The sequence below is a fragment of the Scyliorhinus torazame genome, chromosome 5, assembly GCF_047496885.1.
Source record: "Scyliorhinus torazame isolate Kashiwa2021f chromosome 5, sScyTor2.1, whole genome shotgun sequence".
Taxonomy (NCBI): Eukaryota; Metazoa; Chordata; class Chondrichthyes; order Carcharhiniformes; family Scyliorhinidae; genus Scyliorhinus; species Scyliorhinus torazame.
In genome coordinates, this window is record NC_092711.1 from 126,545,772 (window position 1) to 126,689,950 (window position 144,179).

General features: G+C 48.9%; 3 protein-coding genes across 6 annotated transcripts; 2 read left to right on the forward strand and 1 right to left on the reverse strand.

Annotated features, from left to right (window-relative positions):
• The first annotated feature begins 404 nt into the window (after positions 1-404).
• LOC140421828 (uncharacterized) lies at positions 405-7,348 on the forward strand. Of its 2 annotated transcripts, none has more exons than XM_072506785.1 (2): positions 405-601; positions 4,402-7,348. In XM_072506785.1, exon 2 carries the CDS (start codon positions 4,756-4,758, stop codon positions 5,740-5,742), a length of 987 nt encoding a protein of 328 aa, XP_072362886.1. In that variant the 5' UTR covers positions 405-601; positions 4,402-4,755; the 3' UTR covers positions 5,743-7,348. The 2 variants fall into 2 exon arrangements, with proteins under 2 accessions (XP_072362886.1, XP_072362887.1); XM_072506786.1 differs by having other exon boundaries at positions 405-542.
• A 24,836-nt stretch (positions 7,349-32,184) lies between these two features.
• Positions 32,185-108,186, reverse strand: LOC140421797 (uncharacterized). Of its 2 annotated transcripts, XM_072506689.1 has the most exons (4): positions 108,028-108,186; positions 71,161-71,276; positions 68,012-68,889; positions 32,185-35,819 (listed from the first exon to the last, which is right to left on the reverse strand). In XM_072506689.1, exons 3-4 carry the CDS (start codon positions 68,772-68,774, stop codon positions 34,510-34,512), a joined length of 2,073 nt encoding a protein of 690 aa, XP_072362790.1. In that variant the 5' UTR covers positions 68,775-68,889; positions 71,161-71,276; positions 108,028-108,186; the 3' UTR covers positions 32,185-34,509. The 2 variants fall into 2 exon arrangements, with proteins under 2 accessions (XP_072362790.1, XP_072362789.1); XM_072506688.1 differs by lacking the exons at positions 68,012-68,889; positions 71,161-71,276; positions 108,028-108,186 and adding an exon at positions 37,860-38,274 and having other exon boundaries at positions 32,185-36,244.
• A 23,787-nt stretch (positions 108,187-131,973) lies between these two features.
• Positions 131,974-135,912, forward strand: LOC140421807 (uncharacterized). 2 transcript variants are annotated; one of them, XM_072506726.1, is made up of 2 exons: positions 131,974-132,168; positions 132,496-135,912. In XM_072506726.1, the coding sequence occupies exon 2, from the start codon at positions 133,833-133,835 to the stop codon at positions 135,018-135,020; it is 1,188 nt and encodes a 395-aa protein (XP_072362827.1). In that variant the 5' UTR covers positions 131,974-132,168; positions 132,496-133,832; the 3' UTR covers positions 135,021-135,912. The 2 variants fall into 2 exon arrangements, with proteins under 2 accessions (XP_072362827.1, XP_072362826.1); XM_072506725.1 differs by lacking the exon at positions 131,974-132,168 and adding an exon at positions 132,175-132,326.
• The last annotated feature ends 8,267 nt before the right edge of the window (positions 135,913-144,179 follow it).

The following is a 144,179-nucleotide window of genomic DNA, read 5'->3' on the forward strand; positions in this document are numbered from 1 at the left end:
CGAGACTGAGATGTTCAAACATCCAGGGAAATAGTGTGATAATAAATAAACTTTATTCCATTAAAAATCACCAGTCAGCAAATAAAGAAATATCACACTGAGGGTAAGAAAATATCACACAAACATCCTGATAATGAACTGGAAAGGACCACTAAATGTAATCAAACGCTGTGTAACCGCCTTCAGGTAGCTATATGGAGGCTGCAGCCTCTCACACTGAATGTCTACGTGATCCATAGACACCTCCAGGCCACAAACATCAGCTGCAGCCTGGGAGTGGGTGAAACATTTAAAAAACCTGTTTACGATTAATAGCTGGGCGGGCACTAGGACCCGGCTGGGAACAGAAACCTTCAGGCCCCGCCCGCTCGCTGTTGCATCACAGAGGCCAGCGCATGCGCTCTGCTTCCCCAAGATGGCGGCTGTGAACCAGGGCCTGGTCCCGGGAGAGAGCTGACCGGCGGTGATGTGACCTGAGGATCACCGCACCTCAGGCAAGGGGCCAGGTTGGGAAGGCGGTGCCTTCAGGAATAACTGGGAAGGTGATGTTTGGTCAGTTGCTGCAGTCTGTGTAGTGAAGGTGCTGTCACAGTGGTGTGAGGTGAGGAAGTACAGGATTATCACCCAGCAATGATCAATTAAGGGGAATGTAAATCCAGCTCAGGCTGCTTTCAGATTGGAAAGGGAGCTAAGGTGTGTCCTCAGCTGGTGAATGTTGTGGCTTTGGCAGTTTCTCTATAAATTCAATCCCTCCCTCCCTCAACCACCTCTATCTTTAGAGTCAGAGAGTTTTACAGCACGGAAAGAGGCCCTTCGGCCCATTCACAATCTTTATTATTGTCACAAGCGGGCTGACATTAACACTACAATGAAGTTTCTGTGAAAATCCCCCAGTCGCCACATTCCGGCGCCTGTTCGGATGCACTGAGGAATAATTCAGAATGTCCAATTCACCTAACAAGCTCGTCTTTCGGGACTTGTGGGAGGAAACCGCAGCACCTGGAGGAAACCCCCATAGACACGGGAAGAATGTGCAGACTCTGCACAGACAGTGGCCCAAGCCGGGAATCGAACCCAGGTCCCTGGTGCTGTGAAGCAGCAGTGCGAACCACTATGCTGCCCATAAGATTATTCGATTACTAGGTCTGGATGAATTGTGTCCCAGGATGCTGTGGGAGGCAAGGGAGGAGATTTCAGGGGTTCTCACCCAAAGTTTTAATTTCTGGCCACATGCTTTGAAATGGCAGCAAATCCTGTCTCTAAGAATCCTCTCCAATAATTTCCCTACCACTGACGTAAAGTTCACCGGCTTGTAATTTTCTGGATTATCCTGCATTTTACTTTTAATTTTCTGGGTTATCCTTAGGCTTGGGTTGTTTTCATTGGAGCCGAGAAGGGGGCCGTTGTGTGTGTGTGTGTGTGTGTGTGGTTGGGGGGGGGGGGTTAGGGGGTGGGGGGGCTGCTGATTGAGGTGTACAAGATTATTAGGGTTTTGGACAGGGTGGATAGGGAGCAGCTGTTCCCCTCAGTTAAGATCAGTCACGAGGGACACAAGTTCAAGATGAGGGGAGAAGTTTAGGGGGGTTTTGAGGAAAAACCTTGTTACCCAGAGGGTGGTGACGGTTTGGAACCCACTGCCTGGGAGGGTGGTAGAAGTGGGTTGCCTCACATCCTTTAAACACTTGGCACATAATAACATTCAGTGCTATGGGCCAAGTGCTGGCAAATGGGAATAGGTAGGTCAGGTCCTTTTCACGTGTCGGTGGCCATTCAGACTCAATGGGCCGAAGGGCCTCTTCACTGTTGCTGTTGATACAAAGTTTGGTGGCATCGCAGACAGACTAGCTGATGGCATAAAATTGCAAGAAGATATTGACAGACTCGGTGAATGGGCAAATTTGTGGCAAATGGAATTCAATGTAAACCAGTGTGAGGTTATACATTTTGGACCAAAAAAGAATAGAACAGAGCAAAAGAACAAAGAACAAAGAAATGTACAGCACAGGAACAGGCCCTTCGGCCCTCCAAGCCCGTGCCGACCATACTGCCCGACTAAACTACAATCTTCTACACTTCCTGGGTCCGTATCCTTCTATTCCCATCCTATTCATATATTTGTCAAGATGCCCCTTAAATGTCCCTATCGTCCCTGCCTCCACTACCTCCTCCGGTAGTGAGTTCCAGGCACCCACTACCCTCTGCGTAAAAAACTTGCCTCGTACATCTACTCTAAACTTTGCCCCTCTCACCTTAAACCTATGCCCCCTAGTAATTGACCCCTCTACCCTGGGGAAAAGCCTCTGACTATCCACTCTGTCTATGCCCCTCATAATTTTGTATACCTCTATCAGGTCGCCCCTCAACCTCCTTCGTTCCAGTGAGAACAAACCGAGTTTATTCAATCGCTCCTCATAGCACTTTCTAAATGGAAAGAGGTTTGGTCCAGTGGATGTCCAAGCTGCAAACCATTCCTCCAGATCCTTGCCCTTCATGGATTTAATGAAGGCCAAGGCAATAGTTGGATTATTGAAAGACTTGACGGAGTTGTTGGATACCATTTTTCAGGTTGCAGTATAAAACCTGACGTAATTCACTCCCCACAGCCTTGAGCTGCCTTTGAACTTCATCAAAGTCTTGAAGCTTTGTTTGTGTTGCTGCCGAAAAGTCCTGAATCCTCTCTCCCTCCTGGGGCCAGGTGCCACCTCACCGTACCCGTCTCCAGGACCATCTTTCAAGTTGTGGAAGTGAATGATTACAGGCCTGGGATGAAAACGACCCCTCGGCCTCCAAGACCGATGCACCTTTTCTAATTTGAAACGCCCAGGCTTCCCATCCAGCTGAGAAAACGTGGCAGTCGATCCTCTAAGAACCTCACGGGAGCCTTACCCTCCACACTAAATGGACAGAAAATAACATCATTGATGGGCAGCACGGTAGCACAGTGGTTAGCACAGTTGCTTCACTGCTCCAGGGTCCCAGGTTCGATTCCCAGCTTGAATCACTGTCTGTGCGGAGTCTGCACGTTCTCCCTGTGTCAGCGTGGGTTTACTCTGGGTGCTCCGGTTTCCTCCCGCAGTCCAAAGATGTGCAGTTTAGGTGGATTGGCCACGATAAATTGCCCTTCGTGTCCAAATAAAAGGTTAGGTGGGGTTACTGGGTTACAGGGATGGGGTAATGGCTTGGCTGGGGTGCTGTTTCCAAGGCGCAGACTCGATGGGCCGAGTGGCCTCCTACACTGTAATTCTATGATGACCATCAGACAGGCCGACGACTCGGATGTTCTTTTTCCGACCCTCAGTTCTCCAAATCCTCCAGGACCTCTGCCAGCCACTCGGCTGGTTTTCAAAGGATTGAATTCTTGCCTCCGTCGAGGAGGCATCTTGGTGAATGTTCAGGATTCTGTCCTCCGGATCATCGAGCCTCTTCATGGCGTTTTGCAGCTGGGCCTTATGAGCTCACAGATATTGAGTCAGCACACTCCGCCTCTGGTCAATAACACGGATAATGTCGGCAGTCATCATTTTCGCCGCCTCCCAGAGAGCCCCGGAGAGCGCAGGGTCGAGAGACCTCCTGTGGGTCAGGCCGCCATGTTGAAAAGGCGGCTCCATTCCCGCTGAATCCACCTGCGCTATTTTATCAAGGCATTTCTTCACTTTTTACAGCATGATCCTACCAATCCGAACCTTGAAGTCTTCCAGGGACACGATAACAAATAATGAATTTAAGGATTAGGTAGATGAGTGCCAGGCAATCAGGGTAAGTGTCAGATTATAATGAGTGGCACCGGAACCTGCGGAAAAGCAGCTACTCCCGCACCCGTATCACATGCCTGACACCCCAGCACAGACAGATTTCTGATTGATGAGGATGTCGAGTGTTATGGGGAACTGGCAGGTAAATAGAGAGAAAGCTGAGATGAGAAGGGATTTCTTTACTCAACGATGTGGTGAAGCTTTGGAATTCTCCACCCCCAAGGATTCTGGAACTTCAGTCATCAAGTATTTTCAAGACACAGATTGATAGGTTTCTAGATATTGTAGACGTCGAAGGATATGGGGGATAGTGTGGGAAAACGGTGCTGAGGTAGATCAGCCAATGATCCCATTGGATGGTTCAGGTTCGATGGGCCGAATAGCCCACTGCAGCTCATATTTGTTGTGATCTCCTGGACAGGAAGCTGTGAGCTTGGATTTGTCAATCAGCCTGAATCAGCACCTTCAGGAGAATTGGGAGGGTGAATATTAGATACAGCAGAGTGAGAATGGAGGGAGTGTGTGAGATGAGATTTACAGTTTATGGGGAATAAGAGAGAGGAAAAAATGTGACATAGAAACTAGAATTGTCTGTTCTGCGTTTCTGTCCTGTACTGACAGTGATGAATTTTGGAAATTGTTTTCACAGGATATTAGACAAGGAGGAATTACAGACAGAAATCTCAAACGCCACGTCTCGATCTGACAGTCACTCCCTTCCTTAGAACCTGGATATCATCAGGCTTTGAATCTAGAAGGAGAAATGTTTCCCCGAACTGTCAGCTAAAAGTTTCAACCATCAGTGTGACTGGAAAAGCACCGAGACCCACACAACACACACCCGAATGAGAGTGTTCCAGTGAACTGACTGTGGAAAGAGCTTTAACCAGTTACACAGCCTGAAAAACATCACAATATTCAGAGCGGGGAGGAACCGTACCCGTGTTGTGGACGAGGCTTCCACTGATTGTCCAGCCTGGAGAGACGTGAGGAGACCCGAAACATGGAGAAACCGTGGAAATGTGGGGACTGTGGGAAGGGATACAGATTCCCATCTGAGCTGGAGATTCATCGACGTAGTCACACTGGAGAGAGGCCATTCACCTGCTCAAAGTGTGGGAAGGGATTTACTCAGTTACCTCACCTGCGGTCACACCAGCGAGTTCACACTGGGGAGAGGCCATTCACCTGCTCTCAGTGTGGGAAAGGATTTGCACATTTATCCACCCTGCGGAGACATCAGCGAGTTCACACTGGGGAGAGGCCATTCACCTGCTCTCAGTGTGGGAAGGGGTTCACTCAGTTATCTCACCTGCGGACACACCAGCGACTTCACACTGTGGAGAGGCCATTCACCTGCTCTGAGTGTGGGAAAGGGTTTACTGACGTATCCACCCTGCGGACACACCAGCGAGTTCACACTGGGGAGAGGCCATTCACCTGCTCTCAGTGTGGGAAGAGATTTACTCAGTTATCTCACCTGCAGACACACCAGCGAGTTCACACTGGGGAGAGGCCATTCACCTGCTCTCAGTGTGGGAAAGGATTTGCATATTTATCCAGCCTGCAGAAACACCAGCGAGTTCACACTGGGGAGAGGCCATACACCTGCTCTCAGTGTGGGAAGGGATTTACTCAGTTATCCGCCATGCGGACACACCAGCGAGTTCACACTGGGGAGAGGCCGTTCACCTGCTCAAAGTGCGGGAAAAGATTTGCATATTTATCCAGCCTGCAGAAACACCAGCGAGTTCACACTGGGGAGAGGCCGTTCACCTGCTCCCTCTGTGGGAAAGGATTTACTCGAGTATCCACCCTGCGGAGACACAAGCGAGTTCACACTGGGGAGAGGCCGTTCACCTGCTCTCAGTGTGGGAAAGGATTTGCACATTTATCCTACCTGCGGAGACACCAGCGAGTTCACACTGGGGAGAGACCGTCCACCTCTCACTGTGAGACGGGATTGTCTGTTTCATCGGACCTGCTGTGACAGCAACAATTTCACAATTGATTACAGGGGTTGGATTCTGCTGTTACTGTTTCTGCTCTACACCCAGGACTGCATTTTATTCATTCTGACAGGTGGTCAGTGGGGATGGTCGGAGGGTTTCTTTCTGCTGGACTGGCCGGTCTCACCACTTTGCCTCCAGTGGGCTGATGCTCTTTGACCCTTGTTGCTAATACCTGGCTTCAAATTGCACAAGGATCACACAGTGAAAGGGTGTTTGGAAGTTTGAAGATATTTAGTTTCCATTTCTGTTTCAAATCCCCCAAAGGATGCCACGTTGCCATGGAGATGGGCCCTGGCGGTTACATGGTTCCTTTGTTTAATTTATCTGAATGTCCCTCACAGAAGGAAAGTATCAGGTTATGTGGGGCAAGTTGTCTGAGGTGGACTGGGAAACTGATTGGTACAGGGAATACCTAATGTATAAGGAATTATTACATATTTACCAGAGGGTCGGTTAGCTCAGTTGGCTGGACGGCTGGTTTGTGATGCAGAGCAAGGCCAACAAAGAGGATTCAACTCCCGTACTGGCTGAGTTTATTCATGAAGGCCCTGCCTTCACAACCAGGCCTCTCGCCTGAGGTGTGCTGACCTCAATCATCTCCAGTCAGCTCTCTCTCTGTCAAAGGCGAGAGCACTCTAAGGGATTTTTGCAACATGTATTTTGCATATATACAACAAATAGGGGCTGTTTAGCACAGGGCTAAGTCGCTGGCTTTGAAAGCAGACCAAGGCAGCCCAGCAGCACGGTTCAATTCCTGTACCAGCCTCCCCGAACAGGCGCTAGAATGTGGCGACTAGGAGCTTTTCATAGTAACTTCATTTGAAGCCTACTTGTGACAATAAGCGATTTTCATTTCATTTTCATTTTTCAATATAGATTCCTTTAAGGAACAAAAATCCAACAGGAAAAGTTATGTAACAGTGGCTCAAAAGAAAAGTTAAAGATTAATGAGATCCGTTGGAATTCAGCAAAGGAGGACCAAGAAACTGATGAGAGCAAACTGGCTAGAAACATAAAAACCAATTGGAAAAGCTTCTACAGGAATGGGAAATGGAAGAGATTAGCAAAGACCAATGTGGGTCCATTCCAGGCAGAGACAGGAGAGTTTATAATGGGGAGTAAGGAAATGGCAGAGAAACTAAACAATGTGTGTCTGACTTCACAGAGGAAGATACAGAAATTGTCCCCAAAACACCAGAGACTGGCAGAGATTAGTATTGGTGAAAATGTCGCACTGGAATTATTAATGGGGTTGACAGTGAATAAATCCCCAAAAGCTGATTGGCCTGTTGCTGGTGAGAACCTTCAACGAGGCGAAGGAAGAAGGGATTCTTCCCCCGACGATGTCTCGGGCCCTGATCTCGCTTATCCTCAAGCGGGACAAGGACGCGCTGCAGTGTGGCTCGTATAGGCCGATTTCGCTCCTCAATGTGGACGCTAAGTTGCTGACGAAGGTCCTGGCCATTAGGATTGAGGATTGTGTCCCGGGAGTGATACACGAGGACCCGACGGGGTTTGTGAAGGGCAGGCAATTGAATGCAAATGTGCTGAGGCTCCTGAATGTGATTATGATGCCCTCGGAGGGAGGGGAGGGGGGGCGGGGCGGGGCGAAAGTGGTGGCGGCAATGGACGCGGAGAAGGCCTTTGATTGGGTGGAGTGGGAGTACCTTTGGGAAGTGCTGGGCAGGTTTGCGTTCGGGGGGGGGGGTTCATAGGGTGGGTCAAATTGTTGTACCAGGCCCCGGTGGGGAGCGTATCGACAAATTGGCTGAGGTCAGAGTACTTCAGACTGCACTGTGGGATGAGACAGGGGTGCCCCCAGGCCCCCTGCTGTTTGCCCTGGCGATTGAGCTGCTGGCCATGGCACTGAGGGAGTCTAAAAAACTGGAGGGGGTTGGTCCGGGGAGGGGAGGAGCATCGGGTCTCATTATATGTAGATAACCTGCTTTTGTATATCGCAGATCCAGTGCAGGGGATGGCGGAGGTCATGCAGACCCTTAGGGAATTTGGAGACTTCTCGGGATACAAACTCAATGTTGGGAAGAGCGAGCTCTTTGTGGTGAATGCGAGGGGTCAGGAGAAGAGGCTGGAGGAGCTGCCGCTCAAGAGGGTGGAGAGGAGTTTCCGGTATTTGGGTATCCAGGTGGCCAAGAGTTGGGGCGTCCTGCATAAGCTCAACTTGGCACTGTTGGTGGAGGAGGACTTTAAGAGATGGGACGTGTTGCCACTCTCCCTGGCGAGCAGGGTGCAGTCCGTTAAGATGACGGTCCGCCCGAGGTTCTTGTTCGTGTTCCAGTGCCTGCCTATTCTTATCCCTAAGGCCTTTTTCAAGCAAGTGGGTAAGAGCATTATGGGGTATGTCTGGGCAAGTAAGACCCCGAGGGTTAAGAGTCGGTTCTTGGGGCGCAGTCAGGGGGAGGTGGGGGGGGGGCTGGAGCTCCCAAATTTGTGCAGCTACTACTGGGCAGCTAATGTGGCAATGATTCGGAAATGGGTAGTGGAGGGGGAGGGGGCAGCGTGGAAAAGACTAGAGGCGGCACCATGTGTGGGTACTAGCCTGGGGGCACTGGTGACGGCACGTTTGCCGCTACCGCCGAAGCAGTACACCACGAGCCCGGTGGTGGTGGCGACACTGAGGATCTGGGGGCAGTGGAGACGGCACAGGGGGGGAGGTGGGGGCCTCGGTTTGGTCCCCGATACGGAGCAACCATAGGTTTGCTCCGGGCAGGATGGATGGCAGATTCCTAAGTTGGCATGGGGCGGGAATTAAAAGGATGGGGGACTTACTCATTGATGGGACTTTTGCCAGTCTGAGGGCGCTGGAGGAGAAATTTGGGTTACCCCCGGAAAAGGCGAGGAGCTGGATGAGGGCCTGTGGGCTGACGCCCTGGGCAGGGTTAATTACTCCTCGTCTTGCGCCAGGCTCAGCCTGATCCAGTTTAAAGTGGTACACAGGGCGCATGTGATATGGGCAAGGATGTGTAAGTTTTTTGGGGTAGAAGACAGATGTGTGAGGTGCTTGAGGAGCCTAGCAAACCACACCCATATGTTCTGGGCGTGCCGGGGCTTGAGGGGTTTTGGAGGGGCTTCGCAAAGGCTATGTCCGAGGTCTTGGATACTCGGGTAAAACCGAGCTGGGGGATAGCAATATTTGGGGTGTCAGACGAGCCGGGAGTACAGGAGCCAAAAGAGGCCGGATTTCCGGCCTTTGCCTCTTTGGTATCCCGGAGAAGGATCTCACGAATGTGGAGGGATGCGAAGCCCCCAAGCTTGGAGGCTTGGATCAATGACATGGCGGGGTTTCTCAGGTTGGAGAAGATAAAGTTTGCCTTAAAAGTGGCAACCGTTCCTAGACTTTCTCGCGGAACGTTAGATGGAGGTCAATAGCAGCAGCAACCCAAGGGCCCCAACGGGTTTTTCTCCTGTTTTTGTTGATGTAAGGGGCGTTTGCCCCATTTTTGTTCTTAATTTGTTACATGGTTTAAGGGTTAGAGGATTAAGTTGCTTGGTTTGTTGGCGTATTGCCCTGTTTATTTCTCTTTGTATATTTTCTGTCATTTTTGGAGTGTTTTGTAAAAACTATTGATAAACTTTGAATAAATATATATTTTTTAAAACTCACCAGAGAACCAAGGGACTGGCACAGATTAGTATTGGTGAAAAAGTCGTACTGGAGAAATTAATGGGGTTGGAAGTGAATAAATCCCCAAAAGCTGATGATCTACATCCCAGAGTGTTGAACAAAGTGGCTGTAGAGATCTCTATTACTCATTCTAAATTCTCCTGACTCTATCTGTAATGGACAAACCTTTGTCTGAGCCAAACATTTCCTTTTTACGTAGCCACAGAAGCTTTTACAGTCCATTTTTATGTATTTTGCCAGTTCACATTCTATTCTATTCTCCTTTTTTTCCTCGGTATCTTGGTTGAAGAACGGAAGTAAATCCTCGGGAATGAATCATCACTTTGGACAGGTTCTGAGACAATTAAGTTTCGACTTCCAGGACAGAGTAACTATAATCTTGGAGTGTGATTGTCGGTTATGTAAAAGGGCAAAGTTCTAGTTTATAGTTTACTGTGTAGGTTTCCGAGTTAAAGTAGCTTCTAGTTTGTTTGTTTGTTGTATTAAAAGTCCCGTCATGTGATCCTTTAATTTGTTGACTGAGAGCTTGATTTTTCTAAGAGGTTGCTGACCTTTATGGGGTCCTAATCCACAAGTTTTGTCTTCCTATTTGAGCCTCGGGCACCTTTCTGTCTCTATTGCTCGTGTCACTGACAGCCAGGTGATGGAGCTGAGGGCTGAATTTAGCTGAGAATAACTGGGCCTGTGCCCCAGTTGGGAAACTGCCATGGGCGTCGCTAAGAGAGACAGGAAGTTGCTAGAGGACTGACTGGGACCTAGACATCCAACCAATCAAGGGTTCGGGGGGAGGAGGTGTCAGGGGCTGACGGTGATGCGACCCCCAGGGCTCAGTGCGGGGAGTCCTGTGTCCAAAGCGGGGAGTCACGGGAACAGGGGACAGAGGAGCTGAAGGGAAACCATTTGGGACCAGAACATTGTGAACATCCTGTTACTCTGGTTGTCTTTGATCCTCAAGTAATTTTCTGTTAGTTCTTTTCACCATGTTCTGTTTCATCAATAAACTTTTAACAGGAAAATATTTGAATTTGTTGGACTTTTCCTGATTAATTTATTCATTTTCGGGAAAGTGGGTGAGAGGGGTTGACAGGCTCTTTAACAGACAATGAGTCCCTCTAAGGTAATTGGCAAAGGAGCCAGAGGGGTAGAGGAGATTTGATTTTTTTTTTGACACAGTGTTTGAAAATGAGTTCAGGGAATCCGTCTGATTGACTAATTTATCAAGGTTCTCGGAGAAAGTAACACGGGATGTCAATAAAGGGGAACCTGTAGATGTGCTTTATCTGCATTTCCAGAAGGTATTTCCCAAGGTGCCACATCAAAGGTTATTACACAAAATAAGAGCTCATAGTGTGGGGGGCAACATATCAGCATGGATAGAGGATTGGTTAGCGAGCAGGAAGCAGCCAGTCGGTATAAATGGGTCATTTCTGGGTGGGTAAGATGTGACAAGTGGAATGTCACCAGGATCTGTGCTGGTCTCTCAACCATTTACAATCTGTATGAATGTGTTAGATGACGGAGTTGAATGTATGGCAGCTAAATTTTCTGATGCCTCAAAGATGGGTCGGAAAGTAATTTGTGAGGTGGATTTAAGGAGTCTGCAAAGAACTACAAATAGGTTAAATGAGTGGGCAAAAAACTGATAGATGGAGCATAACTTGGGAAAATGGCGATTGTCCACTTTGTCAGGAAGTATTAAATAAAACAATATTATTTAAATGGAGAGAGATTGCAGAACTCTGAGTTACAGAGGGATCGGGGGTGCCCGATCCCAAGTTAGTCTGCAGGTACAGCAAGTGATCAGGAAGGTCAATGGAATATTATTGTTTATTGCAAAGGAAATCTAATCTAAATGTCGGGATGTTTTGCTGCAGTTGTATCGAGTCAGAGAGGTTTACAGCATGAAAACTGGCCCTTCGGCCCAACTTGTCCATGCCGCCCAGTTTTTACCACTGAGCTAGTCCCAATTGCCCACATTTGGCCTATACCCCTCTATACCCAGTTTTCCCATATAACTGTCTAAATGCTTTTTAAAAAAAACAAAATTATACCCGTCTCTTATACTGCCCCTGGCAGCTCGTTCCAGACACTCCCCACCCTCTGTGTGAACAAAATGCCCCTCCGGACCCTTTTATATCTCTCCCCTTTCACGTTAAACCTATGCCCTCTAGTTCGAGACTCCTCTACCTTTAGGAAAAGATGTTGACTATCTACCTTATCTGTGCCCCTCATTATTTTACAGACCTCGACAAGATCACCCCGAAGCCTCCTACACTCCAGGGAAAAACGTCCTAGTCTATCCAGACTCTCATAACTCAAACCTTCAAGTCCTGGTCGCATCCGAGTAAATCTTTTCTGCACTCTTTCCAGTTTAATAATATCCTTTCTATAATAGGACCAGAACTGTACACAGTGCTCCAAGTGTGGCCGTACCAATGTCTTGTACAAGTTCAGCAAGACGTCCCAACCCCTGCATTCAATGTTCTGACCAATGAAACCAAGTATGCCGAATGCCTTCTTCACCACCCTGTTCACCTGTGACTCCACTTTCAAGGAGCTATGAATCTGTACTCCTCGATCTATTTGTTCTATAACTTTCCCCAACTCCTTGCTACTAACTGAGTAGGTCCTGCCCCGATCTACCAAAATGCATCACCTCACGTTTATCTAAATTAAACTCCATCTGCCATTCATCGGCCCACTGACCCAATTGATCAAGTTCCATTGCAATCCTAGATAACCTTCTTCACTCTCACTATGCCACCAATCTTGGTGTCATCTGCAAACTTACTAACCATGCCTCCTACATTCTCCTCCAAATTATTAATCTAAATCACAAATAATAGTGGACCCAGCACCGATCCCTGAGGCACACCGCTGGTCACAGGCCTCCCGTTTGAAAAATAACCCTCTACAACCACCTTTCGTCTTCTGTTGCCAAGCCAATTTTGTAACCAATTGGCTACCTCACCCTGGATCCCGTGAGATTTCACCTTGTGCAACAACCTACCATGCGGTACCTTGACAAAGGCCTTGCTAAAGTCCATGTCGACAACGTCGACTGCACTGCTCTCATCTACCTTCTTGGTTACCACTTTGAAAAACTCAATCACATTTGTGAGACATGATTTTGCACTCACAAAGCCATGTTGACTGTCCCTAATCAGTCCTTGCCTCTCTAAATGCCTGTAGATCCTGTCTCTCAGAATACCTTCTGACAACTTACCCACCACAGACATTAGAATCACCGGCCTGTAGTTCCCAGACTTTTCCCTCTGGCCTTTCTTAAAAGAGATTACAACCCTAGAGGTCCTGTCTTTTAACTTTCTGCCTAGCTCCCTGAACTCCTGCTGCAGGACCTCATGCCCCTTCCTGCCTATGTCGTTAGTACCAATATGTACAACGACCTCTGCCTGTTTGCCCTCCCCCTTCAGGAAGACCTTTACCCGTTCGGAGACATCCTGGACCCTGGCACCAGGGAGGCAACATATCATCCTGGAGTCTCTTTCACGTCCACAGAAGTGCTTATCTGTGCTCCTGACTATAGAGTCCCCTATTACTATTGCTCTTCTGTGCTTTGACCCTCCCTTCTGAACATCAGAGCCAGCTGTGGTACCACTGCTCTGTAAAATATAGTGAAATGGAAGTGAATTGAGAATTATGTGTTGCTTATATTTCATCCCTCTGTGTTTTGGTGTGTAACTTTCTGCAGCCGGGGCAGCATGGTGGTGTAGTGGGTTAGCCCTGCTGCCTCACGGCGCCGAGGTCCCAGGTTCGATCCCGGCTCTGGGTCACTATCCGGTGGAGTTTGCACATTCTCCCCGTGTTTGCGTGGGTTTCACCCCCACAACCCAAAGATGGGCTGGGTAAGTGGATTGGCCATGCTAAATTGTTCCTTAATTGGAAAAAATGAATTGGGTACTCTAAATTTTTTAAAAAATATTCTGCAGCTTAAATACCGTTCATGTATAAGAAAGGAGGGGTGACAGCAAATCCGCACTGAGCCTGGATTTCCTCATCTCCCTGCGTGGCTTTTCCTGTTTCTCCATCATGAAGACCGAATTTTTCAAAAATGTGGTTCATTTAAATCTCGGCCATTTCCTCTAATTCAGTTCCAGTATCGTTTGTGTCTGTCTGTACGAGCACATTACCATTCGATATGTTTCGGATGGTGATTAAAATGTGAATCTGCGTCTACAAAGCCATTAAATTATTTTGTGAACTGAGCAAACTGCCAAGATCCGCACTTTGTTTTTTCATGTATGGAATGATCTGGCTGGACTGTACACAGAACAATACTTTTCACTGTACCTCGGTACACGTGACAATAAATCAAATCCAATCAAAGAGACAGTTTCTTACTCGTCTTCAAATTGAAAAGAGTCTTCTTAAAAACTATTCATTCATGGGAGGTGGGAGCCACTGGCTGGGCAGCATTTACTGCTCTTCCAATTGCCCTTGAACTGCGTGTCTTGTGAGGCTATTTCAGAGGGCACTTACAAATCAACCACAACATTGCTGTGGATCTGGAGTCACGTGTAGGCCAGGCCACATAAGGAGAGCAGATTTCCTGAAGGACATTAGTGAACCAGATGAGTTTTTACAACAATCAAAAATGTTATCATTAGACTTTTAAATCGATACTTTTATTAAATTTCAATTTCACCATCTGTCATCGGCAGATTCGATCCCAGATCCCCAGAGCATTAACCTGGGTCTCTGAATTACTCGCCCAGTAACAATACCATTTCTCCAATACTTAGCCCACAGTGTTGGCAGAATATGATATCTAGTGTTGTGTTCTGGGATCTTGTCTTGCAATGATTCTACAGAACTGCTGGTTACTTAGCCAGAACAATGATTTATTAATGTACACGTGGTAAGGTAACGATCAGAATGCTATACAGACTAAGTTATCAGAGTTACATTAGACTCTCTTGGAACTACACTGACGTGCGACTGTCCTCATTTATGCCTTACAATCTTCTGCTGGTAGATGGACATCACCTGACTGATGTCTGACGCCACCTGCTGGTGGGAAGTCACACTGCTGAGTAATAATAATAATCTTTTATTGTCACAAGTATGAAGTTACTGTGAAAAGCCCCCAGTCGCCACATTCTGGCGCCTGTTCGGGTAAGCTGGTACGGGAAATGAACCCGTGCTGCTGGCCTTGTTCTGCATTACAAACCAGCTGTCTAGCCCACGGAGCTAAACCAGTACATGTAACATTATATACAGGCTTATCACCACAACTCGTAACTTCTCAAAATTAGCGGGTAATTTAGTTTTTCAAACAAATTCTGATAGCTCTGCAGTTTCTGGAAACATTTTAGTTGATAGTGTTATTTTTTAAAATAAAGATCTAGTCTTTGCAATATAATTAACTAATACACCAATTCACTAATGATAATCAATGTTCACCACTGAATAATCATGAATGTAATTACGTTTTTTTTGCTATGAAATCAATACATAGTTAATATAGAAAAGGTAGAGAAGGTGAAATGGCTGCAGGAAGCTACATGTTAGAGGTATAAAAGGGCTTCCTTGACCTTGTTACCAATGACAATGAATACACTATGAAAATAACAATTTTCACAAAAGGAAAACAGAGGCCAAGGAAAGGGAAAGATTACTGGGGGAGATTTTAAGGGTGGATAGGGAATTTGCAGAGACCCCGGAGGAGGGACTGTACAGGGAGAGGAGACGACTCCAGACGGAGTTTGACCTTCTGACCACCAGAAAGGCGGAGGTGCTGTGGAGGAAGGCACAGGGGAGGAGGTATGAATATGGGGAAAAGGCTAGTCGCCTGCTGGCTCATCAATTGCGAAAGAGGACAGCAGCGAGGGAGATAGGAGGAATTAGAGATGAAAAGGGAGACACAGTGCGAAGAGCAGGAAAGATAAATGAGGTGTTCAAGACCTTTTATGAGGGACTGTATAGGTCTCAACCGCCAGAGGGAGAGGAGGGGATGCGGCAGTTCCTGCATCAATTGAGGTTCCCGAGGGTGGAGGAGCAGGAGGCGGTAGGCCTGGGGGCACCGATTGGGGTGGACGAGGTTATTAAGGGACTGGGGAGCATGCAAGCAGGGAAGGCTCCGGGACCAGACGGGTTCCCGGTGGAATTTTACAGAAAATATGTGGACTTGTTGGCCCCGTTGATGGTGAGGACGTTCAATGAGGCCAGGGAAGGAGGGACTTTACCCCCGACAATGTCGGGGGCGACGATATCACTAATTTTGAAGAGGGATAAAGATCCGTTGCAGTGCGGGTCCTAGAGACCTATTTCATTAGTGAACGTGGACGCCAAATTGCTGGCAAAGGTACTGGCATCGAGGATAGAGGACTGTGTCCCGGGGATGGTGCACGAAGACCAGACAGGGTTCGTAAAAGGGAGACAACTGAATGTGAACGTGCGACGACTATTAGGGGTGATGATGATGCCCCCAGTGGAGGGGGAGGCAGAGATAGTGGCGGCAATGGATGCAGAGAAGGCATTTGATAGGGTGGAGTGGGAGTATTTATGGGAAGTGTTAAGGAGGTTTGGGTTCGGGAACGGGTTTATTAGCTGGGTCAAACTTCTTTATGGGGCCCCAACGGCAAGTGTAGTTACGGGTCGACAAAGATCGGAGTATTTCCGACTATATAGGGGAACAAGACAGGGATGCCCGCTGTCTCCATTGTTGTTCGCGTTGGCAATTGAACCTCTGGCCATGGCGTTGAGAGACTCCAGGAAATGGAGAGGGGTGATTAGAGGGGGAGACGAACACCGAGTCTCGCTATATGCAGATGACCTATTGTTATACGTGTCGGACCCAGCGGGGGGGGGGATGATCGAGGTTATGCGAATGTTGAGGGAGTTCGGGGATTTTTCGGGGTATAGGCTAAACATGGGGAAGAGTGAATTATTTGTGATACATCCAGGGGACCAGAGTAGAGAGATAGAAGGCCTGCCTCTAAGGAAAGTGGAAAGAAACTTCCGATACCTGGGGATTCAGATCGCTCGGAGCTGGGGAACCTTGCACAGACTTAATCTGACACGGCTGGTAGAACAAATGGAGGAGGACTTCAAGAGGTGGGACATGCAGCCTCTATCGCTGGCAGGCAGGGTGCTGGCAATTAAGATGATGGTCCTCCCGAGGTTCTTATTTGTATTTCAATGTCTCCCTATACTAATCACTAAGACCTTTTTCAATAAAATAGACAGGAGCATCACGAGCTTCGTGTGGGCAGGGAAAGTTCCGAGAGTAAGGAGGGGGTTCCTTCAGCGTAGCAGGGACAGAGGAGGATTGGCACTACCGAACTTGGGTGATTACTATTGGGCCGCCAATGTGGCAATGATACGTAAATGGATGATGGAGGGTAAGGGAGCGGCGTGGAAAAGACTGGAGAGAAAGTCCTGTAAAGGGACGAGTTTAGAGGCGCTGGTGACGGCGCCGCTACCGTTCTCACCAAAAAAGTTTACCATGAACCCGGTGGTGGCGGCAACATTGAATATCTGGGGACAGTGGAGGCGACAGAGAGGGGTGCGGGGAGCCCTGGTGGGGTCCCCAATCAGGAACAACCATAGGTTCACACCAGGAATGTTGGATGGAGGATTTCAGAGCTGGCACTAGTTGGGAATTAGGAGGGTGGGAGATTTATTTATAGATGGGACTTTTGCGAGCTTGGGAGCATTGGAGGAAAAGTATAAGTTGCCCCGGGGAAACTTCCTGAGATATATGCAGGTGAGGGCATTTACCAGACAACAGGTGAGGGAATTTCCGCTGCTCCCGACACAGGGGACTCAGGACAGAGTGCTTTCAGGAGTGTGGGTCGGAGAGGGCAAGGTGTCAGAGATATACCGAGAGATGAGGGAAGAGGGGGAGGAGTCGGTGGGCGAACTAAAAGGAAAGTGGGAAGAGGAGCTAGGGGAGGAGATTGAGGAAAGTACGTGGGCTGATGCCCTAAGCAGGGTAAACTCTTCTTCCTCATGCGCCAGGCTCAGCCTGATTCAATTCAAGGTGCTACATAGAGCACACATAACGGGAGCAAGATTGAGCAGGTTCTTTGGAGTGGAGGACAAATGTGGGAGGTGCGGCGGGAGCCCGGCAAACCACGCACATATGTTTTGGGCGTGCCCGGCACTGGAGGGGTATTGGAAGGGAGTGACGGGAGTGATTTCGAAGGTGGTGAAGGCCCGGGTCAAACCAGGCTGGGGGCTAGCTCTATTTGGAGTTGCGGATGAGCCGGGAGTGCAGGAGGCGAAAGAGGCCGACGTTGTGGCCTTTGCGTCCCTAGTAGCCGGCGTAGGATCCTACTCATGTGGAAGGAGGCGAAACCCCCCCGGACTGGAGGCCTGGGTAAACGATATGGCGGGGTTCATTAAACTGGAGCAGATAAAGTTTGCCCTGAGAGGATTGGCTCAAGGGTTCACCAGGCGGTGGCAGCCATTTCTCGACTACCTAGGGGAACGTTAGAGGGAAGACAGATGACCAGCAGCAGCAACCCAGGGGGGAGGGGAGGGGGGGGGGGGGGTTAGATTAGTTTATGTCAAACGATTATGGGGCTTAGTTATTTGTATATTGTTAAAATTTCTTCACTGTTACGTTTGCTTTGTAAGAGGGGAAAAATTGTTGTTTGGAAAAAACTTTCAATAAAATATATTTAACAAAAAAAAAGAAAATAACAATTTTAAAACTGAATATGATTCCACATGCGCACTTAGTTTCTGACATTACAACAGTGAATATATTTCAAAAGTACTCCATTGGCTTTAAAACACTTTAGGAGCTCCAGTGGAAATGAGGTTTTATAGAAATGTACATTTGTTCTAATTGTCCGCATACTAGGATATCTTGCACTCGGTGTCCTCACCAGAATCATTGATAAAGATTGAGTCTTAATTTTGTGTAATAACCACGTCATTGACACCATTTTGAATACTCTGCGAAACCCCAGACAAACCATAAGCACAACTATTTGTTCGAAAATACAGCGAGTTGTGACTTGGAATACACCGTCTACAAATAGTGTTCGAGTCTCATTGGACTGTAACTTCAAAAAGATAATTTGATACATTCTGAAAAAGAAAACAAAATAGTCGAACTCTGGGATTAAATGGGTCGCTGTACAAAGAGCTGGCACGGGGAAAATGGGCCAAATTGACGCCTCTGTGCTCTAGGAGCCTTGTGTACATGTAAAGGGAGTGGTAACGACCTGGAACCGACTGCCCCGAAGGGTGGGAGATGCAGAGCTGACAGAAGGATTTCAATCGGAAATTGGACGGGCACCAAGAGAAATAAACCTGCACAGATTTGGGGATAGAACGGGGCAATGGACAGACTGGATTGCTCCACAGGGAGCCGACATGGTCTCAAAGGGTTGAATGACCTCATTCTCTACCGTCCAGATGCTGTGATCTCAGGGGAGAAATTCAGCTACTCCAGTCACTCCAACTAACTGGAGTCACTTATCCCTGGTGCCATTCTAGCACAATGGTTAGCACTGTTGCTCCAGAGCACCAGGGTCCCAGATTCGATTCCCGGTTTGGATCACTGGCTGTGCGGAGGCTGCACGTTCTCCCTGTGTCTGCGTGGGTTTCCTCCGGGTGCTCCGGTTTCCTCCCACAAGTCCCGAATGATATGCTTGTTAGGTGAATTGGACATTCTGAATTCTCCCTGTGTACCCAAACAGGCATCGGAGTGCAGCGACTAGTGGATTTTCGCAGTTACTTCATTGCAGTGTTAATGTAAGCCTACTTGTGACAATAATAAAGATTATTATTGTAAATGTCCTCTACAACCTCTCTAAGAACTTCTCATCTTTCCTAAAGTGTGGGGCCCATATATAGGGTTCCATTGCAGAGGGATAGAATTGAAAAGCACAGAGGAAATGTTCAACTTGTTTAGAACCAGGGTTAGACTACACTGGGAGCATTGTAAACATTGGTGATCTCCATTTAGAAAAAGGAAATAGAGGCACTGGAGAAGGTGCCACAAAGATTCATAATATACAGAACTGAGAGCATTTAACACTCAGGAAAGGCTGGGGCTGCTTTTTTCTGGAAAAGAGAAGACTGATGGGTGACCTGATGGAATCTTTAAGATTATGAAGGGATTCAATAATCCAATAGGAATTTCAGTAGACACCTCTTTACCCAGCGAGTGGTGAGAATGTGGAACTCACTGCAACAGCGAGTGGTTGAGGTGAACAGCATGAATACGTAAAGCTAGATACATACATAGAACATAGAACAATACAGCGCAGTACAGGCCCTTCGGCCCACGATGTTGCACCGAAACAAAAGCCATCTAACCTACACTATACCATTATCATCCATATGCTTATCTAATAAACTTTTAAATGCCCTCAATGTTGGCGAGTTCACTACTGTTGCAGGTAGGGCACGCCACGGCCTCACCACTCTTTGCGTAAAGAACCTACCTCTGACCTCTGTCCTATATCTATTACCTCTCAGTTTAAAGCTATGTCCCCTCGTGCCAGCCATTTCCATCCGCGGGAGAAGGCTCTCACTGTCCACCCTATCTAACCCCCTGATCATTTTGTATGCCTCTATTAAGTCTCCTCTTAACCTTCTTCTCTCCAACGAAAACAACCTCAAGTCCATCAGCCTTTCCTCAAAAGATTTTCCCTCCACACCAGGCAACATCCTGGTAAATCTCCTCTGCACCCGCTCCAAAGCCTCCACCTCCTTCCTATAATGCGGTGACCAGAACTGTACGCAATACTCCAAATGCGGCCGTACCAGAGTTTTGTACAGCTGCAACATGACCTCCTGACTCCGGAACTCAATCCCTCTACCAATGAAGACCAACACTCCATAGGCCTTCTTCACAACCCTATCAACCTGGGTGGCAACCTTCAGGGATCTATGTACATGGACACCTAGATCCCTCTGCTCATCCACACTTCCAAGAACTTTACCATTAGCCAAATATTCCGCATTCCTGTTATTCCTTCCAAAGTGAATCACCTCACACTTCTCTACATTAAACTCCATTTGCCACCTCTCAGCCCAGCTCTGCAGCTTATCTATGTCCCTCTGTAACCTGCTACATCCTTCCTCACTGTCGACAACACCACCGACTTTAGTGTCGTCTGCAAATGTACTCACCCACCCTTCTGCGCCTTCCTCTAGGTCATTGATAAAAATGACAAACAGCAACGGCCCCAGAACAGATCCTTGTGGTACGCCACTTGTAACTGAACTCCATTCTGAACATTTCCCATCAACCACCACCCTCTGTCTTCTTTCAGCTAGCCAATTTCTGATCCACATCTCTAAATCACCCTCAATCCCCAGCCTCTGTATTTTCTGCAATAGCCTACCGTGGGGAACCTTATCAAACGCTTTACTGAAATCCATATGCACCACATCAACTGCTCTACCCTCGTCTACCTGTTCCGTCACCTTCTCAAAGAACTCGATAAGGTTTGTGAGGCATGACCTACCCTTTACAAAGCCATGCTGACTATCCCTGATCATATTATTCCTATCTAGATGATTATAAATCTTGTCTCTTATAATCCCCTCCAAGACTTTACCCACTACAGACGTGAGGCTCACCGGTCTATAGTTGCCGGGTTGTCTCTGCTCCCCTTTTTGAACAAAGGGACCACATTTGCTATCCTCCAGTCCTCTGGCACTATTCCTGTAGCCAATGATGACATAAAAATCAAAGCCAAAGGTCCAGCAATCTCTTCCCTGGCCTCCCAGAGAATCCTAGGATAAATCCCATCAGGTCCCGGGGACTTATCTATTTTCAGCCTGTCCAGAATTGCCAATACCTCTTCCCTACGTACCTCAATGCCATCTATTCTTATAGCCTGGGTCTCAGCATTCTCCTCCACAACATTATCTTTTTCCTGAGTGAATACTGATGAAAAATATTCATTTAGTATCTTGCCTATCTCTTCAAACTCCACACACAACTTCCCATCCCTGTCCTTGACTGGTCCTACTCTTACCCTAGTCATTCGCTTATTCCTGACATACCTATAGAAAGCTTTTGGGTTTTCCTTGATCCTACCAGCCAAATACTTCTCACGTCCCCTCCTTGCTCGTCTTAGCTCTCTCTTTAGAACCTTCCTCCCTACCTTGTAACTATCCATCGCCCCAACTGAAACTTCACACCTCATCGTCACATAGGCCTCCTTCTTCCTCTTAGCAAGAGATTCCACTTCTTTGGTAAACCACGGTTCCCTCGCTCTAAGCCTTCCTCCCTGCCTGACCAGTACGTACTTATCAAGAACACGCAGTAGCTGATCCTTGAACAAGCTCCACTTATCCAGTGTGCCCAACACTTGCAGTCTACTTCTCCAACCTATCCCCCCCAAGTCACGTCTAATGGCATAATTGCCCTTCCCCCAGCTAAAACTCTTGCCCTGCGGTGTATACTTATCCCTTTCCATCACTAGCATAAACGTCACCGAATTGTGGTCACTGTCCCCAAAGTGCTCTCCTACCTCCAAATCCAACACCTGGCCAGGTTCATTACCCAAAACCAAATCCAACATGGCCTCGCCTCTTGTTGGCCTGTCAACATATTGTGTCAGGAAACCCTCCTGCACACACTGTACAAAAAACGACCCATCTAATGTACTCGAACTATATCTTTTCCAGTCAATAGAGATATTTGAATCATCGGCAGCCACAGGTGAGGTGCCTGAAGATTGGAGAGTGGCGAATGTTGTGCCCTTGTTTAAGAAGGGCAGCAGGGAAAAGCCTGGGAACTACAGACCGGTGAGCCTAACGTCTGTAGTAGGTAAGTTGCTAGAAGGTATTCTGAGAGACAGGATCTACAAGCATTTAGAGAGGCAAGGACTGATTCGGGGCAGTCAGCATGGCTTTGTGCGTGGAAAATCATGTCTCACAAATTTGATTGAGTTTTTTTGAGGGGGTGACCAAGAAGGTAGATGAGGGCAGTGCAGTAGACGTTGTCTACATGGACTTTAGCAAAGCCTTTGACAAGGTACCGCATGGTAGGTTGTTGCAGAAGGTTAAAGCTCACGGGATCCAGGGTGAGGTTGCCAATTGGATTCAAAATTGGCTGGACGACAGAAGGCAGAGGGTGGTTGTAGAGGGTTGTTTTTCAAACTGGAGGCCTGTGACCAGTGGTGTGCCTCAGGGATCGGTGCTGGGTCCACTGTTATTTGTGATTTATATTAATAATTTGGATGAGAATTTAGGAGGCATGGTTAGTAAGTTTCCAGATGACACCAAGATTGGTGGCAAAGTGGATAGTGAAGAAGGTCATCTAGGATTGCAACGGGATCTTGATCAATTAGGCCAGTGGGCCGACGAATGGCAGATGGAGTTTAATTTAGATAAATGTGAGGTGATGCATTTTGGCAGATCGAATCAGGCCAGGACCTACTCAGTTAATGGTATGGCGTTGGGGAGAGATATAGAACAAAGAGATCTAGGAGTACAGGTTCATAGCTCCTTGAAGGTGGAGTCGCAGGTGGACAGGGTGGTGAAGAAGGCATTCAGCATGCTTGGTTTCATTGGTCAGAACATTGAATACAGGAGTTGGGACGTCTTGTTGAAGTTGTACAAGACATTGGTACGGCCACACTTGGAATACTGTGTGCAGTTCTGGTCACCCTATTATAGAAAGGATATTATTAAACTGGAAAGAGTGCAGAAAAGATTTACTAGGATGTTGCCGGGACTTGATGGTTTGAGTTATAAGGAGAGGCTGGATAGACTGGGACTTTTTTCCTTGGAGCGTAGGAGGCTTAGGGGTGATCTTATAGAGGTCTATAAAATAATGAGGGGCATAGATAAGTCAACATCTTTTCCCAAAGGTAGGGGAGTCTAAAACTAGAGGGCATAGGTTTAAGGTGAGAGATTCAGAAGGGCCCAGAGGGGCAATTTCTTCACTCAGAGGGTAGTGAGTGTCTGGAATGGGCTGCCAGAGGTAGTAGTAGAGGCGGGTACAATTGTGTCTTTTAAAAAACATTTAGATAGTTACATGGGTAAGATGGGTATAGAGGGTTATGGGCCAAGTGCGGGCAACTGGGACTAGCTTAATGGTAAAAACTGGGCGGCATGGACTGGTTGGGCCGAAGGGCCTGTTTCCATGCTGTAAACTTCTATGATTCTATGATTCAATATTTGGAAAGTTAAAGTCTCCCATAATAACTACCCTGTTACTTTTGCTCTTATCCAGGATCATCCTCGCCATCCTTTCCTCTACATCCCTAGAACTATTTGGAGGCCTATAGAAAACTCCCAACAGGGTGACCTCTCCTTTCCTGTTTCTAACCTCAGCCCATACTACCTCGGAAGATGAGTCCCCATCTAGCATCCTCTCCGCCACCATAATACTGCTCTTGACTAGCAGCGCCACACCTCCCCCTCTTTTGCCTCCTTCTCTGAGCTTACTAAAACACCTAAACCCCGGAACCTGCAACATCCATTCCTGTCCCTGCTCTATCCATGTCTCCGAAATGGCCACAACATCGAAGTCCCATGTACCAACCCATGCTGCCAGTTCCCCTACCTTATTTCGTATACTCCTGGCATTGAAGTAGACACACTTCAAACCACCTACCTGCACACTGGCCCCCTCCTGCGACGTCAAATCTGTGCTCCTGACCTCTATACCCTCATTGTCCCATACCCTAAAACTACAATCCAGGTTCCCATGCCCCTGCTGCATTAGTTTAAACCCCCCCAGAGAGCACTAACAAATCTCCCCCCCAGGATATTTGTGCCCCTCAGGTTCAGATGTAGACCATCCTGTCTGTAGAGGTCCCACCTTCCCCAGAAAGAGCCCCAGTTATCCAGAAATCTGAATCCCTCCCGCCTGCACCATCCCTGTAGCCACGTGTTTAATTGCTCTCTCTCCCTATTCCTCATCTCATTATCACGTGGCACGGGCAACAACCCAGAGATAACTCTGTTTGTTCTAGTTCTGAGCTTCCATCCTAGCTCCCTGAAAGCATGCCTGACATCCTTGTCCCCTTTCCTACCTATGTCGTTAGTGCCAATGTGGACCACGACTTGGGACTGCTCCCTCCCCTTAAGGACCCGGAAAACACGATCCGAGACATCACGTACCCTTGCACCTGGGAGGCAACATACCAAACGTGTGTCTCTCACGCTCCCACAAAATCTCCTATCTGTGCCCCTGACTATCGAGTCCCCAATTACTAATGCTCTGCTCCTCTCCCCCCTTCCCTTCTGAGCAACAGGGACAGACTCCGTGCCAGAGGCCCGTACCCCATGGCTTACCCCTGGTTGCATGAGGGAGAAAGAAATAGAGGGAGATGCTGATGGGGGAGACGTAGAGGGGTGGGTGGAGGATCATGTGGAGCATAAATACCGACACAGATCTTGGCTAACCTCAGCCGGTATGGGAATTTAACCTGTGCTGTTGGTGCCACCCAGCTCAAACCAGCCATCCAGCCAACTGAGCTAACCGATCCCTGTGTAAATCTGTAATAATTCCTTAAATATTAGTGACTGCCTGTCTCCTACCATACTATTTAATGTTGTTTCCCAGTGCACCTCAGAGAACTTGCCCCTCATACTCTGATAGTTTTCTTCTGTGAGAAACACCAAGATAAATTAAACAAAAGAACCATGTAACCACCATAGCCCATCTTCATGGCAATGTGGCATGATTTTTGGGGTTTCCAAAGAGAATGAAATATCTTAAAACCTCCAAACACTTTTTCGCTCTTTGATCCTTGTGAAATGTGCAACCAGATATTCGTAAGAAGGCTCAGAAAGAATCAGCCCACTGGAGACAAAATCGTGAGACCGGCCAGTCCAGCAGAAAGAAACCCTCCGTCCATCCAGATTGACCAACAGAATGAACAAAATGCAGTCTGGATGTAATTGAGAACAGAAACAATAACAGCAGAATCCAATCCCTGTAATCAGTTGTGAACCTGTCGGTGTCTCAGAAAGTGCGATAAATTACAAAATCCCTTCGCACATTGAGAGCAGGTGATGGCCTCTCCCAAGTATGAACTCCCTGGTGTGACTGCAGACAGCATAACCGAGTGAATTGTGCAAATAGACGTAAACGGGTGTGAGATAATGGGGATTATGGAGACATGGCTGCAGGATGACCAGGGATGGGAACTGAATATATTCAGTATTTAGGAAGGACAGACAAAAAGGAAAAGGCAGTGGACTGGCAGTGCTGGTTAAAGAGGAAATTAATGCAATAGTGAGGAAGGATATTAGCTCCGACAATGTGGAATCTGTATGGGTCGAGCTGAGAAACAGCAAGGGGCAAAAAAAATAGTGGGCATCGTATATAAACCCCCAAACTGCAGTGGTGATGTTGGGATTAGCACAAACAGGAAATCAGGCTGATTGTAAAAGTTTCTATAGGAATGTGAAGAGAAAATGATTGATGAAGATAAATGCATCTTCCTTACATTCAGAAACAGGGGAATGTATAATAGGGGACTAAGAAACGGCTGAGCAAATAAATACATAATTTGGTTCTGTCTTCACAAATGAGGGCACAAATCAAATACCAGAGATGTTGGGGAACGCAGGATTTAGTGAGAGGGAGGAACTGAAGGAGATCAATATTAGTAAAGAAATAGTGTTGGGGAAATTGTTGAAGGATGATAAATCGCCAGGGCCTGATAATCTGCATCCCAAAGTACTTAAGGAAGTGGCTCTAGAAATAGTGGATGCATTGGTGGCCATCTTCCAGGATTCTATAGACTCTGGAACAATTCCTGCAGATTGGAGGGTGGATTATGTAATTCCACTATTTAAAAAGGGATCTAGAGAGAAAACAGGGGATTATAGACAAGTAAGCCTGACATAGACAGTGGGGAAATATCAAGAATTCATTATCAAAGATTTTATAGCAAAGCACTTACAAATCAGTGGCAGGATCGGACAGAGTCAGCATGGATTTATGAAGGGGAAATCATGCTTGACAAATCTACTGGAATTCTTTGAGGGTGTAACTGGTAGAGTTAACGAGGGAGAGCCAGTAGATGTGGTATATTTGGACTTTCAGATGACTTTTGATCAAAGTCCCGCACAATATATTAGTGTGTAAAATTGAAGCACATGGGATTAGGGGTAGTATATTGAGATGGATAGAAAACTGGTTGGCAGGCAGGAAACAAAGATAAATTAATGGTCTTTTTCAAATTGGCAGGCAGTGACTAGTGGGGCACCGCAGGGATCCCTGCTGGGACCCCAGTATTCACAAGATATATTGATGATTTAAAAAAAAAAAATTTAAGTACTCAATTCCTATTTTCCAATTAAGGGGCAATTTAGTGTGGCCAATTGACTTACCCTGCACATCTTTGGGTTGTGAGGGTGAGACCCCTGGAGACAGAGGGAGAACTTGTCTCCACACAGACAGTGACCGGGGCAGGTTTGAACCCTGGTCCTCAGCACCGTGAGGCAGCTGTGTTAACCACTGTGTCACCCTATATATTAATGATTTAAATGAGGGAACAAAATGCAATAGCTCCAAATTTGCAGATGACACAAAGCTGGGTGGAGGGTGAGCTGAGGATGCAAAGATGCTTCAGTGTGATTTGGACAAGTTGAGTGAGTGGGCAAATGAATGGCAGATGCAGCATAATTTGTAGAAATGCGAGGTTATCCACTTTGGGATCAAAAACGAGAAGGCAGACTATTATCTGAACGGCCATAGATTAGGAGAGGGGACTATGCAATGAGACCTGGATATCCTCATACACCAGTCATTGAAGGTAAGCATGCAGCAACAGCAGGCGGTAAAGAAGGCAAATGGTATGCTAGCAGATGAGTACAGGAGCAGGGTTATCTTGCTACAATTATACTCATTATACTCAGAATTATTCTCAGAGATAGGATCTCTGCACATTTGGAAATGAATGGTCTTATTAGTGGCAGGCAGCATGGTTTTGTACGAGGGACGTCATGTCTCACTAATTTGATTGAATTATTTGAAGAGGTGACAAAAATGATTGGTGAGGGAAGGCCTGTCTACGTGGACTTCAGTAAAGCATTTGATAAGGTCCCTCATTGCAGGCTGGTGCAAAAGATGAGATTACATGGGGTCAGGTGTGAACTAGCTGGATGGATCCAGAACTCGTTTCCCCACAGAAGACAGAGGATAGCAGTGGAAGGGTGCTTTTCCAAATGGAGGTCTGTAACTAGTGGATTCCTCAGGGATCAGTTCTGGGACCTCTGCTCTTTGTAATATACATAAATGACTTGGAAGAAAACGTAGCGGGTCTGATTAGCAAGTTTGCGGATGATACTAAGTTTGCAGGAGTTGCGGATAGTGGTGAAGATTGTCAGAGAATACAACAGGATATAGATAGGCTGCAAAATTGGGCAGACAAATGGCAGATGGAATTTAACCCGGACAAATGCGAGGTGATGCATTTTGGTAGATCCAATGCAGGTGGGAGCTATAAAATAAATGGCAGAACCATCAGGAGCATATAGACACAGAGAGATCTGGGCGTGCAGGTCCTCAGATACTTAAAAGTGGCAGCACAGGTGGAAATGGTGGTGAAGAAAGCTTTCGGCATGCTTGCCTTCATAGGAGGGGGTAACGAGTATAAAAGCTCGAAAATTATGTTACAATTACTTTTTTTTAAAATATATATTTATTCAAGTTTTTCAACAAATTTTCAACAAAACCCCCCCACCAACAAAAAAAAAGCAACAAGAACACAACAAGTATATATTGGATTTCCCCATGTACAGTAACCCCCCTTATAACAGTAAACAGCACAAATAGGGGAAAAAAACCACCTTGACCCAAATACCCCCCCAAGAGAACCCCCCCGCCCCCTTCCCCGGGCTGCTGCTGCTACTGACCTCCTCCTAACACTCCGCGAGATAGTCTAGGAACGGTTGCCACCGCCTGAAGAACCCCTGCACAGACCCTCGTAAGGCAAACTTTATCCTCTCCAGCTTGATGAACCCTGCCATGTCATTGATCCAGGCTTCCACACTAGGGGGCTTTGCATCCTTCCATAGTAGCAAAATACTCCGCTAGGCTACCAGGGACGCAAAGGCCAGAATATCGGCCTCTTTCGCCTCCTGCACTCCCAGCTTGTCCGATACCCCAAATAATGCTAATCAGCCCACAGACTCTCCTCTATCTCCTCCCCAAGCTCCTCCTCCCACTTCCCCTTTAACTCCTCCACCGAGACCTCCTCCTCTTCCTGCAGCTCCTGATAAATCGCCGAAACCTTGCCTTCTCCAACCCATACACCCAAAATCACCATGTCCTGAATCCCACGTACCGGAAGCAGCGGAAATTCCCTCACCTGCCGCCTCACAAACATGTACCTGAAAGCGTTTCCCGGGGGTAGCCTAAACTTCTCCTCCAACGCCCCCAGGCTCGCAAAGGTCCCATCGATGAACAGGTCCCCCATTCTTCTAATCCCCGCCCGATGCCAGCTCCGAAAACCCCCATCCATCCTTCCCGGGACGAACCGATGGTTCTCCCGAATCGGGGACCAAACCGAGGCCCGCACCCCGCCCTGTGTCGCCTCCACTGCCTCCAGATCTTCAGTGTCGCCGCCACTACCAGACTCGTGGTGTACCTTGTCGGCGAGAGCGGCAGCGGTGCCGTCACCAGCGCCCTCAGGCTCGTGCCCACACAGGACGCCATCTCTAACCTCTTCCACGCCGCCCACTCTCCCTCCATTACCCACTTACGGATCATCGCCACATTGGCTGCCCAATAATAGCCACATAGATTCGGCAGTGCCAGCCCCCCACTGTCCCTGCTACGCTCCAGAAACACCCTCTTCACCCTTGGGGTCTTATTCGCCCACACAAATCCCATGATGCTCCTGCTTACTCGCTTGAAAAAGGCCTTGGGGATCAAAATGGGAAGGCACTGGAATACAAAGAGAAACCTCGGAAGGACCGTCATTTTTACCGACTGCACCCTACCCGCCAGTGAGAGTGGCAGCATATCCCATCTTGTAAAATCCTCCTCCATCTGCTCCACCAACCGCGTCAAATTAAGCTTGTGCAGGGCCCCCCAACTTCTAGCTACTTGGATCCCCAGGTACCGAAAGCTCCTTTCCGCCCTCTTCAGGGGTAACTCGTCTATCCTCCTTCCCTGGTCCCCTGAGTGCACCACAAAGAGCTCACTCTTCCCTACATTGAGTTTATACCCCGAAAAGTCCCCAAACTCCCTAAGGATCCCCATGACCTACGCCATCCCCTTCACTGGATCCGCAACATACAACAGGTCATCGGCATACAACGACACCCGGTGTTCCTCTCCCCCCCGAACCAATCCCCTCCATCTCCTGGACTCCCTCAGTGCCATGGCCAGCGGCTCAATTGCCAGTGCAAACAACAAGGGAACAAGGGGCACCCATGTCTCGTTCCCTGGTACAGCTGAAAGTACTCCGACCTCTGCCGGTTCGTAGCCACACTCGCCACCGGGGCTCTATATAGCAGCCTGACCCAACTGATGAACCCTTCCCCGAACCCAAACCTCTGCAACACTTCCCAAAGATACTCCCACTCCACCCGATCAAAGGCCTTCTCCGCGTCCATAGCTGCCACTACCTCCGCTTCCCCCTCCACCGAAGGCATCATAATCACATTGAGGAGCCTCCGCACATTTGTATTTAGCTGCCTACCCTTCACAAATCCCGTATGGTCCTCATGAATCCCCCACGGGACACAGTCCTCAATTGTCGTAGCCAGCACTTTCACCAGCAACTTAGTGTCAACATTGAGGAGCGAGCGCTGTCTCCATTGTTGTTCGCGTTGGCAATTGAACCTCTGGCCATGGCGTTGAGAGACTCCAGGAAATGGAGAGGGGTGATTAGAGGGGGAGAAGAACACCGAGTCTCGTTATACGCGGATGACCTATTGTTATACGTGTCGGACCCAGCGGGGGGGATGATAGAGGTTATGCGAATTTTGAGGGGGTTCGGGGATTTCTCGGGGTATAGGCTAAACATGGGGAAGAGTGAATTATTTGTGATACATCCAGGGGACCAGAGTAGAGAGATAGAAGGCCTGCCTCTAAGGAAAGTGGAAAGAAACTTCCGATACCTGGGGATTCAGATCGCTAGGAGCTGGGGAACCTTGCACAGACTTAATCTGACACGGCTGGTAGAACAAATGGAGGAGGACTTCAAGAGGTGGGACATGCAGCCTCTATCGCTGGCGGGCAGGGTGCAGGCAATTAAGATGATGGTCCTCCCGAGGTTCTTATTTGTATTTCAATGTCTCCCTATACTAATCACTAAGACCTTTTTCAAAGCATCCGGCTCGCCTTCTCCCCATACTCATACGTCGCCCCCTGCGCTTTCCTCCACTGTGCCTCTGCTTTCCCCATGGTCAACAGGTCGAATTCCGTCTGGAGGTTCCGTCGCTCCCCAAGTAGCCCCTCCTCGGGGGCCTCTGCATACTTCCTGTCCACCCTTAAAATCTCCCCCACCAACCTCTCCCTCCCCTCTCTCTTCTCCCTGTGGGCCCTAATGGAGATTAGCTCTCCCCTGACCAACGCCTCCCAGGCTATCCCCACCTGCACCTCCCCGTTGTCGTTGGCCTCCAAATATCTTTCAATACACCCCCTCATCCGCCAACAGTCCCACATCCAGACGCCACAGCGGGCGCTGGTCCCTCTCCTCCCCCAACTCTAGCTCAACCCAATGCGGGGCGTGGTCCGAGGTGGCTATGACCGAATATTCCGTTCCCTCCACTTTCGGGATTAGCGCCCTACTCAAAATGAAAAAAATCTATCTGGGAGTAGGCTCTATGCACGTGGGAAAAGGAGGAAAATTCCCTGGCCAGCGGCCTGGCAAACCTCCATGGATCCACTCCCCCCATCTGGTCCATAAACCCCCTGAGCACCTTGGCCGCAGCCGGCCTCTTACCCGTCCTGGACCTAGAACGGTCCAGTGCTGGGTCCAGCACCGTGTTGAAGCCCCCCCCCCCCCGCCATTATCAAGCTTCCTACCTCCAGATCCGGAATCCGACCCAATATGCGTTTCATAAATCCGGCATCATCCCAATTCGGGGCATATACGTTCACCAGTACCACCCGCACCCCCTGCAACCTACCACTCACCATCACATATCGACCTCCATTATCCCCTACAATATTCAGTGCCTCAAATGACACCAGCTTCCCCACCAGTTTTGCAATCCCTCTGTTCTTCGCATCCAGCCCTGAATGAAAGACCTGCCCTACCCATCCCTTTCTCAGCCTAACCTGATCTGCCACCTTCAAATGTGTCTCCTGGAGCATAACCACATCTGCCTTCAGTCCCTATAAGTGCGCGAACACCCGGGCCCTCTTGACCGGCCCCTTCAGGCCCCTCACATTCCAAGTTATCAGCCTGATCGGGGGGCTACTCGTACCCCCCCCACCCGCCGACTAGCCATCTCCTGTTCTAGGCCAGCCACGTGCCCGCGCCTCCCTCACCCTCCAGTCCCCCAGGCGGCGGACCCCCGCCCCGACTACCTCTCCTACTTCCAGCTCCCCATTGGCCAATGCAGCAGCAACCCAGTTTCCCCCCCCCCCCGCTAGATCCTCATCTAGCCATTTTGCTCCCCCCATGACACTCCCGTAAGTCAGCTGACTCCTGCTGACCCCGGCCTCTACCGCCCTTCCATCGACCCCCCCAGTGTGAGAATCCTCCCACCCCTTGGAAGTCAGTGTGCGCCCCCCTCCAGCACCGCCCTTCCCCCCCGGCCCCACCCCCATCCTTCCCTAACGTGGGATAAAGCCCGCGCTTTCCTGAGCCGACCCTCCCCCCCCCCCCCCCCCCCCCTTGGCGCAGCTCCTTTTTGCGGCCTTAACCCAACTGCCCCTCCCCGGGCCTCCACCCCCAGCTCTTCCTCAGTGGGGACCTGCCCCTCCAACACCGACGCCCACACTCTCCCACAGCCCCCACATCAAATCCATTCACCCATCCTCACCCAGCACTCAATCAAAGAGAACATTCCCCAAATGCAGTAAACACAGTAAACATTCTCCCCCCCCCCCCCCTCAGGCAAACCCTCAATTTGAGTCCAACTTTTCAGTCCGTAGAAAGCTCCATGCCTCATCAGGCGTTTCAAAATAGTGGTGCCGATCTTGGAACGTGACCCACAATCGCGCTGGCTGCTGCAGCATCCCGAACTTCATCCCCTTCCGATGGAGCACTGCCTTAGCCCGGTTGAAACCAGCCCTCTTCCTAGCCACCTCCGCACTCCAGTCCTGGTAAATTCGGATCTCCGTGTTCTCCCACCTGCTGCTCCACTCTTTTTTGGCCCATCACAGGACACACTCTTTGTCCATAAAGCGGTGGAACCTCACCACTACAGCCCTTGGCGGCTCGTTGGCTTTGGGTCTCTTTGCCAAGACCTGATGAGCCCCATCCAGCTCCAGGGGCCTCGGGGGCCTCCCGCGCCCCTCAGCGAATTGAGCATCGTGCTCACATATGCCCCGGCATCGGGCCCCTCCACTCCTTCAGGGAGACCCAGAATCCGAAGATTCTTCCTCCTCGACCTATTCTCCAGGTCCTCGAATTTTTCCGCCCACCTCGTGCGCCTCCGCCTTCACCGCCAGGCCCAAGATCTCGTCCTCGTTCTCCGAGGCTTTTTGCCACACCTCTCAGATCGCCGCCCCTTGGGCCTTCTGGGTCTCCACAAGCTTCTCAATCGCCGCCTTCATTGGCGCCAGCATTTCTGTCCTCAGCTCCTCAAAGCAGCGTTTAAGAAACACCTGCTGCTCCTGCGACCACGCTGCTTGGTCTCCACCTGCCGCCATCTTGCTTTTCCTCTCTCGCACTTTTCGCTGCACCAGGATCACTTTTTTAACCGCTCCACTCCTGGTCCAATCCATATAATGTCGGGGGGACCTTGCTGTCACCTTCCCACACTGGAAGCCATCGAACAATTGCCATTGGGGCCCCTCTGAAGAGCCCAAAAGTCCGTTCCCAGTGGGAGCTGCCGTACGTGCAACCTGCCTAGGCATAGCCGCAACCGGAAGTCCATTATGTTACAATTACACAGAATGTTGGTGAGGCCACATTTGGAACACTGTGTTCCAATTCTGGTCACTGCACTACCAGAAAGACGTGGAGGCTCTGGAGAGAGTACAGAAAAGGTTTACCAGGATGTTGCCTGGTCTGGAGGGTATTAGCTATGAGGAGAGATTGAATAAACGGCATTGTTTTCGCTAGAGAGACGGATGCTGAGGGGCGACCTGATACAAGTTTATAAAATTATTAGGGGTACAGATAGAGTGAACAATTAGAGGCTTTTTCCCCAGTGCGGAAATGACAATTACAAGGGGACACAAGTTCAAGGTGAGGGGGGAAAGGTTCAGTGGAGATGTGCGGGGGGAGTATTTTACACAGGGTGGTGGTGGCTTGGAATGCATTGCCAAGTGAGGTGGTTGAGGCAGATAAGTTAGCGACCTTTAAGACTTATCAGGATAGGCACATGAACAGATGGGGTATAGAAGGATACAGGCGGTTGGTCGAGATAGGACACGTGTTCGGTGCAGGCTTGCCGAGCCGAAGTGCCTGTTCCTGTGCTGTATTGTTCTTTGTTCTATACAGGGCCTTGGCAAGGCCGTACCTGGAATATTGTGTGCAGTTTTGGTCTCGTTATCGGATGAAGGTTGTTCTTGCTCTAGAGAAAGTGTAGCGAAGGTTTACCAGACTGATTCCTGGGATGGTGCGAGTGACGTATGAGAGATTGAATCAGTTAGGATTGTATTCGCTGGAGTTCAGAAGAATGGGGGATCTCATAGAAACCTATAATATTCTAACAGGACTTGACAGGGTAGATGCAGGAAAGATTTTCCCGATGGAGGGACTGTACAGAACCAGAGGTCGCAGTCTGAAGATACAGGATAGACCATTTAGGACAGAGATGAGGAGAAATTTCTTCAACCAGAGAGTGGGGAGCCTGTGGAATTTGTTGAGGCCAATACATTGTATGTTTTCAAGAAGCAGTTAGATATAGCACTGAGGGCGAAGGGGATCAAAGAATATGGTGGGGAAAGCGGGATTAGGATATGGAGTTGATGATAAGCCATGATCATAATGAATGGCGGAGCAGGTGCAAAGGGCCAAATGGCCTCATCCTGCTCCTATTTTCTATGTAATCCCTTCCCACACTAAGAGCAGGTGAATGGCCTTTCCCCAGTGTGAACTCGCTGATGTGTCTGCAGACTGGATAACTGTGTGAATCCATTCCCACAGAGGGGGCAGGTGAATGGCTTCTCCCCAGTGTGAATTCGCTGATGTCTCTGTAGGATGGATGAATCAATAAATCCCTTTCCACACTGAGAGCAGGTGTACGGCCTCTCCCCAGTGTGAATTCGCTGGTGTGTCTGCAGACTGGATAAATCACTGAATCCGTTCCCACACTGAAAGCAGGTGAACAGCTTCTCTCCAGTGTGCACTCGCAGATGGCTCCGCAGGCTGGATGAAGCTCTGAATCTCTCCCCACACTGAGAGCAGGTGAATGGCTTCTCCCCAGTGTGCAACCGCTGGTGTGTCTGCAGGCTGGATGACTGAGTGAATCCCTCCCCACAGTGAGAGCAGGTGAACGGACGCTCACCAGTGTGAACTCGCTGATGAATCCGCAGGTTGGATAAATCACGGAATCCCTTCCCACACTGAGAGCAGGTGAATGGCCTCTCTCCAGTGTGAATTCGCTGATGTTGCCGCAGGGCGGATGAATCAATGAATCCCTTTCCACACTGAGAGCAGGTGAACGGCCGCTCCCCAGTGTGAATTCGCTGATGTTTCCGCAGGGTGGATGAAGTAATGAATCCCTTTCCACACTGAGAGCAGGTGAACGGCCTCTCCCCAGTATGAATTCGCTGATGTTTCCGCAGGGTGGATGAATTAATGAATCCCTTCCCACACTGAGAGCAGGTGAACGGCCTTTCCCCAGTGTGAACTCGCTGATGTTGCCGCAGGGCGGATGAATCAATGAATCCCTTCCCACATTGAGAGCAGGTGAACGGCCTCTCCCCAGTGTGAATTCGCTGATGTTGCCGCAGGGCGGATGAATCAATGAATCCCTTCCCACACTGAGAGCAGGTGAATGGCCTCTCCCCAGTGTGAATTTGCTGATGTTTCCGCAGAGTGGATGAATTAATGAATCCCTTCCCACACTGAGAGCAGGTGAATGGCCTCTCCCCAGTGTGAATTCGCTGATGTTTCCGCAGGATGGATGAATCAATGAATCCTTCCCCACACTGAGAGCAGATGAATGGCTTCTGCCCAGTATGAACTCGCTGGTGTGACTGCAGGCTGGATAAATCAGTTAATCCCTTCCCACATTGAGAGCAGGTGAAAGGCTTCTCCCCAGTGTGAATTCGCTCGTGTCTTTGTAGGTTGCATAATCGAGTGAATCCCTGCCCACAATGAGAGCAGGTGAACGGCCTCTCCCCAGTGTGACTGCGTCGATGAATCTCTAGCTCAGATGGGCATCTGTATGCCTTCCCACAGTCCCCACATTTCCATGGTTTTTCCATGTTTTGGGTCTCCTCGTGTCTCTCCAGATTGGACAATCAGTGGAAGCCTTGTCTACACACAGAACATGTGCACTGTCTCTCCTCACTGTGAATGGTGTGATGTTTTTTCAGGCTGTGTAACTGGTTAAAGCTCTTTCCACAGACTGTACACTGGAACACTCTCACTCGGGTGTGAGTTGTGTGGGTCTCGGTGCTTTTCCAGGCACATTCATGTTTAAAATCTTTTGAAGCCGACAAATTGGACAAACATTTCTCCTTCTCGCCGATGATGCCCCATATCTAGTTCAGAAGGAATTGAGTGAGTTTGTCACATCGAGACATGATGTTTGAGATTTCTGTCTATAATTCTTCCTCTTCCAATATCCTTTAAAAACAATTGACAAAGTCAGCAGTTAGTACAGGATAGAAATTCAGAACAGACAATTCTAGTTCCTGTGGAACATTATTTCCTCTCTTGTTCTCCAAAAGCTGTAAATGTCCATCCCACATAATCCCCTCCATTCTCACTCTGCTGTATGTAATATTCACCCTCCCAATTTTCATGAAGGGCTGATTCATGTTGATTGACAGATCCAAGCTCAGCTCACTGAACAAAGAACAAAGAAAAGTACAGAACAGGAACAGGCCCTTCGGCCCTCCAAGCCTGTGCCGACCATGCTACCCGTCTAAACTAAAAGCCTCTACACTTCCTGGGTCTGTATCCCTCTATTCCCATCCTATTCATGAATTTGTATAGGCGTTTATACCACTACTTCCAGAAAAGGACACAGAAATTATAATAGGAGCAGGGGTAGGCCATTCGGGCAGCACGGTAGCATAGTGGTTAGCACAATTGTTTCACAGTTCCAGGGTCCCAGGTTTGATTCCCGGCTTGGGTTACTGTCTGTACGGAGTCTGCACGTTCTCCCCGTGTGTGCGTGGGTTTCCTCCGGGTGCTCCGGTTTCCTCCCACAGTCCAAAGATGTGCAGGTTAGGTGGATTGGCCATGCTAAATTGCCCTTAGTGTCCAAAATTGCCCTAAGTGTTGGGTGGGGTTACTGGGTTATGGGGATAGGGTGGAGGTGTGGGCTTGGATAGGGTGCTCTTTCCAAGAGCCAGTGCAGACTCGATGGGCCGAATGGCCTCCTTCTGCACTGTAAATTCTATGAATCTATGATTCTGCCCACTGAGTCTGCTCAACCATTCAATGCGATCCTTCGCCGATCTACCTCAGCACCATTTTCCCCACACGAGCCCCATATCCCTCGATATCTTTGGCTGGTTTAGCACAGTGGGCTAAACAGTTGGCTTGTAAAGCAGAACAAGGCCAGCAGTGCGGGTTCAATTCCCGTACCAGGCTCCCCGAACAGGCGCCGGAATGTGGCGACTAGGGGCTTTTCACAGTAACTTCATTTGAAGCCTACTTGTGACAATAAGCGATTTTCATTTTTTCATCTTCAATATCTGGAAACCTATCAATGTTTGTCTTGAACATACTTGATGACTGAGGCTCCACATTCCTCTGGGGTACAGAATTCCAAAGATTCATCACATCCTTGAGTGAAGAAATCCCTCATGTCAGCTTTCACTCTATTTTCCTACCTGTTTCCCCTAACCCTTAACTCCATTGTCAATAAAATATCTGTCAAGCTTGTTCTTCAAAATATTCAATGAGCCCCAGATACAACAGGTCCCTGTGGGAGAGAAATCCAAAGATTAACAACCCTCTGAGGGAAGAGATGACTGGAAATCTATAACGTAGCTGCAGTTTATTACAAGACAAATAATAATGCATTTACTTTATTACAAATTGTAAATAATATAATTAATCTGTTGCAACTGTCCTGGCTTGAGACAATTCACACCTCCTTAAACTGCGATTATACCTCTCTCCAGTCGCACCATCTCAACCTGTAAAGACTTAATTATCTGCATAGACTCGCATTCAAAGTATCGTCTTTCATCATTGGTTCTGTTTGTGTAACCTTCCTCTCATTCACCTGATTAAGAAGCTACACTCTGAAAACGCGTGATGCCAAATGAACCTGGTGTTGTCAGACTTCCTGAGCCCAGCCCAGCCCAGTCCAACGCAGCATCGCCACATTCTGAACAATGGGGAACAAGCTCCTCCCACTCATTGAAACATCACCCCGACAAAAATGAGAAACGCGCATGCGCCCTGATGCTCATCCAATAAAGATGGCGGCCGTTAACCCGAACCGAAAATAAGGAGCTGCAGCCCCGCTTGATACAAACTGGGTCCCGTAAAACTTTCCGAGGTTTGCGATTACAACAGTTTTACACAACGTTTCCGCCCACTCCCGCTATCTCTTGCTTCCTCCATGTTGTGAACCGCCTATTGCCGATTTCGAACCTGAAGACACAGCCCTTCTCGATCGCCATTACTCACACTGCGCATGCTTCAATCGCAGGCCCCGCCTCTCATTCACTCCAATTGGCTGGAAGTCCAGCCGTTCTCAGTCGGTCCTCCAGGTCCGCCCCTCCTCTTCCTACTGGTCCGGAGCTGCCGTCAATCACCCGGGCATTGTGACGGTTGCAGATAGTGAGCGCGGCCACAGACTCAGGCTGACTCGCTGATTGATCAATAATAATTCGGCTCTGGGGCCGCACTCGGGATTTGGAAACTCCGCCCCCCGACACTGACGTCTCACCTGACACCTCACAATGCACGGGCAATGATTGACAGCTGCTCCGGAACAAGAAGAGAAGTGGATTGGTTGGAGGACGGCAAGGGTCCTCCAATCAATCAGTGAATGAGGGGCGAGGCTCTCGGGATGCCGGATCATCACAGAAGCAACCGCGCAGGCGCACGTGCCAACTCAATCAAAGAAAGTTTCGTCTCCTCCATATCTAACCTAGATGCATAGTGATGATTTTTTGCAAACAGAGATTACTGCTATCGGACAAAAATTAAACAGATTGGGCCTTATTTTCTTGAGAAATCAAGTCACTCTGTTGTGACCTGATACAAAGCTTTAAAATGAGAGGCGGAGCGGATGCTGCCACTTGTAAAGGAGTCGAAAACTGGGAACCAGGAATAAACATGGACGGCACGGTAGCACAGTGGTTAGCACGGTAGCACAGTGGTTAGCACGGTAGCACAGTGGTTAGCACTGAGAAACGGTGCGGGATTTGCCTGTTTCGCGCTTGACACTGAGGAGGCTGACAAGCACTGTTGCTTCACAGCGCCAGAATCGCAGGTTCAAATCCCCCTTATATATATAATATGTAATATCATCGCTTATTGTCACAAGTAGGCTTCAATGAAGTTACTGTGAAAAACCCGCTTGGGTCACTGTCTGTGCGGAGTCTGTATGTTCTCCCCGTGTCTGCGTGGGTTTCCTCCGAGTCCTCGGGTTTCCTTCCACAAGTCCCGAAAGATGTGCTTGTTCGGTGAATTGGACATTCTGAATTCTCCCTCTGTGAACCCGAACAGGCGCCAGAGTGTGGCAACTGGGAGCTTTTCACAGTAACTTCATTGCATAAGCCTACTTGTGACAATAATAAAAATTATTATTATTATAAACTAGGTCAGAAATACAAGACAGTTACTAATAAATCCAAGATGGTCATATTTCTTTATTCACTGGATTAGAATGTGCAACTTGTTACCAGGGAAGGAGTTGAGGAAAGTGCTGGGATGTTTCCAAAAGGAAATGGGAGAAGCACATGAGAAAAGGCAATGGAAAGATCAGCTGAGATGAGGTGGATGGGATGGAAGGAGATGTGTGTCGAGTATAATCAGCAGCAAAAGAGTTGGATCATTGTTTGTGCATTGTGGAATCTAAGTAATTCAATGTAAACTTCCTTTACACAATATTAGGATTGCAGATGGGGAATTCAAACCAAACATCATGCAAGTCCTAACAGAGCCTATCGATTCATCAGGAGTTGAAAATCATCGGCCTTTCAATGTGGAAGGAGAATCTTTGTATGGTCTGCCTGAAAGAAAAGATTGACAACCTCAGTGCGACTGGAAAAGCACTGATGCACATACACACTGAGTGATTATTCCAGCGTACTGACTGTGCAAAGAGCTTTAACCAGTCAGATAGCCTGAAAAAGTCTTGCACCATTTACATCAGGAAGAGATCGTACTCAGGCTGTGTGTGTGGACCAGGCTCCACATCAGGAAGTGACCATACTCAGGCTGTGTGTGGACCAGGCTTCACATCAGGAAGAGGCCGTACTCAGGCTGTGTGTGGACCAGGTTTCACATCAGGAAGAGACCGTACTCAGGCTGTGTGTGTGGACCAGGTTTCACATCAGGAAGAGACCGTACTCAGGCTGTGTGTGTGGACCAGGCTTCACATCAGGAAGTGACCGTACTCAGGCTGTGTGTGTGGACCAGGTTTCACATCAGGAAGAGACCGTACTCAGGCTGTGTGTGTGGACCAGGCTTCACATCAGGAAGTGACCGTACTCTGGCTGTGTGTGTGGACCAGGTTTCACATCAGGAAGTGACCGTACTCAGGCTGTGTGTGTGGACCAGACTTCACATCAGGAAGTGACCGTACTCAGGCTGTGTGTGGACCAGGCTTCACATCAGAAAGTGACCGTACTCAGGCTGTGTGCATGGACCAGGTTTCACATCAGGAAGTGACCGTACTCAGGCTGTGTGTGGACCAGGCTTCACATCAGAAAGTGACCGTACTCAGACTGTGTGTGTGGCCCAGGCTTCACATCAGGAAGAGACCGTACTCAGGCTGTGTGTGTGGACCAGGTTTCACATCAGGAAGTGACCGTACTCAGGCTGTGTGTGTGGACCAGGTTTCACATCAGGAAGTGACCGTACTCAGGCTGTGTGTGTGGACCAGGTTTCACATCAGGAAGAGACCGTACTCAGGCTGTGTGTGTGGACCAGGCTTCACATCAGCAAGTGACCGTACTCAGGCCGTGTGTGTGGACCAGGTTTCACATCAGGAAGTGACCGTACTCAGGCTGTGTGTGTGGACCAGGTTTCACATCAGGAAGTGAACGTACTCAGGCTGTGTGTGTGGACCAGGTTTCACATCAGGAAGTGACCGTATTCAGGCTGTGTGTGTGGGGACCAGGCTTCACATCAGGAAGAGACCGTACTCAGGCTGTGTGTGTCACCAGGTTTCACATCAGGAAGAGACCGTACTCAGGCTGTGTGTGTGGACCAGGTTTCACATCAGGAAGAGATCGTGCTCAGGCTGTGTGTGTGGACCACGTTTCACATCAGGAAGTGACCGTACTCAGGCTGTGTGTGGACCAGGTTTCACATCAGGAAGAGACCGTACTCAGGCTGTGTGTGTGGACCAGGTTTCACATCAGGAAGAGATCGTACTCAGGCTGTGTGTGGACCAGGTTTCACATCAGGAAGAGACCGTACTCAGGCTGTGTGTGTGGACCAGGTTTCACATCAGGAAGTGACCGTACTCAGGCTGTGTGTGTGGGGACCAGGCTTCACATCAGGAAGAGACCGTACTCAGGCTGTGTGTGTCACCAGGTTTCACATCAGGAAGAGACCGTACTCAGGCTGTGTGTGTGGACCAGGTTTCACATCAGGAAGAGACCGTACTCAGGCTGTGTGTGTGGACCAAGTTTCACATCAGGACGTGACCGTACTCAGGCTGTGTGTGGGGACCAGGCTTCACATAAAGAAGAGACCGTACTCAGGCTGTGTGTGTGGCCCAGGTTTCACATCAGGAAGAGACCGTACTCAGGCTGTGTGTGTGGACCAGGTTTCACATCAGGAAGTGACCGTACTCGGGCTGTGTGTGTGGACCAGGTTTCACATCAGGAAGTGACTGTACTCAGGCTGTGTGTGTGGACCAGGTTTCACATCAGGAAGAGACCGTACTCAGGCTGTGTGTGTGGACCAGGTTTCACATCAGGAAGTGACCGTACTCGGGCTGTGTGTGTGGACCAGGTTTCACATCAGGAAGTGACCGTACTCAGGCTGTGTGTGTGGACCAGGTTTCACATCAGGAAGAGACCGTACTCAGGCTGTGTGTGTGGACCAGGTTTCACATCAGGAAGTGACTGTACTCGGGCTGTGTGTGTGGACCAGGTTTCACATCAGGAAGTGACCGTATTCAGGCTGTGTGTGTGGACCAGGTTTCACATCAGGAAGTGACCGTACTCAGGCTGTGTGTGTGGACCAGGTTTCACATCAGGAAGTGACTGTACTCGGGCTGTGTGTGTGGACCAGGTTTCACATCAGGAAGTAACCGTATTCAGGCTGTGTGTGTGGACCAGGTTTCACATCAGGAAGTGACCGTACTCAGACTGTGTGTGTGGACCAGGTTTCACATCAGGAAGTGACCGTGCTCAGGCTGTGTGTGTGGACCAGGTTTCACATCAGGAAGAGACCGTACTCAGGCTGTGTGTGTGGACCAGGCTTCACATCAGGAAGTGACCGTACTCAGACTGTGTGTGTGGACCAGGTTTCACATCAGGAAGTGACCGTACTCAGGCTGTGTGTGTGGACCAGGTTTCACATCAGGAAGAGACCGTACTCAGGCTGTGTGTGGACCAGGTTTCACATCAGTAAGAGACCGTACTCAGGCTGTGTGTGTGGACCAGGTTTCACATCAGGAAGAGACCGTACTCAGGCTGTGTGTGTGGACCAGGCTTCACATCAGGAAGTGACCGTACTCAGGCTGTATGTGTGGACCAGGTTTCACATCAGGAAGAGACCGTACTCAGGCTGTGTGTGTGGACCAGGCTTCACATCAGGAAGTGACCGTACTCAGGCTGTGTGTGTGGACCAGGTTTCACATCAGGAAGTGACCGTACTCAGGCTGTGTGTGTGGGGACCAGGCTTCACATCAGGAAGAGACCGTACTCAGGCTGTGTGTGTCACCAGGTTTCACATCAGGAAGTGACCGTACTCAGTCTGTGTGTGTGGACCAGGTTTCACATCAGGAAGAGACCGTACTCAGGCTGTGTGTGTGGACCAGGTTTCACATCAGGAAGTGACCGTACTCAGGCTGTGTGTGTGGACCAGGTTTCACATCAGGAAGTGACCGTACTCAGGCTGTGTGTGTGGACCAGGTTTCACATCAGGAAGAGACCGTACTCAGGCTGTGTGTGTGGACCAGGCTTCACATCAGGAAGTGACCGTACTCAGGCTGTGTGTGTGGACCAGGTTTCACATCAGGAAGTGACCGTACTCAGGCTGTGTGTGTGGACCAGGTTTCACATCAGGAAGTGACGGTACTCAGGCTGTGTGTGTGGACCAGGTTTCACATCAGGAAGTGACCGTACTCAGGCTGTGTGTGTGGGGACCAGGCTTCACATCAGGAAGTGACCGTACTCAGGCTGTGTGTGTGGGGACCAGGCTTCACATCAGGAAGAGACCGTACTCAGGCTGTGTGTGTCACCAGGTTTCACATCAGGAAGAGACCGTACTCAGGCTGTGTGTGTGGACCAGGTTTCACATCAGGAAGAGATCGTGCTCAGGCTGTGTGTGTGGACCACGTTTCACATCAGGAAGTGACCGTACTCAGGCTGTGTGTGGACCAGGTTTCACATCAGGAAGAGACCGTACTCTGGCTGTGTGTGTGGACCAGGTTTCACATCAGGAAGAGATCGTACTCAGGCTGTGTGTGGACCAGGTTTCACATCAGGAAGAGACCGTACTCAGGCTGTGTGTGTGGACCAGGTTTCACATCAGGAAGTGACCGTACTCAGGCTGTGTGTGTGGGGACCAGGCTTCACATCAGGAAGAGACCGTACTCAGGCTGTGTGTGTCACCAGGTTTCACATCAGGAAGAGACCGTACTCAGGCTGTGTGTGTGGACCAGGTTTCACATCAGGAAGAGACCGTACTCAGGCTGTGTGTGTGGACCAAGTTTCACATCAGGACGTGACCGTACTCAGGCTGTGTGTGGGGACCAGGTTTCACATCAGGAAGAGACCGTACTCAGGCTGTGTGTGTGGCCCCGGTTTCACATCAGGAAGAGACCGTACTCAGGCTGTGTGTGTGGACCAAGTTTCACATCAGGAAGTGACCGTACTCAGGCTATGTGTGTGGACCAGGCTCCACATCAGGAAGAGACCGTACTCAGGCTGTGTGTGTGGACCAGGTTTCACATCAGGAAGTGACCGTACTCAGGCTGTGTGTGTGGACCAGGCTTCACATAAAGAAGAGACCGTACTCAGGTTGTGTGTGTGGACCAGGTTTCACATCAGGAAGAGACCGTACTCAGGCTGTGTGTGGCCCAGGTTTCACATCAGGAAGAGACCGTACTCAGGCTGTGTGTGTGGACCAGGTTTCACATCAGGAAGTGACCGTACTCGGGCTGTGTGTGTGGACCAGGTTTCACATCAGGAAGAGACCGTACTCAGGCTGTGTGTGTGGACCAGGTTTCACATCAGGAAGTGACCGTACTCGGGCTGTGTGTGTGGACCAGGTTTCACATCAGGAAGTGACCGTACTCAGGCTGTGTGTGTGGACCAGGTTTCACATCAGGAAGAGACCGTACTCAGGCTGTGTGTGTGGACCAGGTTTCACATCAGGAATTGACTGTAGTCGGGCTGTGTGTGTGGACCAGGTTTCACATCAGGAAGTGACCGTATTCAGGCTGTGTGTGTGGACCAGGTTTCACATCAGGAAGTGACCGTACTCAGGCTGTGTGTGTGGACCAGGTTTCACATCAGGAAGTGACTGTACTCGGGCTGTGTGTGTGGACCAGGTTTCACATCAGGAAGTAACCGTATTCAGGCTGTGTGTGTGGACCAGGTTTCACATCAGGAAGAGACCGTACTCAGGCTGTGTGTGTGGACCAGGTTTCACATCAGGAAGTGACCGTACTCAGACTGTGTGTGTGGACCAGGTTTCACATCAGGAAGTGACCGTGCTCAGGCTGTGTGTGTGGACCAGGTTTCACATCAGGAAGAGACCGTACTCAGGCTGTGTGTGTGGACCAGGCTTCACATCAGGAAGTGACCGTACTCAGACTGTGTGTGTGGACCAGGTTTCACATCAGGAAGAGACCGTACTCAGGCTGTGTGTGGACCAGGTTTCACATCAGGAAGAGACCGTACTCAGGCTGTGTGTGTGGACCAGGTTTCACATCAGCAAGAGACCGTACTCAGGCTGTGTGTGTGGACCAGGCTTCACATCAGGAAGTGACCGTACTCAGGCTGTGTGTGTGGACCAGGTTTCACATCAGGAAGAGACCGTACTCAGGCTGTGTGTGTGGACCAGGCTTCACATCAGGAAGTGACCGTACTCAGGCTGTGTGTGTGGACCAGGTTTCACATCAGGAAGTGACCGTACTCAGGCTGTGTGTGTGGGGACCAGGCTTCACATCAGGAAGAGACCGTACTCAGGCTGTGTGTGTCACCAGGTTTCACATCAGGAAGAGACCGTACTCAGGCTGTGTGTGTGGACCAGGTTTCACATCAGGAAGAGATCGTACTCAGGCTGTGTGTGTGGACCAGGCTTCACATCAGGAAGTGACCGTACTCAGGCAGTGTGTGTGGACCAGGTTTCACATCAGGAAGAGACCGTACTCAGGCTGTGTGTGTGGACCAGGTTTCACATCAGGAAGAGATCGTACTCAGGCTGTGTGTGGACCAGGTTTCACATCAGGAAGTGACCGTACTCGGGCTGTGTGTGTGGGGACCAGGCTTCACATCAGGAAGAGACCGTACTCAGGCTGTGTGTGTCACCAGGTTTCACATAAGGAAGAGACCGGTACTCATGCTGTGTGTGTGGACCAGGGTTCACATCAGGAAGAGACCGTACTCAGGCTGTGTGTGTGGACCAGGTTTCTCATCAGGAAGTGACCGTACTCAGGCTGTGTGTGTGGACCAGGTTTCACATCAGGAAGAGACCGTACTCAGGCTGTGTGTGTGGACCAGGTTTCACATCAGGAAGTGACCGTACTCAGGCTGTGTGTGTGGACCAGGTTTCACATCAGGAAGAGACCGTACTCAGGCTGTGTGCGTGGACCAGGCTTCACATCAGGAAGTGACCGTACTCAGGCTGTGTGTGTGGACCAGGTTTCACATCAGGAAGTGACCGTACTCAGGCTGTGTGTGTGGACCAGGTTTCACATCAGGAAGAGACCGTACTCAGGCTGTGTGTGGGGACCAGGCTCCACATCAGGAAGTGACCGTACTCAGGCTGTGTGTGTGGACCAGGTTTCACATCAGGAAGTGACCGTACTCAGGCTGTGTGTGTGGGGACCAGGCTTCACATCAGGAAGAGACCGTACTCAGGCTGTGTGTGTCACCAGGTTTCACATCAGGAAGTGACCGTACTCAGGCTGTGTGTGTGGACCAGGTTTCACATCAGGAAGTGACCGTACTCAGGCTGTGTGTGTGGACCAGGTTTCACATCAGGAAGTGACCGTACTCAGGCTGTGTGTGTGGACCAGGTTTCACATCAGGAAGAGACCGTACTCAGGCTGTGTGTGGGGACCAGGCTCCACATCAGGAAGTGACCGTACTCAGGCTGTGTGTGTGGACCAGGTTTCACATCAGGAAGTGACCGTACTCAGGCTGTGTGTGTGGGGACCAGGCTTCACATCAGGAAGTGACCGTACTCAGGCTGTGTGTGTGGACCAGGTTTCACATCAGGAAGAGACCGTACTCAGGCTGTGTGTGTGTCACCAGGTTTCACATCAGGAAGAGACCGTACTCAGGCTGTGTGTGTGGACCAGGTTTCACATCAGGAAGAGATCGTACTCAGGCTGTGTGTGTGGACCACGTTTCACATCAGGAAGTGACAGTACTCAGGCTGTGTGTGTGGACCAGGTTTCACATCAGGAAGTGACCGTACTCAGGCTGTGTGTGTGGACCAGGTTTCACATCAGGAAGAGACCGTACTCAGGCTGTGTGTGGGGACCAGGCTCCACATCAGGAAGTGACCGTACTCAGGCTGTGTGTGTGGACCAGGTTTCACATCAGGAAGAGACCGTACTCAGGCTGTGTGTGGGGACCAGGCTCCACATCAGGAAGTGACCGTACTCAGGCTGTGTGTGTGGACCAGGTTTCACATCAGGAAGTGACCGTACTCAGGCTGTGTGTGTGGGGACCAGGCTTCACATCAGGAAGAGACCGTACTCAGGCTGTGTGTGTCACCAGGTTTCACATCAGGAAGTGACCGTACTCAGGCTGTGTGTGTGGACCAGGTTTCACATCAGGAAGTGACCGTACTCAGGCTGTGTGTGTGGACCAGGTTTCACATCAGGAAGTGACCGTACTCAGGCTGTGTGTGTGGACCAGGTTTCACATCAGGAAGAGACCGTACTCAGGCTGTGTGTGGGGACCAGGCTCCACATCAGGAAGTGACCGTACTCAGGCTGTGTGTGTGGACCAGGTTTCACATCAGGAAGTGACCGTACTCAGGCTGTGTGTGTGGGGACCAGGCTTCACATCAGGAAGTGACCGTACTCAGGCTGTGTGTGTGGACCAGGTTTCACATCAGGAAGAGACCGTACTCAGGCTGTGTGTGTGTCACCAGGTTTCACATCAGGAAGAGACCGTACTCAGGCTGTGTGTGTGGACCAGGTTTCACATCAGGAAGAGATCGTACTCAGGCTGTGTGTGTGGACCACGTTTCACATCAGGAAGTGACAGTACTCAGGCTGTGTGTGTGGACCAGGTTTCACATCAGGAAGTGACCGTACTCAGGCTGTGTGTGTGGACCAGGTTTCACATCAGGAAGAGACCGTACTCAGGCTGTGTGTGGGGACCAGGCTCCACATCAGGAAGTGACCGTACTCAGGCTGTGTGTGTGGACCAGGTTTCACATCAGGAAGTGACCGTACTCAGGCTGTGTGTGTGGGGACCAGGCTTCACATCAGGAAGTGACCGTACTCAGGCTGTGTGTGGACCAGGTTTCACATCAGGAAGAGACCGTACTCTGGCTGTGTGTGTGGACCAGGTTTCACATCAGGAAGAGATCGTACTCAGGCTGTGTGTGGACCAGGTTTCACATCAGGAAGAGACCGTACTCAGGCTGTGTGTGTGGACCAGGTTTCACATCAGGAAGTGACCGTACTCAGGCTGTGTGTGTGGGGACCAGGCTTCACATCAGGAAGAGACCGTACTCAGGCTGTGTGTGTCACCAGGTTTCACATCAGGAAGAGACCGTACTCAGGCTGTGTGTGTGGACCAGGTTTCACATCAGGAAGAGACCGTACTCAGGCTGTGTGTGTGGACCAAGTTTCACATCAGGACGTGACCGTACTCAGGCTGTGTGTGGGGACCAGGTTTCACATCAGGAAGAGACCGTACTCAGGCTGTGTGTGTGGCCCCGGTTTCACATCAGGAAGAGACCGTACTCAGGCTGTGTGTGTGGACCAAGTTTCACATCAGGAAGTGACCGTACTCAGGCTATGTGTGTGGACCAGGCTCCACATCAGGAAGAGACCGTACTCAGGCTGTGTGTGTGGACCAGGTTTCACATCAGGAAGTGACCGTACTCAGGCTGTGTGTGTGGACCAGGCTTCACATAAAGAAGAGACCGTACTCAGGTTGTGTGTGTGGACCAGGTTTCACATCAGGAAGAGACCGTACTCAGGCTGTGTGTGGCCCAGGTTTCACATCAGGAAGAGACCGTACTCAGGCTGTGTGTGTGGACCAGGTTTCACATCAGGAAGTGACCGTACTCGGGCTGTGTGTGTGGACCAGGTTTCACATCAGGAAGTGACCGTACTCAGGCTGTGTGTGTGGACCAGGTTTCACATCAGGAAGAGACCGTACTCAGGCTGTGTGTGTGGACCAGGTTTCACATCAGGAAGTGACCGTACTCGGGCTGTGTGTGTGGACCAGGTTTCACATCAGGAAGTGACCGTACTCAGGCTGTGTGTGTGGACCAGGTTTCACATCAGGAAGAGACCGTACTCAGGCTGTGTGTGTGGACCAGGTTTCACATCAGGAAGTGACTGTACTCGGGCTGTGTGTGTGGACCAGGTTTCACATCAGGAAGTGACCGTATTCAGGCTGTGTGTGTGGACCAGGTTTCACATCAGGAAGTGACCGTACTCAGGCTGTGTGTGTGGACCAGGTTTCACATCAGGAAGTGACTGTACTCGGGCTGTGTGTGTGGACCAGGTTTCACATCAGGAAGTAACCGTATTCAGGCTGTGTGTGTGGACCAGGTTTCACATCAGGAAGTGACCGTACTCAGACTGTGTGTGTGGACCAGGTTTCACATCAGGAAGTGACCGTGCTCAGGCTGTGTGTGTGGACCAGGTTTCACATCAGGAAGAGACCGTACTCAGGCTGTGTGTGTGGACCAGGCTTCACATCAGGAAGTGACCGTACTCAGACTGTGTGTGTGGACCAGGTTTCACATCAGGAAGTGACCGTACTCAGGCTGTGTGTGCGGACCAGGTTTCACATCAGGAAGAGACCGTACTCAGGCTGTGTGTGGACCAGGTTTCACATCAGGAAGAGACCGTACTCAGGCTGTGTGTGTGGACCAGGTTTCACATCAGGAAGAGACCGTACTCAGGCTGTGTGTGTGGACCAGGCTTCACATCAGGAAGTGACCGTACTCAGGCTGTGTGTGTGGACCAGGTTTCACATCAGGAAGAGACCGTACTCAGGCTGTGTGTGTGGACCAGGCTTCACATCAGGAAGTGACCGTACTCAGGCTGTGTGTGTGGACCAGGTTTCACATCAGGAAGTGACCGTACTCAGGCTGTGTGTGTGGGGACCAGGCTTCACATCAGGAAGAGACCGTACTCAGGCTGTGTGTGTCACCAGGTTTCACATCAGGAAGAGACCGTACTCAGGCTGTGTGTGTGGACCAGGTTTCACATCAGGAAGAGATCGTACTCAGGCTGTGTGTGTGGACCAGGCTTCACATCAGGAAGTGACCGTACTCAGGCAGTGTGTGTGGACCAGGTTTCACATCAGGAAGAGACCGTACTCAGGCTGTGTGTGTGGACCAGGTTTCACATCAGGAAGAGATCGTACTCAGGCTGTGTGTGGACCAGGTTTCACATCAGGAAGTGACCGTACCCGGGCTGTGTGTGTGGGGACCAGGCTTCACATCAGGAAGAGACCGTACTCAGGCTGTGTGTGTCACCAGGTTTCACATCAGGAAGAGACCGGTACTCAGGCTGTGTGTGTGGACCAGGGTTCACATCAGGAAGAGACCGTACTCAGGCTGTGTGTGTGGACCAGGTTTCTCATCAGGAAGTGACCGTACTCAGGCTGTGTGTGTGGACCAGGTTTCACATCAGGAAGAGACCGTACTCAGGCTGTGTGTGTGGACCAGGTTTCACATCAGGAAGTGACCGTACTCAGGCTGTGTGTGTGGACCAGGTTTCACATCAGGAAGAGACCGTACTCAGGCTGTGTGCGTGGACCAGGCTTCACATCAGGAAGTGACCGTACTCAGGCTGTGTGTGTGGACCAGGTTTCACATCAGGAAGTGACCGTACTCAGGCTGTGTGTGTGGACCAGGTTTCACATCAGGAAGAGACCGTACTCAGGCTGTGTGTGGGGACCAGGCTCCACATCAGGAAGTGACCGTACTCAGGCTGTGTGTGTGGACCAGGTTTCACATCAGGAAGTGACCGTACTCAGGCTGTGTGTGTGGGGACCAGGCTTCACATCAGGAAGAGACCGTACTCAGGCTGTGTGTGTCACCAGGTTTCACATCAGGAAGTGACCGTACTCAGGCTGTGTGTGTGGACCAGGTTTCACATCAGGAAGTGACCGTACTCAGGCTGTGTGTGTGGACCAGGTTTCACATCAGGAAGTGACCGTACTCAGGCTGTGTGTGTGGACCAGGTTTCACATCAGGAAGAGACCGTACTCAGGCTGTGTGTGGGGACCAGGCTCCACATCAGGAAGTGACCGTACTCAGGCTGTGTGTGTGGACCAGGTTTCACATCAGGAAGTGACCGTACTCAGGCTGTGTGTGTGGGGACCAGGCTTCACATCAGGAAGTGACCGTACTCAGGCTGTGTGTGTGGACCAGGTTTCACATCAGGAAGAGACCGTACTCAGGCTGTGTGTGTGTCACCAGGTTTCACATCAGGAAGAGACCGTACTCAGGCTGTGTGTGTGGACCAGGTTTCACATCAGGAAGAGATCGTACTCAGGCTGTGTGTGTGGACCACGTTTCACATCAGGAAGTGACAGTACTCAGGCTGTGTGTGTGGACCAGGTTTCACATCAGGAAGTGACCGTACTCAGGCTGTGTGTGTGGACCAGGTTTCACATCAGGAAGAGACCGTACTCAGGCTGTGTGTGGGGACCAGGCTCCACATCAGGAAGTGACCGTACTCAGGCTGTGTGTGTGGACCAGGTTTCACATCAGGAAGTGACCGTACTCAGGCTGTGTGTGTGGGGACCAGGCTTCACATCAGGAAGTGACCGTACTCAGGCTGTGTGTGTGGACCAGGTTTCACATCAGGAAGAGACCGTACTCAGGCTGTGTGTGTGTCACCAGGTTTCACATCAGGAAGAGACCGTACTCAGGCTGTGTGTGTGGACCAGGTTTCACATCAGGAAGAGATCGTACTCAGGCTGTGTGTGGACCAGGTTTCACATCAGGAAGAGACCGTACTCAGGCTGTGTGTGGACCAGGTTTCACATCAGGAAGAGACCGTGCTCAGGCTGTGTGTGTGGACCAGGTTTCACATCAGGAAGTGACCGTACTCAGGCTGTGTGTGTGGGGACCAGGCTTCACATCAGGAAGAGACCGTACTCAGGCTGTGTGTGTCACCAGGTTTCACATCAGGAAGAGACCGTACTCAGGCTGTGTGTGTGGACCAGGTTTCACATCAGGAAGAGACCGTACTCAGGCTGTGTGTGTGGACCAAGTTTCACATCAGGACGTGACCGTACTCAGGCTGTGTGTGGGGACCAGGTTTCACATCAGGAAGAGACCGTACTCAGGCTGTGTGTGTGGCCCCGGTTTCACATCAGGAAGAGACCGTACTCAGGCTGTGTGTGTGGACCAAGTTTCACATCAGGAAGTGACCGTACTCAGGCTATGTGTGTGGACCAGGCTCCACATCAGGAAGAGACCGTACTCAGCCTGTGTGTGTGGACCAGGCTCCACATCAGGAAGTGACCGTACTCAGGCCGTGTGTGTGGACCAGGCTTCACATAAAGAAGAGACCGTACTCAGGTTGTGTGTGTGGACCAGGTTTCACATCAGGAAGAGACCGTACTCAGGCTGTGTGTGGCCCAGGTTTCACATCAGGAAGAGACCGTACTCAGGCTGTGTGTGTGGATCAGGTTTCACATCAGGAAGTGACCGTACTCGGGCTGTGTGTGTGGACCAGGTTTCACATCAGGAAGTGACCGTACTCAGGCTGTGTGTGTGGACCAGGTTTCACATCAGGAAGAGACCGTACTCAGGCTGTGTGTGTGGACCAGGTTTCACATCAGGAAGTGACCGTACTCGGGCTGTGTGTGTGGACCAGGTTTCACATCAGGAAGTGACCGTACTCAGGCTGTGTGTGTGGACCAGGTTTCACATCAGGAAGAGACCGTACTCAGGCTGTGTGTGTGGACCAGGTTTCACATCAGGAAGTGACTGTACTCGGGCTGTGTGTGTGGACCAGGTTTCACATCAGGAAGTGACCGTATTCAGGCTGTGTGTGTGGACCAGGTTTCACATCAGGAAGTGACCGTACTCAGGCTGTGTGTGTGGACCAGGTTTCACATCAGGAAGTGACTGTACTCGGGCTGTGTGTGTGGACCAGGTTTCACATCAGGAAGTAACCGTATTCAGGCTGTGTGTGTGGACCAGGTTTCACATCAGGAAGTGACCGTACTCAGACTGTGTGTGTGGACCAGGTTTCACATCAGGAAGTGACCGTGCTCAGGCTGTGTGTGTGGACCAGGTTTCACATCAGGAAGAGACCGTACTCAGGCTGTGTGTGTGGACCAGGCTTCACATCAGGAAGTGACCGTACTCAGACTGTGTGTGTGGACCAGGTTTCACATCAGGAAGTGACCGTACTCAGGCTGTGTGTGTGGACCAGGTTTCACATCAGGAAGAGACCGTACTCAGGCTGTGTGTGGACCAGGTTTCACATCAGGAAGAGACCGTACTCAGGCTGTGTGTGTGGACCAGGTTTCACATCAGGAAGAGACCGTACTCAGGCTGTGTGTGTGGACCAGGCTTCACATCAGGAAGTGACCGTACTCAGGCTGTGTGTGTGGAGCAGGTTTCACATCAGGAAGAGACCGTACTCAGGCTGTGTGTGTGGACCAGGCTTCACATCAGGAAGTGACCGTACTCAGGCTGTGTGTGTGGACCAGGTTTCACATCAGGAAGTGACCGTACTCAGGCTGTGTGTGTGGGGACCAGGCTTCACATCAGGAAGAGACCGTACTCAGGCTGTGTGTGTCACCAGGTTTCACATCAGGAAGAGACCGTACTCAGGCTGTGTGTGTGGACCAGGTTTCACATCAGGAAGAGATCGTACTCAGGCTGTGTGTGTGGACCAGGCTTCACATCAGGAAGTGACCGTACTCAGGCAGTGTGTGTGGACCAGGTTTCACATCAGGAAGAGACCGTACTCAGGCTGTGTGTGTGGACCAGGTTTCACATCAGGAAGAGATCGTACTCAGGCTGTGTGTGGACCAGGTTTCACATCAGGAAGTGACCGTACTCGGGCTGTGTGTGTGGGGACCAGGCTTCACATCAGGAAGAGACCGTACTCAGGCTGTGTGTGTCACCAGGTTTCACATAAGGAAGAGACCGGTACTCAGGCTGTGTGTGTGGACCAGGTTTCACATCAGGAAGAGACCGTACTCAGGCTGTGTGTGTGGACCAGGTTTCTCATCAGGAAGTGACCGTACTCAGGCTGTGTGTGTGGACCAGGTTTCACATCAGGAAGAGACCGTACTCAGGCTGTGTGTGGACCAGGTTTCACATCAGGAAGTGACCGTACTCAGGCTGTGTGTGTGGACCAGGTTTCACATCAGGAAGAGACCGTACTCAGGCTGTGTGCGTGGACCAGGCTTCACATCAGGAAGTGACCGTACTCAGGCTGTGTGTGTGGACCAGGTTTCACATCAGGAAGTGACCGTACTCAGGCTGTGTGTGTGGACCAGGTTTCATATCAGGAAGAGACCGTACTCAGGCTGTGTGTGGGGACCAGGCTCCACATCAGGAAGTGACCGTACTCAGGCTGTGTGTGTGGACCAGGTTTCACATCAGGAAGTGACCGTACTCAGGCTGTGTGTGTGGGGACCAGGCTTCACATCAGGAAGAGACCGTACTCAGGCTGTGTGTGTCACCAGGTTTCACATCAGGAAGTGACCGTACTCAGGCTGTGTGTGTGGACCAGGTTTCACATCAGGAAGTGACCGTACTCAGGCTGTGTGTGTGGACCAGGTTTCACATCAGGAAGTGACCGTACTCAGGCTGTGTGTGTGGACCAGGTTTCACATCAGGAAGAGACCGTACTCAGGCTGTGTGTGGGGACCAGGCTCCACATCAGGAAGTGACCGTACTCAGGCTGTGTGTGTGGACCAGGTTTCACATCAGGAAGTGACCGTACTCAGGCTGTGTGTGTGGGGACCAGGCTTCACATCAGGAAGTGACCGTACTCAGGCTGTGTGTGTGGACCAGGTTTCACATCAGGAAGAGACCGTACTCAGGCTGTGTGTGTGTCACCAGGTTTCACATCAGGAAGAGACCGTACTCAGGCTGTGTGTGTGGACCAGGTTTCACATCAGGAAGAGATCGTACTCAGGCTGTGTGCGTGGACCAGGTTTCACATCAGGAAGAGACCGTACTCAGGCTGTGTGTGTGGACCACGTTTCACATCAGGAAGTGACAGTACTCAGGCTGTGTGTGTGGACCAGGTTTCACATCAGGAAGTGACCGTACTCAGGCTGTGTGTGTGGACCAGGTTTCACATCAGGAAGAGACTGTACTCAGGCTGTGTGTGGGGACCAGGCTCCACATCAGGAAGTGACCGTACTCAGGCTGTGTGTGTGGACCAGGTTTCACATCAGGAAGTGACCGTACTCAGGCTGTGTGTGTGGGGACCAGGCTTCACATCAGGAAGTGACCGTACTCAGGCTGTGTGTGTGGACCAGGTTTCACATCAGGAAGAGACCGTACTCAGGCTGTGTGTGTGTCACCAGGTTTCACATCAGGAAGAGACCGTACTCAGGCTGTGTGTGTGGACCAGGTTTCACATCAGGAAGAGATCGTACTCAGGCTGTGTGTGTGGACCACGTTTCACAGCAGGAAGTGACCGTACTCAGGCTGTGTGTGGACCAGGTTTCACATCAGGAAGAGACCGTACTCAGGCTGTGTGTGTGGACCAGGTTTCACATCAGGAAGAGATCGTACTCAGGCTGTGTGTGGACCAGGTTTCACATCAGGAAGTGACCGTACTCAGGCTGTGTGTGTGGGGACCAGGCTTCACATCAGGAAGAGATCGTACTCAGGCTGTGTGTGTCACCAGGTTTCACATCAGGAAGAGACCGTACTCAGGCTGTGTGTGTGGACCAGGTTTCACATCAGGAAGAGACCGTACTCAGGCTGTGTGTGTGGACCAAGTTTCACATCAGGAAGTGACCGTACTCAGGCTGTGTGTGGGGACCAGGTTTCACATCAGGAAGAGACCGTACTCAGGCTGTGTGTGTGGCCCCGGTTTCACATCAGGAAGAGACCGTACTCAGGCTGTGTGTGTGGACCAAGTTTCACATCAGGAAGTGACCGTACTCAAGCTGTGTGTGTGGACCAGGCTCCACATCAGGAAGAGACCCTACTCAGGCTGTGTGTGGACCAGGTTTCACATCAGGAAGTGACCGTACTCAGGCTGTGTGCGTGGACCAGGCTTCACATCAGGAAGTGACCGTACTCAGGCTGTGTGCGTGGACCAGGTTTCACATTAGGAAGTGACCGTACTCAGGCTGTGTGTGTGGGCCAGGCTTCACATCAGGAAGTGACCGTACTCAGGCTGTGTGTGTGGCCCAGGCTCCACATCAGGAAGTGACCGTACTCAGGCTGTGTGTGTGGACCAGGCTCCACATCAGGAACAGATCGTACTCAGGCTGTGTGTGTGGACCAGGTTTCACATCAGGAAGTGACCGTACTCAGGCTGTGTGTGTGGACCAGGTTTCACATCAGGAAGTGACCGTACTCAGGCTGTGTGTGTGGACCAGGTTTCACATCAGGAAGTGACCGTACTCAGGCTGTGTGTGGGCCAGGCTTCACATCAGGAAGAGACCGTACTCAGGCTGTGTGTGGGGACCAGGTTTCACATCAGGAAGTGACCGTACTCAGGCTGTGTGTGTGGACCAGGTTTCACATCAGGAAGTGACCGTACTCAGGCTGTGTGTGGGCCAGGCTTCACATCAGGAAGAGACCGTACTCAGGCTGTGTGTGGGGACCAGGTTTCACATCAGGAAGTGACTGTACTCAGGCTGTGTGTGGGGACCAGGTTTCACATCAGGAAGTGACCGTACTCAGGCTGTGTGTGGGGACCAGGTTTCACATCAGGAAGAGACCGTACTCAGGCTGTGTGTGGGGACCAGGCTCCACATCAGGAAGAGACCGTACTCAGGCTGTGTGTGTGGCCCAGGCTCCACATCAGGAAGTGACCGTACTCCGGCTGTGTGTGTGGACCAGGCTTCACATTAGGAAGTGACCGTACTCAGGCTGTGTGTGTGGACCAGGTTTCACATCAGGAAGTGACCGTACTCAGGCTGTGTGCATGGACCAGGTTTCACATCAGGAAGTGACCGTACTCAGGCTGTGTGTGTGGGCCAGGTTTCACATCAGGAAGTGACCGTACTCAGGCTGTGTGTGTGGACCAGGTTTCACATCAGGAAGAGACCGTACTCAGGCTGTGTGTGTGGACCAGGTTTCACATCAGGAAGAGACCGTGCTCAGGCTGTGTGTGTGGACCAGGTTTCACATCAGGAAGTGACCGTACTCAGGCTGTGTGTGTGGACCAGGTTTCACATCAGGAAGAGACCGTACTCAGGCTGTGTGTGTGGACCAGGTTTCACATCAGGAAGAGACCGTGCTCAGGCTGTGTGTGTGGACCAGGCTTCACATCAGGAAGTGACCGTGCTCAGGCTGTGTGTGTGGACCAGGTTTCACATCAGGAAGTGACCGTACTCAGGCTGTGTGTATGGACCAGGCTTCACATCAGGAAGCGACCGTACTCAGGCTGTGTGTGTGGACCAGGTATCACATCAGGAAGAGACCGTACTCAGGCTGTGTGTGGCCCAGGCTCCACATCAGGAAGAGACCATACTCAGACTGTGTGCGTGGACCAGGTTTCACATCAGGAAGTGACCGTACTCAGGCTGTGTGTGCGGCCCAGGCTCCAACTCATCGTCGAACCTGGACAGACAAACGACACCAGTACCATGGAGAAACCGTGGAAATGTGGGGACTGTGGGAAGGAATTCAATTATCCATCTGAAGTGGAAACCCATCGACGCAGCCACACTGGGGAGAGGCCATTCACCTGCTCTGTTTGTGGGAAGGAATTTACTCAGTCATCCAGCCTCTGCACTCACCAGCATGCTCACACTGGTGAGAGGTCATTCACCTGTCTGGATTGTGGGAAAGGATTTAATGCTTTATCAAACGTCCTGACTCACCATCAGGTCCACTCTGACCAGAGACCATTTAAATGTGCTGATTGTGAGAAGAGCTTAAAAAGCAAAAAGGATTTACTGATACATCAACACACTCACACTGGGGAAAGACCATTCACCTGCTCCGTGTGTGGGAAGGGATTCACTCGGTTATCACACCTCCTGACACACCAACGTGTTCATACTGACCAGAGACCTTTTCAGTGTTCTGACTGTGAGAAGAGCTGTAAAAGCAGAAAGGATTTACTGATACATCAACACACTCACACTGGGGAGAGGCCATTCACCAGCTCTATGTGTGGGAAGAGATTCACTCTGTCATCCCACCTTAGAACATGGAACAATACAGCGCAGTACAGGCCCTTCGGCCCACGATGTTGCACTGAAACAAAAGCCATTTAACCTACACTATGCCATTATCATCCATATGTTTATCCAATAAACTTTTAAATGCCCTCAATGTTGGCGAGTTCACTACTGTAGCAGGTAGGGCATTCCACGGCCTCACTACTCTTTGCGTATAGAACCTACCTCTGTCCTATATCTATTACCCCTCAGTTTAAAGCTATGTCCCCTCGTGCCAGCCATTTCCATCCGCGGGAGAAGGCTCTCACTGTCCACCCTATCTAACCCCCTGATCATTTTGTATGCCTCTATTAAGTCTCCTCTTAACCTTCTTCTCTCCAACGAAAACAACCTCAAGTCCATCAGCCTTTCCTCATAAGATTTTCCCTCCATACCAGGCAACATCCTGGTAAATCTCCTTTGCACCCGCTCCAAAGCCTTCACGTCCTTCCTATAATGCGGTGACCAGAACTGTACGCAATACTCCAAATGCGGCCGTACCAGAGTTTTGTACAGCTGCAACATGACCTCCTGACTCCGGAACTCAATCCCTCTACCAATAAAGGCCAACACTCCATAGGCCTTCTTCACAACCCTATCAACCTGGGTGGCAACTTTCAGGGATCTATGTACATGGACACCTAGATCCCTCTGCTCATCCACACTTCCAAGAACTTTACCATTAGCCAAATATTCCGCATTCCTGTTATTCCTTCCAAAGTGAATCACCTCACACTTCTCTACATTAAACTCCATTTGCCACCTCTCAGCCCAGCTCTGCAGCTTATCTATGTCCCTCTGTAACCTGCTACATCCTTCCACACTGTCGACAACACCACCGACTTTAGTACCTTCTGACTCACCAATTTGTTCACACTGGCAGAGACCTTTTAATTGTTCTGACTGTGAGAAAACATTTAAAAGCAAAAAGGATCTTCTGAAACACCAACACACTCACACTGGGGAGAGGCTATTCACCTGCTCGATCTATGGGAAGGGATTCACTCGGATAGCTCATCTTCTGAGACACTATCGAGTTCACACTGAGGAGAGGCCATTCGCCTGCTGTGTGTGTTGACAGCAATTAATTGATTCATCCAACCTTCTGATACACCAATGGGTTGACAATGGGCAGAGACCGTACACTTGCTGTGTGTGTGACAAAACATTCACTCAGTTATCCCATCTGACTACGCACGAACTTATTCACACTGATCAGAAACCTTTTAAATGTTCGTACTGTGAGAAGGGATTTAAAAGTAAACAGAATCTGCTGAAACACCAGCGAGTTCACACTGGGGAGAGGCCATTCAACTGCCCCGCATGTGGGAAGGCATTTGCTCAGTCAAACAACCTGCTCAGTCAAACAACCTGCTCAGACAGTAAGTTCACAGGCAGTATCAGGGTTTGGATTCTGCTGTTATTGCTACCGTTAATCACATGCAGGACTGAATTATGTTTGGACGTCTGTTTTGTGTGGGGTTCCACAGTTTTGTGGTGTATATATCAATGATTTAGAGTGAAATATAGGCCATAATTAAGAAGTTGGTGGATGGTACAAGTTATTTGTGTGTTTGACAGTGCAGAATAAAGACGTGGACAGCAGGAAGATATCATTGGACTGGGTCTTCAGCCAGAGGGTGGTGAATCTGTGGAACTATTTGCTGCAGAAACCTGTTGACGTCAAATCATTGAGTTTATTTAATAGAGAGATAGATAGGTTCTTGATTAATAAGGGGATCAGGAGTTATGGGGAGAAGCCAGGAGAACGGGATGAGAAAAATATCAGCCATGATTGAATGGCGGAGCAGACGCGATGGGCCGAGTGGCCTAATTCTGCTCCCATGTCTTATGGGTCAGATGGACAGAAAAATGGCAAACGGAATTCAATCTGGAGCAGTATGACATCAAGAGTTTAGAGGGTAAACAAGAGAAGAGAATGAAGAATAAATGGGATGATGCTGAGAATTATACAGGAACAGTGACCTTGGATTCAAAAACCACATTTCCTGAAGGTGGCTGGACAGGTAGATCAGGTGGTCAAGAAGGCATTTGGGACACTTTTCTTTCTTGTCTGAGGCCCAGAATGAAAGAACAGGGAGATTATGTTTGAACTTGATAAAACATCGAGCACAGCTAGAGTGCTGAGTACAGTTCTGGTCACTACATTAATCAACCATGAGGTAAAAATATATTAATCAACCAATGTAAAACTAAAGACATATAGTTACATACAGTGTTCATTTAATCAAATATAGGGGATAAAGATAACACTAACAAACAAAGGATTGCAACAGTTAAGAAATCACATTTTTTTCAGTAAATTAAGTTCTGAGGTGTTTGGATAATACTAATAATAATGAAAAGCATTTCAGTTAACTCCATAAAACAAGGTGACTTCAGCACAATGGTAAAAAGCTGATAAACCGTTATTTATTTTGAAATGAAATTTATCCTGTTTTACTTAATAGTCAGATAAAATAAAGGCATGGTACGGCATCCTGGTCCCGTGGAGAGCACATCCAGTCCCATGTGGGAAAAGCTGGACAAACACAAGTGGGGCTCCCGCTGGGTCCTCCAGTTCCGCCCCTGATTCACTCCCATTGGCTGCAGAACCTGCCGCTCCCGCTCGGTCCTCCAATCCCGCCTCTCATTCACTCCCATTGGCTGCAGGGTCAGCCGCTCGCACTTGGTCCTCCAGCCCCACCCCTCATTCTATTGGTCCAGAGTTTCCGTCAATCACCCGGGCGTGTGATCTGGAGCATGCGCAGTGTGAATATGAACCTGACCTCAGGCCGCCATGTGGAAATTCTCAGCCGTGAGAAGCTGCCGTGTGAGCGGGTGGAATGGAGCCGGTGGGTGGGTCGGAAAGGAAAGCTGCAAATACACCCCATCAGGCTCCAAACCCGAATAAGAAGCTGGTCCTGGGTTCAAACCAGCGGTCACTGTTGGGGCTCTTTCCGCTGGGTCTGGGAGGCTATGAAGGCAGTTATTAGAGGGGAGTTAATTTCTATTAGGTCCCATAGAGAGGGGGAGGCTGGTGGGAGAGATACTCAGAGTAGACCCAGGAAGTACTCGGAGACCCCCGAGGGGGAGCTGCTGAAGGAGCGCCGGAGACTGCAGGCGGAGTTTGATCTGCTGACCACTGGGAAGGTGGCGGCACCGCTGAGGAAGGTGAAAGTCTATGAGTATGGGGAGAAAGTGAGTCGGTTGCTGGCGCACCAACTTCGCAGGAGAGAGGCGGCCAGGGAGATTGGGGGAGTTAGGGATAAGGCAGGTAACACGGTCTTGGGCCCAGAGAAAATCAACAAAGTCTTCAAGGAGTTTTATTGTAAACTGTACGAGTCAGAAACTCCGGTGGAGGGGAATGGATGAACAAAGAACAAAGAACAAAGAAATGTACAGCACAGGAACAGGCCCTTCGGCCCTCCAAGCCCGTGCCGACCATACTGCCCGACTAAACTACAATCTTCTACACTTCCTGGGTCCGTATCCTTCTATTCCCATCCTATTCATATATTTGTCAAGATGCCCCTTAAATGTCCCTATCGTCCCTGCCTCCACTACCTCCTCCGGTAGTGAGTTCCAGGCACCCACTACCCTCTGCGTAAAAAACTTGCCTCGTACATCTACTCTAAACTTTGCCCCTCTCACCTTAAACCTATGCCCCCTAGTAATTGACCCCTCTACCCTGGGGAAAAGCCTCTGACTATCCACTCTGTCTATGCCCCTCATAATTTTGTATACCTCTATCAGGTCGCCCCTCAACCTCCTTCGTTCCAGTGAGAACAAACCGAGTTTATTCAATCGCTCCTCATAGCTTATGCCCTCCATACCAGGCAACATTCTGGTAAATCTCTTCTGCACCCTCTCTAAAGCCTCCACATCCTTCTGGTAGTGTGGCGACCAGAATTGAACACTATACTCCAAGTTGAACACTATACTCCAAGTGAAGCAATTTATGGACCAATTGAGGTTCCCAAGGGTGGACGAAGATCTGGTGGAGGGACTGGGGCCCCCGATTGAGTTGGAGGAGATAGTTCAGGGCCTAGAAAGTATGCAGTCCAGCAAGGCCCCGGGTCCGGATGGCTTCCCTGTAGAATTCTACAAGAAATTCTCGAAGCTGCTGAGCCCACTCCTGCTGAGAACCTTTAACAAGGGAAAGGAGAGAGGAACCCTCCCACCGACGATGTCGCAGGCACTGATCTCGCTCATCCTCAAGAGGGAGAAGGATCCGCTTCCATGTGGGTCCTACAGGCCGATATCGCTCCTGAACGTGGATGCCAAACTGATGGCTAAAATTTTGGCTACTAGAATGGAGGACTGTGTCCCAGGAGTGATTGATGAGGATCAGACGGGTTTTGTCAAGGGCAGGCAATTGAACACAAATGTGAGGAGGCTCCTAAACATTATCACGATGCCCTCAGAAGGAGGGGACGCAGAGGTAGTTGTTGCAATGGATGCAGAGAAAGCCTTTAACCGGGTGGAATGGGAGTACCTGTGGGAAGCATTAGGTAGGTTTGGATTCGGTGAGGGATTCATAGGGTGGGTCAAGCTACTGTATCAGGCCCCCGTAGCAAGTGTATCCACGAGCCGGCTGAGGTCGGAGTATTTTAGGCTGCACCGAGGGACGAGGCAGGGGTGCCCTCTATCCCCGCTACTCATTTGCCCTGGCAATTGAGCCGTTGGCCATAGTGCTGAGGACTTAAAGGAACTGGAGGGGGCTGGTCCGGGAGGGGGAGGAGCACCGGGTTTCGCTCTACGCATACGACCTGCTATTGTATATTTCGGACCCGCTAGGAGGGGATGGAGGAGGTCATGCGGATCCTAAGAGACTTTGGGAGCTTCTCGGGGTACAAGTTGATCGTGGGGAAAAGTGAGCTGTTTGTAATCCACGCTAGGGGTCAGGAGGAGAGACTGGGGGAGCTCCCGCTCAAGATGGTGGAGAGGAGCTTTCGTTACCTAGGTATACAGGTGGCTAGGAACTGGGATGCCCTACACAGGCTCAATCTATCTCGGCTTGTCGAGCAGATGGAGGGAGACTTTAAAAGGTGGGATATGCTCCCGCTTTCCCTGGTGGGAAGGGTGCAGACCATGAAAATGACGGACCTCCCCAGATTCCTGTTCGTTTTCCAGTGCCTTCCCATCTTCATCCCCAAATCCTTCTTCAAGCAGGTGAACAGGATTATCACGGAATTTGTGTGGGCAAACAAGACCCCGCGAGTTAAAAGACAGTTTTTGGAGCGCAGTCGGGGGGAGGGCGGGAGGGGGGGTTGGTGCTTCCGAACTTCTGTAGCTACTACTGGGCGACTAATGTGGCCATGATCAGGAAATGGGTAATGGAGGAGGGGTCGGCGTGGGGGCGGCGTCATGCAAAGGCACCAGCCTAGGGGCACTAGTAACGGCACTGCTGCCGTTCTTGCTGGCACGATACACCACAAGCCCGGTGGTGATGGCGGCACTGAGGGTCTGGAGTCAGTGGAGAAGGCACAGGAAGGAGGAGGGGGCCTCAGTTTGGACCCCGATACGGAACAATCATCGATTTGTTCCGGGCAAGATAGACGGGGGGTTTCAAAGCTGGCACAGGGCAGGCATTAGAAGGCTGGGAGACCTGTTCATAGACGGGACTTTCCCTAGCTTGAAGGCGCTGGAGGGGAAATTCAGCCTACCCCCTGTAAACGCCTTCAGATACCTCCAAGTTCGCAACTTTCTCAAAAAACAGGTGGGGATATTTCCGTTGCTACCCCCTCGCAGGACACAGGACAGGATGGTGTCTGGCATCTGGGTAGGAGAAGGGAAGATGTCGGACATCTACCAAGAACTGCAGGAGGCAGAGGAAGCCCCAGTGGAGGAACTGAAGGGCAAGTGGGAGGAGCTGGGTGAGGAGCTGGATGAGGGCCTGTGGGCTGATGCCCTCGGCAGGGTAAATACCTCATCATGTGACAGGCTCAGCTTAATTCAGTTTAAGGTGGTACACCGGGCACACATGACGGCGAGAATGAGCAAGTTCTTTGGGGTGGAGGACAGCTGTGCGAGATGTTCAGGGAGCCCAGCGAACCATGTCCATATTTCTGGGCATGCCCGGTGCTTAAAGAATTCTGGCAGGGCTTTGCAAGGGCTATGTCCAGGATTTTGGACACGCGGGTGAAGCCAAGTCCAGAAATAGCGATCTGTTGGTGTCATAGGATCCGGGAGTGCAGGAAGCGAAAGAGGCCGAGGTTTTGGCCTTAACCTCCCTGGTAGCCCGGAGACGGATCTTGTTAATGTGGAGAGACGTGAAACCCCCGAGTGTGAAGACCTGGGTCAGTGACAACAACAACAAAGAACAAAGAAATGTACAGCACAGGAACAGGCCCTTCGGCCCTCCAAGCCCGTGCTGACTATGCTGCCCGTCGAAACTACAATCTTCTACACTTCCTGGGTCCGTATCCCTCTATTCCCATCCAATTCCTGTATTTGTCAAGATGCCCCTTAAACGTCACTATCGTCCCTGCTTCCACCACCTCCTCCAGCAGCGAGTTCCAGGCACCCTCTACCCTCGGTGTAAAAAAACTTGCCTCGTACATCTACTCTAATGTACCCCTCGCACCTTAAACCTATGCCCCCTAGTAATTGACCCCTCTACCCTGGGGAAAAGCCTCTGACTATCCACTCTGTCTATTCCCCTCATAATTTTGTAGACCTCTATCAGGTCACCCCTCAACCTCCGTAGTTCCAGTGAGAATAAACCGAGTTTATTCAACCGCTCCTCATAGCTAATGCCCTCCATACCAGGCAACATCCTGGTAAACCTCGTCTGCACCCCCTCTAAAGCCTCCACATCCTTCTGGTAGTGTGGCGACCAGAATTGAACACTATACTCCAAGTGTGGCCTAACTAAGGTTCTATACAGCTGCAACATGACTTGCCAATTCTTATACTCAATGCCCCGGCTGGGTTTCTCAGCCTGGAGCGAATAAAGTTTGCCGTGAGAGGGTCCTTGCTGGGGTTCTTCCGGCGGTGGCTTTCTAGGAGAGCGAAGGAGACTTATGTAAGGCTGAGGAAACAAGGTTCAGACAGGGCGCTGGAGGGATACAAGATAGCCAGGCGGGAACTGAAGGGATTAGGAGAACTCAGAGAGGGCATGAAAAATCTTTGGCGGGTAGAATCAAGGAAAACCCCAAGGCCTTTTACACATATGTGAGAAATATGAGAATGACTAGAGCGAGGGTAGGTCCGATCAAGGACAGTAGCGGGAGATTGTGTATTGAGTCTGAAGAGATAGGAGAGGTCTTGAACGAGTACTTTTCTCCTGTATTTACAAATGAGAGGGGCCATATTGTTGGAGAGGATAGTGTGAAACAGACTGGTAAGCTCGAGGAGATACTTGTGAGGAAGGAAGATGTGTTGGGCATTTTGAAAAACTTGAGGATAGACAAGTCCCCCGGGCCTGACGGGATATATCCAAGGATTCTATGGGAAGCAAGAGATGAAACTGCAGAGCCGTTGGCAATGATCTTTTCGTCCTCACTGTCAACAGAGATGGTACCAGGGGATTGGAGAGTGGCGAATGTCATGCCCCTGTTCAAAAAAGGGAATAGGGATAATCCTGGGAATTACAGGCCAGTTAGTCTTACTTCGGTGGTAGGCAAAGTAATGGAAAGGGTACTGAGGTATAGGATTTCTGAGCATCTGGAAAGACACTGCTTGATTAGGGATAGTCAGCAGGAATTTGTGAGGGGTAGGTCTTGCCTCACAAGACTTATTGAATTCTTTGAGGAGGTGACCAAGCATGTGGATGAAGGTAAAGCGGTGGATGTAGTGTACATGGATTTTCGTAAGGCATTTGATAAGGTTCCCCATGGTAGGCTTATGCAGAAAGTAAGGAGGCATGAGGTAGTGGTAAATTTGGCCAGTTGGATAACGAACTGGCTAACCGATAGAAGTCAGAGAGTGGTGGTGGATGGCAAATATTCAGCCTGGATCCCAGTTACCTGTGGTGTACTGCAGGGATCAGTTCTGGGTCCTCTGCCGTTTGTGATTTCCATTAATGACTTGGATGAGGGAGTTGGTGGGTGGGTCAGTAAATTTGCAGATAATACGAAGATTGGTGGAGTTGTGGATAGTAAGGAGGGCTGTTGTCGGCTGCAAAGAGACATAGGATGCAGAGCTGGGCTGAGAAGTGGCAGATGGAGTTTAACCCTGAAAAGTGTGAGGTTGTCCATTTTGGAAGGACAAATATGAATGAGGAATATAGGGTTACCGGTCGGGTTCTTGGCAATGTGGAGGAGCAGAGCGATCTTGGGGTCTATGTTCATAGATCTTTGAAAGTTGCCACTCAAGTGGATAGAGTTGTGAAGAATATAGGGGGGATGTCAGAGGTAGGTTCTTTACCCAGAGAGTAGTGGGGGCATGGAATGCACTGCCTGTGGAAGTAGTTGAGTCGGAAACATTAGGAACCTTCAAGCGGCTATTGGATAGGTACATGGATTACGGTAGAATGATGGGGTGCAGATTAATTTGTTCTTAATCTAGGACAAAAGTTCGGCACAACATAGTGAGCCGAAGGGCCTGTTCTGTGCTGTATTTTTCTATGTTCTCAATGTTCTATATACATGTTGGATCCAAACTCCCGGATCATCTGTCTGTCTCTCTGGATGAGATTCTGTTTGTCTCTTGTATTTCACTGTGACAGGGCAGAGACCCGATTGAAGGGATTAAAAAAAAAAGGGGGAGTTCTGGGAAAGATGGGCAAGAGTTTGGGAGGTGACAACATGTTCAAAGAGTTTGGAGAGGAGAGGGAGGTTGAAGATGGAGCAGTAATTTGTAAGGATGGCAGGGTCACGGCTTTGTTTTATTGAGGAGGAGATGATGGCAGATTTGAAGGACAGAGGGACAGTACCTGAAGATAGATAAATGTTGACAATATCCATTGTTGCTAACTTTTGGTTGGTTCAATTTGCTCTGTTTTATAACCTTTGCTCTAGAGTCGCCAGGTATCTAAGGCCTAGACTTAGCTTCGGAACTGGCCCACCAGGTCAGGGGAACAAATGGCCTTTCGTTCGGTCCCGAGTCTGTAGGATTCAAAAGCTGGTATGGACTGGTAGCTAGGAGCGCCTATCTCGTAGCGTGCGTTGACTGGAGACTTACTTGGTTGTTGTGGCAGCTTAGACAGTTCACTGTCCAGGGTTGGTTCGCTCCTGAGTGACCTTGCCAAGAAGACCGATTTGAACTTGGGGACGCTACTTTATAGTCCCCAGGGGCTTCCTGCCGTTCGGGGCGGACCCCATACCTGGTTCCAAGTGATTGGACTTCGCTCCGATCACTTGGATCGATTTCTCCAATACTGGAGCTGTTCTCTGATCGCTGGGCGGTCCCTCAGTGTCCGTTGACCTTCCTTTGTCTTGGCTCCTGCTGGCGCCGAGGAGTCTAGCTTGGCCTTATTCACCTTAAATGTTTCAATTGTACCCGGGATCGCTCATTAGTATGCAGGTGGCTGCTGGTTTCGGTGCTGTCTGGGCTTCTGCAAAGTCTAATACACAGGAAACTTTGCACCTGCTAGTTTTTGCCTGTGTTGGCAGAATTTCCCTGCAGCCTTTGTGGATCTCCATTTTAAGTTGGGAAGTGGCCAACCCAGTTGGCTACACCATGGACACAGGGTAGTTGTCTGATCAGTACCTCATAGGGAATAGGGTCGATGGAGCAGGAGCTGGGTCTCATGGACAAGATGAGCTCTCCCATCATGAGGGGAGATGGGAGAGAAACTAGAGAAAGATGTGGGTTCAGGGCTCAGGAAAGGATAAAATTTAGAGACAGTTTGGTCCGGTGGGCTCGTGGAAGGGAGGGAAGCAGCAGAGGCAGCTGATCGGATTTACTCAATCTCAGTTACAAAGAAGCTCCACAAGCTCCTCACACGTCTTGTTGGAGGTGAGGATGGAAGAGACAGGGGAGAGCGAGAGTACTTCAAAAGGAACTAACTTGTGTCAGAGATATTAAAAAGTTTCAGCACTCTGCGTATTTAACACAAATCTTATTTATTTGACTTTTATCCAGAATATTAGCCCCTGTAAATGGCCTGGAGTTTGTTATTAGCAGAATGAGACCCAAATGAACATGGTTCAGTCCTGAATGTGAGGAACAGCAAAATCCAATCACTGTGGTTACTTGTGGCCTCGTTGGTGTCTCAGCAGGGAGATTGAAGCGGTGAATCTCTTCCCACATTCGGAGCAGGTGAACGGTCTCTCTCCAGTATGAACTCGCTGGTGACTCAGCAGGTTGGATGACTGAGTGAATCCCTCCCCACACTGTGAGCAGGTGAACGGTCTCTCCCCAGTGTGAATTCGCTGGTGCCGCTGGAGGTGGGATGACTGAGTGAATCCCTTCCCACACTTGGAGCAGGCGAATGGCCTCTCCCCAGTGTGAATTCGCTGATGTACAGTGAGCTGAGATGAGTGTCTGAACCCAGTCCCGCAGTGAGAGCACCTAAACGGTCTCTTGTCAGTGTGAACACGGTGATGGCACATCAGATCCCCAGAACGTTTATAGCACTTCCCGCAGTCAGGACATTGAAACGGTCTCTCATCAGTGTGAACTCGTTGGTGTCTCAGCAGATCGGATGAGCGAGTGAATCCTTTCCCACACTCGGAGCAAGTAAACGATCTCTCTCCAGTGTGAACTTGCTGGTGCTTCTGCAAGGCACATGAATCACTGAATCCCTTCCCACACTTGGAGCAGCTTAATGGCCTCTCCCCAGTGTGAACTCGCAGGTGTTTCCGCAGGACCGATGACTGAGTGAATCCCTTCCCACACTTGGAGCAGGTGAATGGCCTCTCCCCAGTGTGACTGCGTCGATGAATTTCCAGCTTGGATGGGTAAGTGAATCCTTTCCCACAGTCCGCACATTTCCACGGTTTCTCCTCAGTGTGACTGCATTTGTGGCTTGTGAGGGCTGATGATCGAGTGAATCCTCGTCCACACACACAACTCGTGTCCGGATTCTCCCCACTGTGAACGATGCTTTTTCCTTCCATGTTCAAAATCCGATGATATTCAGCAATGATAAATTGAGGACTCTGTCAGATCCGGATGTGATGCTTGGTTTGAGTTTCTGGACTTTGAAGCCTCCCCTTCGAACACCCTGTGAAACTGATTGAAAACAGAAAATAGGGAGTGAGAGAGAACCCATAAAACACAAAGGCAGGTTGTGAAATTGAGCTGAATGAATCTGGTCATTTGTGGGGCCGGCACTGGGAAAAAGTGACCATGAAAACTGCTGGATTGTCATAAAAACCCAACTGGCCTCTTTGGGAGGAGAGAGAAAGAGGTGAAGAGGGATTTTGTATCTCTACAAGACATATGAAGAGAGTAGTTGGCAAAGCAAATTCGATCTTAAGCTTCATAATTAGAAATACTGATACCGAAACAGGGTAGCTAGGCTTCCGGTGGCACGGTGATTAGCACATGTTGTCTCACAGTGCCAGGGACCCGGGTTCAATTCCGGCCTTGGTGACTGTCTGTGTGGAGTTTGCACTTTCTCCCCGTGTCTGCGTGGGTTTCCACCCGGTGCTCAGGTTTCCTCCCACAGTCTAAAGAAGGACAAATTATGTGGATTGGCCTTGATAAATTGCCCCTTCGTGTCCAGGGATGTGCAGGTTAGGTGGAGCTATGGGGCGGCACAGTGGTTAGCACTGCTGCCTTACAGCTCCAGGGTCCCGGGTTCAATTCAATGGGCAGCACAAGTGGATAGCACTGTGGCTTCACAGCGCCAGGGTCCCAGTTTCCATTCCATGCTGGGTTACTGTCTGTGCGGAGTGTGCACATCCTCCCCGTGTGTGCGTGGGTTTCCTCCGGTTTCCTCCCACAGTCCAAAGACGTGCAGGTTTGGTGGATTGGCCATGATAAATTGCCCTAAGTGACCAAAAAGGTTAGGAGGGGTTATTGAGTTATGGGGATGGGGTAGAAGTGAGGGCTTAAGTGGATCGATGCAGACTCGATGGGCCGAATGGCCTCCTTCTGCACTGTATGTTCTATGTATAATTCCAGTCTCAGGTGACTGCCTCTGTGGAGTTTGCATTTTCTCCCCGTGTCTGCGTGGGTTTCCTCCCACAGTCCAAAGATGTGCAGGTTCGATGGGTTGGCCATGCTAAATTGCTCTTAGGGTCCAAAGGTTAGTTAGGGTTACTGGGTTAAGGGGACAAGGTGGAGGCATGGTCTTAAACCTAAGTAGGGTGCTCTTTCCAAGGGCCGGTGCAGACTCGATGGGCCAAATGGCCTCCCGCTTCACTGTACGTTCTATGATTCTGCACTGTAGGAATTCAATGAATCTTTATGAAGCTCTGGTCACCACTCTTCAGGAAGGATGTGAAGGTTCTTGGAGAAGGTGCAGAGGAGATTTACCAGAATGGTTCCAGCAAAGGAGGTTGAGGGGAGATTTGATTCAGGTACACAAGATTATGCCAGATTTCCATCGGGTGGACAAAGAAACTCTGTTTCCATTAACTGATCGTACAAGCAGCCGGGACACAGATTTAAAGTTTTGGGTAAAACCTAGATTGAACTATATAAGATCCTGAGGGGTCTTGACAGGGTGGATGTGGAGAGGATGTTTCCTCTTGTGGGAAAATTGAGAACGAGGGTGTCACTGTGCAAAATAAGGGGTCACCCATTTCAGATGGAGATGTGGATTTTTTTATTCTCTTGAGGGTTGTAAGACTTTGGAACTCACGTCCTTAAAAGGCAGTGGAAGCAGAGTCCTTGAATATTTTTAACGCAGAGCTGGATAGATTCTTGATGGGCAAGGGGGTGAAAGGTCATCAGGGGTAGGCAGGAATGTGGAGTTAAGGTTAGAATGAGATCAGCCGCAATCTTATTCAATGCTGAGCAGACTCGAGGGGCCGAGTGGCCTGTTCCTAGTTTGTATGTAAAAGGTACAGGAGATATGAGGTGATATGAGATATATGTTTTTACACAGCGAGCGGCAATGACCTGAAACTTGCTGCCTATGAGGGAGTTTGAAAATAGACACAATGAATGATTTGATTTCAAAAGGAAATCGGATAGACATCTGAGGGAAATAAACCTGCGAGGATACAGGGAGCAGGAGAATGGGACTGACTGGATTGCTCCAGAGAGCTAGCATGGACTCAATGGGCCGAATGCCCTTCTCTGTGTCATCATGTCTCTGACTCCTTTGTGTAATCTAGTTTTGTAATTGAACCCCGGGGTGTTCAGATATCACTCAGGTAAATCTGTGCTACACTCCCTCTGAGGCCATTCTATCCTTCCTCAGGTTTGTTGCCCAGAACTGAACACAGTTCTCCAGGTTTGGCCTAACCAGGGTTTGTGAATCTCGGGGCTTTTCCAGTCACACTGAGACCTGAAATCTTCCCTCACAGACAGAACAGACAAACCTTTTACCTTCCACACTCAGAGGCTGCTGATATTCAGGTTCTGGTGAATCAAGTGACTCTGTCAGATCGCGATGTGACGTTTGGTTTGCGTTTCCCGTCTGTTCAACCTCCACTTCCAGTATCCTGTAAATTTACAGAAACCTCACTGTCAGTCTAGGATAGAAATTCACAACATTCTCTCCTCACCAACTTTGATTAAATGTATTCCTGGAGGTTTGATCACATGACCTGCCCCCATCCTCCAGCCATTAATCGGTCAACACATCCATCCTTGTGACACACTGCCTTCCTCGGCCAATTGGGAAGCAAAAGCACTCATTACCTTCGTGACCTTGGGACCAGTTACTGTCCGAACGATTTTCCAGACACCCAGATGTGAATCTCACCAACGCAGGGAGCGGAGTTGGTGCGAATCCTGGGAGGAGGAGCTTCGGAACAGTAAATATAAATAACTTACCTGTTGGATATCTGGACTGGGGGCAAAAACCGAAACGTGACATCAGAGTAATTAACTAAGTCGGGGAGTATCTAGGAGATTAGTAACTAGGAGATTGCTGAATGTTATCTATATCAACGATTTGGATGAGAATGTACAAGGCATGATCAGTAAGTTTGCAGATGACTACTGGTATTGTAGACAGTGAGGAAGGTTGTCAAAATTGCAGCTATTTCTTGATCAACTGGGGAAGTGGGCCAAGAAATGGCAAATGGAGTTCAATACAGTAAGTGTAAGGAGTTGCATTTCGGAAAGTCAAATCAAGGTAGGACTTTCACAGTGAATGGTCAGGCCTTGGGGTGTATCATGGAACAGAGGGACCTTGGAGTTCAGATACACGGATCTCTAAAGGTGGAGTCACAGGTAGATAGGGCAGTGAAGAGGACTTTTGGCCTTCATAAGTCAGGGCATTGAGTATAGAAGTTGGGAAGTTATGTTGCAGTTGTCCAGGACGTTGGTGAGGTCGCACCTGGAGTATTGTGTTCAGTTTTGGTTGCTTTGCTATAGGAAAGATGTTATTAAATTGGAGAGAGTGCAGAAGAGATTTACAAAGATGGTGCCAGGACTCAAGGGACTGAGTTATAGGGAGAGATTGGACAGGCCAGGACCTTTTTCTTTGGAGCGTAGGACACTGAGGGGTGATCTTCTAGAGGTGTATAAGATCATGAGAGGCATGGATAGGGTGAATGCTCTCAGTCTTTTTCTCAGGGTTGGGGAATCGAGAACTAAAAGACTTTGGTTTAAGTTCAGAGGGGAAAGAATTAATGGGAACCTAAGGAGCAACGGTTTTACACAGAGGGTGGTACGGATGTGGAATGAGCTGCCGGAGGAAGTGGTTGAGGCAGAGACATTGGCAACATTGAAAAGGCATTTGGACAGATACATGGATAGGAAAGGTTCAGAGGGATATTGGGTTAGCTTAGATGGACCTTTTGGTTGGCATGGACCAGTTTGGGCCAAAGGGCCTGTTTCCGTGCTGTAGATTCTATCCATGAACGCCAAGTCTCTTTGGACACCCACTGTACTTAACCTCTTTCCATTTAGAAAGTACTCAGCTCTAACCTTTTTTGGTTCAAAATAGATAACCTCACACTTGTTTACATTGCCACAATCTTGGCCATTCACCTTATCTGTCAATAGGGGCTGGTTTAGCACAGTGGGCTAAATAGCTGGCTTGTAATGCAGAACAATGCCAGCAGCACAGGTTCAATTCCTGCAGCGGCCTCCCCGAACAGCTGCCAGAATGTGGTGACTAGGGGCTTTTCAAAGTAACTTCATTGAAGCCTGCTTGTGACAATAAGCGATTATTATTAATATTATCATTATCTTCTTACAGTTTTATGCTGTCATCAATGCTGTCTACGATGCCACCGAACTTTGTATTATCATCAAAAGTGCAGAAGAGGCACTTTGATCCATCGAGTTTGCACCAACACATCAAAACCTGACCCACCTACCTAATCCCATTTGCCAGCACTTGGCCTGTAGCCTTGAATGTTATGATGTGCTAGTCTTCATCCAGGTACTTTTAAGAGGATGTGAGGCAAGTCGTCTCTACCATCCTCCTCAGCAGTGCATTCCAGACTCTCACCACCCTCTGGGTAAAAATGTTTTTCCTCAAGATATGTGTCAATAAATCTAATGATGTGGAGATGCCGGCATTGGACTGGGGTGAGCACAGTACGAAGTCTGGTATACAGAATACAGTTGATAAGGTGTCACACAAAAGGTAATAAACAAAGTAAGATCCCATGGGGTTTAGAGGTAATATATTAGCTTGGATGGAGGATTGGCCAACCAACAGACAGCAGAGAGTGGGGTTAGATTATATTAGATTTATTGTACGAAGTCTGACAACACCAGGTTAAAGTCCAACAGGTTTGTTTCGATGTCACTAGCTTTCGGAGCGCAGCTCCTTCCTCAGGTGAATGAAGGAGCTGAGGAAGGAGCAGCGCTCCGAAAGCTAGTGACATTGAAACAAACCTGTTGGATTTTAACCTGGTGTTGTCAGACTTCGTACAATAAATCTAATATAATCTAACGCCACTCTCTGCTGTCTGTTGGTTAGCCAATCCTCCATCCAAGCTAATATATTACCTCTAAACCCCATGGGATCTTACTTTGTTTATTACCTTTTGTGTGACACCTTATCAACTGTATTCTGGAAGTCCAAATACATCTACAGGACCCCCATTATCCACCTGGCCTGTCACATCTTCCAAGAACTCCAACGAGTCAAACACTTCACCAAACCACGCTGACTGATGGATTGCGGTTTGACTTTCCAAATGTCCAGTTACTACTTCCTCAATAATGGATTCCAACAGTTTCCCAACAACAGGCTTTAAACTAACTAGTTTCCTACTTTCTGCCTTTTTGAACAGGAAAAATACCATTAGTCTTTTCCTCTAATGCAGCGACATTGTCAATGGGTCAGTGTCTCCCTTCTGGTCTCTGTGACGTTGTTTGTGGAGAGAAGCCGGAAGCAGCGGACAGTGAGAGTGGAGAATGTTCATTGTTCGGCTCTGGGGCTCCACTGGGGTTTGTAAACCCCGCCCCCCAACAGACGTCGCACCTGACACATCACAATGCACGGAGTGATTGACGGCAGCACCGAACCAATAGGCGAAGAGTGGACAGATCCGGAGGACCGGTTGTGAGCGACTGGTCCTCCAACCAATCAGCGTGAATGAGGAGGCGGGACTGGGCTGAGTGAAGCATGCGCAGTGTGATTAATGGCGACGCAGAAAAAGGTTCTATCTCGGATCCACAATCCGTGAAGGTGGGAATGGCGGGACGGAGAGAGAGATGAATCAGGACAGGAGGGTCGTTAGGCACGCTTCGTCTACATGTTATGTAGACCAAAATTCCGGAAAAATAACCTACCGGTACCTGGGGATCTGAGCGGGAGCTGCAGCTTTGTTACAGACAAGATTAAGCAAACGCCATCTTTACTTGGCTCTGGCAGACGTGCGCATGCGCCGTCTCAATATTGGGTTCGCGGCAGTATTGCGCATGCGCCCTCGGCATCCTTTGGATCACTAGCAGCAGTGCGCATGCGGACCCACCATCTTTATCGGGGTCTTACAACACCAGGTTAAAGTCCAACAGGTTTGTTTCGATGTCACTAGCTTTCGGAGCGCTGCTCCTTCCTCAGGTGAATGAAGAGGTCTGTTCCAGAAACACATATATAGGCAAATTCAAAGATGCCAAATAATGCTAGGAATGCGACCATTAGCAGGTGATTAAATCTTTACAGATCCAGAGATGGGGTAACCCCAGGTTAAAGAGGTGTGAATTGTATCAAGCCAGGACAGTTGGTAGGATTTCGCAGGCCAGATGGTGGGGGATGAATGTAATGTGACATGAATCCCAGGTCCCGGTTGAGGCCGCACTCATGTGTGCAGAACTTGGCTATAAGTTTCTGCTCGGCGATTCTGCGTTGTCGCGGGTCCTGAAGGCCGCCTTGGAGAACGCTTACCCGGAGATCAGAGGCTGAATGCCCTTGACTGCTGAAGTGTTCCCTGACTGGAAGGGAACATTCCTGCCTGGTGATTGTTGCGCGATGTCCGTTCATTCGTTGTCGCAACGTCTGCATGGTCTTGCCAATGTACCACACTTCGGGACATCCTTTCCTGCAGCGTATGAGGTAGACAACGTTGGCCGAGTCGCACGAGTATGTACCGCGTACCTGGTGGGTGGTGTTCTCACGTGTAATAGTGGTATCCATGTCAATAATCTGGCACGTCTTGCAGAGATTGCCATGGCAGGGTTGTGTGGTGTCGTGGTCACTGTTCTGAAGACTGGGTAGTTTGCTGCAAACAATGGTTTGTTTGAGGTTGCGCGGTTGTTTGAAGGCAAGTAGTGGGGGTGTGGGGATGACCTTGGCAAGGTGTTCATCGTCATCAATGACGTGTTGAAGGCTGTGAAGAAGATGACGTAGTTTCTCCGCTCCGGGGAAGTACTGGACGACGAAGGGTATTCTGTCGGTTGTGTCCCATGTTTGTCTTCTGAGGAGGTCGGTCCGGTTTTTCGCTGTGGCGCGTTGGAACTGTCGATCGATGAGTCGAGTGCCATATCCCGTTCGTACGAGGGCATCTTTCAACGTCTGTAGATGTCTGTTACGCTCCTCCTCGTCTGAGCAGATCCTGTGTATACGGAGCGCTTGTCCATAGGGGATGGCTTCTTTAATGTGTTTAGGGTGGAAGCTGGAGAAGTGGAGCATCATGAGGTTATCCGTGGGTTTGCGGTAAAGCGACGTGCTGAGGTGACCGTCCTTGATGGAGACGAGTGTGTCCAAGAATGCAACTGATTTTGGAGAGTAGTCCATGGTGAGTCTGATGGTTGGATGGAACTTATTAATGTCATTGTGTAGTCGTTTCAGTGATTCTTCGCCGTGGGTCCAAAGGAAAAAAATGTCATCGATGTATCTGGTGTATAACGTCGGTTGAAGGTCCTGTGCGGTGAGTAGGTCCTGTTCAAACTTGTGCATGAAGATGTTGGCGTATTGGGGTGCGAATTTGGTCCCCATGGCTGTTCCGTGCGTCTGGATGAAGAACTTGTTGTCGAAGGTGAAGACGTTGTGATCCAGAATGAAGCGGATGAGTTGCAGAATTGCGTCCGGAGATTGGCAGTTGTCGGTGTTGAGTACTGAGGCTGTTGCAGCAATGCTGTCGTCATGGGGGACGCTGGTATAGAGTGCCGAGACGTCCATTGTGACGAGGAATGTTCCTGGTTCAACTTGTCCATGGGTGCTGAGTTTCTGTAGGAAGTCCGTCGTGTCGCGACAGAAGCTGGGTGTACCTTGTACGATGGGTTTCAAGATGCCCTCGATGTAGCCAGAGAGGTTCTCACATAGGGTTCCATTGCCTGAAACGATAGGGCGGCCTGGTGTGTTGGTCCTCGTGAATGACCTGCGGCACACAGTCCTCTATCCTCATGGCTAAAATCTTCACCAACAACTTTGTTGACATGTACGGGAAGAATCCACTGTACAAAGTTTTGTATCTTATTGACTTGCCATGCTCATGTCTTGTTTTTTGTTTTTTGTTACGGGGGGGGGGGGGGGGGGGGGGTCTGTTTGTAAGGTAGAAAATATTGTTATTGAACTCTTATTGAACCCCCCCCCCCTCCCTCCCCCCCCCCCCATCTTTAACTCCCCCAATCTCCCTAGCTGCCTCTCGCTTCCTAAGCTGGTGCGCCAGCATCCGGCTCGCCTTTTCTCCATATTCATATACCGCCCCCTGCGCCTTCCTCCACTGCGCCGCCGCGGCCTTCCTGGTGGTCAACAGATCGAATTCGGCCTGGAGGCTGCGCCGCTCCCTAAGCATTGGGAGGCATTGGAATACAAAAAGAAATCTCGGGAGAACCACCATTTTAACCGACTGTACCCTACCCGCCAGCGAGAGTGGCAACATGTCCCACCTTTTAAAATCCTCCTCCATCTGTTCCACCAACTGCGACAAATTAAGTTTGTGCTGTGCCCCCCAGCTCCTAGCTACCTGAATCCGCAAGTATCGAAAGCTCCTTTCCGCCCTCCTCCATGGTAGGTCGTCTATCCCTCTTCCCTGTTCCCCCGGGTGGATCACAAAGAGCTCACTCTTTCCCATATTGAGCTTATAGCCCAAAAAGTCTCCAACCTCCGGTAGGATCTGCATAACCTCAACCATCCCCTCCACTGGATCCGTCACATACAGCAACAGGTCGTCTGCGTACAGCGACACTCGATGTTCCTCTCCCCCTCGAACCACCCCCTTCCATTTCCCCGACTCCCTTAACGCCATGGCCAAAGGTTCAATTGCTAATGCGAACAGCAGAGGGGACAGGGGGCACCCCTGCCTCGTCCCTTGATACAGCCGGAAATACTCCGACCTCCGCCGGTTCGTGACCACACTCGCCACCGGGGCTCTATACAGGAGCTTAACCCAACTGATAAACCCTCCCCCGAACCTCCTCAACACTTCCCAGAGATACTCCCACTCTACCCGATCGAAGGCCTTCTCCGCGTCCATGGCTATCACTATCTCCGCTTCTCCCTCCACCGATGGCGTCATTATCACATTTAGGAGCCTTCGCACATTAGTATTTAACTGCCTATCCTTTACAAATCCTGTCTGGTCCTCGTGAATCACCCCCGGGACACAGTCCTCAATCCTCATGGACAATATTTTTGCCAGCAACTTAGCGTCTACATTAAGGAGCGAGATCGGTCTATACGACCCACATTGCAGTGGGTGCTCATCCCGCTTCAGGATCAAAGAGATCGTCGCCTCCAACATTGTTGGGGGCAGGGTCCCCCCCTCCCTTGATTCATTGAAGGTCCTTACCAGCATCGGGGCTAACAGGTCTACATATTTCCTGTAGAACTACACCGGGAACCCATCCGGCCTCGGGGCCTTCCCTGCCTGCATGCTCCCCAGTCCTTTAACCAGCTCCTCCACCCCGATTGGTGCCCCCAAACCAGCCACCTTCTGTACCTCCACCCTTGGGAACCTCAACTGATCCAAGAATCGCCGCATCCCCTTTTTTCCCTCTGCGGGCTGGGACCTATAGTTCCTCATAAAAGGCCTTAAATATTCGTATATTGCCCCCTGTGCCTTCCTCCACTGTGCCTTTGCCTTCCCTGTAGTCAACAGGTCGAACTCCGTCTGGAGACTTCGTCTCTCCCTGAGCAGTCCCTCATCCGGAGCCTCTGCATATCTCCTGTCCACCCTTAAAATCTCCCCCACTAACCTCTCCCTTTCCCTGCCCTCTCTCTTCACCCTGTGAGCCCTGATGGAGATAAACTCTCCCCTGATTTCCCTTGCTTCGTTAAAGGTCCTTACCAACAGAGGGCCCAGCTGTTCCGCATACTTCTTATAAAATTCGACCGGGAACCCATCCGGCCCCGGTGCCTTCCCCACCTGCATGTTCCCTATCCCTTTGACCAACTCCTCCAACCCAACCAATGCCCCCAGCCCCGCCACCTGCCCCTCCTTCACTCTCAGGAATCTCAACCGATCCTGAAAGCGACCCATCCCTCCCTCCTTCAGTGGGGGCTCGGACAGATACAGTTCCTCGTAGAACTCCCTGAAGACCCCATTGATACCCACCCCACTTCGCACCGTGCTCCCTCCCCCATCCCTAACTCCCCCGATCTCCTGAGCTGCCTCTCGCTTCCGAAGCTGGTGCGCCAGCATCCAGCTCGCCTTTTCTCCATATTCATATACCGCCCCCTGCACCTTCCTTCACTGCGCCTCAGCCTTCCTGGTGGTCAACAGATCGAATTCGGCCTGGAGGCTGCGCAGCTCCCTAAGCAATCCCTCCTCCGGGACCTCCGCGTACCTCCTGTCCACCCTCACCATCTCCCCCACCAGCCTCTCCCTCCTCTCCTTATGGGCCCTAATGGAAATCAGCTCTCCCCTGACCATCGCCTTCAGTGCCTCCCAGACCACCCCCACTTGGACCTCCCCATGGTCGTTAGCCTCCAGGTACCTCTCTATGCACCCTCGGACCCTCCGGCTCACCTCCTCGTCCGCCAACAACCCCACCTCTAAGCGCCACAGCAGGCGTGGGTTCCTCTCCTCCCCCAGCTCGAGGTCTACCCAATGCGGAGCGTGATCGGAAATGGCTATCGCCGAGTACTCCGTATCTTCCACCCTCAGAATCAGCGCCCTACACATGACAAAGAAGTCAATCCGGGAATAGGCCTTATGGACATGGGAGAAAAATGAGAATTCCCTGGCCCCCGGCCTCGCAAACCTCCATGGGTCCACCCCTCCCATCTGGCCAAAATGAGTTTCTGACCCCATATCCACACCATGACTAATAACAGATATTTCAATCTCCATAATGTCACCTGTCCCCACCTCACCCCACCCCAGCTGCTGCTGAAACCTCATCCATGCCCCTGTTACCTTTAGATTTGATTCCAATACATTCCTCTCCAGCCCCTCACGGAAACGTGAGATCATCCAAATCTCTGCTGGCCGTGTATTTTCTCACACCAAGTCCTGTTCACCATCACCCCTGTGCTCACTGACCTACACTGGCTCTGATCAATAAAATCTCGATTATAAAATTTGCATTCATGTTGTCAAATCCCTCCGTGGCCATGAACACCGTCAGCCTTTAACCATGGAAGCAAAGAGCCCTGTTCAATGTGGGGAGAAACAGTTCACGTGTTCGGAATATAGATGATGTTTTAGCCGATGACCTGACCTTTCGAACAATATGTAGTCTCGCTGGGAGAAGCTTTGGAAATCTGGGGATTGTGGAATAGATTTAATCAGATCTGGAGATTAATCGACCTGTTCACACTGAGGAGTGACCGTTAATGTTCTCCGTGTGTGGGAGGGGATTCACTCAGCTAACCAGCCTCACTTCATCATGGTCAATCTGTACTGGACTGTTACCAAGTGCAATATATCTTTCCTGAGGTTTGGTGCCCAGTATGGAACACAGTTCATGCAGCAAGTGAGGAAAAGACAGCAGGAATTTCTCTAATCTGTGGTTTACAAGGACACATTCTTGGTTCCCAGCAGTTACGTTTGTTTAGTAATTTCCTCATGCTCACAAAACTACCCTGCCTGTTAATTCTGATAGTTCCACTACTGTAGCTATAAACATCACACATTAGAATTCAATCTGTTCCAAGGGCAGCACAGTGGCACAGTGGTTAGCACTGCTGCTTATGGCACTGAGGTCCCGGGTTCGATCATGCCTCTGGGTCACTGTCTGTGTGGAGTTTGCATCTTCTCCACGTGTTTGCTGAGTCTCACCCCCACAACCCAAAGATGTGCTGGGTAGGTGGATTGGCTATGCTAAATTGTTCCTTAATTTGAAAAAAATAATTGGGTACTCTAAATTTATTTTAAATTTTTTAAAATCTGTTCCATTATTCATTCTGGTTTAAGTTTATGTTGAGGTTAATAACAGACAAACTCTGTCCTCTCCCCGATCCGATTCGAGTTTCCAATGAGTCGATTCTGTGGAATGGAATGTCTTATCAGCGTTTCCACGGTGACCTGTCTGCAGTGAAGGAATGTCTTATCAGCGTTTCCACGGTGACCTGTCTGCAGTGAAGGAATGTCTTATCAGCGTTTCCATGGTGACCTGTCAGCAGTGATGCGCCTGCTTGAGTTTCTAACTCAAACTAAACTTCTCTCTCCCATAACACACATTATATCAGACATTGGATGTCAATGTATTTCAGCCATGTTATGTTAATATCTCCCAAACCCTAAAAGAAGTTCAGAGACACAAACGTTTACATGTGGGAGGACAAGTTGATAAAGTGTTTAAAAAACACATGGGATCCAAGTGTCATGCAAGAGTACCTTTAAGACATGGGTGTTTAAGCAATGTACCTTTAAGAAAACAGTGATGTCAGAGAGTGGGTGGAGCTGGGCTTCAGATCAGCCATTTTGAAGTTTCAGTTTGAAAAAGAGCTTGTGTGTGTCTGTGTGTTTCCAGAGAGCTGCAGTTTTAAAAAGCAGCTTGTGTGTGTCTGTGTGTTTCCAGAGAGCTGCAGTTTGGAGAAAAAGAGCTTGGGGAGTATCTGTGTTTGCAGTGAGCTGGATCTCTGCCATGAAAGACTATCTCTGGATCATTTGGGTGATTTAAACTCATAATAGTAAAGCCTTTAACCCGATGTGATTCTGTTTAAAGGTGTTAGTCAAGTCTCTTGGAAGTTTGAAGGAACATTTTGAGGAATTATTTACTCTTGCAATATTTTCTGAGTTATCTTTGAAGTAAGGGGTGTTAAGAGATCCAATGTTTATTTAAGATGTTAAGTTTTTGAGTTCATGGAATAAACATTGTTTTGTGTTTAAAACCCCACGTGTCCATAATTGTAATTCCACATCTAGGGAACAAGCCGTGTGCCAGGAAAAGCAACAAATACATTAAAGGGAGAGTTTGGTTGAACTCCATGATACATTTTGGGGCTCTGAAATCACCTCGCCCATAACAATTGGGGGCTCGAGGGGGGATAAAAGTCTACCTATTGGATTGGCTTTTGTGAACTTTAAGACAGTGAAGGATTGTTGCTTTTCCGGTGTGGTATTTTAGTTTAAGTGGGAGAGTGTTGTGAACACTGGCTCTTTCAGAGGCTCATAAGTTTTTGGGGCTGGAGAATGTCACACGTAGTACTTTACGGACAGAAACGAAAAGCAGACTGTTAGATTTGGCAAGAACATTGCAGTTAACATTACCTGACAAAATGCGAAAAGATGAGGTAATTATGGCGGTGGTGAAGCATTTAAAGTTGCCTGAGATAGAATTTGACTCATTGGAAATAGCAAAAATTCAGTTGCAAATTAAACAAATGGAACATGAGAAATAATTAAAGCGTCATACATACTAGAGTGAGAGAGAGGAAAAAAAAAGAGAAAGAGAGAGAGAGGAAAAAGAAAAGGAGAGAGAAGAAAGGAGAAAAGAAAGAATAGCCCCAGCAGAACAAAAAGAAAAGGGAGATACAGATCAGGGAAAAAGATAAAGAGAGGGAGTTTGAACTTCAGAAAATGGCCATGAAACATGACAATCAGTTAAAATTGGCAGACATAAAGGGAAACGTACAGTTGGATGATAGTGATGAGGATAGTGAGAAAGAGCGTCATAGTCGAAGGCTTGGTGGGAATCTATTTAAATATGTCCAAGCATTGCCAAGGTTTGACGAGAAGGAAGTGGAAGCCTTTTTCATTTCATTTGAGAAGGTAGCTAAACAAATGAAATGGCCACAGGACATGTGGGTGTTACTGATTCAAACAAAGCTGGTAGGTAGAGCTAGTGAAGTGTTTGCATCACTACCGGAGGAGGTACCTGGAACGTATGAGGAGGTGAAGAAATCCATCTTAAGTGCATATAAGCTAGTGCCTGAAGCTTACAGACAAAGGTTTAGAAATTTAAGGAAAGAATTTGGTCAAACATACATGGGGTTTGAAAGGTTCAAACAGAGTAATTTTGATAGGTGGATAAGGGCTTTGAAAATAGACCAAACGTATGAAGCTCTCAGAGAAATTATATTTTTGGAGGAGTTTAAAAATTCAATTCCTGATGTAGTGAGAACTCATGTGGAAGAACAGAGGGTTAAAACTGCGAGATTAGCAGCGGAAATGGCAGATGATTATGAATTAGTTCATAAATCAAAGATTGGTTTCCGACATCAGTTTCAGCCGGTGAGGGGTAGAAACTGGGGACATGAGAAATACTCAAGTGGTAAAGGTAAAGGTGATCTGATGGGAGACAATAAAGAGAGTGTACCTCAGATTAAAAAAGAAATCCAGGAGGGTGGAAAAGAAAGGAAAAGTTTCAGATGTTTTCACTGTAATAAACTAGGCCATGTAAAGTCACAGTGTTGGTGGTTGAAGAAAAGCACTGGGAAGGCTGATGTGGTAAAACAGGATAAGACAGTGGGGTTTGTTAGAGCGGTAAAGTAAAGCCCAAGGGAAGCGAAGGAGGTGCAAACGATTGTACAGCCTGTTCAAGAAGTAATTGTTAAGAAGGTGCCAGATGTCTTTAAAGAATTTATTTGTGTGGGTAAAGTTTACTCATGTGTATCAGGAGCAGGTAAAGAAGTTACAATTTTAAGAGATACAGGGGCTAGTCAATCTTTAATTGTAAGAGACGAGGAATTATGTAGTTTGGGAAGAATGTTGCCAGAAAAAATGGTGATATGTGGAATTCAGGGTGAGAGGAGTACCGTTCCATTATATAACCCACAGTCCAAAGATGTGCAGGGTAGGTGGATTGGCCATGATAAATTGCCCTTAGTGTCCAAAATTGCCCTTGGTGTTGGGTGGAGGTGTTGAGTTTGGGTGGGGTGCTCTTTCCAAGAGCCGGTGCAGACTCGGGGGGGGGGGGGGGGGCCCGAATGGCCTCCTTCTGCACTGTAAATTCAATGATAATCAATGATTAATCTAGGACAAAGGTTCGGCACAACATTGTGGGCCGAAGGGCCTGTTCTGTGCTGTATTTTCTATGTTCTATGATAACGTAAGGTTGGAAAGTCCAGTGAAGAGTGGTGAAGTGGTCGTAGGAGTAATAGAGAAACTATCTTGTCCAGGAATACAGTTTATCTTGGGTAATGATATAACTGGATCGCAGGTGAGAGTGATGCCTACTGTGGTTGATAAGCCAGTGGAAAATCAGACAACTGAAGGGTTGAAGGACGAATATCCTGGGATTTTTCCGGATTGTGTAGTAACAAGGTCGCAAAATCACAGGTTGAGACAAGAGGAGAAATCAAAGAGTGAAGCTGAAGTTGAAGTGCAATTTTCAGAAACGATTTTTGATCAGATGGTTGAAAAATAACAAGAACAGATGGAGGATGAGGCGGGTATTTTTAGTTCAGGAAGATTGGCGGAGTTACAACAGAAAGATGTAGAAATAAAACAGATATATCAGAAAGCATATATGGAAGAGGAATCTGAGAGTATACCAGAGTGTTATTACCGTAAAAATGATGTCTTGATGAGAAAATGGAGACCTGTACATATGCAGGCGGATGAAAAGTGGGCAGAAGTTCATCAAGTAGTATTGCCGGTAGGGTAGAGAAAGGAGGTGTTGCGAGTTGCACGCGAGGAACAGTGGGAGGTCATTTGGGAATAAGGAAAACTCAAGCTAAAATCCAGAAACATTTTTATTGGCCTGGACTACATAAAGATGTAGTAAAATTTTGTCAATCATGTCACACATGTCAAGTGATAGGGAAACCTCAAGCAGTGATAAAACCAGCGCCCTTAATACCCATTCCAGCATTTGAGGAACCTTTTACAAGGGTCCTAATCGATTGTGTAGGACCGCTTCCTAAAACAAAAAGTGGGAATCAATATCTTTTGACTAATGGATGTGTCTACTAGGTTTCCAGAGGCCATTCCAGTACGTAATAATACAGCTAAAAGGATTGTGGAGGAGTTACTTAAATTCTTTACTAGATATGGACTACGCACAGAAATTCAATCTGATCAAGGAACAAATTTTACTTCAAAGTTATTCAAAGAAGTTATGGATAGCTTAGGAATAAAACAATTTAAATCAACTGCGTACCATCCAGAATCGCTGGGAGCATTAGAAAGGCAGCATCAAACATTAAAGACAATGTTGTATTGTCAAGATTATCCAGAGGATTGGGATAAAGGAATCCCATTCCTATTGTTTGCAATTAGGGATGCACCTAATGAGTCTACCAAATTTAATCCTTTTGAACTAATTTTTGGTCATGAGGTAAGAGGACCACTTAAATTGATCAAGGAAAAATTGTTGGGTGAGAAATCGGAAATTACACTATTGGATTACGTGTCAAATTTTAGGGAACGATTAAATAGAGCAGGTGAATTGGCTAGGCAACATTTGAAAGTTGCACAAAATGTGATGAAACGGGTAGCGGACAAGAAATCCAAAATTTGTTGTTTTGCCAGTGGGGATAAAGTTTTAGTGTTGTTACCAGTGGTAGGTGAGCCTTTAAAAGCTAGGTTTTGTGGACCGTATCAGATTGAAAGGAAATTAAGTGAGGTGAATTATGTGGTAAAAAACACCAGATAGAAGGAAGACTCACCGAGTGTGTCATGTGAATATGCTTAAAAGGTACTTTTGAAAGGGAAGGAGAGAAAAAGGAGGTTTTAATGATTCCAATTCAAAGTGAAGAACCAAATCCAGATGACTGTGAATTTGACATACCTCGAATTAAATTGGAAAACGAGGATGTTCTTAAAAATTGGGATGAATTGTTAAGTTACCTTCCAGCGGAAAAACAAACTGACCTGAAAGAGTCATTGTTATTGATATCACACGGGCAAGTTTGTAGAGATAAATTGGGAAGTACTAAAATTGCTATACATGATGTAGATGTGGGAAATGCTGTTCCTATCAAACAGCATCCATATAGACTTAATCCTTTAAAATTGGCACAGGTTAACAAAGAGATTGAGAGTATGCTTAAAAGTGGCATAATTGAAGTGGGTTGCAGCCAATGGAGCTCACCCATAGTGATGGTACCTAAACCAGACGGTACCCAACGTTTGTGTATGGACTACCGAAAGGTGAATGCAGTTCAAGAACGGACTTTTATCCTGTCCCACCATTGAAGGATTGCATGGAGAAAGTGGGACAATCTGCTTTTATTTCCAACTTCCAGACATGGAAAGAACATTTAAAACATCGTATGGAGTTCTTCGATCAACTTCAGGTGGCGGGTTTGTTGATGAACCTAGCCGAAAGTGAATTTGGAGACGCCCAAATCACTTTCCTTGAGGAGTTTCCAATACCCTCAAGACGAAGGGTGGCAATGCGATTTCTTAGCATGAGTGGATTTGTCGAACAGTTGTGCAAACGTTTTGTGGCGTGATTACTCCACTGATGGAATTGCTGAAGAAATGTAAAAAGTTTCAATGAACAGCGGACTTTCAACAGGCATTTGACTGCCTGAAAGCTGTGATAACCAATGCTCCTGTATTGGAGAATTGCAAGGGGCTCTGTGGTCAGATTGAACTAAATTATCTGATTCTGAAGAGAAATGCCGAGGAGGAGAGGAATGGATGGATCGTGCAGAGACGGTGTTCAAAGAGACTGTCAATCGAGAAGGATTTCGGTTTGAGGAAGAAGAGCAAAGAAAAATGGACTATATTATTATGCCTGTTTGCGTCTGTTTTTTTTTGTGAAACGTAAAAGTATTTTTACTGTGTGCATTTCTTAGAGGATGGTGCAAAAGTGAAAAATGAAACCATCTTGAAGTTGACGGTTTATTTTTTATTCTTGGGGGGAAGGTGTCATGTGAGTACATTTAAGACATGGATGTTTAAGCAATGTACCTTTAAGAAAACAGTGATGTCAGAGAGTAGGTGGAGCTGGGCTTTAGATCAGCCATTTTGAAGTTTCAGTTTGAAAATGAGCTTGTGTGTGTCTGTGTGTTTCCAGAGAGCTGCAGTTTTAAAAAGCAGCTTGTGTGTGTCTGTGTGTTTCCAGAGAGCTGCAGTTTGGAGAAAAAGAGCTTGGGGTGTGTCTGTGTTTGCAGTGAGCTGGATCTCTGCCATGAAAGACCATCTTTGGATCTTTTGGGTGATTTAAACTCATAATAGTAAAGCCTTTAACCTGATGTGATTCTCTTTAAAGGTGTTAAGTCTCTTGGAAGTTTGAAGGAACATTTTGAGGAATTATTTACTGTTGCAATATTTTCTGAGTTATCTTTGAAGTAAGGGGTGTTGTTGGAATCTGTAATTGATGGATCTTAACTTGCCGAAGTACGCCAAGTTGGGGGGAAGCTTAGTTGATGAATCAAAGTCCTGGCGCACTACGACAAGTTATAAGATTTGTAATATTTCTGCACTATGCCAAGTTGTTGGATTCCTAGTATTATTCGACTGTGTAAAGTTGAAGGAATTTATATTATTTCTGCTAGTCGGTTCCCAGTAGCACTTTGCGAATACTGGAACTCAGCAGAAATGTCAGTTAAAACTTCTCAGGTGCCAAAAAGAATTGTTTTATTTGTAGTCACTTGATTACAATTTGAAAGTCATTTAAAAGGCAATTCGTAGACAATTCGAAGCTTTCAGAGAATTACAGACATTATCTTTTTTGCTTAGGCAGACAGCTCGAAAGTAACTTTTAAAAAGGTCAAAGTCTGGCAATGAAACATGAAGAGAGAGAGAGAGCTAATCTTCAGCTAAACTCAAACTCAAAGTCAAAAGTACATTACATCACTGACACAGACTAACACAAAGACAGAACCCCCAAAAGACATCTCTAAAATGGCGGGCGGAAACTTTTCAGTTATACACTTTCATATCGGTCTTAAGTCATCTAATCACACCCCAATATAATCCTAATTGGTTTGGGTTAGACTCAAACACATTTGATTTGATGGCAAGCCGTCCATCTTCAATGTGCAACATCAGCTTTTCATTGTTTCATGTCTACATGTTCTGGAATGTGATATTCTGCTAATCTTTACCAGCAATAGACTGGTTTTAAGCTAGCTTGGCTAATGTAACAATGGAGACTTCATATTGAGGAAGATTGAGTGAAATATGTATATGATTCAATGCTCTTACAAACTGCATTGGACTCCTGCCACCTCGTTGGAATGGAACTCAGTCCTTGTCCTTGACTATTAGCACAAGCAGTGTCAAATTGTCTTGCAACTGTGCTGTTATAATCTATGATGGAATTTTATGCTGTTTCATGGATCTATTGAAGACCTGAATTTATGTGTGCTAAAATTCTCATTTTTAAATGAGTATTTAAAACCAGGGCTTTATATTTATGCTTAAACGGCTATCTTTTACCTATACTAGTTGCATTCGAAATACCTGGCTTCTACAGGTGTTAAGAGATCCAATGTTTATTTAAGATGTTAAGTTGAGTTCATGGAATAAACATTCTTTTGTGTTTAAAACCCTACGTGTCCAGAATTGTAATTCCACACCTAGGGAACAAGCCGTGTGCTAGGAAAAGCAACAAATACATTAAAGGGAGAGGTGGGTTGAACTCCATGATACATTTTGGGGTTCTGAAAACACCTTGCCTGTAACAATTGCGGGCTCGAGGGGGGATAAAAGTCTATCTATTGGATTGGCTTTTGTGAACTTAAAGACAGTGAAGGATTGTTGCTTTTCTGGTGTGGGATTTTAGTTTAAGTGGGAAGAGTGTTGTGAACACTGGCTCTTTCAGAGGCTCAGAAGTTTTTGGGGGGTGGAGAATGTCACACGTAGTACTTTACGGACAGAAACGAAAAGCAGACTGTTAGATTTGGCAAGAACATTGCAGTTAACATTACCTGACAATATGCGAAAAGATGAGGTAATTATGGCGGTGGTGAAGCATTTAAAGTTGCCGGAGATAGAGTTTGACTCACTGGAAATGGCAAAAATTCAATTGCAAATTAAACAAATGGAACATGAGAAAGAATTAAAGCATCTTGCATACTAGAGTGAGAGAGAGGAAAAAGAAAGAGAAAGAGAGAAAGAGGAAAAAGAAAAGGAGAGAGAAGAAAGGAGAAAAGAAAGAACAGCCCTAGCAGAACAGAAAGAAAAAGAAAGGGAGATACAGATCAGGGTAAAAGATAAAGAGAGGGAGTTTGAACTTTAGAAAATGGCCATGAAACATGACAATCAGTTAAAATTGGCAGACGTAAAGGGAAACGTACAGTTGGATGATAGTGATGAGGATAGTGAGAAAGAGCGTCATAGTCGAAGGCTTGGTGGGAATCTATTTAAATATGTCCAAGCATTGCCAAGGTTTGACGAGAAGGAAGTGGAAGCCTTTTTCATTTCATGTTTTGTGTTTAAAAACCCACGTGTCTATAATTGTAATCCCACACCTAGGGAACAAGCCGTGTGCTAGGAAAAGCAACAAATACATTAAACGGAGAGGTTGGTTGAACTCCATGTTACATTTTGGGGTTCTGAAAACGCCTCACCCATCACCCATAACACAGGTTAGGTGGATTGGCCATTCTAAAAGATTTCCCCGGAGTGTCCAAAGGTGAGGTGGGGTTACGGGGATAGGGTGGAGGAGTGGTCCTGAGTGGGGTGCCGTATTGGTGTGTCGCTGCAGACTTGATGGGCCGAATGGCCTCCTTCTGGAATGAAGGGATTCTATGGACCAGAAAAAGGCCCATATGAAATATCAAGCAGACTGTACAACAATGTTCAGGACTCTCACTGTCCCTCTGGGCGTGTGTGTGTGTGTGTGTGGGCGGGCGGGGGGGGGGGGGGTATTTTTAAAGTGAAGGGTGTCTGTACTGGAAAATCTGAGTACCAAGTGCCAGCTTGAACCATTCTCCAATCAGATCCAGCACAGCTCCTTCTACATTGCCCCATGAAACACTCCCGAGGCTGATACAAAATGGTGTTAGATACAGAGTAAATCTCCCTCGATGCTGTCCCCATCAAACACTCCCAGGATAGGTATAGCACAAAGTTAGAAACAACATATATCCTTCTCTGCACTGTCCCCATCAAACACTCGAGGACAGGTACAACACAGAGTTAGAGTAAAGCTTCAGTTGCACTCCGTCATCAAACACTCCCAGGCCAGGTGCAGCACGGGGTTAGATACAGAGTATAGCTCCAGTTACCCTCCGTCATCAAACACTGCCAGGTGCAGATACACCGGCAGGTTAGCAAAACCATCCCTGGATGCCAAGGCTAGGAGACACAGAATGGAAGGTATGGCGAGCTGGGGCTATTAAAATTTGGTTTTGGGATTGCAGATTACCCACAACATGGAGTGGGGGAATGGGGTTAGATCAAGCTTAAAGCGCATTCAGGTAGATAAATCCCCGGAAACTGATGAAATGTATCCCAGGACATTGTGGTAGACTAGGGGGGAAATTGCGGGTCCCCGAGCAGAGATAGTTGAATCGCCACAGGTGAGGTGCCTGAAGATTGGAGGGTAGCAAATGTTGTGCCTTTGTTTAAGAAAGGCCAGAGGGAAAAGTCTGGGAACTACAGACCGATGAACCTAATGTCTGTGGTGGGTAAGTTGTGAGAAGGTATTCTGAGAGACAGGATCTACAGGCATTTAGAGAGGCAAGGACCGATTAGGGACAGTCAACATGGCTTTGTGAGTGGAAAATCATGTCTCACAAATTTGGTTGAGTTTTTTAAAGGGGTATCCAACAAGGTAGATGAGAGCAGTGCAGTCGACATTGTTGACATGGACTTTAGCAAGGCTTTTGTCAAGGTACCACATGGTAGGTTGTTGCACAAGGTTAAATCTCACGGGATCCAGGGTGAGCTAGCCAATTGGATACAAAATTGGCTTGACGACAGAAGACTAAAGGTGGCTGTAGAGGGTTATTTTTCAAACTGGAGGCCTGTGACCAACGGTGTGCCTCAGGGATCGATGCTGGGTCCACTATTATTTGTTATTTAGATTAATAATTTGGAGGAAAATGTAGGAGGCATGGTTAGTAAGTTTGCAGATGACACCAAGATTGGTGGCATAGTGAGAGTGAAGAAGGTTATCTAGGATTACAACGGAACTTGATCAATTGGGTCAGTGGGCCGATGAATGGCAGATGGAGTTTAATTTAGCTAAACGTGAGGTGATGCGTTTTGGTAGATCGGGGCAGGACCTACTCAGTTAGTAGTAAGGAGTTGGGGAAAGTTATAGAACAAAGAGATCTAGGAGTACAGATTCATAGCTCCTTGAAAGTGGAGTCACGACTTCCGGGTTGCGGCGATGCGGAGCTAAGCCGCGCGATTCGGCAGCTCCCGCGAAAATGGACTTTTGGGCCCGCTAACGGAGCCCCAACGGCACTTTTTTAAAAAACCCAACCCGTGGGGAAGGAAGGAGAAAGTCCCCTACAGACCTGCATGGATCGGACCCGCAGCGAAACGGCGAAAAAAGCGGCCCTGGAGCAGCGGGAGAAGAAAGAAGAAAAAAACAAAATGGCGGCCCCCACGGACAGAGAGGAGATGAAAGAGTTCATCAGGTGTTGCTTCGAGGAGCTGCATAAGGAGATGGTGGCGCCTATACTGGCAATGGTTGAAAGACTTGGAGCAACCCAGAAAGCCCAAGAGGTGAAGATCCAGGAGATCCAGGAAAAAGTGAGTGAGAACGACGACGAGCTCGTGGGCCTGGCGGAGCGGCACGAGGCGCTGCACAAGACGTGGGCGGGAAGACTCGAAGACCTGGAGAACAGGTCAAGGAGAAACAACTTGAGGATCCTGGGTCTCCCAGAAGGAGTGGAGGGGGCCGATGCCGCGGCATATGCGGGCACAATGATCGGGACGCTGATGGGTGCGGAGGCCCCCCCGGGATTGCTGGAGCTGGATGGGGCGCACCGAGTGCTAGCGAGGAAGCCCAAGACAAAAGAGCCGCCAAGGGCGATGCTGGTGAGATTTCACCGGTTTACGGACAGAGAGAGGGTCCTGAAATGGGCCAGGAAGGAACGGAGCAGCAAGTGGGACAATGCGGAGATCAGAATATACCCGGACTGGAGAGCGGAGGTCGCTAAGCGGAGAGCGGGTTTCAACCGGGCCAAAGCGGTGCTGCATCGGAAAGGAGTGAAATTTGGAATGTTGCAGCCAGCACGACTGTGGGTTACACATAATGGCCAACACCACTACTTCGAAACGCCCGAAGAGGCGTGGACCTTTATACTAGCTGAACAATTGGACTCTAATTGAGGGTATGTGTGAGAGGGGGGTGTTTGAGGGTTGAAGTATGATGGTTGTTGTACATAGGGGGTCAACCACGCGCAGGAAATGCTATATGGGCTGGGGGAGAGGGACAAGGCCACGACAGGAGCTGCACCATGGGGGGCGGGGCAGGCTTTGGAAAGCACGGGGTTGTCTTTCCCGCGCGCGGTAAAAAAGGCGGGAAGGGGAACAAAGGAATGTACATTGATTGGGAGATTCCCACACGGGGGGGTTAAAGGGATGGCGGGGGAAGCTGGGGTCAGCAGGTGTCAGCTGACTTACGGGAGGGATATGGGGGAGCAAAAAAGCTAGACGGGGATCTAGTGGGGGGGGGGGGGGGGGGAGAGGAGGGAGGGGGGGGGGGAAGGGGAGAAAGGGTTGCTGCTGCACTGGCCGAAAGAGAATGGGACACAGAAGAGGTGGCTGGGACGGGGGTCCCCCAGTTGGGGGACTGGAGAGTGAGGGAGACGCGGACAAGGGACTGGCCCAGAAAAGGAGATGGCTAGTCGGCAGGCGGGGAGGGTGAGGTGAGTGACCCTCCAATCCGGCTGATAACGTGGAACGTGAGGGGCCTGAATGGGCCGGTGAAGCGGGCTCGAGTGTTCGCGCACTTGAAGGGACTGAAGGCAGGCGTGGCAATGCTCCAAGAGACACACCTGAAGGTGGCGGACCAGGTCAGGTTCAGAAAGGGATGGGTAGGACAGGTATTTCACTCGGGATTGGACGTAAAAAATAGAGGGGTGGCAATTCTGGTGGGAAAGCATGTGTCATTTGAGGCCAAGACTATCGTAGCGGATAATGGAGGGAGATATGTGATGGTGAGCGGTAGGTTGCAAGGGACGTGGGTGGTGTTGGTAAATGTATACGCCCCGAACTGGGATGATGCGGGATTTATGAAGCGCATGTTGGGGCGCATTCCGGACCTGGAGGTAGGACTGATAATGGGAGGGGACTTCAATACAATACGGTGCTGGACCCAGCACTGGACCGCTCCAGGTCAAGGATGGGAAGGAGGCCGGCGGCGGCCAAGGTACTTAGGGGGTTTATGGATCAGATGGGGGGAGTGGACCCATGGAGGTTTGCAAGACCGCAGGCCAGGGAATTTTCTTTTTTCTCCCACGTGCATAAGGCTTACTCCCGGATAGATTTCTTTGTTCTGGGCAGGGTGCTCATCCCGAGAGTGGAGGGGACGGAGTATTCGGCCATAGCCATTTTGGACCATGCCCCGCACTGGGTGAAACTGGAGCTGGGAGACGAGAGGGACCAACGCCCGCTGTGGCGGCTGGATGTGGGACTGCTGGCCGATGAGGTGGTGTGTGGGAAGGTGAGGGGGTGTATTGAAAGGTACTTGGAGGCCAACGACAACGGGGAGGTGCGAGTGGGGGTGGTATGGGAGGCGTTTAAGGCGGTGATCAGGGGAGAGCTGATCTCCATCAGGGCTCATAGGGAGAAGATAGAGGGAATGGAAAGGGAGAGGTTAGTGGGGGAGATCTTGCGAGTGGACAGGAGATACGCAGAGGCCCCGGAGGAAAGATTACTTGGGGACATGCGACGGCTCCAGACGGAGTTTGACCTGCTGACCACGGGCAAGGCGAAGGCACAGTGGAGGAAGGCGCAAGGGGCGACTTATGAGTACGGGGAAAAGGCTAGTCGGATGCTGGCGCACCAGCTCCGTAAGAGGGCGGCAGCGAGGGAAATAGGGGGAATCAAAGATGGAAGGGGAGCCACAGTTCGAAGCGCAACAAAAATAAATAAGGTATTCAAGGACTTCTATGAAGAGCTGTACAGATCCCAGCCCCCAGGGGGGGGGAAGGGGGGATGAGGCGATTCCTGGACCAGCTGGGGTTCCAGAGGGTGGAGGAGCAGGAGGCGGTTGGTTTGGGGGCACCAATTGGGTTGGAAGAGTTGAATAAGGGTTTGGGGAGCATGCAGGCGGGGAAGGCCCCGGGGCCGGACGGGGGGGGGCCGGACGGGTTCCCAGTGGAATTCTATAGAAAATATGTGGACCTGCTGGCCCCGCGACTAGTGAGGACCTTCAACGAGGCAAGAGAGGAGGGAACCCTGCCCCAGACAATGTCGGAGGCGACAATCTCCTTGATTCTAAAGCGAGACAAGGATCCACTGCAATGTGGATCGTACAGGCCGATTTCGCTCCTCAATGTGGATGTTAAGCTATTGGCGAAGGTACTGGCCACTAGGATTGAGGACTGTGTCCCGGGGGTGATTCACGTGGACCAAACGGGATTCGTAAAGGGCAGGCAGTTAAATACCAATGTGCGGCGGCTCTTAAACGTGATAACGATGACATCGGAGGAGGGAGAGGCGGAGATAGTGGCAGCTATGGACGCGGAAAAAGCCTTTGACTGAGTAGAGTGGGGGGTATTGCACACGTTTGGGTTCGGGGGAGGGTTTATTAGATGGGTTAAGCTCCTTTACAGCGCCCCGGTGGCGAGCGTAGTGACGAACCGGCGGAGGTCGGAGTACTTTCGGCTGTACCGAGGGACGAGACAGGGGTGCCCCCTGTCCCCCCTGTTGTTTGCATTGGCGATCGAACCCTTGGCCATATCACTTAGGGAGTCTCAGAAATGGAAGGGGATAGTCCGCGGCGGAGAGGAGCATCGGGTCTCGCTATATGCGGATGACCTGCTGCTATACGTGGCGGACCCAATGGAGGGGATGGTGGTCATGCAGACTCTGAAGGAGTTTGGAGAGTTCTCGGGCTACAAGCTTAATGTAGAGAAGAGTGAGCTTTTTGTATTACAGGCAGGGGACCAAGAACGAGGGATAGGGGTCCTACCGCTTAGGACGGCGGAGAGGAGTTTTCGGTATCTGGGGATCCAGATAGCCAGGAGTTGGGGGACCCTACATAAACTGAATTTGACGAGGGTGGTGGAGCAAATGGAGGAGGATTTTAAAAGATGGGACATGCTCCCGCTCTCGTTGGCGGGTAGGGTGCAGTCGGTCAAAATGGTGGTCCTTCCGTGGTTTTTGTTCGTGTTTCAGTGCCTCCCCATCGTGATCACCAAGGGCTTTTTCAAGAGAGTAGGTAGGAGTATTATGGGGTATGTGTGGGCAAATAAGACCCCGAGGGTTAGGAGAGGGTTCTTGGAACGCAACAGGGACCGAGGAGGGTTGGCTTTGCCAAACCTAGGGAGTTACTACTGGGCAGCAAACGTGGCGATGATCCGCAAGTGGGTCATGGAGGGAGAGGGGGCGGCATGGAAGAGGATGGAGATGGCGTCCTGTAAAGGAACGAGCCTGGGGTCGTTGGTAACGGCACCGCTGCCGCTCTCGCCGACAAAATACACCACAAGCCCGGTGGTGGCGGCAACACTAAGGATCTGGGGCCAGTGAGAAGGCACGGGGTGCAATGGGAGCATCGGTGTTGTCCCCGATCAGGGGTAACCACCGGTTTGTCCCGGGGAAGATGGACAGGGGGTTCCAAGGCTGGCATCGGGCGGGGATAAGACGAATGGGGGACCTGTTCATTGACGGGACATTTGCGAGCCTAGGGGCACTGGAGGAGAAATTTGAGTTACTTCAGTTCTTCAACCAAGATACCGAGGAAAAAAGGGGAGAATAGAATAGAATGTGAACTGGCAAAATACATAAAAATGGACTGTAAAAGCTTCTATGGCTACGTAAAAAGGAAACGTTTGGCTCAGACAAAAGTTTGTCCATTACAGATAGAGTCAGGAGAATTTAGAATTAGGAATAGCGATCTCTACAGCCACCTCGTTCAACTCTCTGGGATGTAGATCATCAGCTTTTGGGGATTTATTCACTTCCTTTTTTAAAAAAAATATTTTATTGAAAATTTTTGGTCAACCAACACAGTACATTGTGCATCCTTTACACAATATTATAACAACACAAATAACAATGACCTATTTTATAAACAGAAAATGAATAAATAATAAATAACAAAAATGAAAACTAACCCTAATTGGCAACTGCCTTATCACAATACCTTAAACTGAATCAGGCTTAGCCTGGCACACGAGGACGACGAGTTTACCCTGCTTAGGGCATCTGCCCACAGCCCCTCCTCGATCTCCTCCCCCAGCTCTTCTTCCCATTTCCCTTTTAGTTCATCTACCATAGTCTCCCCTTCGTCCCTCATTTCCCTATATATATCTGACACCTTACCATCCCCCACCCATGTCTTTGAGATCACTCTGTCCTGCACCTCGTGTCGGGAGCTGCGGGAATTCCCTCACCTGTTGCCTCGCAAAAGCCCTCAGTTGCATATACCTGAATGCATTCCCTTGGGGCAACCCATATTTCTCGGTCAGTGCTCCCAGACTCGCAAACTTCCCATCCACAGATCTTTCAGTTGCGTTATTCCTGCTCTTTGCCACGTTCCATATCCCCCATCCATTCCCCCCGGGGCAAACCTATGGTTGTTTCTTATCGGGGACCCCCCCCAAGGCTCCAGTCTTTCCCCTATGCCGTCTCCACTGTCCCCAAATCTTCAGTGTAGCCACCACCACCGGGCTTGTGGTGCAGTTCCTCGGTGAGAACGGCAATGGGGCTGTCACCATAGCCTGTAGGCTAGTCCCCCTACAGGACGCCCTCTCTAATCTCTTCCATGCTGCTCCCTCCTCCTCTCCCATCCACTTACTCACCATTGAAATATTAGCGGCCCAATAATACTTACTTAGGCTCGGTAGTGCCAGCCCCCCCCTATCCCTGCTACGCTGTAAGAATCCCTTCCTCACTCTCGGGGTCTTCCCGGCCCACACAAAACCCATGATGCTCTTTTCAATCCTTTTTTAAAAAGCCTTCGTGATCACCACCGGGAGGCACTGAAACACAAAGAGGAATCTCGGGAGGACCGCCATCTTAACCGCCTGCACCCTCCCTGCCAGTGACAGGGATACCATATCTTGAAATCCTCCTCCATTTGTTCCACCAACCGCGTTAACTTTAACCTATGCAATGTGCCCCAATTCTTGGCTATCTGGATCCCCAGGTAACGAAAGTCCCTTGTTACCTTCCTCAACGGTAGGTCCTCTATTTCTCTACTCTGTTCCCCTGGATGCACCACAAACAACTCACTTTTCCCCATGTTCAATTGATACCCTGAAAAATCCCCAAACTCCCCAAGTATCCGCATTATTTCTGGCATCCCCTCCGCCGGGTCTGCCACACATAGTAACAAATCGTCCGCATACAAAGATACCCGGTGTTCTTCTCCTCCTCTAAGTACTCTCCTCCACTTCTTGGAACCCCTCAACGCTATCGCCAGGGGCTCAATCGCCAGTGCAAACAATAATGGGGACAGAGGGCATCCCTGCCTTGTCCCTCTATGGAGCCGAAAATATGCAGATCCCCGTCCATTCGTGACCACGCTCGCCATCGGGGCCCTATACAACAGCTGCACCCATCTAACATACCCCTCTCCAAAACCAAATCTCCTCAACACCTCCCACAAATAATCCCACTCCACTCTATCAAATGCTTTCTCGGCATCCATCGCCACTACTATCTCCGTTTCCCCCTCTGGTGGGGGCATCATCATTACCCCTAACAGCCTCCGTATATTCGTGTTCAGCTGTCTCCCCTTCACAAACCCAGTTTGGTCCTCGTGGACCACCCCCGGGACACATTCCTCTATTCTCATTGCCATTACCTTGGCCAGGATCTTGGCATCTACATTTAGGAGGGAAATAGGTCTTTAGGACCCGCATTGTAGTGGATCCTTTTCCTTCTTTAAGAGAAGCGATATCGTTGCTTCAGACATAGTCGGGGGCAGTTGTCCCCTTTCCTTTGCCTCATTAAAGGTCCTCGCCAATACCGGGACGAGCAAGTCCACATATTTTCTATAGAATTCGACTGGGAATCCATCTGGTCCCGGGGCCTTTCCCGCCTGCATGCTCCTAATTCCTTTCACCACTTCTTCTACCTCGATCTGTGCTCCCAGTCCCACCCTTTCCTGCTCTTCCACCTTGGGAAATTCCAGCCGATCCAAAAAGCCCATCATTCTCTCCCTCCCATCCGGGGGTTGAGCTTCATATAATTTTTTATAAAATGTCTTGAACACTCCATTCACTCTCTCCGCTCCCCGCTCCATCTCTCCTTCCTCATCCCTCACTCCCCCTATTTCCCTCGCTGCTCCCCTTTTCCTCAATTGGTGTGCCAGCAACCTGCTCGCCTTCTCCCCATATTCGTACTGTACACCCTGTGCCTTCCTCCATTGTGCCTCTGCAGTGCCCGTAGTCAGCAAGTCAAATTCTACATGTAGCCTTTGCCTTTCCCTGTACAGTCCCTCCTCCGGTGCTTCCGCATATTGTCTGTCCACCCTCAAAAGTTCTTGCAGCAACCGCTCCTGTTCCTTACTCTCCTGCTTCCCTTTATGTGCCCTTATTGATATCAGCTCCCCTCTAACCACCGCCTTCAGCGCCTCCCAGACCACTCCCACCTGGACCTCCCCATTATCATTGAGTTCCAAGTACTTTTCAATGCACCCCCTCACCCTTAGACACACCCCCTCATCTGCCATTAGTCCCATGTCCATTCTCCAGGGTGGGCGCCCTCCTGTTTCCTCCCCTATCTCTAAGTCTACCCAGTGTGGAGCGTGATCCGAAATGGCTATCGCCGTATACTCCGTTCCCCTCACCTTCGGGATCAACGCCCTTCCCAGCACAAAAAAGTCTATTCGCAAATAGACTTTATGGACATAGGAGAAAAAAGAGAACTCCTTACTCCTAGGTCTGCTAAATCTCCACGGGTCTACACCTCCCATCTGCTCCATATAATCTTTAAGTACCTTCGCTGCTGCCGGCCTCCTTCCAGTCCTGGACTTCGACCTATCCAGCCCTGGTTCCAACACCGTATTAAAATCTCCCCCCATTATCAGCTTTCCCATCTCTCGGTCCGGAATGCGTCCTAGCATCTGCCTCATAAAATTGGCATCATCCCAGTTCGGGGCATATACGTTTACCAAAACCACCGTCTTCCCCTGTAGTTTGCTACTCACCATCCCGTATCTGCCCCCATTATCCGCCACTATAGTCTTTGCCTCGAACATTACCCGCTTCCCCACTAATATAGCCACCCCCCTGTGTTTCGCATCTAGCCCCGAATGGAACACCTGCCCCACCCATCCTTTGCGTAGCCGAACCTGGTCTATCAGTTTCAGGTGCGTTTCCTGTAACATAACCACATCTGCCTTAAGTTTCTTAATGTGTGCGGGTACCCGTGCCCTCTTTATCGGCCCGTTCAGCCCTCTCACGTTCCACGTGATCAGCCGGGTTGGGGGGCTTCCTACCCCCCCCCCCTTGTCGATTAGCCATCCCGTTTTTCCAGCTCCTCACCCGGTTCCCACGCAGCTGTATCTCCCCCAGGCGGTGCCCCCCCCCGCCCATCCCCTCCCATACCAGCTCCCCCCTCTCCCCAGCAGCAGCAACCCAGTAATTCCCCCCTCCCATCCCCCCCGCTAGCGTAATTACTCCCCCCATGTTGCTCCCAGAAGTCAGCAAACTCTGGCCGACCTCGGCTTCCCCCAGTGAACTCGGCTCGCACCGTGCGACGCCCCCTCCTTCCTGCTTCTCTATTCCCGCCATGATTATCATAGCGCGGGAACCAAGCCCGCGCTTCTCCCTTGGCCCCGCCCCCAATGGCCAACGCCCCATCTCCTCCACCTCCCCCCTTCACCACCTGTGGAAGAGAGAAAAGTTACCACATCGCAGGATTAGTACATAAAACTCCTCTTTCCCCCCTTTTTAACCCCCCTCTTCGCCCCCCACATTTGCCCCACCACTTTGTTCAAACGTTCTTTTTAATAACCCGCTCATTCCAGTTTTTCTTCCACAATAAAAGTCCACGCTTCATCCGCCGTCTCAAAGTAGTGGTGCCTCCCTCGATATGTGACCCACAGTCTTGCCGGTTGCAGCATTCCAAATTTTATCTTCTTTTTATGAAGCACCGCCTTGGCCCGATTAAAGCTCGCCCTCCTTCTCGCCACCTCCGCAGTCCAGTCTTGATCAACGCGGATCACCGCGTTCTCCCATTTACTGCTCCGAGTTTTCTTTGCCCATCTAAGGACCATTTCTCTATCCTTAAAACGGAGGAATCTCACCACTATGGCTCTGGGAATTTCTCCTGCTCTCGGTCCTCACGCCATCACTCGGTATGCTCCCTCCACCTCCAACGGACCCGCCGGGGCCTCCGCTCCCATTAACGAGTGCAGCATCGTGCTCACATATGCCCCGACGTCCGCTCCCTCCGCACCTTCAGGAAGACCAAGAATCCTCAGGTTGTTCCTCCTCGCGTTGTTCTCCAGCGCCTCCAACCTTTCCACACATCGTTTCTGATGTGCCTCATGCATCTCCGTCTTCACCACCAGGCCCTGTATGTCGTCCTCATTCTCGGCTGCCTTTGCCTTCACGACCCGAAGCTCCCGCTCCTGGGTCTTTTGTTCCTCCTTTAGCCCTTCGATCGCCTGTAGTATCGGGGCCAACAGCTCTTTCTTCATTTCCTTTTTGAGCTCTTCCACACAGCATTTCAAGAACTCTTGTTGTTCAGGGCCCCATGTTAAACTGCCACCTTCCGACGCCATCTTGGTTTTTGCTTGCCTTCCTTGCCGCTGTTCTAAAGGATCCACTGCAGTCCGGCCACTTTCTCCTCTTTTCATCCGTATCCAGGGGGGATTCCCTTCTGGTTTACCGCACAGTGTTTTTAGCCGTCAAAATTGCCGTTGGGGCTCCTATCAAGAGCCCAAAAGTCCGTTTCACCGGGAGCTGCCGAAACGTGCGACTCAGCTGGTCATCGCCGCACCCGGAAGTCTCGATTTATTCACTTCCAACCCCATTAATTTCTCCAGTGCTACTTTTTCACCAATACTAATCTCTGCCAGTCCCTTGGTTCTCTGGTGTTTTTTAAAAAAATATATATATTTATTCAAAGTTTATCAATAGTTTTTACAAAACACTCCAAAAATGACAGAAAATATACAAAAGAGAAATAAACAGGGCAATACGCCAACAAACCAAGCAACTTAATCCTCTAACCCTTAAACCATGTAACAAATTAAGAACAAAAATGGGGCAAACGCCCCTTACATCAACAAAAACAGGAGGAAAAACCCACCCCCCCAAAAGTCTAGGAACGGTTGCCACTTTTAAGGCAAACTTTATCTTCTCCTACCTGAGAAACCCCGCCATGTCATTGGTCCAAGCCTCCAAGCTGAGGGGCTTCGCATCCCTCCACATTAGTAAGATCCTTCTCCGGGCTACCAAAGAGGCAAAGGCCAGAAATCCGGCCTCTTTCGGCTCCTGTACTCCCGGCTCATCTGACCCCCCAAATATTGCTAACCCCAGCTCGGTTTTACCCGAGTATCCAAGACCTTGGACATAGCCTTTGCAAAGTCCCTCCAAAGCCCGGAAGCGCCGGAACATATAGGCGTGGTTTGCTGGGCTCTACACATTGAGGACCGAAATCGGCCTATACGAGCCACACTGCAGCGCGTCCTTGTCCCGCTTGAGGATAAGCGAGATCAGGGCCCGAGACATCGTCAGGGGAAGAATCCCTTCTTCCTTCGCCTCTTTGAAGGTTCTCACCAGCAATGGGCCCATCAGCTTTTGGGGATTTATTTACTTATTGTCACAAGTAGGCTTCAAATGAAGTTACTGTGAAAAGCCCCTAGTCGCCACATTCTGGCGCCTGTTCGGGGAGGCTGGTACGGGAATTGAACCGTGCTGCTGGCCTGCCTTGGTCTGCTTTCAAAGCCAGCGACTTAGCCCTGTGCTAAACAGCCACTATTTGTTGTATATATGCAAAATACATGTTGCAAAAATCCTGTAGGCTGCTCTCGCCTTTGACAGAGAGAGAGCTGACTGGAGATGATTGAGGGTCAGCACACCTCAGGCGAGGGGCCTGGTTGAGAAGGCGGGGCCTTCATGAATAAACTCAGCCAGTACGGGAGTTGAATCCTCTTTGTTGGCCTTGCTCTGCAACACGAACCAGCCGTCCAGCCAACTGAGCTAACCGACCCCTGATAAATATGTAATAATTCCTTAAACATGAGGTATTCCCTGTACCGTTCAGTTTCCCAGTCCACCTCCGACAACTTGCCCCACATAACCTGATACTTTCTTTCTGTGAGGGTCATCCAGATAAATTAAACAAAGGAACCATGGAAACACCAGGGCCCATCTCCATGGCAACGTGGCACGCTTTGGGGGATCTGAAACAGAAATGGAAACTAAATATCTTCAAACTTTCAAACACTCTTTCACTGTGTGATCATTGGCAATTTGAAGCCAGGTATTAGCAACAAGGCTCAAAGATCAACAGCCCACTGCAGGCAAAGTGGTGAGACCAGCCAGTCCAGCAGAAGGAAACCCTCTGTAGAGATCTACCATGTTGATTTAGTGAGGAGCTTGCGACACTAAAACTCAGTAGAAATTTGAGTTAAACTTTTCAGATGCAAACAAGAATCTTTTGCCTCTATTTGATTACAATTAGGAGTCACTTAAATCTTATTCTCTAATAGGTCCGGCTAGCAAAAGGACTTAAAGAGAAGCAACTTGTACACAATTTAATTTTCAAAATACAGAAAACGTTTCTTGCTTACGGCAAAACAGCTTGCATTTACTTCAAGAGTTAGAGTGGAAAAGTGAAAGTATGAAAAATAGAGACAGCGAATAGTTTAGATCAAAGCATAGATGATGAATGAATATCGATGGTTGTACGGACCATCACGGTTATAGGAAATCATATCAGTCTTTAGCCATCTATCTACACCTCTATATCGTTCTAATTGATTTGGATTAAAATCAAATGTATTTGATTCAACGGTTAGCTGTCAATCCTCAATGTGCAACATTAGTTCTAAATGTTTCATATCTGAATATTGGTGTATGTTATGGAATGCGATTCTGTGGTGATTATCAAGTCCAGTTCAAACTGGACTTCTGCTGACTTCGCTATTATCCACATTGTGGACAATAGCGCCTTAATGTTGCTATGGTGCCTGCCCTGTCCTTGGAGTGATAACTGGTACAGCTTGTGTTTTAATGCCACACTGTCTTGAACATGTATTTGTTAGAACAATGGCTTTCTCATCTCAGCTCAGTAAAAGTGCTGTTTTAATCTACAATGAAATTATGCATAAGTCAGGCTGTTTTGTGTCTCTGTTGAAGCGAGTTGAAGCTATGTGTTTCGGGATGACCTGAGGTTATGAGTGCTGAAATCCTATTAAAACTGCGGCTTAATATTTATACTAAATAGCCTTATTTTACCTATCAGGTATATTAGAAAATAGTTGGTTTCTATCACCCTCCGACCATCCCCACTGACCACCTGTCAGAATGAACAAAATGCAGTCCTGGATGTAGAGCAGAAACAATAACAGCAGAATCCAACCCCTGTAATCAATTGTGAAATTGTTGGTGTCACAGCAGGTGCGATGAAACATGCAATCCCGTCTCACATTGAGAGGTGGACGGCGTCTCCCCAGTGTGAACTCGCTGGTGTCTCCGCAGGTGGGATAAATGTGCAAATCCTTTCCCACACAGAGAGCAGGTGAATGGCCTCTCCCCAGTGTGAACTCGCTGGTGTGTCTGCAGGGCGGATAACTGAGTGAATCCCTTCCCACACAGAGAGCAGGTGAATGGCCTCTCCCCAGTGTGAACTCGCTGGTGTTTCTGCAGGGTGGATAAATACGCAAATCCTTTCCCACACTGAGAGCAGGTGAATGGCCTCGCCCCAGTGTGAACTCGCTGGTGTGCCCGCAGGTGAGATAACTGAGTAAATCCCTTCCCACACTTTGAGCAGGTGAACGGCCTCTCTCCAGTGTGACTACGTCGATGAACCTCCAACTCAGATGGGAATCTGTATCCCTTCCCACAGTCCCCACATTTCCACGGTTTCTCCATGTTTTGGGTCTCTTCACGTCTCTCCAGGCTGGACAATCAGTGGAAGCCTCGTCCACAACACAGGTACGGTTCCTCCCCGCTCTGAATAGTTATTTTTTTCAGGCTGTGTAACTGGTTAAAGCTCTTTCCACAGTCAGTTCACTGGAACACTCTCTCGGGTGTGTGTTGTGTGGGTCTCGGTGGTTTTCCAGTCACACTGATGTTTCCACAGTCAGTTCACTGGAACACTGTCACTCAGGTGTGTGTTGTGTGGGTCTCGGTGCTTTTCCAGTCACACTGATGGTTGAAACTTTTAGCTGACAGTTCGGGGAAACATTTCTCCTTCTAGATTCAAAGCCCGATGATATCCAGGTTCTAAGGAAGCGAGTGACTATCAGATCGAGACATGCCGTTTGAGATTTCTGTCTGTTATTCCTCCTTGTCTAATATCCTGTAAAAACAATTTCCAAAATCTGTCACTGTCAGTACAGGACAGAAACTCAGAACAGACAATTCTAGTTTCTAAGTCACATTTTTTCCTCTCTCTTATTCCCCGAAAGTTGTAAATCTCCATCCCACACACTCCCTCCATTCTCACTCTGCTGTATCTAATATTCACCCTCCCAATTTTCCTAAAGATGCTGATTCAGGCTGATTGACAGCTCCATGCTCACAGCTTCCTGTCCAGGAGATCACAACAAATATGAGCTGCAGTCGGCCATTCGGCCCATTGAACCTGAACCATTCAATGGGATCATTGGCCGATCTACCTCAGCACCGTTTTCCCACACTATCCCTCATATCCCTCGACAACTTCAATATCTAGAAACCTATCAATCTGTGTCTTGAAAATACTTGATGACTGAAGCTCCGGAATCCTCGGGGGTAGAGAATTCCAAATCTTCACCACATCGTCGAGTAAAGAAATCCCTTCTCATCTCAGCTTTCTGTCCATTTAACTGCCTGTTCCCCATAAACCTCGACACCCTCAATCAGAAATCTGTCTGTGGCGGGGGGGGGGGGAGAAATATGTCAGGCATGTGATACGGGTGCGGGAATAGCTGCTTTTTCGCAGGCTCTGGTGCCACTCACCTATAATCTGACACTTATCCTGATTGCCTGGCACTCATCTACTTAATCCTTGAATTAATATTTGTTATCGTGTCCCTGGAAGACATCAGGGTTCGGATTGGTAGGAATATGCCGGAAAAAGTGAAGAAATCATGAATAAAACAGCGCAGGTGGATTCAGCGGGAATGGATCCACCTTTTCAACATGGCGGCCTGACCCTCAGGACGTCTCTCGACCCCGCGCTCTCCGGGGCTCTCTGGGAGGCGGCGAAAATGATGACTGCCGACATTATCCGTGTTACTGACCAGAGGCGGAGTGTGCTGACTCAAGATCTGTGAGCTCATGAGGCCCAGCGGCAAAACACCATGAAAAGGCTCAATGATCCGGAGGAGAGAATCCTGAACATTCAGTAAGATGCCTCCTCGACGGAGGCAAGAATTCAATCCTTTGAAAACCAGCCAAGTGGCTGGCGGAGGTCCTGGAGGACTTGGAGAACCGAGGGTCGGAGAAAGAACATCCGAGTCGTCGGCCTGTCAGATGGTCGTCATAGAATTTACAGTGTAGGAGGCCACTCGGCCCATCGAGTTTGGAAACATGGAAACAGCACCCCACCCAAACCCATACCTCCACCCCATCCCCGTAACCCAGTAACCCCATCTCACCTTTATTTGGCCACTAAGTGCAATTTATCATGGCCAATCCACCGAACCTGCACATCTTTGGACTGTGGGAGGAAACCGGAGCACCCGGAAGAAACCCACATGTAGCCACGTAAAATGGCTGCTTCCCGATTAATCTGGCCAAAACCCGATTTAAAATGGCTAACCGGAAAGGCTGCTGGGAAAAGCAGGTAACAAGACACAAACGGACAGCTGCAGACAATAGCATATTCGGCTCTGGGGAAGTTGGCCCAGATCGATACTCAGGGCTATTAACAGCCCATCAACCCAGACATTTGCAGTACATTCAGGACTCTTAACAGCCCATCCACCCAGACATCTGCAGTTTACTCGGCTATCCCCGGGAACAATTGCAACATATTAGCAATTGAATACCGGGCCAGACCTGTCGGCGCCTGCAGTGGCCGAAACAAAGACAGGTGAACGACCACCCCCCGATCGAGGAATCGCCTCGCAATTGGACGTATCGAACCCAGTGATTGGGAACAAGTCCAATCACTTGGGACTCAGGGTCAAGGGCCGCCCCGGGAGGCGGGAAGCCCCTGGGCCCTATAAAGTGAGGGGCCAAGTTCAGATCTCTCTCTCTCCCTTCTTCGCCTGCTCGAGACCTCCGCAAGAACAGCAACCGGCAACCGTAAGTTTGAATCCAGCGATCGCTATCCGATAAAGACTCCTAGCCATCGACCTGTAGCAGCCTTTTGAATCCCGCGGGCCAGATCCGATTGGATAAGCCATTCGTTTCCCTGACCTGATGGGCTCTTCCTAAAGTTAAGTATTGGCCAGTAGTGATAGGTTTATTATATAGATAGTAGGATTATTGTATAAACATTACTTGTTGTATATAATAAATGACCGTTGATTTCAATCTTACTAAGCGGTGTGCTGACTTATTAATCATAACTTGAACTTGAACCACGTGGCGGTATCAGAAAGATACCTGGCGACTCGTGAGCAAAGGTGACGTAATCAGAGCTAATAAACTAAGGCTAAAAAGAGCAACACACACAGACACGGGGAGAATGTGCAGACTCCGCACAGACAGTGACCTAAGCTGGGAATCGAACCTGCGACCCTGGAGCTGTGAAGCTACTGTGCTACCGTGCCGCTCATAAATGCTGTTATTTTCTGTCCATTCAGTGTTGAGGGTAAGGCTCCCGTTAGGTTCTTCGAGGACTGACTGCCACGTGTTCTCAAGCTGGATGTGAAGTCTGGGCATTTCAAATTAGAAAGGGTGCATCAGTCTTTGAGGCCGAGGGATACTTTTCATCACAGGCCTGTAATCATTCACTTCCACAACTTGAGAGAATGTCCTGGAGAGGGAACGATGAGGTGGAACCTGGCTACAGGACGGAGTGAGGATTTACTTCTTCCAGGACTTTTCGGCAGCAACACAAACGAAGCGTCGAGACTTCGATGAAGTTCAAAGGCAGCTCAAGCCTGTGGGGAGTGAATTCCGTCAGGCTTTATCCTGCAACCTGAAAAATGGTATCCAACAACTCTGACAAGTATTTGAATAATGCAACCATTGCCTTGGTCTTCATCAAATCCATGAAGGGCCAGGATCTGAAGGGATGGTTTGCAGCTCGGACTAACTCGGGTTCTAATCCGGACTCTTTCCCGGTGATGGTGTTGTCTGAATTTCAGAATCACAGAAATACACATAGGGACAGGAGTAGGCCATTCAGCCCCTCAAGTCTGTCCTGCCATTTAGTGAGATCATGTCTGATCTGTGACCTAACTCCACATCCATTAATATCTGTGCTTAACAAAACTCTATCTCAGATTTAAACTTAACAACTGATCCAGCTTCACCTGCTGTTTGTGGGAGAGAGTTCCAAACCTTTACCACCGTGTGTGTGAAAAAGTTGTCCCAACATCTCTCCTGAACGGTCGAGCCCTGATTTTTAGACAATGATCCCTAGTTTTAGAATCTCCATCCAGTGGAAATAGTTTATCTTTATCCATCCTGTCTTTCCCTGTTAATATTTTAAATACTTCAATCAGATCACACCTTAAATGTCGAAATTCTAGCGAAAACAGGCCTAATTTTTGGTTAAAACTTTGGGTCAGAGCTGCTGCAATCTCTCCCTCGCCTCCCACCGCATCCTGGGACATCATTCATCCAGAATTAGTAATCTAATAATCTTATGGGCGGCATGGTAGCATAGCAGTTAGCAGTGTTGCTTCACAGCACCAGGGACCTGGGTTTGATTCCACGCTTGGTTCTCTGTCTGTGCGGAGTCTGCACGTTCTTTCTGTGTCTGCGCGGGTTTCCTCCGGGTGCTCCAGTTTCCTCCCACAAGTCCCGAAAGACGAGCTTGTTAGGTGAATTGGACATTCTGAATTCTCCCTCTGTGACCCGAACAGGCTCCGGAGTCTGGTGACTAGGGGATTTTCACAGTAACTTCATTGCAGCGTTAATGTCAGCCTACTTATGACAATAATAAAGATTATTAGGAATGGGCCAAAGAGCCTCTATCCGTGCTGTAAAGAGAGGGACTTTATAGAGAAAGTGCCAAAGCCTCAACATTCACCAGCTCTGGGGACACACCTTAGCTCCCTTTCCAATCTGAAAGCAGCCTGAGCTGGATTTACATTCCCCTTAATTGATCATTGCTGGGTGATAATCCTGTACTTCCTCACCTCACACCACTGTGACAGCACCTTCACCACACAGACTGCAGCAACTGACCACACATCACCTTCCCAGTTATTCCTGAAGGCACCGCCTTCCCAACCTGGCCCCTTGCCTGAGGTGCGGTGATCCTCAGGTCACATCACCGCCGGTCAGCTCTCTCCCGGGACCAGGCCCTGGTTCACAGCCGCCATCGTGGGGAAGCAGAGCGCATGCGCTGGCCTCTGTGACGCAACCGCTAGTGGGCGGGGCCTGAAGGTTTCTGTTCTCAGCCGGGTCCTAGTGCCCTTAGAAAATACCCGGCTAACAGGTTTTTAATAAGTTTCACCCACGCCCAAGCTGATGTTTGTGGCCTGGAGGTGTCTATGGATCAGGGATACATTCAGTGAGAGGCTGCAGCCTCTGTATAGCTACCTGAAGGGGGTTATACCACGGTTGATTACATTTCGTGGTCCTTTCCAGTCCATTATCAGGATGTTTGTGTGATATTTTCTTACCCTCAGAGTGATAATTCTTTATTTAAAATACATTTCAGCAGCAGGCTTACTGCTATTTTTAAAGGAATAAAGGTTATTTATTATCACACTATTCAATATGACACTTGGAGACCAACAGTCCAGAGATTTCATATTCCTCAAATGCTGGTTCATCCTGACACAACGAGACATTTAAACTTCACAGGTGGCTGCAACGTTTCCTTATTCAGATCTGTGTTTAACTAAATATTGGTCACAGAATCGAATATTACCCACAGTTTAATGTCCATAATAACATGTTAAGTTGCAGTCATTTTGGCAGAGTTTGTGGATCTTACAGTCTATAACATCTAGTATCCTTGTGCTGAGCGTGACATCTTGAATCTACTCTTGGGTCTGGATAAAACAGTGCATTGTAGCTGGGTGGGATGGGTAGCACAGTGTATAGCACTGTTGCTTCATAGTTCCAGAGTGCCAGGTTCGATTCCCAGCTGGGTCACTGTCTGTTATGAGTCTGAACGTTTTCCCCGTGTCCGTGTGGGTTTTCCTCTGGTTTCTTCCCACAAGTCCCGAAACGTGCTGTTAGGTAATATGGACATTCTGAATTCTCCCTCTGCGTACCCAAACAGGCACCAGAGTGTGGCAACTAGGGGCTTTTCACAGTAAATTTTTTAAATTCTCCTTTTTCACATTTTCTCCCATATTTACACCCACCAACAATGAACAATCATCAGTAACAAATACATCAATCCCCATATCGATAACAATGATCCCATCCTCCCACCAAACCCCAAACATTAGCCCACATGTTCATACAAACAAATGACAAAAAGGAATTAGGGATCACCCATAGTTGCCATTAACACACACAGCCCCCCTCCCCCCCCCCCCACCCACCCCAACTAATGTTCGATGTTATCTAGTTCTTGAAAGTACATAATGAATAATGCCCATAAATTGTAGAATCCCTCCATCCTTCCCCTCAGTTCAAACTTAACCTTCTCAAGTGTCAAGAATTGCAACGGGCCCCCCCCCCCCCCGCCATGCCAGGGCACAGGGTGGAGAGGTTGCTCTCCAACCTATCAGGATCCGCTTTTGGGCAATCAACGAGGCGAAGGCTACAACATCTGCCTCTGCACCCGTTTCCAACCCTGGCTGGTCCGACACCCCGAATATGGCCTCCCGGGGACCCGGGTCCAGTTTCACGTGCGCCACTTTAGAAATAATCTTAAAAACCTCCTTACAGTAAACCTCTAGCTTTGGACAGGACCAAAACATATGAGCGTGATTACGCACCCCCCCCTCCCCCTCCTGCAACGTTCACACACATCTTCTACTCCTTCAAAGAATCGGCTCATCCTCACCCTCGTGAGGTGTGCTCTGTATACCACATTCAGCTGTATCAGCCCCAACCTCGCGCACGAGGTGGAGGCATTCACTCTCCGGGGCACCCAACACCAGAACCCCTCCTCCATATCCTCTCCGAACTCTTCCTCCCACTTTGCTTTGATCCCTTCCAGTGGTGCCTTCTCCTCTTCCAAAATAGCTCCGTAAACCACCGGCACTACCCCCTTCTCCAGTCCCCCTGTCGCCAGCACCTCCTCCAGCAATGTGCTGGAAGTTCTGTATCTACTTTCTGGCAAAATTTCCCCCTGCTCCAGCCCATACTTCGCTTCCAGCTCCTTCAACCCTGCAAATCGACCCCTAAGAAACAAATCTTTTAGTGTCTTAATCCCCTTCTCCTCCCATTTCCGAAAATTTCCATCCCACTTCCCTGGCTCAAATCTGTGGTTTCCCCTAATCGGCAATTCCCTTAACCCTGCCCCCAACCCGAAGTGTTGGCAAAACTGCCTCTAAATTCTCAATGAAGCTATTATTACCGGACTCCCTGAGTATTTTCCTGGGGCCATCGGGAGCAGCGCTGTTGCTCGTGCTTTCAATCCCGACCCCCTGCACAAACTCTCCTCCGTTCTGACCAACTGGGAATCAACCCCTCTGACCCAGCTCCGCACCTTCTCTACATTTGCTGCCCAGTAGTAGTACATCAGGTTCGGAAGAGCCAAACCCCCTGCCTGGCTTCCCTGTGTAGTAGCACCTTTCTAACTCTGGCCACCTTCCCTCCCCATATGGACGGAGTAATCCTTCCCTCAATCTCTCTGAAAAAAGCCTTTGTTAGGAAAATCGGCAGGCATTGGAAAATAAACAGAAATCGCGGCAACAAGTTCATTTTAACCACCTGTACCCGACCCGCCAGTGACAGAGGGAGACCATCCCACCTTGCCAGATCAGCTTTCACACTACCCACCAAACTAGAAATGTTGCACCCCCCCACTCCCGGGCAACCTGCACCTCCAGGTTTCAAAAGTGAGTCCCTGCTCCACGGAATGGCAGCCCCTCCACCCCTGCCCCCACCCCCGGCCAAAATACTCACTCTTGTCTAGATTTAGTTTGTAACCCAAGAAAGACCCAAACACCGAAGCAGCTCCAATATTCCTCCTCTTGACACATCCGGTTCCGAGACGTATAACAGCAAGTCATCGGCATATAAGGAGACCCTATGCTCTATCCCCTTCTGCAATATTCCTTTCCATACCCCCGAACCTCTTAATGCGATGGCCAACGGCTCAATCGCGAATGCAAACAGCAGGGGGGACATAGGACATCCTTGCCTCGTCCCACCGTGGAGAGACAAGTATCTTGAGCTGATGTTGTTTGTGCGGACACTCATCCTCAGCTCCTTATATAGTAGCTTTACCCAGTTCACAAATCTTGGTCCGGGGAGGCTGGTACGGGAATTGAACTGTGCTGCTGGCTGCCGTGGTCTGCTTTAAAAGCCAGCTATTTAGCCCGCTGAGCTAAACCAGCCCCTATTCTACCCGGTCGAATGCCTTCTCGACATCCAATGCCACAACCACCTGTTTCCCTCCCCTCCCGCCGGTGCTATAACGACATTCAATACCCATCTAACGTTTGAAAAGAGCTGACTCACTCTCACGAACCCTGTCTGATCTTCACCTATCACCTTCAGGAGGCACTCCTCCAGCCTACCCACCAGTGCCCTGAAATAGATTTAAGGACATTTTTATGGGCTGGAGACGAATGCAGAATAGGAGAGGTTTGGCGTAGTTATTCCAGTAGATGTTGTTGCCAGCAACATAGGTGGAATAAAGCAAAATGTTCTTCTCAGGGAGCATGAGCAGCTAGGTTTGAATTCAAAAGCGAACAAAGAAGTAATAACCTCTAGAGTACTATCTGGGCCATGAGCAAATTGGCATTGGGTAAATGGGATCAAAATGTTGAATGTGTGATTTGTGCGGTAGAAATGGGTTTCGATTCATACGGTACTATTGCCAGTAGTGGGGAAAGAGGGAGCTGTATCATTGGGATGTTCTTCACTTGAACCACATTGGGACTAGTGCCCAGGTGAATCACATATTTGGGCTGGAGAGAGAGAGATTTAAACAAAATAGTTGGTGAGGGGACAGGGTTGAGGTGAGGGGAAAGACTGAAAGTTAACGAGAAAAGATAAGGTTATAGTTAGAGTAGCAATACAGGCAATGATGCCCAGCATGTAACAGGAATGGTCAGAACATACAAATACAACGATGAAACAGTAAAGAGGGTCAGAGGAGGAAAACATGATAGAAAGTCAGATTTTAAAACTTTATCTGACTCCATCAGTATTTCTAATAAGATTGATGAACTAATGGAAAAAATAGAAATAAATGTGTATGATATCATAGCCAATGTAGGGATACATTTGTAAAGTTACTAAGGCTGGGGACTGAATATTCAGAGTCGGTTGACTTTTCAGAAGCTTAGGACAAAATTAAAGGGTCTGGTTTAGCTCGGATCATCAAGTTTGAGATCGAGGGGCGGCATGCGGCGCAGCGGTTAGCACTGGGACTGCGGCGCTGAGGACTCGGGTTTGAATCCCGTCCCTGGGTCACTGTCTGTGTGGAGTTTGCACATTCTCCCCATGTCCGCATGGGTTTCACCCCCACAACCCAAAGATGTGCAGGTTAGGTGGATTGGCCACGCTAAATTGCCGCTTAATTTGGAGAAAAAAAATTTTAAAAAATGTTTTAAAAAAAGTTTTAGATCGATACAGTTGTGAGAAATGATCTTGGCTCAGAAGACGAAGATGTGGAATCAACTTGTTTGGAGATAAGGAAAGTGAAATGAAAGGATGACCAAAGTCACTGTTGGAAGTATTTTATATGTCATCTAACAGTAGCAGAATCATCGGATTTATAATAACTGCAGAAATAATGTGGACTTGTAACAAAGGTACCTCAATAATTGTGGGTATTTATAGCCTGCTTATCAGTTGGACAAAGTGAATTGACAGGGGTAGGATTCAGGATGTGTTCATTGGGTGTATCCAGGACAGTTTAAATTAACACTTTTTTTTGTACATTCAAGGGACATGCATTAACTGGCTCGGCCAGCATTTATTATGCATCTCTAATTGACCACAAGAATGTGGTGTTGATCTGCCTTCTTGAACAGCAGCAGTCCGAGTGGTGTAGGTACACCCACAGTGTTGTTGGGGAGTTCCACAATTATGAGCCAGTGACAGTGAAGGAATGGCATTATATTTCCATGCTGTGGAGATGCCGGCGTTGGACTGGGGTGAGCACAGTAAGAAGTCTTACAACACCAGGTTAAAGTCCAACAGGTTTCTTCTTCAGGCAGAAGAAGGAGCAGTGCTCCGAAAGCTCGTGTTTGAAACAAACCTGTTGGATTTTAACCTGGTGTTGTAAGACTTCTTACTATTATATTTCCAAGTCAGGATGGTGAGTAACTTGGAGGGGAATTTCCGGGTGGTGGTGTTTCTATATATATGTTGTCCTTGTCCTCGTGGATGGTAGTGATTTAGGGTTTGGAAGGTGTTGTGTAGGGAGCTTTGGTAAGTTTCACCAGTGCACACTGTTTTTTTAAAAATATATTTTATTCAAATTTTTTTTCCGGCCAAACAAAACAGTACAAAAATTTTTCCCTTTTACAACAATAAAACAATATAAATAATAGTGACCGTTTTTAACAAATAAATAAATAATATATAAACTAAATGGCAACTGCCATAACAAAAATAATAACTCTCCCAAATAATAAAGTCAAACAATCCAATATACATATCCAAGTAAAAATATCCATACAAAAACACCCCTGAGGACCCACCCGAGCCCTCCCCCCCCCCCCCCCGGGTTGCTGCTGCTACTTTCCCAGTTCCTTTATCGTTCTGCGAGGTAGTTAATGAACGGTTGCCACCGCCTGGTGAACCCTTGAGCCGAACCTCTTAGTGCGAACTTTATCCGTTCCAGTTTTATAAACCCTGCCATGTCGTTTATCCAGGCCTCCACGCCCGGGGGTTTAGCTTCCTTCCACATTAACAATATCCTTCGCCGGGCTACTAGGGACGCAAAGGCCAAAACATCAGCCTCTCTCGCCTCCTGCACTCCCGGCTCTTCTGCAACCCCGGAAAAAGCCAACCCCCAGCTTGACTCGACCCGGACCCCCACCACCTTCGAAAGCACATTTGCCACCCCCACCCAGAACCCATGCAGTGCCGAGCATGACCAAAACATGTGGGTGTGGTTCGCTGGGCTTCTCGCGCATCTCCCACACCTATCCTCTACCCCAAAAAATTTACTGAGCCTTGCTCCGGTCATGTGCGCCCTGTGCAAGACCTTGAATTGTATCAGGCTAAGCCTGGCACACAAGGACGAAGAGTTTACCCTGCGTAGGGCATCTGCCCTCAACCCCTCTTCCCCCAGCTCTTCTTCCCATTTTCCCTTCAGCTCATCCACCATGATCTCCCCCTCGTCTCTCATTTCCCTGTATATATCCGACACCCTACCATCCCCCACCCATGTCCCCGAAATCACTCTATCCTGAATCTCCTGCGTCGGGAGCTGCGGAAATTCCCTCACCTGTTGCCTCACAAAAGCCCTCAGTTGCATGTACCGAAATGCATTCTCCTGGGGCAACCCGTATTTTTCCGTCAGCGCTCCCAGACGCGCAAACGTCCTGTCTAGGAACAGATCCCTCAGTCGCACAATCCCTGCTCTCTGCCATGTTCTAAATCCCCCATCTGTTCTCCCCGGGACAAACCTATGATTATTCCTTATCGGGGACCGCACCGAGGCACCCGTCATTCCCTTATGCCGTCTCCACTGCCCCCAAATTTTCAGCGTTGCCACCACCACTGGACTCGTGGTGTATTTCTTTGGGGAGAACGGCAACGGCGCTGTCGCCAATGCTTGTACGCTGGTTCCTTTACAGGACGCCATTTCCAGTCTCTTCCACGCCGCTCCCTCCCCTTCTCCCATCCACTTACACACCATTGAGATATTGGCGGCCCAATAATAATCACTTAAGCTTGGCAGTGCCAGCCCCCCCCCTATCCCTGCTACGCTGCAAAAACCCCCTCCTCACTCTCGGGGTCTTCCCAGCCCACACAAAGCTCATAACACTCTTCTCAATTTTTTTGAAAAAAGCCTTCGTAACCATCACCGGGAGGCACTGGAACACAAAAAGAAATCTCGGGAGGACTACCATTTTGACCGCCTGCTCCCTGCCCACCAGTGACAGGGACACCATGTCCCATCTCTTAAAATCCTTCTCCATCTGTTCCACCAATCGTGTTAAATTAAGCCTATGTAGGGTTCCCCAGTTCCTGGCGATCTGGATCCCTAAGTACCGGAAATCTCTTGTTACCCTCCTCAGCGGTAAATCATCTATTCCCCTGCTCTGCTCCCCCGGATGTACCACAAACAACTCACTCTTCCCCATATTCAATTTGTACCCCGAAAATTCCCCAAACTCCCTGAGTGTCCACATTATCTCAGGCATCCCCTCCACTGGGTCCGCAACATACAGCAATAGATCATCTGCACACAATGATACCCGGTGTTCTTCTCCTCCCCTGAGTACTCCCCTCCACTTCCTAGAGCCCCTCAGTGCTATGGCCAGCGGCTCAATTGCCAATGCAAACAGTAACGGAGACAGGGGACACCCCTGTCTTGTCCCTCTATAAAGACGGAAGTAGTCGGACCTCTGCCTGTTCGTGATCCCACTTGCCACTGGGGCCCTATATAGCAGCTATATCCATCCAATAAACCCCTCTCCAAAACCAAATCTCTTCAACACTTCCCATAGGTAGTCCCACTCCACTCTGTCAAATGCTTTCTCAGCGTCCATCACCACCACTATCTCCGCCTCCCCCTCCGGCGGGGGCATCATCATCACCCCTAGCAGCCTCCGTATATTCGTGTTCAGCTGTCTCCCCTTAACAAACCCAGTTTGATCCTCGTGGACCACCCCCGGGACACAATCCTCTATCCTTGTCACCATCACCTTGGCCAGGAGCTTAGCATCCATGTTCAGGAAGGAAATAGGCCTGTAAGACCCGCACTGCAGCGGGTCTTTTTCCTTCTTTCAGAGTAACAATATCGTCGCCTCCGACATAGTCGGGGGCAACTTCCCCCTTTCCCTGGCCTCATTAAAGGTTCTCGTCAAAAGCGGGGCCAGTAGGTCCATGTATTTCCTATAAAATTCCACCGGGAACCCATCCGGTCCCGGGACCTTCCCCGCCTGCATGCTCCCAATCCCCTTTACGACCTCCTCCACCTCAATCCGTGCTCCCAGTCCCGCCCTCTCCTGCTCCTCCACCTTCGGGAATTCCAGCCGATCTAGGAAATGCATCATTCCCTCCTTCCCTTCCGGGGGCTGAGCCTTATATAGCCTCTCGTAGAATGCCTTAAACACCCCGTTCACCCTCTCCGCTCCCCGTTCCATCTCACCTTCCTCATCCCTCACCCCACCTATCTCCCTCGCCGCTCCCCTCTTCCTCAGTTGTTGGGCCAGTAACCGGCTCGCCTTCTCTCCATACTCATACTGTACTCCCTGTGCCCTCCTCCACTGTGCTTCTTCCTTGCCCGTGGTCAGCAGGTCAAATTCCATATGTAGCCTTTGTCTTTCCCTGTACAGTCCCTCCTCCGGAGCCTCTGCATATTGCCTGTCTACCCTCAGAAGTTCTCTCAACAGTTTCTCCCTTTCTTTGCTCTCTTGCTTCCCTTTATGGGCCCTTATGGATATCAGTTCCCCTCTGACCACCACCTTCAGCGCCTCCCAGGCCACTCCCACCTGGACCTCTCCGTTATCATTAAGCTCCAGGTACCTTTTGATACACCCCCTCACCCTGAGACATACCCCCTCATCCGCCAACAACCCCACATCCAATCTCCAGAGTGGGTGCTGCTCCTTTTCCTCTCCTACCTCCAGATCTACCCACTGTGGAGTGTGGTCCGAAATGGCTATGGCCATGTACTCCGTCCCTGTCACCTTCGGAATCAGTGCCCTTCCCAGGACAAAAAAGTCTATCCGTGAATACACCTTGTGAACATGGGAGAAAAATGAAAACTCCTTACTCCTAGGCCTAATAAATCTCCAGGGGTCTACTCCTCCCATCTGCTCCATGAAGTCCTTAAGCACCTTGGCCGCTGCCGGCCTCCTCCCGGTCTTAGACCTAGACCGGTCCAGCCCTGGATCAAGCACCATATTGAAGTCTCCCCCCATTACCAGCTTTCACGCCTCCAGGTCCGGGATACGCCCCAGCATACGCTTCATGAAATTTACATCAACCCAGTTCGGGGCGTATACGTTCACCAGAACCACCGCCTCCCCTTGCAATCTGCCACTCACCATCACGTATCTACCCCCACTGTCCGCCACTATGGTCTTTGCCTCAAACAGCACCCGTTTCCCCACTAAAATAGCCACCCCCCTATTCTTCGCATCTAAGCCCGAATGGAACACCTGCCCCACCCATCCTTTACGTAGTCTGACCTGATCTGCCAGTTTCAGGTGCGTCTCCTGCAACGTGACCACATCTGCCTTTAAGTTCTTTAGGTGTGCGAGTACCCGTGCCCTTTTAATCGGCCCATTCAGCCCTCTCACGTTCCACGTAATCAACCGGGTTGGGGGGGCTCTTTATCCCTCCCCCCCCCCCCCATGTCGACTAGCCATCCCCTTTTCTAACCCAGCTCCTCACCCGGTTCCCACGTACCCGTATATCCCACCGACGGTGCTCTCCCGTCCCGACCACCCCGCCCGATAACAGCTCCCCCTTCCCCTTAGCAGCAGCAACCCAGTTAATTCCCCCCCCCCCCCCCGCTAGATCCCTTTCTAGCATAGTTGCACCCCCATGTTGCTCCCAGAAGTCAGCAAACTCTGGCTGACCTCAGCTTCCCCCGTTTGTCCTCGGCCCCCTCCTTCCTGCGTCCCCGTTCCCGCCACAATTACCATAGCGTGGGAGCAAAGCCCGTGTTTCCCACTCGGCCCCGCCCCTGATGGCGCAGTTCCCTTCTCCTTCCCCTTTCCTTCCCACCGGCGCCCACAGTTCCCCATACTCCTCCCCCCACCCCCCCCCACGAGGGGAAAAGAGAAAAGTTAAAGAATTGAAAACATTCCCCCCCTTCCCCTTCCTCGTCCCACATAATCACCCCACCACTTTATTACAGAAGCTTTTTCTCTCGCCAGACTATTCCAGCTTCTCGTCCACAATGAATGTCCACGCCTCTTCTGCCGTCTCAAAGTAGTGGTGCTTCCCTTGGTGTGTGACCCACAGTCTCGCCGGCTGCAACATTCCAAATTTAACCTTCTTTTTGTGTAGCACCGCCTTGGCCCGGTTGAAACTTGCCCTCCTTCTCGCCACCTCCGCACTCCAATCCTGGTACACGCGGATCACCGCGTTCTCCCACCTGCAGCTCCGAGTTTTCTTCGCCCATCTTAGAACCATCTCTCTGTCATTGTAGCGGTGAAACCTCACCATTATGGCTCGAGGTATTTCTCCAGCCTTTGGTCTTCGCGCCAGAACTCGATAAGCTCCCTCCACCTCCAAAGGGCCCGTCGGGGCCTCCGATCCCATTAGCGAGTGAAGCATCGTGCTCACATATGCCCCGACGTCCGCCCCCTCTGTGCCTTCGGGAAGACCCAAGACTCTTAAATTCTTCCTCCTCGAGTTATTCTCCAGGGCTTCCAACCTCTCCACACACCTTTTGTGCTGTGCCTCGTGCGTCTCTGCCTTCACCACCAGGCCCTGTATTTCATCTTCATTTTCAGCAGCCTTTGCCTTCACGACCCGAAGCTCCAACTCCTGGGTCCTCTGCACCTCCTTTAGCCTTTCAATCGCCTGTAGCATCGGGGCCAACACCTCCTTCTTCAGCTCTTCCACACAGCGCCGCAGGAACTCTTGTTGCTCCGGGCCCCATACCAAACAGCCACCTTCCAACGCCATCTTGCTTCGAGCTTCCCTTCCTTGCCGCTGCTCCAGTGGATCCACTGCAATCCGGCCGCTATCCTCTCCTTTATCCATATTTAACCGGGGGGGGATTCCCTCCTATTTCACCGCACAATGATTTTGGCCGTTAAAAATTGCCGTTGGGGCTCCTAATAAGAGCCCAAAAGTCCGTTTCAACGGGAGGTGCCGAAACGTGCGACTTAGCTGGTCATCGCCGCACCCGGAAGTCGTGCAGTGCACACTGTTGATGGCACTACTGCCACTGTTCATCAGTGGAGATGGGAGTGAGTGTGTGGAAGGGGTGCCAATCAAGTGGACTGCTTTGTCCTGGATGGTTTGATTTGATTTGGTGTCAGGTTTCTTGAGTGTTGTTGGAGCTGTACTCAGGCAAAGGCAGAGTATTCCTTCACACTGCTGACTTGTGCAGTGTAGATTGCGGACAGGCTTTGGGAGAAGCAGTTGAGTTACTCGCTGCAGCATTCCAAGTCTCTGACCCGCTCTGTAGTTACAATATTCCTCATCCAATTCACTTTCTGGTCACCTGCAAATACCTAAATGCACTCGTCCTCGGGACTTGAAATTTCTCCTCCATCTCGTCTAGACCCGGAAATCTACCTTCTGCAAACAAATCCCTGAACCTCTCAACCACCTTTCCCCCCCCAGATCCTGTACTTTGAGTCCAGCCCTGACAGTGCAAACCTATGATTATCACAAATTGGCGACAGTAATGACATATCTCTCAGTCTAAAATGGTTCCAATTGCTTAAAGATGCCACTACCACTGTCTCATCGAGTCTGGCCGGGGAGAACAGAAGAGTGGACGTAACCAATGCTCTTAGACATGACCCTGCACAAGAGGCCTCCTCCATCCATCCCCACCCCGTGTCCGGCTCCTCAAACCATCTTCGCACTTTTCCAATGTTCACGGCCCAGTAATAGAGCATCATGATTGGTCGCGCCAACCCACCTGATTGTCGCCCTCTCTGCAGGAAAGCTCTTCTAATCCCGGGAGTCTTTCCCTCCCAGACAAAGGCAGAGATTAATCTATTAACTGTAGTGAAAAAGAGATTTAGGGAGGGAGATATACAGGCTCCAGAACACGAATAGAAACCTCGGTGAAATGTTCATTCTGACCATATCTCCTCTATCCTCCAAGGTTAGTGGGAGGGCATCCCACCTATTCACGTCCTCCTTCACCTCCTCCACCAGACCGGCCAAGTCAGCTGATGTGACAGTGTCCAATCGTGTGCCACCTGTCTCTAAATACCTAAACCTGGACTTGGTCAGTTTAAAGGGCAGCCTCCCCAGATCTGTCCTCTACCCCAGGGAATTTAGTGGGAAGATTGCACTCTCGCTCATGTTCGGTCTGTACCTTAAAAAGGATCCAATTCTTTTCAACAGTTTCATCATTTTTCCCATACCCGAGAGAAGATCAGAAACGTACAACAACTGATCATCTGCATAAAGGGGCACTCTCTGTTCCTCCCCCTCTCCCCTCTCAATCCTTTCCATTTCACTCACAATCTAAGCGCAATGGCCAACCGTTCAATCGCTCGCGCAAACAATAATGGAGACAGCAGGCATCCCTGTCTCGTGCCCATGTAGTCAGAAATATCCTGAGCTCACAGCATTGGTCTGGACATTAGCCATAGGAATTATACAGCAGTTTCACCCAGGAAATAAAAGTACGACCAAACCCCAATCGCCCAGACCTCGAAGAGGTAGCTGCCCTCCACACGGTCAACGGCGTTCTCCACATCCATGGAGATGGTTACCTCCGGCACCTGCTCCATCGGGGGCGACATGACCACATTCAAAAGCCTGCTGATGTTGGATGATAACTGTGGCCCCTGACAAACCCTGCCTGGTCCTCAGAGATCACTTCCGGTGTGCACTCCTCCAAACATTTCGCCAGAACCTTAGCTGGTGTTTTCACATCAGTATTTTACAGTGAAATAAGTCGATAAGACCCACACACAAGGGGATCTTTGTCCTTTTCCAGGGTTTAGAGAAATCAGGCCCAACGTCTGTGTGACCGGCAGCAGCCCCCTCAGCAGAGAGTCATTGAACATTCCCAGTCACTGCGGCACCAACAAGGCCGCAAACTGTTTGTAAAGTTTCACCGGAAAACCATCCGGCCCCGGTACTTTCCCCGATTGCATGGAACCAATACAGTCAATAACTTCCTCCAACCCCAACTGTGCCTCCAGCCCATTGCTCATCACTCTTTCTACCATTGGGAAGTCCAATCCGTCTAAACATTGCTCCGTCTCCGAGCCATCCTCCAGTGATTCAAACTTGTATAGCCCTCGTGAAAAACCTCAAAAGCTCCATTAATCTTATCCGGGGCAGTAACCAGCTCTACCCCCCTCATCTTTAAGCTGAGCTGTTCCCCGTGTGGCTGCCTGCCATCTCAATTGGTGAGCCAATAATCGACTGGCTTTATCTCCTTACTCACAAAATGCCCCACGCAAACGGTAAAGCTGGCTCACCGCATTCCCCATAGATTCAAACTCAAGCATCATTTGTACATCTTTCTCTCGGCCAACAACTCCGCCGTAGGGGCCGTGGATTATTGCCGATCCACCTCCAAGATTAAACCTACCAACCTCTGCCTTACAGCCCTGTCAGCTTGTCCATGAGGGAGATTTTAATTAAATTATTTGAAGCGAGTTCTGATCTGCCTGAATGCAGATTCAATGGTATCTTTCCAAACGTAAATACTTGAAAGGTAATAATTTACAGGGCTGTGGGGAAGAACAGAGCAGTTGGATGAATCAGAGTCCTTTCAAAGAGATAGCAGGGGAATGATGGGCTAAAAGAACTCCTGCTTCATCATGTGAATCTGAGCCTCCTGCCTTTATGCAGGCTAAAAGGGACAGATTTCATTGCAGCCTCTTCCCTGTATATGTATTGAAAGAGAAGTCCTCCAGCACCTCCCTGTCTCTCTATTAGTGCGATACCCATGGCACTGAAATTTCTTCTCCAATTGCAGCCCTCAGCTCCGTCGCCTGGCTGTCATTGACACGAGCAATAGAGACAAAAAGGTGCCCGAGTCTCAAAGTCGAAAATTGTGGCTCTAAACCAACGCTCTAACATTTGTTGAAGTTAAATCCATGTTATCTAAACTGGGGTCTTTACTGTTAGATTTAGGCAAAGGTTCGGGGATTTTAAAGGGTAACTTTCCCTTTCTAACTTTGTATTGTCTATCGTGTCAGCCGTGACTCAGAGGGTGGCTCTCTCACCCTGAATCAGAAAGTTGTGGGATTAAATCGCAGTCCAGGGACCCGAGGACAAAAGTGACATCCAATATTCCTCGTGGCAGCACTGAGGGAGTGCTGCACTGTCGGAGGTTCCTTCTTTCAAATAAGATGTTAAACTGAAGCCCTGTCTGTCCCTCTCAGGTCCTGTAAAAGTTCCCACTGTTGTAAAGAAGAGTTGGGGATTTATCCCCAGTGTCCAACATTTATCCCTTAATCAACATCCCCAAATTCCGATCATCCGCTCATTATCATATTGCTATTTGTGGGATCTTGCTGTGTCTAAATTTGCTGCTGTTTTTCCTGCATTACACCAGCTACTACCCTTCAAAAGTACTCTATTGGCTGTAAAGCACTTTGGGATGTCCTGTGATTGTGAAAGTCGCCACATAAATGCAAGTTTCTAAATTGAAGATTGATGATATCTGATCTTATCATCTGTAACAATTGATTTCAGCCACCCCAACTTACCATTTAATAAATTGACTTTGTTTCAGACACGTTTTTAACTGTAGAAGGGACTTCAGTTGGCGGATTAGTTGCCTTAATACTCTGTATTCATTTTAACCAGCTGCTTGACTATATTTCATGGAAATAGGCACTTGGCAAAGCATGATGGATATTTAGTTTCATTTTTAGTCAACAAGTTCTGTATGAAACAGTCAGAAGGCCATAAAATGTAAACAAGCATAAAGCTGCACATTGTTTTCCAGACAGCAGACAATTATTATTTTTCTTAGGCGAGGAACTCAAGGCGTTATTAAACTCTAACTCCAGCCTGCTCGCTTTTCTGTCTTTTTGCTAATCGAAAGAATGCATTTTGTCCTAGATATTGCTTACTGTATCATCTAAATTGCTTGCCTTTCTTCTGTAAAGCGGGGACATTTGAAATGACGGTGATCTCTCTAAACCCCCCCACAAACTTTGTGTTAAATAAAGGACCTTTGGCGAAAACTCGAAGTGCTGACTGATAATTTCTTCAACATTAACCAATTAAAGCAAAGGCAAAATTCTCTGGATAGTAAATTTAAAATGGTTATTAAAAGAAAAAGGTTTACTGAACAACTTGAAGACATTGACGTTTACAACTTCATGGCGGTGATCAGTCTGTAGAAGCGTAACCCCTCCCTGGCTCCTTCTTTGATGGTAATTTCCTTGGAACTCAGCCTCAAGAGTCTTCAGTACTTGGTGAGCAAGGAAGAACTTCAGAACCTCTACTTTTATCCCCAAAGTGACCATTACCTCATGTCAGAGCTGGGCCTGTTGTAACATGACCATTGGTCAATTGGGCACTAGTTTAATTGAATTGGATTCCCAATTACTGACACCACCTTCTCTCATTATCTTAAGACAGGAATACAATTGAACTGTTTCATACTATCCCATTTTCTGATTCTGTACAATTCCTTATTCATACAGTTTCAAATGTTGAGGCTAATCAGGCTCGAAGGTCTCTCTTGCCGGTACATTTATCCTCATTGCCCATACACAGCAATTAAGGTTTTACAATTTTACAGCAAATAAAAGTCAAATCCTTTACTATAACTACTGATTCATTCATTGCTACTATTTTGACCACTTTATGAGCCCCTTCCTTTGATTTAATGGAATATTTCCATTTCCAAGGAATTGATCATCGATTTCAGGAAGCGTAGCACGACACACACTCGCATCTGCATCAATGGTTTAGAAGTGGAGATGGTCGATAGCTTTCAGTTCCTGGGGGTCACCATGATCAACAGTCTGTCCTGATCCACTCACGTTGATGCAACAGTCAAGAAAGCCAAACAACTTCTCTACTTCCTACGGAAACTAAAGAAATTCGGCATGTCTACATCGACTCTCACAAACTTCTACAGGTGTGCAATAGAGAGCATCCTGTCCAGCTGCATCACAGCTTGGTATGGCAACAGCTCGGTCCAAGATCGCAAGAAACTGCACTGTGGTGAACTCAGCCCAATGCATCACACAAGCTTGCCATCCCCATATTGATTCTGTCCACACCTCCTGCTGTCTCAGGAAGGCAGACAGCATTATCAGAGACCCCTCCCACCCAGGCATTGCCTTCTTCCAGACCCTTCCTTCAGGCAGAAGGTACAGAAATCTGAAGACCCGCACATCCTGACATAGGAACAGTTTCTTCCCCACACCTACTAGACTCCTCAACAACTCCCCTTCAGACTGATCTGTTCCCTGTAAGAACGCTATTCACGACGTCCTATGCTGCTCTTGCTCATGTATTTGCTTTGTTTGGCCCCTTGTTCTGCACTGTAACCAATCACTGTTTGTCGATGTACCAATTGTCAATATTCTCTGTCGATTATTCTTTGTGTCTACTATGTAGCACGGTAGCATTGTGGATAGCACAATTGTTTCACAGCTCCAGGGTCCCAGGTTCGATTCCGGCTTGGGCCACTGTCTGTGCGGAGTCTGCACATCCTCCCCGTGTGCGCGTGGGTTTCCTCCGGGTGCTCCGGTTTCCTCCCACAGTCCAAAGATGTGCGGGTTAGGTGGATTGGCCGTGATAAATTGCCCTTAGTGTTGGGTGGGGTTACTGGGTTATGGGGAGAGGGTGGAGGTGTTGACCTTGGGTAGGGTGCTCTTTCCAAGAGCCGGTGCAGACTCGATGGGCTGAATGGCCTCCTTCTGCACTGTATATTCTATGATCTATGTACGTACTGTGTACGTTCCCTCGGCCGCAGAAAAATACTTTTCACTGTGCTTCAGTACATGTGACAATAAATCAAATCAAATCAAACATTTAACTTTTCTTGTTCGCCACGTTTGAATCACTTTTCCTGTTGGAATTTTGTTCCGTAATAGAATCTAGATTTGTTGTATAAATGTGAAATAAAAATCACAAAATACCCAGAGGACCACAGGCTGCTTTCCCCTTTGAGAGAGAAAGCGAGGGAGCTGACTGGTGGTGATTTAATCTGAGGGTCACCGCACCTCAGGCGAGGGGTAATGTTGATAAGGCCGGGCCTTCATGGCTGACCTCAACCGGTGTGGGAGTCGAACCGCGCTGTTAGCCTCGCTCTGCATCACGAACCAGCCGTCCAGCCAACTGAGCTAACCGACGCCCTGGTAAATATGTAATAATTCCTAAAATATTAGCTGTTCCTTGTCTCCTATCAGTTTCCCAGTCCATCTCAGACAACTTGTCCCTCAAACCCGGATAGTTTTCTTGTGTAAGTAACACCCAGAAAAGTGAGTAACACCCGGAGATTTTGTTTTTTAAATTTAGAATACCAAATTTTTTTTTCCAATTAAGAGGCAATTTACCGTGGCCAATTCACCTACCCCGGGTTTTGGGGGCGAGACCCACTCAGACACCGGGAGAATATACAAACTCCACACGGACAGTGACCCGGGTCTCTGGTGATATCCAGATCAATTAAACAAACAAAATGTAACCACCAGGCAACGTGGCACTTTTTTGGGGGGGGAGGGGGCCAAACAGAAATGGGAAATAAATATCTTCAAACTTCCAAACACCCTTTCACTCTGTGATCCTTCTGCAATTTGAAGCCAGGTATTAGCAACAAGGCTCCGAGAGCATCAGCCCACTGGAGGCAAAGTGGTGAGACCGGGCAGTCCAGCAGAAAGAAACCCTCCGACCATCCCCACTGACCACCTGTCAGAATGAACAAAATGCAGTCCTGGATGCAGAGCAGAAACAATAACAACAGAATCCAACCCCTGTAATCGATTGTGAAATTGTTGGTGTCACAGCAGGTGTGGTGAAACATACAATCCCGTCTCACAGTGATAGGTGGACGGCCTCTCCTTCGTGTGAATTCGCTGGTGTGTCTGCAGGGTGGATAACCGAGAGAATCCCCTCCCACACTGAGAGCAGGTGAACGGCCTCTCCCCAGTGTGAACTCGCTGATGTATCTGCAGGGTGGATGAATCACAGAATCCCTTCCCACATTGAGGGCAGGTGAATGGCCTCTCCCCAGTGTGAATTCGCTGATGTCTCTGCAGGGTGGACAACTGAATAAACCCCTTCCCACACTGAGGGCAGGTGAATGGCCTCTCCCCAGTGTGAACTCGCTGGTGTGTCCGCAGGGTGAACAACAGAGTGAATCCTTTCCCACACTGAGAGCAGGTGAACGGCCTCTCCCCGGTGTGAACTCGCTGGTGTACATGCAGGTTGGATAACCGAGTGAATCCCTTCAAACACAGAGCAGGTGAACGGCCTCTCCCCAGTGTGACTGCGTCGATAAATCTCCAGCTGAGATGGGAATCTGAATCCCTTCCCACAGTCCCCACATTTCCACCGTTTCTCCATGTTTTGGGTCTCTTCCTGTCTCTCCAGGTTCAACAATCAGTTCAGAATACGAGTACGGTCTCTCCTCACTGTGAATGGTGTGATGTTTTTTCAGGCTGTGTAATTGGTTGAAGCTCTTTCCACAGTCAGTTCACTGGAACTCTCACTCGGGTGTGTGTTGTGTGGGTCTCGGTGCTTTTCCAGTCACAATGATGTTTGAAATCTTTCGCTGACAGTTCAGGGGAACATTTCTCCTTCTAGATTCAAAGACCGATGATATTGAGATTCCAAGGAAGGGAGTGACCATCAGATCGAGACGTGACGTTTGAGATTTCTGTCTGTTATTCCTCCTCGTTTAATATCCTGTAAAAACAATTTACAAAATTCATCACTGTCAGTACAGGATAGAAACTCAGAACAGATAATTCTAGTTCCTGTGGAACATTATTTCCTCTCTCGTTCTCCAAAAGCTGCAATTCTCCATCCCACACAATCTCCTTCCATTCTCACTCTGCTGCATCTAATATTCACCCTCCCAATTCTCCTGAAGGTGCTGATTCAGGCTGATTGACAGATGCAGCTTCCTGTCCAGAGATCATAACAAATGTGAGCTGCAGTCGGCCATTCGGCCCATCGAGCCTGGGATCAATGGCTGATCTACCACAGCACCGTTTTCCCACACTATCCCCTTATCACGCGACATCTTCAATGTCTACAGGAGGGACATAGAGAACCTAGTGGAGTGGCGTAACAACAACAATCTCTCCCTCAATGTCAGCAAAACTAAAGAGCTGGTCATTGACTTCAGGAAGCAAAGTATCGTACACACCCCTGTGAGCATCAACTGGGCCGAGGTGGAGATGGTTAGCAGTTTCAAATTCTGAGGGATACACAGCTCCAGAAATCTTTACTGGTCCACCCACGTCGACGCTACCACCAAGAAAGCACACCAGCGCCTATATTTCCTCAGGAAACTAAGGAAATTCGGCATGTCCACATTAACACTTACCAACTTTTACAGATCCTATCTGGCTGCATCACAGCCTGGTATGGCAACTTTTTGGCCCAAGACCGTAAGAAACTTCAGAGAGTCGTGAACACAGCCCAGTCCATCACACGAACCTGCCTCCCATCCATTGACTCCATCTACACCTCCCGCTGCCTGGCAGCATAATCAAAGACCCCTGCACCCGGCTTACTCACTCTTCCAACTTCTTCCATCGGGCAGGAGATACAAAAGTCTGAGAACACGCACGAACAGACTCAAAAACAGCTTCTTCCCCGCTGTTACCAGACTCCTAAATGACCCTCTTATGACTGACCTGATTAACACTACACTCCTGTATGCTTCATCCGATGCCGGTGTTTATGTAGTTACATTGTGTTGCCCTATTATGTGTTTGCTTTTATTTCCTTTTCTTTTCATGCACTTAATGATCTGTTGAGCTGCTCGCAGAAAAATACTTTTCACTGTACCTCGGTACACGTGACAAGAAACAAATCCAATCCAATACTGACACACGAAAAACACCTGACCTACCGACCTAACCCCATTTGCCAGCAGTTGATCCATAGCCTTGAATGTTATGACGTGCCAGTCTTCATCCAGGTACTTTTTAAAGGATGTGAGGCAACCCGCCTCTACCACCCTCCCAGGCAGTGCATTCCAGACCGTCACCACCCTCTGGGTGAAAAGGTTTTTCCTCAAACTCCCCCTAAACCCCCTGCCCCTCACCATGAACTTGTGTCCACTTGTGACTGACCCTTCAACTGAGGGGAACAGCTGCTCCCTACCCACCCTGTCCATGGCCCTCATAATCTTTACACCTCAATCAGGTCGCCTCTCAGTCTTCTCTGCTCCAATGAAAATAACCCACGCCTATCCAACCTCGCTTCATAACTTAAATGTTCCATCCCAGGCAACATCCTCGTGAATCGCCTCTTCACACCCTCCAGTGCAATCACATCCTTCCTGTAATGTGGCGACCAGAACTGCACACAGTACTCCAGCTAATAATAATAATGATAATCTTTATTAGTGTCATAAGTAAGCTTACATTAACGCTGCAATGAAGTTACTGTGAAAATCTCCTCGTCGCCACAGTCCGGTGCCTGTTCGGGTACAGAGAGAGAATTCAGAATGTCCAATTCACCTAACAAGAAGCCGTTCCCCATTTAGAAAATAGTCGCCTCGATTCTTCCTTCCAAAGTGCATAACCACACACTTTTCCATATTCTATTACATCTGCCACATCTTTGCTCACTCTCCTAACCTGTCCAAGTCCTTCTGCAGCCTTCCCGTTTCTTCAACACTACCTGTCCCTCTACACATCTTTCTATCATCTGCAAGCTTAGCAACAATGCCCTCTGTTCCTTCTTCCAGATCGTTAATGTATTGAATAGTTGTGGTCCCAACACTGACCCCTGTGGAACACCAATAGTCCCCGGCTGCCATCCTGAAATAGACCCCTTTATCTCCGCCTGTCAACTAATCCTCTAACCATTCCAGTACCTTGCCCCGAGCACCATGGGCTCTTATCTTATTTAGCAGCCCGTTGTACGGCACCTTGTCAAAGGCCTTCTGGAAACCCAAATGGATCACAGCCACTGGCTCTCCTTTGCCTAACTTCCTTTTTACCTCCTCAAAGAATTCTAACAGATTTGTCAGGCATGACCTCCCCTTGATGAAGCCGTGCTGACTCAGTCCTATTTCACAATGCACTTCCAAGAACTCCGTAATAACGGACTCTAAAATCTTATCAACAACCAAAGTCAGACTAACCGGCTTATAATTTCCCATCTTCTACCTCTTTCCTTTCTGAAACTGGGGTATTACATTAGTCACTTCCCTGTCCCCTGGGAGCCCCTTGACTCCAGTGGATCTTGAATGATCACCACCAATGGCTCCACAACCTCCGCAGTTATCTCCTTCGGTACCCTGGAGTGTAGTCCATCCGGTCTGGGGGATTTATCCACCTTCAGACCTTTCAGCTTCCCCAGCACCTTCTCCTTAGTGATGGCCACTACACTCACCTCTGCCCCCGACTTTCTTTCCTCTAGTCCCAGTTTTCTCTTTCCCTCCCCTCTGTTGGATTGCCCTCCTTGCCCCTGGATTTGGAGCATCTTGTGAAGGCACTGCTGGAAGTACTGCTCCAGTGCCTTGGAGGTGCCTGCTCTAGGCTTTCCAAATTTCTGAAGCTGTTAGAGGGTAGAAAGAGTGAGGGATAGCCAACAGCTCATGGAAAGCAATGGCATGCACGGTTTCACCATCACTGCCAATACAACTGATGACCTAAGCAGTCAATGGCCCATCCCACTGAGAGCAAAGTGTGGAGGGGAACTCATTAAGGACAGAGTGTCAGTCAGTGCTCACTGGAGGGAACATTCTGAAGAACCACTCGACGGAGACTCTGTCTTTGGCTTTAACGTCCTCAAATCCATTCCTCAGTATCCTGTCCGGCTCAGTCCCCGTGGTACCCTGATCTGGAGCGGAGTGAAAAAGCCATTCAACACCTGAAAAACACCACGGCCTCTGGAGCAGAATGAATCCCTGCTGAAATTCTGAAGCATGGCGGGGTTACACTCCTGGCATAGCTACACAATCTCATATTCCTCACCTGGGAAGGTGGATGCATACCGGGGATCTCAGAGACACTGTGACTATATTCAAGAAGAGAGACAAGTCTGATTGTGGTAACTGCATGGGCGACTCCCTGCTGTCTGCCACAGAGAAGATCACTGCCAGGATCCTCCTCAATGATCTCCTCTTCGTGGCCAAAGAGCTCCTTCCAGAGTCACAGTTAGGTTATCTCCCTTCACGAGGCACCAAAGACATGATCGACACTATTTGACAAACACAAGAAAAATATAAGGAACAGCAGCAATCGCAGTTCTTTGTCTTTTCTGACCTCACAAAAATGCTTTACGCCGTCAAAGTGATGTTTTTTTCAGTATGTTCTTCAAATTTGGCTGTCCTCAGAAATTGGCCACCATCCTCCGCCTGCACAATGATGACACACAAGCCATGATCCTCATCAATGGAAACACCCCAGACACTATCTCAGTGAAGACTGGGATCAGACAAGGCTGTGCCACTGCACCAACCCTCTTCCCCGTCACGGTAGCACAGTTGTTAGCACTGTTGCTTCACAGCATCAGGGACTTGGGTTCGATTCCCACTTGGGTCACTGTGCGGAGTCCACACGTTCTCCCCGTGCCTGCGTGGGTCTCCCACAAGTCCCGAAAGACGTGAGGTGAATTGTAAGTGGAACTGGACATTCTGAATTTTCCCCCAATTTACCCAAACAGGTGCCGGAGTGTGGCAACTAGGGGATTTTCACAGTAACTTCATTGCAGTGTTAATATAAGCCTACTTGTGACAATAATAAAGATTGTTATTATGGTGTTCATAAACTCCAACCTTGTTATAAGAAATTAAATTCTGAATAAAAATCAAGTGAAATCAATTTGTGTTAATCATAGTTAATCCTGCAGTGTTAATGGAAGCCTACTCATGACACAAATAAAAATTATGATCTCACCTCCGGCAAATTACCCACGGGTGTGGAGATAATCGACAGGACAGGAAACCGACACCACCTTCAAAACAAAACCAGAATCAGTTCAACCTCAGACATTAAGCTCCAGTTTGCAGATGTCTGATCTGTTTGTTAAATCCATCCATCTCCCTTGATTCTCCATTAACACTGCAGTGATTAACTATGATTAACACAAATTGATTTCACTTGATTTTTATTCAGAATTTAATTTCTTATAACAAGGCATTCACCTGAGGAAGGAGCAGCGCTCCGAAAGCTAGTGACATTGAAACAAACCTGTTGGACTTTAACCTGGTGTTGTAAGACTTCGTACTGTGCTCACCCCAGTCCAACGCCGGCATCTCCATATCTTGATTCTATAACCATTAATACTCGTCTCATAAACTTCTATCCGTTTTTATAGTTTCTATTGACAGAATCTGAACAGAATTGCAGATTTCACTATATTTTCTGTGAAGTGATTTCTGACATTGCTCCTGAACAGCCCAGTCTCAGTTAAACAAATAAATATCACTGATTTGGACATTTAAATGGTGACAATTGTTTTACTCTTAACTGGTTATGTAACAGAATTTCAAAAACATAATAATTTGAGTAAAACTCTGCGGAAGCTGGAAATGTGAAGTGAAAACAGAAAGTTGTGGAAATCCTCAGCAGGTTTGGCAGCTTCTGTGAAGAGAGAGAGAGTTAACATTTCCAATGCAATCTGATTCTTCTTCAGAACTGAGTGTTTGCAGCATTGTGATTTCATTTGCCAAACATACTGAATGTGAACTTTGTGGTTCTTACAGATATCTGGCTGTAAATCTGATTTCAGACCTTCCTCTGAACACTTTTCAACCTCAGCTCCAGCTCATTGTCCTTCATTAAAGACCCGGATAAAAAAATCCCGCCACAAGATGGCGGCGGCCATCGGGTGACCCGGGTGTTGTCACCGGGGAGGAAGTCCCGCCCACTCCCACTTCCCTAATCAAGATGGCCGCTCCATCGCTCCGCTCCAAGAACAAAAGACCCGCTTTCCACTCCCAAGATGGCGGCGGTCGCCGGTTTCCCCGGGGCCTGTCAGTGGTGAGGAAGCCCCGCCCACTCCCTCTTCCCTTACTAAGATGGCCGTCCAAGCTCTCCGCTCCAAGAACAAAAGACCTGACTCTCTTCCCCAAGATGGCGGCCGGTAAATTCAAGGAAAATCCACACCCGGAGTGCTCTCCTCCTATTGGTCAGGAGCCACCGTCAATCACTCCCCAGCTATTGTGAGCTGGAGCACGCGCAGTGCAGGTATGAAGCTGGACTCAGGCGGGTGAATGGAGGCCCCAATCCCCCAATAAGACCCATTGGGTTTATTGTCAGTCTGCAGACAGGAGCTGGAGAACTGAACCCAGGCAGAGGAGAGGGAGGGAGAAAACTGGGAGTGGAGGAAAGAAATGGTGCAGATGGTGAGATGGGTTTGCATTTCAGCCCAGGGAGGAGGGAGAGTGTGTGGGACGGGGATTGACAGCTTTGTGAGAACAAGAGAGGGAAAAATGTTCCAGAGAAACTAGAATTGTCTATTCAGAATTTCTATCCTGGACTGACAGTGATGGCTTTTGTAAACTCCTTTTACAGGATATTAGAAGCGGAAGATTGGCCGACAGAAAACTCAACCAAACATCAAAATCTGACAGTCACTCAATTCTTTAGAACCTGAATATCACAGTCTTTGAATGTGGAAGGAGTAATGTTTGTCTAATCAGTTTGTGAGAAAAGATTTTAAACATCAGTGTGACTGGAAAAGCACAGAGACCCACACAGACAGTGAGTGTTCCAGTGAACTGACTGTGGAAAGAGATTTAACCAGTTACATAGACAGAAAAACCATCACACCATTCACAGTGGGGAGAAACATACACGTGTTGTGTGTCTGGATGAGATTTCAACTTGTCATTCAACCCGGAGAGACACAAGGACACCGGCACCATGGAGAAACCGTGGAAATGTGGGGACTGTTGGAAGGGATTCAGTTGCCCTTCTGAACTGGAAATGCATCGACGCCGTCACACTGGGGAGAGGCCATTCACCTGCTCCACCTGTGGGAAGGGATTCACTCAGTCATCCAGCCTGCTGACACACTGGTATGTTCACACTGATCAGACACCTTCCAAATGTTCTGACTGAGAAGAAATTTAAAAGCAAAAAGTATCTGTTGAGACACCAACATTCACAGTGAGGAGAAGCCATTCACCTGCTCCTTGTGTGGAAAGGGATTCACTGCTCCATCTAACCTACAGAAACACCAGCGAGTTCACACTGATAAAAGTCCTTTTAAATGTCCAGACTGTGGGAAGTGCTTTAAAACATCCGGGGAAGTGACCTGTTATCAACGTGTTTACACTGACGAGAGACCATTCAGGTGTTCTCACTGCGGGACTGGTTTCAGGCGATCATCTGAGCTTACTGTACATCAGAGAATTCACACTGGGGATAGACCGTTTACCTGCTCTGTATGTGGGAAGGGATTCATTCAGTCTTATCACCTACTGAAACACCAACAAATTCACTCTGATATAAAACCTTTTAAATGTTTTGACTGAGCAGAGCTTTCGAAGCAGCAATGGTCTAGTGATGTATCAGCAAATTCACTCTGGGGAGAGACCGTTCACCTGCTCTGTGTGTGGGAAGGGATTCACTCAGTCATACAACCTGCTGAAACACCAACAAATTCACTCTGATATAAAACTTTTTAAATGTTTTGCCTATGAACAGAGCTTTAGAAGCAGCAATGAGGTGATGATACACCAGCGAGTTCACACTGGAGAGAGATCGTTGACCTGCCCCGAGTGCGGGAATGGATTCACTGACTTACAACTTATGCTGAGACACCAGCGACTTCATGACACCTTTCCAGGGACTCCAGGGATTGGATGCGGCTGTTTTTCGCTGCTGTCAATCAGATCCCGGACTGAATGTGTGGGTTAACCCTGAGGTGTGGAAGAAACATGCCCCAGTCACTCTCTTCCATGGTTCAGAGCTCCGAGATGCAATCAAGAAGAGTTGTCTTTCAAACAAGAGATGTTTACAGAAAACAATTCAAACATGCAGCCAATGATTACATGTACACTGTGACAGACTGGAATCACATTGATATTAATACATGGGGAGACTTAATGATGCCAGGAGCACAGGAATTTCTACTCCAGCAGAGTAGCAGATTTCAAGCATATGCTATAAAATACATAATAGGTGAATTCGAGACAAGAGAGCCAGATACTGAAAAGGGTTGTTGGTACCCAAGTCCAAATACAGTATCCATTTTATTTGACACGGGTAAACTGCTATACTGTTCCGGTTTGAATCAAAGTGTATTTCCAGTTGATCCAACAATGGTATTTGAACCTGTACCATTTGGTTACTGGAACGAGGAATTGACTCAAGATCCAGTCATGGAAAATGTAAGACTGTTAAAAGAGGGAGAAGTTACAAATTATTACATTGCCATAAACGGTCCATGGCAAAGTAACGAAAAAGCAAGATTTAATGCTGTTCAATTTGGTACCAACCCTGTTACAAACTATTCATTAGACGTTGAAAGACCTCGGAAAATTAAAAAGATGCTAAAAACAAATCAAGTATCTACATTGAAAGAGGAATTTGATCCAAAACAAATAACTAGAAGTGTGGAAGGTAGAGACCTAGTTCACCAAAAAAAGAAAAAAGTGCTATCTACGTTAGTGGGTGAAATACATTTGACACCACATTGGAAAAGCACAGATCCAATACTTCTGAGAACACCTGATCATGTTGACTTTCCAAACGGTCTAAGATATAATTGTGCATTAGTTCCTAACGCACCACAAATCTTGATTAAATCAGACCCAGGTTGGAGTCCAGACCTACTAATTCAAAAATCAGTAGAAGGATGGATAAGAGTAGAATTGTTAATTAAATATCAGATGCAGTATCCAAAATCACAATGGAATATCACAGAAGGAAGCACAAAACCAGATGTCGAAGATTTGACCAAAGTAAAGACCTTGGGCGAAATTCTCCCCCAACGGCGGGATGTCCGCCGACTGGCGCCAAAGCCGGCGCCAATCAGACGGGCATCGCGCCGGCCCAAAGGTGCGGAAGTCTCCGCATCTTTGGCGGCCTAGCCCCAACATTGAGGGGCTAGGCCAACGCCGGAGGGATTTCCGCCCCGCCAGCTGGCGGAAATGGCGTTTGTTTCCCCGCCAGCTGGCGCGGAAATGCGGCGCATGCGCGGGAGCGTCAGCGGCCGCTGTCAGTTTCCCAGCGCATGCGCGGGAGCGTCAGCGGCCGCTGTCAGTTTCCCGTGCATGCGCAGTGGGGAGAGTCTCTTCCGCCTCCGCCATGGTGGAGGCCGTAGCGGAGGCGGAAGGGAAAGAGTGCCCCCACGGCACAGGCCCGCCCGCGGATCGGTGGGCCCCGATCGCGGGCCAGGCCATCGTGGGGTCACCCCCCGGGGTCAGATCGCCCCGCGGCCCCCCCCAGGACCCCGGAGCCCGCCCACGCCGCCTGGTCCCGCCGGTAAATACCAGGTTTGATTTACGCCGGCGGGACAGGCAATTCCTGGGCGGGACTTCGGCCCATCCGGGCCGGAGAATCCAGCGGGGGGTCCCGCCAACTGGCGCGGCCCGATTCCCGCCCCCGCCCAATCTCCGGGAGCGGAGACTTCGGCGGGGGCGGGATTCACGGCGGCCAACGGCCATTCTCCGACCCGGCGGGGGGTCGGAGAATGACGCCCCTTATTCCCTCATATGGAGGGAATGTCTAGAAAGGCGGCCATAGTGAAGGGTAAATTGGTAGATAAATGTGAAATAACTCACATGGACACATCAATGGAAGTTCAAGCTGCTGGATCAAGCGGACAAGCTCCAACACCTACTTGCGAAGCTAGTACTTCAGGAGAACCTAAACTGTATCCTCAGATGAAAAAAGAATCCAGCTACTTCAATTGTAATTGTAATGTCATTAAAAATGTCATACTGCCAAAATGAAACAATAAAAGGCTTTAAATACTAAAAATTTCATTTTTGGACTTAGGGAAGACCAGGACCTATCTCTCACCACCACCACCCTGTCAATTATTGAGGAAGGCATGACTAAGCGTCATATCCGGTGTTGACTAGACATCATATCCGGTCCAATGTACAATTCCCACATTACATCACATCCGGTTCCCACGATACGTCCGAGATGCAGACAGAAGGCTCCTTTACAACTGTGTTCAGAGTCAACAAGATTCATTCCCGTACCGGCCTCCCCGAACAGGCGCCGGAATGTGGCGACGAGGGGCTTTTCTCAGTAACTTCATTGAAGCCTACTTGTGACAATAAGCGATTTTCATTTCATTTCGTGATGAATGTTGGAAACTGTAAAATTTTAGTCCACGAGTCAAGAGTTTACTCAAAAATGGGATCCAAGTCATTGGTGATTTTAAAGCAATTTATGAAAAAGCGACAGTTTAGATTTGGTACACCAGCTAAATAGGCAGGAAATACATGTGACCCACAACATGTGAGAATGGATTACTGGTCCCCGATCAGGGAGATGCTGATCTCCGAGGCTGGAGGTGACAGTCTCCTCGGAATGGTTTACTGATCCTGGATCAGACACTCGGACAGATGGAGCCGATCTCCGGGGCTGGAGTGACAGTTTCCTCGGAATGGTTTACTGATCCCGGATCAGACACTCTGGACAGATGGAGCTGATCTCCGGGGCTGGAGGTGACAGTCTCCTCGGAATGGTTTACTGATCCCGGATCAGACACTCGGACAGATGGAGCTGATCTCCGAGGCTGGAGGTGACAGTCTCCTCGGAATGGTTTACTGATCCCGGATCAGACACTCGGACAGATGGAGCTGATCTCCGGGGCTGGAGTGACAGTTTCCTCGGAATGGTTTACTGATCCCGGATCAGACACTCGGACAGATGAAGCTGATCTCCGGGGCTGGAGGTGACAGTCTCCTCGGAATGGTTTACTGATCCCGGATCAGACACTCGGACAGATGAAGCACATCTCGGGGGCTGGAGGTGACAGTCTCCTCGGAATGGTTTACTGATCCCGGATCAGACACTCGGACAGATGAAGCTGATCTCCGGGGCTGGAGGTGACGTTCTCCTCGGAATGGTTTACTGATCCCGGATCAGACACTCGGACAGATGGAGCTGATCTCCGGGGCTGGAGGTGACAGTCTCCTCGGAGTGGTTTACTGATCCCGGATCAGACACTCGGACAGATGGAGCTGATCTCCGGGGCTGGAGTCTCTTGTGTTCTCCTTCCCCTGGATCCAGTCAGAGTGTTTGGTGTTAGTCTGAATCCAGCACCGATCACTTTGACAATCTTTCCTGTCCAAAGTGATTTTCCTGTCGAACCGTTTTAACCTTTACTCAGACAGTTGGTTTATATTTGGGTCGTCAGATCCAACCTTCTCCAGTTTAGAAATCTGCTTTCAGGGTTTGTGACAGAGAGAACAGGCCTGTGCTGTGTGTGTCACCCAGCAAGCTGCTGTGGAAGCTTTGTTACTGAGAGCTAGAGAGAGCTCATTCTAGTCACAGTCAATTAATTTCTGACATTTTATGAACATTATTAGATGGTGAATTTTTTTACAAAATGTGCTGTCCAATCAGAGATTGGTGTAAAACTGTGATTTGTTCCTGACTGAAGGTGAAGTTTCCAGCTGAGAATCTTCGGCCTGAAGTTTCCGAGTGTTTTTGTGACATTCCAGAGTTTTCCAATGTGAGGCAGCGACAACAACAACTGGCATTTACCCATCAACAGGTTAAAATGTCGGGGACCCTTCACAGAGGGACAGAAGCTGGGTGGAAAAGGTAAGGAGACAGGTTTAGTGAGGGGCTTCCAGCCCTCAGGACCTCGGTAGGTGAAAGTGCCTCTGCCAATGGTGGAGTGAAGCAAGTCGGGGGAGCTGAAGGGGGGGTGAGGATTTTTTCTTTGATTGTTTTATGGGATGTGGACGTCACTGGAAAGGCCGGGATTTGTTACCCATCCCTAATTGCCCTTCAGCTAAGTGGCCAGCTCGGTACAAGAGTTAACCACATTGCTGTGGGTCTGGAGTCACATGTAGGCCAGACCAGGTAATAGGAGGAGTGCAGGGAGCTTGGAGGGTTGTAGGGCTGGAGGAGGTTCCAGAGACTGTCTGTCATGGAGAGAGTGGCTGCCTCCATGGAGCTTCAAGCACGGCTCTGAAATGGGTCGGTGTAGGTCATGACCTCGGCCGTGCAGGAGATGTCTGCTGCCTTGAACAGGATGACAGATACTGTCAACACGTCACTGATCTCCACAAAGCTGGTCAGCAGCAGAGTGGGAGGAATGATGTGACGCTGGTCCAGGAGGGATGGTGGAGGAAGGAGACATGGATCTGGGAACTCCACTCAAAGAGCTCCCACCTTAGACCCATTGTCCCCAAACCCACAGGCAGTATCCAACACGCCGCTCCGTCTCCAGCTGAATCTGCCTGGCACAGGTACAGATGGATCAGTCTGTCCCAGGACCCTCGGGGGCTCTGAAACCCAGAGGGTGGAGACCACAAGCCTCTGGGCAGTGAGAGCAGGGATGTGAGCAGCCTGTCTCTACCTCTGCTGAAACTACACAGGATGCACCAAGTAGAAGGGTTGGTGCTGCTGGTGGGAAGTGTTCATTCTGAAGGAGTCCCACCTGAAACAGAGACCATTCATTTCTCGCTTTGAAAAGATCGAGCTGCTGTCTTTCCCCATTCTTGTTCAGTTTTTCAATATTTATTTATTTAAATCTCGACTGAAACATAGTCTTGTTGTGACCCTGAGATCCAGAGGATTTTAAATCTGTTAAAGTCAATCCCAATCGAGTACACAGGACTCAACTGGTCCGAACTTTTTATGTCATAAATTTTTTAAAAACTAAATTTAGCACAACCAATTCATTTTTTCCAATTAAAGGAAATTTAGCGTGGCCAATCCACCTACCCTGCACATCTTTGGGTTGTGGGAGCGAAACCCACGCAAACACGGGGAGAATGTGCAAACTCCGCATGGACAGTGACCCAGAGCCGGGATCGAACCTGGGACCTCGGCGCCGTGAGGCCGCAGTGCTAACCACTGTGCCACCATGCTACCCCTTTTATGCCATAAATAAACCAAGATCTTACAAGATGTTTATCAGAGAATTGTTTTTATCTGAGACCAAGGATGGTCAAACTCTGTCCCAAAGTTTAGATATGGGACTTGAGCCTGGGCTATGGGGTCCACGTACATGGAGCATCATTCCCCGATGTCCTTCATCCCCGATTTTAATCACATCCCAAATGGGGCAGCCGTCAGCTGCCTGGATCCTAAGCTCGAGAATTTAGTCCGTAAACGTCTTCACTTTTCCACTTCATTTTCCACCTTTAAGACTCCCCTTATAACCAAACTCTCTGACCAAGACTTTGGTCATCTGACCCAATGTGTCCTCATGTTCCTGCGAAACTGCTTGGCACATTTTATTGTGTTAAAAATCTCAATGTGTACACAAGTTGTTATAGTTCAGTGAGATCTGATCACTTACTGAGAGTGAGTCTATAAATGTAACTCAGATAGACACAGTTTGTATTTTCGTTCAGTGAGATCTGAAGCTTGTGTCATAGTTCAGTGAGATCTGATCACTGAGTGAGTGAGTGAGGCTGTATAAATGAAACTCAGATACACACAGCTTGTGTCATAGTTCAGTGAGTGAGTGCGTTATTTGTTAGAATGCGTGTGAAGGAGTGGGATTGAGCCATAGCCTGAGTCACCAGTCTAAGGACAGGGGCAGAGAGAATCTGGAGAGGGAAAAAGAATCAGGAGGAGACTGGAGACTGAATCTGGAACAATGAGCAGAGAGGGAGGGGAGTGTGTGGGACTGAGATTCTTGGATTTGGGGGAATGTACCAGAGAAACTGGAATGGTCTGTTCTGAATTTCTATCCTGCATTTACACCGAAAACCTCTGTAAACTCCTTTTACTGGGAGTTAGAGGGAGAGGATTTGCAGACAAAAAATTCAACGTCACAATCTTGACATGATCTTTCAGAATGACTTATTCCATGTATCTGATTATGAAAGGAGAAATGATTGATCTCTCTGTGGGGAAAGTTTTAAAATAATTTTGACTGAGAAAGCCTGGGACACACAGACACAAGGGCCAGCAGTGCATCTCGGATTCAAACATGAGGTGTGCAAACAGGTCTGGTTTAGTGTCAGACGTTACCAGGGAGAGGAATGGAGCTGGTAGCTCGGGAATGAAAACAATGACTTCGGTTTTCCCAATATTTAATTGGAGGAAATGTCTGCACATCCACCACTGGATATCAGACAAACAGGCTGAGAATGTAACAAAGGTGGAGAGAGGTGGTGGTGAGGTGGAGCTGGGAGCTGTCAGTGTAAATGTGACAACTGACACTGTGTTCAGATGGTGTTATTGTGGGAACATGTGGACGAGAAAGAAGAGGAGACAAGTCTGGATCCTTTGGGAACACCAGAGGTAACTGTGGGAGTGGGAAGGGAAGACATTACAAGTGATTCTCCGACTCTGATGGAGAAAAATGGAACCAGGAGAGAGCAGCCCCACCAGCTGGGTGACAGTGGAGAGGAGATGGAGCAGAATGGTTTGGCCGACCTTGTCAAAGGCTGCAGACAGGCTGAGGACAGAGGGGAGAGTTTATCTTTGTCACAGTCACAGAGGATGTCATTTGTGACTTTGATAAGAGTTGTTTCAGCACGGTGACAGAGCAGAAACCTGATTGGAGGGATTCAAACATGGCGTTCTGGGAAAAATAGACAGGGATTTGGGAGAGGAGAGGGGTGCTGGCGATGGGGCAGTAATTTGTAAGGATGGTGGAGTCAAGGGTTTGCTTTTTGACAAGGGTAGAATGATGGCAGAAGGGGAGGGACAGTACCTGATAGAGAAAAGATTCAACAAAGTCAGTGAACATGGGGAAGTTGGATGATCAGTTTTGTGGGAATAGGGTCGATGGAGCAGGAGCTGGATCTCATGGACATGATGAGCTCTGAGAGGGCATGAGGGGGGGATGGGAGAGAAACTAGAGAAAGATGTGGGTTCAGGGCTCGGGAAAGGATGAAATTTAGAGACAGTTTGGTCCGGTGGGCTCGTGGAAGGGAGGGAAGCAGCAGAGGCAGCTGATCGGATTTACTCAATCTCAGTCACAAAGAAGCTCCACAAGCTCCTCACACGTCTTGTTGGAGGTGAGGATGGAAGAGACAGGGGAGAGCGAGAGTACTTCAAAAGGAACTAACTTGTGTCAGAGATATTAAAAAGTTCCAACACACTGCGTATTTGACACAAATCTAATTTATTTGACTTTTAGCCAGAATATGAGTCTCTGTAAGTGGCTGCAGTTTATTTCCATCAGCAGAACCAGACCCCAATGAACACGGTTCAGTCCTGGGTGTGATTAACGGAAAATTCCAATCACTGTAGTTATTTATGAACTCGCTGATGTCTCAGCAGGCTGGATGAGGTTGTGAAAGCGTTCCCACACTGGGAGCAGGTGAACGGTCTTGTGCCAGTGTGAATTCGGCGGTGGGTCAGCAGGTTGGATGACTGAGTGAATCCCTTCCCACACTCGGAGCAGGCGAAAGGTCTTGTGCCAGTGTGAATTCGGCGGTGGTCGGTGAGTTGTGATGATCGTCTGAACCCAGTCCCACAGTGAGAGCATCTGAATGGCTTCTCGTCAGTGTGAACTCGTTGATGGTACATCAGTTCCCAGGAACGTTTAAAGCCCTTCCCACAGTCTGAACATTTAAAAGGACTCTTGTCTGTGTGAACTTGGTGGTGTCTCAGCAGGGTGGATGAGGTAGTGAATCCCTTCCCACACTCTGAGCAGGTGAAGGGCTTCTCCCCAGTGTGAATTCGCTGGTGTGTCAACAGCTGTGACAACTGAGTGAATCCCTTCCCACATTCGGAGCAGGTGAAGGGCTTCTCCCCAGTGTGAATTCTCTTGTGCGTCAGCAGGTCAGATGACTGAGTGAATCCCCTTCCACACTTGGAGCAGATAAACGGCCTCTCCCCGGTGTGAATCCTCTGGTGTACAGTGAGTTGGGACGATCGCCTGAAGCCAGTCCCACAGTGAGAGCACCTGAACGGTCTCTCGTCAGTGTGAATACGTTGATGCAGCATCAGTTCCTGGGAACTTTTATAGCACTTTCCACAGTCTGAGCATTGAAACGGTCTGTCCTCTGTGTGAACTCGCTGGTGTCTCAGCAGGTTGGCTAAAATAGTAAAACTCTTCCCACACTTGGAGCAGGAGAACGGTTTCTCTCCAGTGTGACTGCGTCGATGTGTTTCCAGCTTGGATGGGGAAATGAATCCCCTCCCACAGTCCCCACATTTCCACGGTTTCTCCCCAGTGTGACTCCGCTTGTGTCTCGACAGGCCTGATGTTTGTCTGAAGCCTCGACCACACACACAACACGTGTACGGTTTCTCCCCACTGTGAACGGTGCTGTTTCCTTCCATGTTCAAAGTATGATGATATTCACGTTACGGTAAATGGAGCAACTGGTGCTGATCCTGATGTGATTAAGTTTCCCGACTGCAAATCCTCCTCTTCCAATGACCTGTGAACCGGATTTAAAACGGAAAATAGGGAGTGAGAGAGAACCCACAAAAACACAAAGGCAGGTTGTGAAATTGAGTTGAATGAATCTGGGCATTTGTGGGGCCGGCACCAGGAAAATGTGACCATGAAAACTGTTGGATTGTTGTGAATACACAACTGGTTCATTGACATCCTTCAGGGAAGGGAACCTGCCAACTGGTCTGGATCTACACTAGACTCTGACATTCTGCGAGACGGAGAGAGAAAGGGAGTAGTAGAGGCTGAATGATTGAAACAAGTATTTAATATATCTTCAACATGAGCAGAACTTTGACAATTCCAATTAACATCCTGAAAACTTTGATCAATTCCTTTTTAATCTTCTAAATTCCAAGGATTACAACCCTCATAATCAGGTGGCAAAGGGGTTAGGGAGAGGATGTAGCGGATTCCATTCTTGCTTTACTCCACTACTGGGCCGATATCTGGGGTTTGTATATCTGTGTGTGTGTCTCTCTCCAGCTGCCACTGAAACTTCAGAGACCAGGGGATGCCGCACTGGGACACCTCCGTGGGAGAGAGCACTGAATCAAGCCTGCCGTTTAGCCCTAACCGGAAGCCTGAGGCTTATATCGCACAGATATCCAGACCCCCACCAATGCCCAGGTGATTCTCTCTCTTGCCGGTGGTGCAACACCCACCCGGTTCCGACGTCGCTGGAGTAGCTTTCCCAAGAGAGAGAATAGGACACTGCTGTTTATCACCTAACCAGCAGCCTGTCCTGAGTGAACGGGTTCGAATCGTTCCAAGATGACCCCAGATTCTCAACCCCGGAATTAGGGTGAGGAGTATTTTAAAAGTGACTTGGTCAGAGATTGTTGGTGAGAGATTGAAGAACTTATACGGACTCCAATTACAAGCAAATTGAGGTTTATTGCAAAACCCAGGTCAAAATCACCAAAACAGAAGAAAATACAATAAAAACCTTAAGCTCTAACAAAACTGTCTATCAAGAAATTGCTATAACGGACACAACGTAAAATCTTATTGTTACACAATTTCTTAGCAATGTTTCAAAACAATTAATAAACAAGTCAAACCCCCTTTCCCCAGATTCTCAACACCTATGAATCTCTCGGGAAACTTCGCAAGCTGCTTGAGGTATTCACAGTTTAAAAGGTCCGATTTCTCAGCAGACTGTAGACACAAAAACGGCAGGAGCGTAGAATCAGGAGCATTTAGAACTGAACTCTTAGCTCAACTGAACTTGAGTTACTAGCTGAACTGCTGAACTTGAGTCACTGGAACCACTTGATTGAACTGCCCAATGCCTGTCCTGCCCCTTACTTTATAATATGATTTCAAAGCTCCCGCAGTCTCCGCCCACTCTCCAACAGGCAAAGTTCCTATGACAAAAGCCACTATCTCTTTATCTGCAAGATAAAAGGACTTCTTAACAGCCGTTCCTTGTTTCTCCGGAGATTCTGAACTTACTTCCCCATCGTGGTAATGGGTATCTCCTTACCCTGAGATAAGGCCGTTAGCACCTGTATTGAAGTCCAGTTTCTGTGCTCTGACCTCCTGCTGGTTGAGTCTGGTGACATCATTCACTCCATTGTTCTGTTGGTTGAACTAATCAGTGGCTGTCTGGCATCTTGCAGTTTGTCCATTCAAAGGCTGGGGTTTCTCACACACACACCCACCGGCATGCTGAGCCTAC

Bases quoted from the DNA above. Each gene is read 5' to 3' on its own strand.
- LOC140421828 (XM_072506785.1), top strand. From the start codon at position 4,756: ATGGAGAAACCGTGGAAATGTGGGGACTGTGGGAAGGGATACAGATTC.
- LOC140421797 (XM_072506689.1), bottom strand. From the start codon at position 68,774: ATGGAAGGAAAAAGCATCGTTCACAGTGGGGAGAATCCGGACACGAGT. The intron at 35,820-68,011 runs GTCACCAGCGAG...CATCTGAGCTAG, and splicing joins TCAGTCATCCAACCTGCTGA to AGATTCATCGACGCAGTCAC.
- LOC140421807 (XM_072506726.1), top strand. From the start codon at position 133,833: ATGTGTGGGTTAACCCTGAGGTGTGGAAGAAACATGCCCCAGTCACTC.